This window comes from Tenebrio molitor, chromosome 1 (assembly GCF_963966145.1).
Source record: "Tenebrio molitor chromosome 1, icTenMoli1.1, whole genome shotgun sequence".
Taxonomy (NCBI): domain Eukaryota; kingdom Metazoa; phylum Arthropoda; class Insecta; order Coleoptera; family Tenebrionidae; genus Tenebrio; species Tenebrio molitor.
Window position 1 is genome coordinate 1,905,227 of NC_091046.1, and position 106,469 is coordinate 2,011,695.

The 106,469-nt window shown below is 38.7% G+C and overlaps 1 protein-coding gene across 2 annotated transcripts; it reads left to right on the top strand.

Annotated features, from left to right (window-relative positions):
- The first annotated feature begins 453 nt into the window (after positions 1-453).
- LOC138130346 (LIM/homeobox protein Lhx2-like) lies at positions 454-75,883 on the top strand. Of its 2 annotated transcripts, none has more exons than XM_069046796.1 (5): positions 454-814; positions 18,460-18,953; positions 61,866-62,278; positions 66,649-66,863; positions 74,805-75,883. In XM_069046796.1, exons 1-5 carry the CDS (start codon positions 767-769, stop codon positions 75,018-75,020), a joined length of 1,386 nt encoding a protein of 461 aa, XP_068902897.1. In that variant the 5' UTR covers positions 454-766; the 3' UTR covers positions 75,021-75,883. The 2 variants fall into 2 exon arrangements, with proteins under 2 accessions (XP_068902897.1, XP_068902905.1); XM_069046804.1 differs by having other exon boundaries at positions 18,463-18,953.
- The last annotated feature ends 30,586 nt before the right edge of the window (positions 75,884-106,469 follow it).

A 106,469-nucleotide genomic window follows, 5' to 3' on the forward strand; every position in this document is an offset into this window, starting at 1 on the left:
GCTATTGAAGTTGTTGTTTTTTTTCTTTTTCGTATAGTATTGTTGTTTTTCAATTGTCTCGTGTAAAGGTCGCACTTTTGTTTAGTGTGTAGTTTTTTGTTGAGTGTGAAGGTCACTTAATCTCGAGTTGGTGCCAAAATAAAATGCGCGTCCGCGACCCACGTTCCCCTACAACTCCATTCATGAAACCTCTCCGCACTGTAAATAACGAAACCGTCATGTGTCCCGTTGGCGGCGGTTCACACGCGCTAATTACCGTTTAAATATTTTGACAGCGGACCGTCGGCGCACCTCGCCCCGCCGTCCCCTAGATCGCGCCCCATCCACCCTCGCGCCCGTCTCCCGCACATAAACAAATACGATCTAGATCGGGATAGGATAGCTGGTCCCCTCCACTCCCCTCCGAGGCGTCCCCTCCGCGGTGGGCGTGGCTTGCGCCCGTAGCCCTCTCACATGCGCGTCGGCCCAGCCGCCTGCGATCCGTCCGAGTGCGCGGACGCTGCACGAAACAAGCGCGCAACGCTCCATACACACGCACACTTTTCGCAAGAGAGCGGTGCAAATCGAGTGACATGCGCAGCGATTTTTTTCGCCGTCGCGGTGTTTGTTTACGGGACTGAATCGAGTGTGTGCCGGGGGACAATTGACGATCGGTGACGTAATCAGTGATGTGAGAATTCCGGTGGTTTGTGCGATACGAGGGTTGTGCTTGTGGGACGAAGTGTCGGAGAAGTACGAAACGTCACCGGGTCTGCCGTCACTGCAGATGGGAGTGTTTGAAGAGAGACCTTCTCACACGCCCGGGATGCATTGGGTAAGGCGATTTTCCCGGGCGAGCTTTTCCGCCGGCCGCGGAACGCCCGAAAGCTCCGTCGCTTTACACCGACGAGCGCGCCGCGGACGCACAAATTGCGCAAAATGGGGCCCGTCTCAGGTTTACCTCGTAAAATCAAGTAGCAAATCGACGAGTCTATTATTATTAAACGTAGAAGGTCGCGATTAATTACCAAAAGTTTATGGGTTTTGTGTGGCCCATGATGGGTACGGCTGAAAAACAGAAAACAGCTGAAGGTCGAGGTGTGCGAAGGCGCGTTCCAAAAAGACAAAATTTTGACTGTCTAATAATGTCAAATCTTTGATGTCAACGGGACGTCAAGTATTCTGACAACTACCTAAGCTAAATCAAGTCTAAAGTGCAAAATCCGAAAATCTACTTATTTGATTTGTTTATGGTCATATTTTTAAAAACAAAATAGACAGAAATTAACAAGTTTATTCGTGACAATTACAGAACTTTGTCAAAGATCTTTGACTAAGTAAAGCTAATTTAGTAAATTTTTTAACTGTCCGACTAAGTTCCCAAATTCAAGTAAAAAGCTTGGGACACATTTTTTTTGGAATTTAACGCCACTCAACTTGGTCTAAAATTAGACTTGTCTTGATATAATTTTAAGTTATTGTTGTAAAAATTCTTGATTGTTATAAATAACTATTAAGACGGAAACCGAATTTAATTTAGTACCAGTCTGGTCCTTTTTTTGTGCACCTACCATAAAAGCTAATTTATACATTTTAAATTTGTAAGCGTACCTAATTTACAAAAGAAGGAACATCAAACTAGTCGTATTTTAATGTTGATCCTTTTAAAATAATTAAATGTTACGAGTTACGACTAATTCGTGGTCGTTTTTGCGTCAACGACTAGAAAACTAGAATAGATACTAAAATTAACTTACGACTAAGTTATTACTTTTTTAACTTCAACACTGAGATAAGCTGCGGTTAGTTAAGTTGAGATTTTTTGACAAAACAACAGCGTTGACAGTACAAGAGAATCAACATTGACATAATGTACCTAATTAAAATTTTGATAAGCTAGTCGCTTAATTTATTTTTTTCGTTCAAGACTGGATCAAGTTTAATTTTTAATTTTGTTCCAAAAATTAAGATGAGGTTTCAAATTTCGAAAGTAATAAGCTAAGACCACAAGTAGCTTATCATTGCTGTCTAGGCTGCGGTTATTTAAAATGCAATAAGTTCCAAAGGTCAAATCGTAGCGAGAGAAATCTTAGTAGACAAAAAACACAAGATTCTATAATACTTAATAATTTATTATGGAATATTTACAATATATTTTTTTAATTACATATAACTAAATGTAGGTACCGCTATAATTACAATAAAGCAGGATTTATAAGTTAAATTTATGTTTTTGTTAAAAAGCTGTACTTACAGTAAATCTTTTAATCTAAATGTCAGTTAAAATGTTGTCCAAACTTCAATGACGTAAAGTTTAACTACTAAAAAAATTAAGTTCTGTATAAAAAAACTGAAACTGACATTTGAAAAAAGCTTTCGAACAAAGTGAACACGATAATGAATCAATCATTTGATTGGAAAATGTAAATTGAATGCAATTAGGTTTCACTGTAGCTTATTCCACAAGTTTTTCATTTTATTAAGGTACCAAGTGTAAACACGAGCTTCAAACATCCAAACAAATGCAATGATTTCCAAATCGTATAATTATTCTAATTGTGTTTAATATTTATAAGGTTAATTTAAAGAGTTTTTGATAAAAACAAACTATTTGTAGTTACAAATTTAAATATTTAATGGCTTCATCCATTTTTAAGTATTTCGAGCTGATCTGGGAGTGATAAGCTAAACGCTACTAAAAATTATTGCACTGAATCGCTTACGTAAGAATAAGCAATAGCTTAATCCAAATTGGACAAAGACAAGTGTGACTAGATTGTCACTCGTGTCAAAGAGTGAGTGTCCTAAGCTAACTCGGGGGTCTATTGCGGCCAAGATACTTCTTTCTTTCGATTGATTATTTGTGTTTGGTTTGACATAATAGCCGTCCGTGTTTGTTTTGTGGTTGACAAGGAAGTGAAAGGCTTTGTTGACAGTGGCCTAGAGGGCGCTGTTTAGGTAAAGCATCAGCGCTTAAGCCGTGCGTCACCCATTGTCCATAATTTATCGCGCGCCGACCCATCACACTCCATAACGATCTGAATTCCCAGAGCAGATTCGTCCGGTGGCAATTAAGCCGGACCACAAACGTCCCGAAAAGGCAAGAATCCATAATAACGGTGCTATTAGTAGAAAAAAAATGCAAATCGCTCATGACAGATGGCGTTGAAACGTGAAATTTGACAGTTACGTCACTCCGCATCCGATGATGGACGTCGGAGAGCTGATTCGAGTCGAAGACTGTGAAAAAACTCTTCGCCGCGGACGACAGCTACTGAATTTTAATTTTCGCCGATAATCGCTAATTGTCGCCGTCTCCGGCGTGGGAACGGCCGCCAAATCGGAAAACATCTGCCACACACGTCGCACCGGAACGCGCGTCCGCCGCGTTGCGCGACCGCGCGGCGGCCGCAGCGTGCGCCGGACGAAAATAAACAAACGACGAGGGTGTTACGAAAGAGCGCCGGCCTTGGTGCGATTTCCGCAAGCGACGGCGGCGGCGGGGGCGAGGAGCGGTCGAAAATCGATTTTTTTCCAGGAGATGTCGAAATGCATTGTGAGATCGAGGCGGCCGTGCCCGCTATCGTTGTTTGTTTTACTCGTCTGGGGTCACTGCGATCTGTCTGTTCGAGATACTCTCATTCGGGGTCAAGTTTTTCAACTCTTATGGACACCCTGTCTCTGCGATTAACATATTAGTCAAGAGATAAAGGCCGATTTGTTACTATGCAAGTGGCCGGGGACGGGCTCAAGGTCGCGCCGGGATCTGACGGATTAGGCACAATGCCTGTCAGGATTTGGGATGTTGACAGTTGGAGAGGCGCACTTCCAGGAACTGACGGGCTCGGGTTTGGGGCCCGGGGGCACCCAACGTTCAGTTGCAAGACCGATTCTGTTGTTACAGAAAACTAGTATTTACTTGGGACTCTCTAATTACGTTTATGCCCACCTAATTTTGCTAATTAATTTCAAAATTAAAATGACTGTAAAAGGAACAAAACAAAAGTGAAGCACAGCGGCTGATTTTAAGGCTGATTCTGTTTTGGAAGCAAATTGGCACTAATTACCGTCATGCATGGCATAATTTACCTAATTAACTTCAAAATCGAAATTACTTTGAAAGGAACAAAACAAAAGTGAAAAAAATTCTTAACACCAGAAGGTGGTGAAGCTAATAACACATCAAATTATTCTTTCAAGAATGGAGCCAACAGTAAACGTTGAAAATATTTTTCAAATTTTTTGTGTCATCCCACAAAATATTTTTTGAAAATAGTTGCCAAAATGTTTAAATTACATTTGTTAACCGTGGGAATTTCAGCCACTCCACTAGATATCTATGTGGCAACAATGTTAGGTAATGTAAGCCAAGAAGTATCAACTTTTATATTTTTTTGAATGAGTTGCAAAATTTTAGAATAAAAATTATATGATTTTTTTTTGATTTGTTTAAAAAATGAAAGCGATTGTAAATCCGCAGGACCACATAGACAAAAAATCCAGTTAACACTAGAAGAAACATACAAAACAATTTTTTTTTTAAATCTTCTTTTATTTTTCTCTTTGTATGAAAGCGTCACAACTAATTAGTAATTTTAGTTAGTTTAGTCATTAGTAATGAACAAAAATTATCTATATTAATAACATAATTACATAAACATTTTTGTTTTATAATACAAAAATTTCCGATAATATTGCGGAATCTGGAAAAGTGCCCCGAATGCTTGCAGCGTTTCCACGTTGAATGGCAAGGAAAAGGAATTTCTTTGATTTTGAATCGCCTGATTCCGCGATAAGTCGGTTTCCGATGACATTAATGAAATCGAAGGCTTCTTTGTAATTAGTATTTTCTCTTTCACTCTCTTTCCAATTAGTCACTTAGCAGGTCTAGCTATAACAAGATTTAAACATGTAATTTAATTTTGTAATTTTTCTGATTAATAAATAAATTATTAATTACACCAAATTTTACTAATTCTACTATTTTCTATCTTGCTTCAGATATTATCTTAATTTTTTCGCATTGTAAAAAATAATCTGACCAAATGATGTTCAAACTAAATTTTTCCAATTACCCCGAAGCTAATTAATTTTTTCATCTTCTATAATTACACGCTAATTTTTCTAATTTGACATATACATATCATTTATTTTAACGCCATTTAATGTATGTGATTTTCAACATAATTAAACATTTTTTTCCAATTTAATTTTATAGTATAATTACACCACATTATTTTTACACAAATGAACTTAATTACACTTTTTTACATAATTAAGCAAATTTTTATTGGAGTGTGTGTCTATTTACAACTTCAATTAACTGAAAATGGTCTCCCTCATTACCTTTCCAAGCTATTCGAAGATCGGCAAATCAATTCAATTAATTAATTTAATCAATCACCTCTACTCAGTAAATTTCAAGTCCAAAAAATCCAAATTAATTTCGTTTTGCATCTTTGCTTAGTCTTAATTACAAATTAAACGAGAAACTTCCGAGAAGTGTTAAATTAAACAACCATGACGACGAAACGTCGTAAAGAAACCAAAATCTTGTATTTTTTTGTTATTCCGGTGCGATTTTCTCTGGGCCCACCAGACAAAGCGAACGGGTCCCAAATCCGGCCGACCCGGCGGACACCTCCCGTCTAGCGCCTCTAATAGGCCGGCTGTAGCTCGCCCAGCGATGTGAAATAATTTTTAATTACAATATAGGTCCGGCACCCCATTATCTGTCATTTGATTCAGTTAATCCGCCAATTTACAATTTAAGACCGGCGCCGTTGTTTCTTTTGTGTAACTCGCCTAATCTGCCCCAACATCAATCATTCACAGAGGCAAAATTACATAGGATCTGGCCAGATCGCTTCCCAGATAATCTTCATAAAATTCATGAGCTTTTGTATTGTTATTAAAATATTACCTGTTGCGTTTCTAATAACAGTTAATTGCACGCCAGGGGAAAAAACGGAGGCGGCGCAACAAGTGCCCCACGAAGTTGCCGTTTTTTTCCCCAGAACTGTCATTCGGGCACGACACTTTTCAGGCCGTTCCGGTCGACGTGCGCGACGAGAGTCGCTGCCAACTTAGCCAAAGAATGCGAAGTGCTGCCAACTGTCAGCGCACACCTGTTTTCCCCGAAACGCATTTCTGGACGGTCCTCCTGGTCGGCCGGATTTGACCCCTCGCGCGCTGGACCGGTGGGCGTGGAAAAACAAAAATACTCCGACTTTTACAGCTCGGATGTCTCTGTAGACGGAGAGTTACGAGCCGGGAGCAAAAACCGCTCTCTCGGGAGGCATTTTAATCAAAAAACCGATGTAAATCGAGAAAAATAGATGTATAACTCCATTTGCGTCGCGCCGGTAAGTTAGTGCGTTGTATAATAAGTTTTTGAAATGTTGGCGAGCCAGCGGAATAATTTACCTCTAATAAGGCGAAGCTGCCTCTTCGGTATTCCTCTCCGGTCGACTCTACATCTGTCCAATCGGAAAAGTACACCGCGATGGACAATTAATGTCCGGCTAGCCCTGCCCAATTATGGACGGCGCAGTTGGCACCACTGCCTCTGACACTTCTCTCATTTCGATAATTGCGAAAATCGAAACGTGTTTATTATGTGGCTCGGGTCCACTAGGCCTTGTCAGCGCCGATCCTCCATTGTCGACGAACAAAAGACACACGCTACTTGACACATCCAGGTAGCCAGGATTAGACCGCACGCTACGTCAATTGTCACGGCACTCTATATTTCTCCTAAATATTTCTTATCGAGCACCGCATCTGCTGGCGGCTCTTGGTGGTCCCCAGGGGCGGCTCAGGACATGCAACACTTCTTCAACTAAGTCAATCTCTTCCTCCCCTTCTTCATCACGCAATGACAATCGAGGTACAGAACATGACGCGCTCTCAGCGGTCACCCGTCCAAGTAGTGATTGCACCGAGCGCGGCTGAACTTCTCTGATCAAATGATAATCAGCGCTTCAATGTCGTGGGGATCACCGTACTATTATTGTCATTATGTATGATTATTATGTTCCCTTAAAAAATTCTATATCAATTTTGTCTTATTGTTGTTGTGGTGTTTCAAAATCCGTTTGTGGGGTTGACTTCCAGGGCCGCACCGGCGGACGCACCGAGAGGAAAAAAGATGTAATCAGTTCAGAAACAGTTTCCTGTTTGTGTCGTTCGAGGCGAGCGTGTGTGTGTGTGGGTATATTCTCTCATGTGAAATGCCGACATGCTTTCAGGGAGACCAGTGCTCGACTTTAATCGGTTTACCTGTTAATCTCAGCCAATATGAAGAGGTCAATAGCACTCGACTGCAATATACAATTTTCTCGTATCTCGACTTGTCGTGACTTTTCGTTTATCGAGTGTTATGACCAAAAAGGAGGCGTTCTGTAACGGGAACGTCGCTGCGAGACGCCAAAAACAATGGAGATGGCCGAGAGATGTCCAGGAGGAATGACCCAATTGGAGGGAGCTGGAAGCGCGAAAAAAAACACTGGAAGTGGTACAGTTGGGTTCACGATCAGGCGGACGTGGTGATGTGAGCATTTGCATAAGCTGTCACATGCGATGTAGATCGTGTGATCAAGCACAATGGCTAGATGGGATCGGTTCGTGTTAATTGTCTGAGATTATCTCCGAGTGACTTAATCGAGAGGAAATGCTATCAAAAATTTTGGAATTTATTAGTTTTTTAGACAAAGTGGCCCAACAAACATCCTTGGCATTGTTTTGGATAGATTTGTCTATCTTTATCTTGAGTAATGGTTCAAAATGCGTCTTTTTGGAACGGTACTCTTTTGTAGTACCACAAGCGGTACCACTCTACAGTAGCTACAACAGGCGGTACGAACAGATTTGAAACGAAACGTCACTCAATGATTTATGCATTAAACTAACGTAATAATTTCCGAATGACACTATTTAACTGATTCTTTTTAAACAGTACCATTTAAAAAAAACTCTCTTGAACTATTTTATGTGAGACACGATAGTTTCATCAATCTCTACGACATAATGGTCGAGGTTTTATATCGTTTTTTCAAAGTTGAACATAATACAATTTAGGTGGTACTTGGCTGGTTTCAAGCTGTTATGTTTGTATTCATTTTTACACAAACCGCTTTCACCATTGACAGTTTTAGATAAAAACACTTAAAACTTGAACAATATTGAAGTGGTACCGAATTATGGATTCCAGTAGTTTCTTTCTGACCGCATGTTTCCCAACTGCGGTACTTACAAGATAATATAAAGTAGCTATAAATAAAAATTTCAGTTTGAAATGTGATTTGGAAGGTGTGTTGCAGCCGGGTACCTTCTAGTTTTGTAGGACTACTAACAAGTAACAATTTGAGAAAAAATGTAGAGTAGTACCTTTTCAATAATTTTAAATATAGGTATATTTTTTCAAATGGTGCCATTAGTTTATCACTGGGATTAATATCTGGCTCACATCTGGACGCTTTTGAAATGGTGACACTATCTTGGTGGTACTTGCTTATCGTGTGTCATGCTCTAATATTCAGTTTTTAAACAGAATCGTTTTTTAAAATATGTATGTAAATTGTCACCACATATCACTAATGTACATTATTTTAACTGAAATGGTTATTTTCTGACTGACATTATTGTGTACGTAGATTTAGGTACTAATTTCTTACATTTTAATGTACTAGGTACTTCGATCATCTTGCTATGATAATTTCACTCTAATATTTTAGAAAATAAAACGGTAAGAGCATACGCTGTTGGTGATTGTCATAATCTTTTCAATTTTTTTGCACTAGTACCGCAACCCAGCAAGTACCTCAATTTAAGAATGTATTATTTTTCAATTGAAACATTTGTTACTGCAAAATTGGTACTATGAAGTTTTTTATTTTATGACGTAAGTACAGTTTCACACCTGCTATACATTTTTAAAATTTGAAAATCAAATTAAAGCAGTACTTTTCGGTACAATATTTAAACTGGAAAGTACTGGTTTACTATTTTAAATGTTTGTTTAAATTGACTGTTTGCATAACACTCTTTTTATACCTATTATTTTCTAATCACATTTTAAAACATAAAAATTGTAAAATATGTTTTGAAAAAAAGTTATAATGTTTTATGTCCATTTTATAGTTGTTTATAAATTTTTTTAGGTAACGGTTTTTTGTATGATTACCAAAAATTTAAACAATCATTGACATTATTTAAACATTATCGGTGTTTACATCCATTAAAAATTAGATTCACTTATTTTTTAAAGTGGTACTGTAACGAGACTATTTGTCAAAGTCGTACCGTGACTTATTGATGATTACATTTTAAACGCCACAAAATAGTTCTCTCTTGGAACAGTGGATTAAAAGCTCTATTATAACAATTTTTCAAAATCATCACTCTTTAGCTACAGCAGTACCAGCAGCAGTACTGTTTGAAAATTGTGGTACCGCGAGTTGAACAACCTTGAAAACTGATTTTGACGACCCCATCCGCCTCTGTCTCATTTTCCGTACCCATTTTTTCCACCTGGCTTGCACCTACTCTCCTGGCACCGTCCTCGTCGAGTCTCGCGTGCTCGCGCAAAACCCTAATAATGAATTTAGAGCAGAGCAGAGCGCGATTTCCCCCGATACCATCTACAACTGTACACCGCAGTACTTCCACGGAGTGAATTAACGCGAATTCTCTCGCATATAATGCTTTGGCTGTTGCTTCCTTTCCGTCGAGTCGGTGCACTTGATGCAATTTGTACACAAAACAGTTGAAATCTACATTAAATTTAACGCAACGGCATTTAGATAAGATTTATACGAGGCGCGCTTATCGCTCCGAATCCATTATTATTATTATTTCATTATTTATCGTCCATTGTTCGACGGTTTTGGAGGTTTTGGCGAAATTTCGCCGGAGCTGTGTGTGTTTTTATTTGTTTATCGGTCGCCGATAAGGCCGGGTTATTATTTATAAATTATTGTTTATGAGTTGGCGATAAGTGGTACCGAAGGAGATCCTGGAGCGAGTGAATGCGAGCTCGTGCATTATGGGAGCCATATTTTTATTATCCAACGTGTTTTAATACGGATGCTTGGGTTTATCAATTTGACCGAAGTTGTTTCCTGAACGTAAAGATATGAAGCCACTGGTGGGTGTCGAACTAAAACTCTTTCAACGGTTTCGTTTCGTTCCTTTACGTACTTCTTTTCCTCTGATAAGGAAACGCGGAAAAATTCGACCAAACATTTTGGGTTTCTGCATGACGGTACCAGTGTTTGAACAGGTACCACTCTCGAAAAACTACTTTTTAAGTAGGAACTCGAGTTCACTTGTTTCAAGAATTGTACCTATTTGCACTGGTGGTACTGCTTCGGCATTTCGGGTTTTAAAAGCTCTACTCTTTTTCAATTGTTTTCATAATAAAGTACTACTTTAAAAAACGCGTGCGCCGTAAGTGGACAAATATTGATAGTGTTGCTCATGGAAGTGATCGTCTAACACTGCTTTACTTGATTTAATATTTTTGTTTGCTCTTGAATGATGTAATGATACTTGAGAATATGTTTCTGTTGTAAAATTTCTCTTTAAACATGATTCAAAAAGTACCTCTAAATATATTCATCTAGAAGTGACACTGTTGTCTTGTTTTTGTGCGATATAAATGAGATAGTTTTATTTGAAACATGTTCTCTTTAAAAGACTTATGTTTGACAATCAGAATCTCTTGCTATACAGAAGAGTACTTTTTCGTACTAAAAGTTAACACGTACCAAATTTATCCCTTACATATTTTTTAACTCTGCAATTGAAATTATTGCAGTACCAGACTTAAAATCACCCAACGTTACATTGGTACTACCTATCAAGAAATCCAAAAATTTTATTTGCAAAATAAACAGTGTTGTGCTTTATTTTAATCGAACTAATAACATCTAAGTCGTACCTTATTTCTTTAGAACCAAAAAGTTTATTTATTTTCTAATAGTACCGTTCGTGCGGAGTTGAAAGATCACTTTACTATTGATAGCTTCTTATTGTGTCATTGCATGACAAACCTTTCTTAAAAACTAGGTGGTTAATATTTGTTTAAATGGTACTGCTGCATCAGATTTTGAATAGTACCGTTTCAGTTACTGATCCCAAAATCTGTAGTATCGATTGTATTTAAAAATCTATTAATTTGAAGCTTCAATGCTTTAGTACAAATTATTTTAAGGTAGTACCCGCACTGTCACAAAATGCATTAACTCATTGAGGAACTGATATTTTCGTCAGCCAGATTTTATCATTATTAATTATGTATTAAAAACTGTTTGCTGTGGTACTATCTCAATACCAAGAGTACTTCATTATTGAAGATGACATATTTTGTATTTGTTACTTTTCGCAATCAAGTACCGACATCTTCTCTTGGAATTTTTCTTATTTCTGATTATTATAAGGTCTTGATCAAACTTTGAAGCGGTACCCATTAAAACATGTTTTTCAAACAAATTGTTGACGTTGAAAAACAACGGGAATTTGTACATTCTCCTCCTCATCAGACCGTCACTCCACATGATTTGTGAAGACTTGGTGTCAGCTTCGTCTGCAGTAGTTTCTTCATTTCGATTGACATTTTTTTGGCTTATCCGATGGTTTGACTTAGTACCTTTTGAAAGCCTACAGTCAACTTTTAAAGAGTACCACCGCTGTATAATTTTTTAATTCTCAAAACTTCCAATGAAAATTATAATTCGACGCGCCACTCGAAATAATTTCAATGGTACCATCTGGAAATCATGATTCTTCTATCGCGGTACTGCTTTAAAAATAAACGGAGCTGGACTTCGACCTTGACGAAGCGAAACAACTTCTCAAGTGCACTAATCGGACTGACTTAACTAATTTTTTCAACCATTCCTTACAGTACCTCTTTATTCAGGCTTGGTACTTTCCACTGTAGCCGTCTTCAACTTTGTAAATTCTGAGTTCGCCACCACTGCAAGACCATTTAGGGTAGTACCACTTCTCTTTTGGCGCATTTGCAATTTTCCCTCGAAGACGTCGTCACCTCCGGAAGACAAAGACCGGCCCCTCCGTGTGAATCCTTCATTATTCGTGTTGTATGCACCGCGGCAAATTACGCAATTACTCGACGCAGGTGTAGTTATATTAATTATTTCCCAATTTCCAATCCACCTGCTCGATATCTCGGAAGAAATATGGCCGATACACATACAACGGTCGGGGTGACGTCCCGCTGGTTTACACATGTTCCAATTCGGAACAAGAGCGATTCGTTATTTTGACACTGGGGGACGCCGCGCCGAAAAAATCCGTGATTTATGCCCCCTCGGACATTATGCATACTCCAGAGTGACATTCCCGACCGTAAATCACGCTTTTACCACACGCGATCCTGGCAGTACCGCCGGTACTGAATCGGCCAGACCGATAACTGTAATAAACGGGAGAGGTTGTTGTCCTTGTTCGGGGATCAAATATTTGACCCAAAAAAACTGACATAATTTCAATCTTTAATGTTCGATGCGTGACCCTCTTATTGGAGTACTGGTTTCGCGGAAAAGTACTCCAACAAGTGCGAAAATGTGTTGCGAAGGCACCAAAATGAATTGTGATCAAAGTAAGAACATGTTTTTATGGGCGCTCGGTGATAACAGTTTGATAAGACGTCCGACTGAACCGGGCGTTTGTTCGGTACGATTTGAAATAGTACCAAAGAAAACACTGGACTAATTCCAATTACAGATTCGATTAATTACATCTAATTTGTGACCAGAATTGATTACGAGAAATTAATTCTAATTGTCCCCACTTTGGATTTTACCAATTCGACGACAATTTTTAATTAGGTAGTACCTATTTGATTGTTTTCGGTGGCGCTTTATCTAAGAAATTAAAATTTTAATTTTTTTGTTAATTGAAAAATTTTAATGGCAGTAATAATAAGCTCGCCGAGAATTTATTGATGATAATTTAAATGTTTTTACGGTATTTCCGCTAATTGAATGAATATTTCTGCTAATTAAAATTTTATAAGTTGAATTTATCTGCCTATAATTCTAGCATGTTCTATAAATGTCAGCGAGCTTCTTTATTACATCAAAAATTAGACGAATTAATTAAATAATTACGAAGCAGATTAATTCGTTAATTCTAGAAAGAATCTTTGAATTTTAGATCATCTTAATTGATCAAAAAGTAAAGATATGTTGGAGCTTGAAATTTAATTAATCAGATCAAATCAAATCAAATTAAATCAACTTAAATTAATTGGAACAAGAATGTCTAAGTAGGTAAATATTTTGCCAATTTCAAACCAACTTTTGTAAGGATATTCATTAGCAATTATTAATTTACTAATTGATTTACTAATTTTTTACTAATGTAGAAATCAATTAATTACTTATAATTAAATAGGTAAATACAGCTTATTTAAGTCAAAAGGTAAATTTTGAAACCTTTATCGAAGTAAGTACATAATTATTACTAATTTATGGATAACATTTTTAGACATATAGGTGCCCTCATAATTTTTATAATTTCTCTGTGCATTATCATAATTCATGAAAAATTTCAGATTTTATTTTTTTTAGACTATCAACTGAATACAATTAGCCCAATTAATTATCTAATTAAATACAATTTGTAATTTAATTAAAATTGAAAAAATTCATAGGTATTAGTGTCAGTTACTTGATGTACATAATATGTTGTTTATTTTCTCGGCTCGTGTCGAAGCCCTGGTCTAGCCACCAGGTCCGCCCGATCTGAGCGCTCTAGTTTTCGCGGAGGCCGCAGACCGCTAAGAATTTTCCGTGGTGCGAGAAATGGCGCAGGAAGCCATGATGTCTCTTTCAGGACAATTAAGCGTAATTGCCCACGGTAGAAAAACGGCGGTCGTAATGATAATAGTAATGTCAAATGGAGTTTTATGGGCGCGTTAACAAATTGAATCATTAAATCGCTTGTAATACAAGTCGACGAAGCAATTACCACATCACGAATTAATCATCGCCGCGTCCATCACCAACTAATAAAGACTGCAACAGTTCCACATTTCTATGATATTCTAATCGGGCCGATCCGAAGGCTCACGGCTCGTAAATGTTTAATTAGCAATTAGAATTTGAAAAATCCCGATATCCGGCATAAAAATCTCGTGTTCAACGACTAAGAATTTATCTTTATTCGCGATCTTGCGATAATCGCTCTAGAGGATTTCTTCGACCGTTTCAATTACAACAGTTAAGCTGCACTCGCACGGAGAAAAGTGTGCTGCTGTGGACACGTGCACCAAAAACGCGACGCACCACATTTTCAAACAGATTTATTCCACGCTTTTCGAAAAACAACCATTTCCAAGACCAATCCAGATGCAGGAATTTTATCCTGATTAGGAATGCGCTGGTAATTAAACAATCATTTCCTTGATTTATTGCGATGAATGATTTATCAGTAGACCTGTTTCGAGCGACTCCGTAATCGATACAGGGTGGTCGTCGAAAAATTTTTACACAGTCGTAAAGCAACCCAAACATGTCAACGTGCGAACAACACACCCAGTCTCCGGAGGTATTTCGTTTTTCTTGCACACGTGACACCACAACACAATTAATTTTGCTAATTTTTCTCACTAATTATTTCTCAATTTAGTCGCACAAGTGATATTTCAATTTTCTACACAAATTCTCTGAATAATTTATTTTTTAACATTGACTGGGACACCTGCAACGATAAGACATTAATATTTTTTATTATAATAATTAGCTCCAATTAATCAGAAATATTTTTTCCAATTATTGGTGCAATTTGAACTAACAATCAATTATCTGTGTGTTTATTTTTTTATTAACGACGTTAACATTAATGTCAATTGTTATGACCTACAGCAACTAGCATCAGTAAATTAATTTTACTAGTTCAGAAACTCTTGAAATTTTTTAAATATTATTGGTAACGAGATTCTCATCGAGAGAGTTTCAACATTAATTGGTACTAATTATTAATTCAAATTAATTTTACTAGAAAATTAATAATTAGTAAAATAAAATCACAGTTACCTGTTTAATCTACTTAAAAAATTTCAACAGGTTTTTGTTATGCAAAATACTGATTTTTTAGATTAATGTTAATTACTCTACTAATTCGATTTACATAAATTTGAAATAATTTTGTCAGTTCACGACCTCTCTAAATTTCATCGAGATAAGTTCAACTGTCGCTTATAAATTGCTACTAATTAGTAAATTAATTTAAATTGATTTTGTTGGTAAATAAAGGATTTCACCTAGACCCAACAGATAGGTACAGAGTGTTCTAAGGAAACTGTGGTGTCCCACATGATTTTTCTTTTCCGGCTGTCCCCCCCCCCCCTAATCGATTGTATAATCAACCACATACAAATTAAATGTGGTAGACGGAAAATTATTTGTGTGTACGCTTCTTAGATAAATTATCTGTTAATTTGCATAATTTTGCCTAATTAGAGATAATTTATTCCACCGTTTTTCGTAATTATATATTCTTATTTGGGCAACAGATGGGACATCGTCGTCCCCCTTTTCTATTTTGATTGCTGATTAGGATCTGTAATGTAATACAATTAGGAGTTACACGTTTTTTTGGCGGTTCGCTCAAAAAAGTGTTGGGAACGGGGTTTTCAGACTGGAACGGCTGAAATTTGACACTACTTTTAAACTTGCCACAGAAAAATATTTTCAAAATTATGACATAATATCATCTCGAATTTTGTACTGCTATTATCCCACAAAAAAATTGAGATAAATGTTAGCACTTTTTGGATGATTTAGCACCGCTACACTTTTTTTCAAAATAGAGCATTTTTGTTTTTGGTTATTCTTAAAAACCGATTTAAAAATCATTAACTGAAACGATGTCAGATTCATTGGAAGGAAACAATTTTTCAATGTTTTAGCCCCATTACACTGTTTTTACAAATTTTAGCCCTTTTGTTTTTTGGTAAATCTTCAAATCTTATTTTATTTTTTAAAACAATGTAAAACTTGACCGGAAGGCAATTGAAGACAACTGTTCTGCACAAATCTGTCAATTTGAATTAATTTGAACATTTTTCAAAACATTTGGCACCGATGCATCTAGTCAAAAATTTTAACCCCTTATCGTTTTACTATTTTTTGTTGTTTTGATTTAGTTCTAGGCCACATTAAGTTATCTTAAGAATTTTTTAGATGTATTTTGCTTTTTTGAAAATGGTTTCAAAAATAGTGGTGCTATGGGCAAGAATTTTTTACATCCTTTTTGATTATTTTTTCAAAAATGTTGCCGCCATGGGTCTAGTACTGATGTATGCAGGCATAAATATTTTTTGATCTCTCGATTGTCCCTTTTTGAAAAATGTGTCACCTTTTGGCACCCCTAGCCCTTTCGATTTGATTACTTTTTTGTCAATTTTTCCGCCGCGCTCCTGGCAATCTGTCAAGCGAGAAACCGTCGAAATTCCAGTGACGTGTCTTTCTGGCACTGCCTCCGATCCGTTAAAAATAGCTTTGACACTCCCCAAATTTATTGTGTGAAATATTACGTGGAGCGCTCTTGAAAAATGCCACTTTAAGATCGTTAATTACGGAGTACCGCCGTAAGTGTCTCGGTGTCGCTGTAGTCGCGCCACTCGCAGACAAATGAGCGCACAAATAATTTATGAATTCGCTCCACCAGAAATAACCCGAAATGGGGACCGTTTTTGTCGAGGCTCTGCCGATCAGAACCGGTAGACTGCGCCATTTTATGAATTATGAAACAGGAAGAGGAATGCAGAAGGAAGGAATTTTTAAAGAGGGACGTATAAGGCCATGTTGACAAGTGGCGTATCGAATGGTGCGTTTTTGCGAGAAGATGGCCACGATTGATACGTGGGAAAGACGGCGCAACGGGACCGTCGCTGTTTTCTCATGGTGGTGCCAAATCCGGCCACCAAGAGGGATGCTTCGCCCAAATTTGCATCGCTATCAGCTGTTGAAGTACTTTTTTTTGTTCTTCCTCCAACCGTTCGCTGCCGGTTTTTTCGTTTTCGTGTGTCATCACTTTATTTAGTCTATCTGGTCCTCTTCAGGAAACGCTCGAGCCCAGCCGAAAGATCAAGGCCACGCCACTCACTGATAACGCTGTATTCTCGGACCCATCACGCGTCAACATCTCTCACTATCCCTTATCAGCTCGATTCTGGTGTGTTTTCAGCCCCCGCGCCCCCCCGTCCGGAAAGCGCGTACAGCATAGGCCCTGGAGTTGGCACCTGCGTCCCTCGCCTGGTCCAGTTTCGGGCGTGGAGATTCACGGTCGCCGTGTCGTCGTCGTTTTTGTCGATCGTCGTTTGTTTACGAGAGTTATAAAGTGGCCGACAATCATGACACCGATGCATATATTTATGGTGTCAGCGAGATCGCAGTCGAAAGTTATGGGGGCACCTGTTGATACATTTTTTAAAAGCCGGACAAACCTGTGGAGCCCGTCCGCTGTCAAAGCTGTTATGGAATGGTTCATTCACTTTCTTCGGTGAAGGTGCGAGGGCATGGCGCAATCGGAGTTCGCCGCCAAAGTGGGTTAGTACCCGATTTTGGTTGTCGTAAGTGTTGTTGGTGCGAGATTTTGGGGTGGTACCGGTGCGCGAAGGAAGTCGGTTCGCGTCTCCCCTTGAGTTATTCCTTCCTGCGGCAACGCTGAAACCTGCTCGTCGCCGTTGGTGCCTCGCATGCAGGAATCCTGACGGTTGTGCAAAGGCTACCGGATGGGCATCGCATGAGTTATGCGGCCGCGAGTCGCTTTCCTGCGATTAGAAAATGTAAATCATGGACGAACCCCTTTCGCGCCGGGACACCTCGGTCGGAGTCATGTTGCAAGCGGAATTCCTGCGCGCGGTACTACCTCCGCAGAAATATTATCCTGCCACTATCTCGGATCTTAATGATATCCTCGACATACGTTCGCGTCGTTAGAGTAATAGCTCAATAATCGGAACTGGGAACTCCTAAACGGCGAGTGGTACCGTCGGTACTGCCTTGGTGGTTGTTGGTTTAGCACGCGTGCCTCTTGCCACACAGGTCGGCGCGACGGTCCGGGTCACGACCCTCTTGCGGAGGGCCGGCGAGGTCCCTCACCTCCCTTCGGTGGAGCGCCGGAGGCTCGCCTAAGAACATACTCTTCTGACAGCTATCACTCTCACGACCCGGCCGAGCGCACGACTTGGCCCGATAGGGACCCATCACACTCATTATGTTATGAAACCGGCGTGTTACCTCCGTTCGTGTTTGTTTTAACCAAAAGCAATAATTACCGAGCGTGCGCTCAAATCTACCATCAGCATTGAGCGATTGTTTTTTAATTGCAACGGGACCAGACGGGAAATTGAATGGCGATGCGACGATAGCGACGACAGTTGTTGGTCCCATGCGCTCTCAACGGGGTCCAGATCCGGCCGACTAACCGCCCCTTCTGTTGCAGCAGCAGCACGAGCAGTACATTGGCCCGGCGTACGATCCATCCCGCGATTTATCGCCGAACTTGCCATCGTGCGACTCGTCAATGGGGGACGCCGATCCTTCGGTATCCAGCGGCAGTTCTTGCAGCACCCCGTCCAACAACAACCACCAGTCCTGCGGATCGGACACATGCCGCCCGCCGCCCCTCAACCAGCCCCAGCCGCAGGGCGAGCTCTGCCGACCGCACTCCTCCTTCGAACACCACATACCCAAGCTGGAGCCGCTCAACACGCCCGGAACGCCGCCGACGCCGCCGCCGAGCTGCGCCGAAGACGGCAGCGGCGCCGTCTGCGCCGGCTGCGGCCTCAGGATCACCGACAGGTTCTATCTCCAGGCGGTGGACAGGAGGTGGCACGCCTCCTGCCTCCAGTGCTGTCAGTGCAGGAACACCCTCGACGGGGAGATCACGTGCTTCTCCAGGGACGGCAACATCTACTGCAAAAAGGACTACTACAGGTAAACCCAATCACATACATTCGGACTCGATTGGACTGAAATCGGGCGAACCAGGCGCTTGTGTGAATTTTTCGCTCTCATAAATCACTCAAATAAGTAGTTAACTGGAACAAGAGGAAATTGAATGGAGTCGGTCCATCCGAACTCGATTAGTCCCGGATCGGGCCGGCTAGCGGGCGACTCTCGCTATGCAAATGACCGTGGGAAGGCTGCGTACTGTTAGTGTTGATCTTCTGGTCCGAGTGTCAAATCTTGACTCTGTTGGACCGGATTTGGCTCCGGGCTCGGTTTTTTCAGCGATCCGGCGGCCTTGCCCCGATGGGTCAGTTTGTGGGTTTTCTGGTTCACCCAGTCGCCCGACACCGATTCACGTTAATAGAGTAAACACGGTGGTGGTGCCTTAAGGTCTCAATAAATCCAGACGGGATCGGCGTTACGCATGCTGAGGAATCCGCAGAAATGCCGACAAAACAAAAAGCCGTTTTCGCATCATCGAGATGTTTAAACAATCTCAGTACATACCGGCTGTTGCCGGTTGAATAACACTCAGTCTGGGCATCCGAAGAATACGCGTCGCTACTGTTTAATATGACTCCCTGATTAATTGCATAACGAGGCATATTAATGCCCGTGCGCCAGCCTCTTTCACTACCGTTCACTGCCGCGCTCTTCGGTATGCTAAACATCTGACGGAATGATTTACGTCGCAGGAGGCTGAGAAGAGGTTTCGCAACGACGCAGGACCGAAACTAAAACACGACCAGGACGAAATTTCAAAAAATCAGAGCTGTTAGAAAGCTCTTCAAGATTTCTCTTCAGATATCGCGCCACCTTGGAGTACTTGTCCAAACGTGGTCCATGCATATTCGATTGGATTCAAATCGGGTGACTGACGGTCAAAAGCATATTTGTTTTTGGTTTTTGGACGGTTTGCAGTTTTATCAGGTCGGGACGCAAACAATTGAGTCACAATTTCGTTCTATCGGGCGTTCACTTAAATTTTCGGTCAAAGCTGCCACCGAAGAGTCGATTGTGAACGCATCACGGATTGCGGATCACGAATCAGCTGTTTAAACCTTATGTTTTTACACGACTGGTGCGTTCACAATCGACTCTTCAACGCCAACTTTGACCGGATATTTGAAATGAACACCCGATACTTTTTAGAACGAATTGTGTTGTTCTGTTTGGTAACAGAATAGATGGCAACGGAAAATTTTGGTATTTTCATAATTATCAAAATTACTACAACGGGAAAGCAGCATTTTGCTGGAGTTTCGTAATTGTATGACACATATCCAGATTTGAAGAAAGCGGAACGAATACAATTTTTGTGCTAAGATGCTACAACGCAACGAAAATTAATATTTGAAGGTTGAGATATGAATTCCTAATTTCCAAATGGCGGTTTCTTTGGTTATATCTTTCCAAAAACACAAATTATCTTCTCGTAGTTTCTTCTTTTTTTTTTGTTAATTCTTTCATAATTTTTTTGGGCCACTCTTTTACATTTCTAGATTTATTGTCGTAACACAACAATTACAGTGACAAGGGCGGAAAGTGTATCATTTCCTCCTCTTGTTACAAATTACTGTGAATATTATTTTTCTTTTTTCTTTCTTTCTAACCTCCATCGGAAGAAGTCACGTATCTGAAAGTGTGTTTTTCGTTTTTGAGCGTGGCTCTGTTCCTGCAGTCGACTAGTTTTTTGTTCCTGTACGTAGGTTGCCCGCGGCGCACAGCGCGAGCCTCACGCCGCCACCCTGCGGCAGCCCGTCCGCCGTGTGCGGTTGCGCTCGCCTCCGTCTTATTACAATGGCCACGCAATTAAAGTGATACACGTATACGAAATCATTCATCATCAATTCGACGGTACAACCTGTGGTTAGCCGGCATATCCACCTAAAAAATAACTTGTGTGTAACCATTTATTATTGTAATTTCCTAGATCCCATGTCAATTAATTGTCCTTCCATACGCACGAAACTGTTTGTTATGCGGGGACATCTTCCGTTCGTCCGGCCGTTAATTGGGGCCCCCCGATGCAGGTCCGGCCCGAAAATCGTCGCTGGCGCGCCAGTCGCGGATTTGCGTAATCGGTGGCGTTTTTTGGCAAATCGGCGCAATTAGCGCAGCGCGCTCCGACGGCGGGAATATGAAAGTTCTATCATAAATTAGTTGGAATATGAATGCGTGCAACAAGTTTTTGTTATTGCTTTTATCCGCTGTTGACTGTTGGAAATGTTGCACCTGCGTATAAGGATATTAACATGATCTATATAACCACTCTGTATTTCGCTTTTTATTTGTGTTTCGCATACTTTGTGTTTCATTCCTCCACTTTTAATAATTACGTTTCACCGCGCGCTCGTAATGGCAGACCTATTGAAATTCCATCTCGGAAGCCAAATCCACAGATTAAGTTATTATTTACGGTGGTCGATGCCTCCGAGGCTTAATTGGACAAAACCTACGGGAAATGCGCACCGTGTGAAACCTCAGCTATGCAACATTTCAGCGGATAACTGGCCAGGAAAAAATAATGCGACGCGTATCTGGCGAAAAAAGTTGAACTGAACTAGTCGCCAGGTGAAAGCGCAGGACGAAAATGCAACAGAGACGACCAGGGTGAAATCGTGAAAGCTGAAACGATTTTTCCCCGACTCGACGTCTTTTTGCACAACTGCACTAATTGCCAGGACAAAAAATACATCACGTGAAAACTATGATGGATAGAGGAAAATTGTAAAGAACATTAAAATTTCATACAATAGTGTCGTGACAGCAGTGTTGGTTAGCCGTGAGAAACGTTCAAAAGCGCGTCGCGAAATGTTTCAGTTTCGCGTGACTTACAGATCTGTCTATTCTCAATTAAAAAAAATGTCTGAAAATTCTGAAAAAAATCATGTAGTGTCCAGATGTCTTAAGAAATGTGTGACGGCAATTAGAAGTAATTTCCATTTCTTCATAAATTTTGAAATGCTCTCGGACTTGTACCGAGTGAGTCAAGTTTTACCGCGCGAGCGAAATCACCCACTTCTAATCAATTTAAAATTCTGAAAAAATTCAGGAATGATTGTGTATCACTGCAGAATAATCTGTAAAAATTTCAAAATTTTTAATGAAACAGGTAAAGTTTTAGGAAAAATTTGGTATCATTAAAATCATGAAAACATCACAGGTTTTTGAAATAAAAGGAATTTGATATTAAAGTGCAAAATTTAGCTATCATTTATTATTAAATTGGACGGTCAGTTCCACAAAAGAAGTTGACGTAGGTTGTTTATGGTACCCTTTGGGGGCTTAAGAATTACTAGAAAAGTTGTCAACAGATGTTTCCCAACAATGAGATATTTATTTATGACACTGTAGCTGTAAATCTTGGTCATTTTTCGCTCTTACTGTTAAAATTGGAATAATTCAAAAACGAATAATTTTCTTTTGATGCGAATTTCATAAATGTGTTCTTTGAATTAATTGTGAATTATGAGCGTGTCCGAAAAAAAATGTTTTTTTGCTCAAAATCGATTTTTTAAATTTAATGGCTCCGAATGAAGTGATAACGGAAAATTGATTGCACACATGTGAAGTCTTATATCAAGGGAATGTAACCCTAAAGTTTCGTAATTTTTATTAATGTTTTAATAGGGTTAATCGTGCGGGCGGTAAAACTTGACTCACCCGGTAGGTACTGTTTACCGCAGTTTTATTTTGTTCTTTAAGGTATGTATTGTACATTGAGATTTATTATAACTCTTGATCCAATCTAGAAGGCACAGCATTAAAAAGGTTTAAAAGAGGACAATAAGAAAAAGTGATAGGTCACAGGCTACGGAGCATTACGAGGTTTAGCAAGAAATTAAATAAAACAAGTACTTAATTAAAAATTACATTAAAATTTTCTTTATAGTCTCTAGGTATAGGTCTTGGATTTTCTCATGGGCTATGAGTCATGTCTGTGCAAATGACGAATATCGCTCTCAAGTAGGCGCTACAAACCGACCGGAAAACAGCGTAGTTAGTGTCGTCTCTCTCTCTACAGATTTTTCACTCGTTTATCGCCTTCACACAGATATTTCCAAGGTCACAGCCCACGAGAGAATCCAACACCTCTAGTATGTGATGGTTTTAGATTTTTTACGCAACATTTGCTTAGATTTTTTTTGGATCAATTGTCACAGCCGGCGCAAATCGCCGAATTTACAAATCACGCAAAATAGGACATTTCGGGGCGCACTTTTACCGTCACTCACATCGAAACTACAAAAGATAAAATCCAGTGATAATGACTTATCAGTAGTAAATTTTGTGCTCTACAAAATATGTTTTGCTCTATCTGTCTTAGTTTATGAATTAAATTCTAAAAATGTAATTTTCAAGTCTTTAACAATTTTTTTTACAATTTAATGTCCAGAGTATTCATCCGGTGCAAACGTATAACAGGTTTTGATGAACCGATTTGTGCAAATCATATATTTTCTTTACTCTTGGAGTTAATGCAAATGGTTAGACGGGCGCCAACTCAGATTGCTTAGACTACAATTTTTTAAAAATTTTGAAAAATACAAAACTAGCACCATTTACAACTGATTCACAACCCGATTGGCCGGACATGATTTAATTGCGACAACAGGACAAGAATTTTCTTGCTCAAAAAGGAAATGATCGTCGATCAGAAAAATGTGAAAAATGTCCCGGTCCTTATCCTCATTTCCTTTTTCTGACCTCAACACGCTTTTCTCGTCTTGATAATTTTTCTTCCACCTCGTCGAGTAATTAGCAATTCGTAGATTAGCGCACGTACACCGAATTCCGCACGAAACACGAAGTTTGAGTCACTTCCTGTGAATCTATCGGTCCGATCTCGCGCACCATTTTCGAAAGTGTAATTTTTTGTGAGGAAACAGGGACGTACTTATCGCGGTGTCATGTTTCCATTTAAAACGGCCCATAAAATACGGCCGCTATCTGTCCGATAGCAGCACAGGGCGAACTCGCAGGCCCTGGATAATTATTGCGACACCATTACTCCACATGGCGATTATAATTTTTTCCGCAACATCGATAGATATCGTTGAAAAGTGTCCTTGCCCATAATTTATGACGGTTCTTGTTACACCAGGCGGACCCAATATGCCCGCACGGCCGCTAATTATACGCGTGTGTAGCTCAAAATTAATTTAAATATCAAATGAAGTCGTTCTCGTCCCGACCTAACCTAATCGATTTCGAATTGGCGCGATTGGACTCAGCCCCGGGTGGCGCGCCGGCACCGAAAACTCCTCCGCGCCTCCAGCGCTTTTCCGTGGGTGTCAGCACCGGGGCGCCCGCTGCTCGCATCCAGCTGTCAACATACCTCACACAGCCTTGTATCTGGGATCTATTGTGTGCTGACATGAAAATTCGAACGGCGGCAATTTATCCGACGATAAGTCTCTCTGCCGGAGGTAAATGGCCAAGTCGTGACCATTAGTCCCCATCGGTCCAAGTCCGAAGTTGGGTAATGCCGTCGTCGAGTCGGCGGATAACCGCCGCCATCACCACCGCCTCCGCGCCGCTAATTGATATACTTACGTAATTTAAGAGCCGTAATCTCCATTCATTGAGCGTGACCGGCGTGAGTTGCGACAAGCGATTTTCGAAACCTGGGCAAATCGCACGCCGGGATGACCCCGCGAGAAATTTGACCAGCACCAAAGCACCCAAAAAACTGGGTGATTTTGGCACCGAAAAATCCTCCAAATCATCCAAAACTAGCGCGCGGACCCCACAGTCCTCCCCCTCACTCGTGCGAGCTACACATTTTTTGAGCGCGCAGTGTTTACGTCTTCTTTACGACCATATTAAAAGTTAATGTTTTAATTGCACCTGTGGCTCTTGACAATCTGATGCCCATTAAAATTATAAAGCAGTAAAGTCGATTAGCAGGACGTCAGCCGCCCCTGTCCCGCAGGAATTCGCCAAAATATCTCTCGTCCTGTTATCGTCTCGGCAATTATCTCGGGTTCAAGTCTCGTGACCCGCCCGTTTCAAAGTTGATCCAGTTATTATTTGTTTACAATTTCTTTGGAAATTACGCAAAAACAACATCGACAAAAAATTGGGAAAAATGTAGAGACGCGCGGCTATAAATAGAAGGAATAGCGAAGATGACTCAGCTCGATAATTTATTTATAAATTTCTCGTCTATTGTGCGGTGGCCGTTGTCCGGAGAGTTTTTCTGGGCGGTGTTAATGGAAGAGGATGAATTGAAATACAGTAGCGACATCTGGCACTCGCGTTGTCCGTAATTGCCATTAAGGTTGTTTAGGATTTCAATTAACATTGTACGATTTTGAGAAAAATCCGGAGAAGAGATGCGTTGTGATGGGATTTCACGGCTGACACACAAACGCGTTTTTCAGGGGAAGAGCGGCTGACCCCGGGCGAACCCTGCGGCATTCCGCGTATTGTCAAGACGAAACCGCGATACGCGAAATACCAAGCACTGGGTGGGAAAAGGTGAAACGGGGAAAGATGCAGTGTAAAACGAAAATTTTCAAAAAAATTAGAATCTATATTTGTTTGTATATTTTGTATGCAAATCTACAGTTTTACTCCGATCTTGATGAAATTTTGTACACTTGATCTTCAAAACAAGAAGAAAATCACTGTCTACTTTAATTTTACAAAAACCAACCCCTACTACCATTTTCAACCCTGTTAAGAAAAAAAGACAGTTTTTTCACGCGAAATTGGAGTATTTCGCGGTGCGCTTTTGAGCCTCTCTCAAGCCTAGCCTCCCCCAGGTTTTGTTCTAGGTGTTGCACCCCCACTCCTAGCTGTTCTGCGCCATCGCCTCCAAAATCGCGATCTGTAAAGTCGTGTCCTTCGCCGGTGGCCCGTTCGCGGAACCTCCGCAAGGGCGTCTCCTCGTCCCCTGGCAATTTCTTAATAGCGAGGTCATCGATTACTTAGCATTGCAAGTCCGGATGGGAGTCCGGTCGGCTCTCGGACGTAAGCTCATTACAGCGAGAAGGCACCGGAGCACCGGTAATGCATATTACATGTACGATTAAAACATTAAAGATCGAATTTAATGGTCGCCAGATTAAGATTTCCCATGGCAGTTGCGTTGCGTGCTCGCCTCTTTCTGTCCCACCAACTTGGCAATTAGAGTGGAGGTCCATTGTCTTGGCGCACATGTGGCCGAAGAAGAATCGGACCGGTGGACAGTTACTTTTTGATCGTATGAAAGAGTGACCAGCGCGTACCGTTACGCCGAAGAACCTCTTGCCCCTCACAATGAGAACCACGGGAGTACGGTGAAGGTTATTTTGATCGATTCATAACATTTCACTTAGATGGCTTAATGCGATTTGACGGCACATCAAGCCGGAGGAATTTTGTCTTGTGTTGCGACACGGAGACGATGATGGTAGATGGCCGGGAAAAAAACTATTTGCATATGTGTGAGCTGTCAAGAGACGAGAACGCTTTTAGAACGGCTTATCTTGCTTAAGAGACACTTAAACCGGAAGCGCCTACATGGAGTTTGATGGAGAGGCTCTCAACGGCGAAGGAATGCTGAATCAGAACCCAGGTTGGCGGCGAAATTTTCACGTTTTCACATTTTTTTGCCAACGTTGACGGTTCGAAAGGTGGAAATTTGGCAACGACATCACAAACGAACAAACAAGAGGATAATGAGGATGGTCAATGAACAACGAACAAACATACTCCGCCGGCGTGGATGGCGTGCATTAAGTGGGCGTATAGCAAAAATAAATTATACACTTAATGGAAAATGGTGCTTTCAAAGGAATTATCATTGCTTGATAAAAATATGCGCAATGACGAATAAAACCGACCTCGATGCCGCGTTCCCGTTTTTTTTTTGTCCTGCTAGATTGTTTAGAAATAAATAAAAATGAAGAAGTGAAGAATAGTTGTCCTTTTCAAAAAATAATTTTGCAACATTTAATTTCAGTTCATTTATCACAAGGCCAAAAACTCTGAGCACAATTTGTGGTCCGAGGCGTTAGCCGAGGCTCCAAATTTTTGTTACAATATTACCATACAGGGAATTTATTTTTCTTCCATAAACAAGTTTCATACAAAGCAGAATTGACACACAGCAATCTTGGTTTTTAATATTTAAAAATATGTACATATCAACTTTTGGAATAACATTTGACTATTTCACACCTAGACATTGTCAATTATATTTTTTTTTATTGTGTATGGAAAATGGTGCTTTCAAAGGAATTATCAGTGCTTGAGAAAAATACGCGCAATGACGAATAAAACCGGCCTCGATGCCGCGTCCCCGTTTTTTTTTTTCTTTGTAATAATAATAATAATTGTCTTGCTAGATTGTTTAGAAATAAATAAAAATGAAGAAGTGAAGAATAGTTGTCCCTTCGAAATACTAATTTTGCAAGATTTAATTTCATTTCATTTAAAAATCGTTATCTTACCTTTTTTATTATTTTTTAAATTTACTCATGTGTTGTTTTTTCGTTCTTCATTTTCGCGCCCAGTCGTCCCGCAACTCTTCAAGCAGACTCAAATCCGCCACTTTGCTGGCCAGTTCTCCGGTTTGTCTACTATTTCTTCAATTGTTGCCAGATAGCCGTTTACAAAGACATTGTCGACCATAATGGGACAACAATATAGAAATGTGGCACACATCTAATTTAGATCCTTTCCAGTAAACTTATAAAACAGACCTTCACCTTTCCATATCTTACATCTCTTGATTTCTTTGCTTGAACAGAAATCAAACTCCAAACAAGTACTGCGCGTATTGATTTGAACATTACAACGTGTCCCACAAAGTTTCAATTGGGTTCAGGTCCGGCAACCGTGCTGGCGGGGTTATTACAAATTTGCAAGATAACACGACAAAAACTGGGTGTTAACGATTTGTACCCATATTCTCTCACGGACTAATAAATTCAAAGAAGATTCAGTCGTTTCTCCATACATAAGATCCCTTGATTTCTCTTGGTGAATAAAAATTTGAGTGATAAATCGCGTTTCACACAGTGTTGAATAGTGTCAACAGGATGGTGTAACAATTGTAGTATTAATAATAGTTTGACAGTTTTAGATTTTGAACATCACGTGACAAATTATTATCGATTTTTTTTATTTCTTACATTTTCATTGACATTTTTTTTGACTAACGCTGTGAAAATCTCTCACTTATTGTTTTCTTTTTACCGAAATTAAACTACATATTGTAGATATCGTTTCAACAAGATGGTGCACTCTCACATTGCACAATTGCAACAAATTTACATTACACATCAATCGTTGTGTCTCATTTGGAAATGTTTCTTTCTGAACCAAGTTTGAAGGAAGAGAAATACCATATTGCATCCTTTCAACAGGATGGAGCAATCTCACATAATGTCGACGCGAAGTCAAATCCAAGTTAGGTATTTTCTAGCGGATGAATGCGTACATAATGAAGATTATCATAATCATAATAGGGAAAATACAACCTATCGGGTTGGCAGCTCTGTATGTCAAAAAGTTTGACAGTTGTTATTTCATAAAAACCTGCAAATATTTCCTCAGCCGAAAAGTCTAATACAAATGTCGTACGGTAGGTATTTTATAGCGCTTCAATTAATTAGGCACTCGCTTTCGCCTCGTGACTGAAACCTAGTTTTGACACTTTTGACACAGTAGGGATACTGAGTATTTCTATTTCTATTTTATATTTAGACTGCGAAGGTGGTGTAATTAATTTTAACTTTTTTCAAATTGGATTAATTACAACGTAATTGTGCAGCAGTGATAGAGTCAGTTGGAGTTATAATCGAGTAAAAACTCGTTTTTACACTAGAAATAAATGACAAAATGATGGTAATAAAAATTGTAAAGTGTGTAATTATCACCTAAATTACAATGTTTACGATTCAATCCGAGTTGGATTTTTTTTTGGTACCACAACGAAGATATTTTTTCCTTGTTCTTTTTCTGCATTCTTCTTCATTTCTCTGCGCATCGCGATTTCGCCAACACCGCCGACTTTCATCTACCGTGTGCGAATTTTCTGCCCTTCACCGGCGAAACCGCCGCCGATTTTTTGCCAGTGCCGGCGAAACCGCCGCGTCCTCTCCCGCCCCAATTAGCTTGCACGCCTTGCAGCCGTCCACCGAGTCGGTCATGCGAGTGTATTACGAAAAAAACGCTGAAAAAAGCGAACATGGCGTGTATTTTTACATCGTCGTTATGAATATGAATAACACCATCATGGACGAGAAATGAAGAACCGTTGGCGCGATCACGTAGCGTGCCCGGAGCTGGCGACCTGAAACTCGCGTGTTGTTGTCCGTCAGTCTGAGGCTCACCTGCTTTGCTGAACACACAAGACACTCTTCGCCGAGGCAAATTACGGCTGCCAATTAACAGCGCTGATTTGACGCACACACGACACACCAAGGACGCGCCGCTTTTGCGGGACGCAGGGCGACGTTTCGGGGCCCATTCTGTCCTCGAAAGCGACCTTGGAGGGTTTCGAGGGGGGACTGGACGTCTGAGATGCATCGAGTGCAGGGACCGGCCGTGTTGGTGCGGAAAAGTACCCGCGGTACTGACCACCAAAAGCGACAGAGCGATTGGTACGCTTTTGTCTGCACCAGATCATTCTGGCTTTAGTGGTACGGGACGTTTTGGAGCCCATTCTCTCTTAGATAGCTACCTTGGAAGGTTCTCCAGGGGAACTGGAACCCCCAGTACCCACGGTACTGACCACCAAAAGCAAGAGGCGAATCGCAGACCGATCGGTACGCTTGTGGCGTCAAAGCAAGTCTGTACCAGGAATGATATCATGTCGCGGTGGTTTTAGTGGTACGGGTGGTACCTGTTGTGGTCACGTGCCAGATTTTTGCCAAGTCGATCCCTCGCATCACCGAGCCCGGCCAACTTGACACCGCCAATCCGGGGTTAAATAACCGTAACAAATGAAGCAACAGTATCAGTGGCGGCGCGAACGGCACCAACCGGAACTAACTGTGTGATGTGTGAGCGACACCGCATTATTTCCGCCGGCTTTATTTCTCCCACATCACACTTATTATTAACCTGATTTATTTGACGTATCACCGTGTACACACACACATACGCACAAACAACCATCCATCATCTTTTTCCCGTTGTTTTTTTATTCATGCGTCCAGACACACCCGGCAACCCGGACGACCCCACCAATAATAATGATAATAACACGAAGAAGTTTCGGAGCTATTGGGGTTTTGGCAGACCGAATGTTTACGTGTTTTGACACGTTTTTGCATCTAGACAGCAAGTGACATCGTATAAATCGCGCTTGTTTATCGAGATTTCATGTCACTCCACAAGTTTTCAATTGGATTAGATCTGGCAACTCGGCTGGCCAGTGGAGCAATTTATCAACTGTTCCTCAAGGTTTTGCAAAACAACCACCTTAAGTGCAAGAACAATAATTTCCGATGGAATTAAATCTATTTGTCACTTATTAAAGAGACTATTTTTCCCAAAACTTTCTTACTCGTGGTAATTCATCATCACATTTTGAAATATCGCTTTCACCGCGACCCAACAATAGTTATTTGTATCACAAGGCCAAAAACTGCGATTTTATAAGTGTGTGCACGATTTGTGGTCCGAGGCGTTAGCCGAGGTTCCAAATTTTTGTTAAAATATTACATATAGGGAATTTATTTTCCTTCCATAAACAAGTTTCATGCAAAGCAGAATTGACACACAATCTTGGTTTTTTTATATTAAAAATGTCAACTTTTGGAATAACATTTGACTATTTCACACGTAGACATTGACAATTATTATTTTTTTAATTGTGACTTGAAAATTCTTTGGAGAACATTTTGTTTTTTCACTTTACATCAGTGCGTCGAAAATGTTCAATAGGTGTTAGGTCTGGCCACATCGCCTACCTGTACATGAGTGTGTCAACTATTCATCAAGTTTTTACAAAGCCAAAAGACAATTTCCAAGGATTTCCAACGAAACCAATCTCAAAACATGTTAAAAGTCCTGCTCGCTGCGCCGTGCGCGTAAACTTCCCACTTGCAAAAAATGCAGTAGCATTCGCGTGTTGCATAAATAACTTGTGTCTGGATCGGTTTGACGTAGTGGAAGCCGTTGGATGTTAGACTTGACGCAACACTTTGACGTCTTGTGAGACGTGCCCCCGTCTTGCCGTTACATCAGCAGCGGTATCTATCCCCGTCGGTCGCGTAGTGGTAATAATAATAATAATTGGTGATTATGAGAAATGTGTAGATTCGTGTTAAGTTTCGTCATAAATAATTCAAGATTCTGAACAAGATTGTAAGATGAAACCGAGTGGAAACAACTCGGGAGTCGGCAGGGGGCCCGGCAAATACGAAACTTTTATTGCGGCCAAGCAACATGTCCAGAATGCGTGTAATATTCGTTTATTAGCAAGTGTATTTTTAAATATGGCAACTTTACGAAAGCCGTAAATTATTCAACAAAGTAAATGGGCTGACAGCACCGCCCGGCCGCTGCCCCCTTTACCTTGCTCATTGAAAAGCGAAAGCTGCATTTCTATAGCCGACGAAAGCTGAGACACTTTAAACCGAGTTTAACGCGATACACTCTTTAAACCGAGTTTAACTGAATTCACACTTTAAACCGAGTTTAACTTTAATCGACGGATTAAGGGTTTAATCCTTCCTTTTGCATTATGGGCTACTAGCCAATCCGGATGAGTTCTGTCGACATTGTTGCGTAAATGAGATGAGTCGAGTTAAGTAATCTTATCTCCGAATCGCCTTTCCAGATCCGGATTACCACTAATCCAAGCACATTAGTGTAAACTAATATTTCTGTTTGTGTTTTATTTAATTTTTAATGTAATATATGCGAGATCAGTGGACTCATTTGCGTGCTTGCGTTAAACTACTGTTAACTAAAAATAGAACAGAGCAAATCGCGAGACCGCTAAAAAAATTATTACTATAATAAGTGAGTCGTATCTGGATTCGCATCTAGTTAATTCGAGTTTATCATTCATCTTAAATTAGAATTGCAGCGGAATTTGTCTTTGGTTAAACCAGTTTAGTTTAACTTGATAGGTAAGTGATAATGTATTGGCGTTCGGCTGGATTAAAACCAAACAAAAAAAAAGGAAAATAATGCAGCAAAAAGCAATGAAATCAATTTTGAAACTTAATTGTAGTTCAGTTAAACTAGATTAAATGTTGAAGTTAATGATGATTGCAGTGTGTGTTTTTAAATTATTTTAAACAAGAAATGTGTGTTTTGTCTCTCTTAATTATCATTTTACAACAGAAAGTATTATTAAATTTTAATTATATAAACTTGGCTTAACGTAACGTGTGTGAAAGAACTATACATATGCATGTTTAAACAGGTTTTAAATGTATATTTATAAAATTCATCACTTTATGACCCTCGGGTTAATTGAATTGTAAAGCTAATCTTACAATTAAATTTTAATTGGTAATTGACAATCAATAAAAGATGCAAAATATGAGTATTTAAAACAGAGTTAGACTTAATTCTCGTTTAACAAACTGTAATAATGTTGTTTTCCATTCCTAGTTGTTATTTTTTAAATGAAATGGGAAAAGAAACAAGACGGTGTTGTTGTTTTTTGGACTAGGCACTTAAATTTTGACATGTTGCGATCATAATAGTAGATTATATTATAAAGAGTAGAAGAGAGTCTTTTTGTGACCGAGACGCAGTCGAGGCCGCAACTGGGCGAAGCACAAAAAGACTCAGATACAAAACTTTCCGCTCAAAATTGGTGGACATTAGTGCAGAGCTCGGCGGATTAAGTGATATAAATCACACCCAACAACAAATTCCCGTTTTATTAGCAATAAATGACAAATCATTTATAAATCATAAATTTGAACGTCGAAATTAATCGTAAAACGTGTCGATTGACTCAATTACGCCACCAACAAACATGTCACTCGTCTAAATGATGTTGAATGGAGTAATTGTCAACGAGACCTAGAAAGCCGCCGCGGCCATTTTTCAATTTTACTCTCTCTCTGGACGAGATAATCCGAAAAAAACATGTTATTCTAATTTTAATTCGCTTAATAATTCAAAACGACCCATTCAAACATTCTAACCTCATTAATTACAAGAAACAGGAAATGGTGTTTGTTGGTTGTACTTTCATCGCGTCGACCGCGCATTGTCAAGACAAAACCCAAATCCCAAATGTATTTTTTAACGCGACAAATCGCCCCATTAATCCTGTCACACTGTCCTGCCGCCCAATTAAATCTAAACCAACAAAGTACTAATTGAGCGATCACAACTAACTGGTGACCACTTCCTCGCTCCCACCGAAAAAAAAAAAAACAAACAAACAATCCGTCATTAATTTCATTACATTTTTCCACAAAAACGCCACAATTTGTCATGATAGCCGCAAAAAACCGGACGTAATGCCAACTTAACAACGATCTAGTTAACACCGTCGAACAAATGCGATGTCTTAATTAAGTGCACCGCAATGGCCAAATTGTGAACATTAAAAATGGATTAGGGCGTCATGTGACTAGCGTGTGAACGGTGACAAAAAACGTGTAGGGGGCGGGGACGGGTGATTGCTTTTTAAAATGACGCCGGGGGAGATTAATTAGGCGTCATTAGCTGTGTCGATGTGTGTACATTGCGAGAGTCGGAAGTTAAGAATAAGTATGAATAAGTACGGTGGTGAGCGGAGGTTATGACGGAGGTGGAGATTCGAGGGAGGCTACAATATTTATTTAAACAAGTGGAATTAAGAAATGCAATTGTGAGGGAGACAGACAAAAGGACATTTTTGGAAATTGTTGTAGCTTTGTAAATTATTATTTTTCAAGATTTTTTGCTTCGGTTGAATCTAAACACCGTTCACGTTGTTTTGGCATAATGGGAGGCCACGATTAATTTTTTTAACGTTGGACACACTGCTTGATTTCCGTCACTAAAGTCCTGACATGCGAACGTATCAAAAGGAACATAATATGTTGATGAATTTCCCGTGATGTCTGAGTATTCTTCCATTGCAAACTAGTAAAACTGACAACAATGCACTAGACATTGACGCTATTTATAACCTCAAACTTAGAAAAACATAACCCAATTCAACAGACAGTTTTACTACCAAATTAAATGCAAAATTTCCATGGCCTCGCATTATGCATTTTAAGAGTAAAAAATATGTGACGCGCCACGAAATACCCCACTTACACGTGATTTGCAGTTTCGACAAATTTAATGTTTTCAGTGTCTAGATACTCTACAGAAATGTTTAGTGCCGATTAGATGTAATTTCTATTTAATTTTGATTTTTAATATTAAAATACAAAACAAATCTATTTCCGTTTTTAACGAAATTATGATATTTATTCTATTTACTGTCAAATTATATTTCTTTTAAATTGTACTGCTAGATTATTTTGCCCTGTGTTCGATGGTACACTGTTTTATTTGTTAATTGTTTTTGTTTGTAAACAATATACCGAGTGGAACAAAAGTATCAAATAATCGCTGTAACTTTTTAATTTGAAAAATTATGAAAAAATGTTTAATATAAAAATTGTTTGGTTTATTATCATGCATGACGTTCAACAAAAATTGTCAACATTCTTGATATTGCATTTTATTACTTAGTAAGTTAATTTTAACACCTTTGTTTTTTTTTTTAAATTTTATTCTTTTTCCCCATAATGGCAAAACTATATTTATGAATACAGAAAGATACGCTTGTTTGAAAATTACACAAAAATGTATGGGTGCTATTTAAAAAACCAAAGTTGGTTGCCATAGCAGCGAAACAAAAGAAGATAGGAACAAATTAGAAAGACCAGATGATGCAACTTTTATATTAATCATTTTTTCATAAATTATCAAATTAAAAAGTTACAGCCAATATTTGATACTTTTGTTCCACCCTGTATAATGCAAAATCATGAAATTGTATCCACATATTTATTGAGTTTTAGAGGTGCAAAAATAAAAAATTATAAATTTTATTATTGAATAATTAACAAACAAGAAACAAAATTGTTGTTTCATTATTAAAGATTTTTATTAACAATTTGTTGCAAACAATACTTAATTAAATATTTATAACATAATATTCTTTAGATTTTTCAGATTGCAAAAAATGCATTTATTATCGAAATTTAAATAATTCATTTAAATTTATAAAATTTATAACAGGATGAAAAACAAAGATTTGGTTTTAGATAATTTTTTTGTGTTCTTTCTTTTCTTGGATAAAAAAAAGTCAAACTAACTTAACTAAACTAAACTGAAAAAAACATGTAAATAATTTCTGTCTTTTTACTGATGTCGAAATGCTAAATGAATACATATTCCTAGAAAAGTTATTTTCTTTATTTGTTATTTACTTCTTTGTAAGTTTGTAACAGTTTAAAATACGAAAACATGTATGAAACTAAAAATGATCATCTGCTTTTTTCTAAAATAATTTGGATTAAAATTAATTTTAAATTGTATTGCTTCTGAAAAAATATATGAATTGTATTTTTTATTAATTATTTCTACGTAATGCATCCAATTAAGAAATATGTATTTCTACTTTATATTAGATATATACAGAGTGATCAACAAAGAAAAAAAAACAAAATTGCTACCTCATCATTTATTTCAACTAAACGTCTGTCTTAGCTTGATCGAACACATATGGATACTTATTATACACAGTCGTTTTATTGGTTGCCTACCTCTCGAAAAATCTACTATTAATTAATTAATTAATTAATTAATTATTCATAATTATTAATCAAGGTTAAGATCAACAGTGTTGCTTTAAAATTGACGTTTCTTTGACATTTCATCGAAAAATTTGTATTCCAACATCCAAAATTCATGAGGTATGATTTTTTATAAAGTAGCCATCACAAATTGTCTACGCCCATGAATTGAAGGCTTATTTCCATAGGATTCCGCTACGACATGACCGATAATTTGCAACGCCTGCTCTGATTTGCTTTCTTTTTGATTACTTTGTGATTATGACATTTGTTAGTAGATTATTTTGTCCTGTGTCCGGTGTTACACTGTTTTATTTCTAAAATGTTTTTGTTTGTAAACAATAAATGCAAAATGATGAAATTGTATGCACCTATTTATTGAGTTTTGGAGCTGCAAGAATAACAAATTATAAATTTTATTACTGAATAATTAACAAAGAAGAAAAAAATGTAGTTTCACTGTTAAAGATTTTTATAAACAATGTCTTACAAACAATACTTAATTAAATTTTATAGCATATAATATTCTTTAGATAAAAAATGCATTTGTTGTCGAAATTTAAATAATTCATTTAAATTTATAAAATTTATAACAGGATGAAAAACAAAGATTTGGTTTTAGATCATTTTTCTTATTCCATTCAACAGATTTGTCATTCTTTCTTTTCTTAGATACAAAAAAATCAAACTAACTTAACTAAACTAAAAAAATATGTAGGTAAAATAATTTCCCTCTTTTTCCTAATGTCTGGAAAAATCGAAATGCTAAATGAATATTCTTAAAAAATTATTTTTTAAATTTGTTATTTACTTGTTTGTAAGAATTTGACTGCCAAGCGGTTTAGAATACGAAAAAATATATCAAACCAAATATGCTCATCTGCTTTTTTTTCTAAAATAATACGGATTACTTTTTTTTTAATTGTATTGCTTCTGAAAAAAATATAAATTGTATCTTTTTATTAATTACTATGTAATGTATCCAATTGAGAAATATTTCTATTTTTTATTACATACAGGGTGTAACAGAAAAAGTGCACTTATTTTAACTGGTAATAGGACTCATCTACTACAACCACTTTTCTAAATACTTTTTTTCGAAAATTCTGAAGGGTTTTAAAATTAATCTAAGTTTACTAAGATTAGCTTACCCGCCTATGGAACGATTTTAATCTAATTACATTTAATAAAGAAACAAAACGAGGAGGTAACAAAAAACAAACGAAAGTGAAAGTGCAAATTCCAAGAAACTTTATTTAGAAACATTGTTGTAATTGATGAGTACTATTACCAGTTAAAATAAATGCACTTTTTTCTGTTACACCCTGTATATGTATGTATAGCTGTCCTCAAAAAAACACGAGTCCAACTGATTTTCATTAGCTATACACCAAATTAAATGGTTGTGAATAGGCTACAAAATGGCCTAATAAAATGACGTATAGCCCCAAGGGCTTCGAAGCTAAACTGTCAAAAAAATTTTTTTTCAAATTCGAATGCAGGTATAATTTTTTTATATACCTATATTTCCCAAATAGAAGACACCGATGGAAAAAACAAAAGCATTTTCAGTATTTTTTTTTGCATTTTTTACTAGCGTAGGTACCTTAAAACATAATCTTTCTTGTTTTTGAAAACAAGCCTTTGACGAAAATCCGCTAGCTCTGACAGTTTGAAAAGAATCGAACAAAGCACAGGTCCCAAAGCGGTTCCTCGAGGAAGTCGCCTTGTCCACAAACACCTCGTTTCTGGTATTGCGAAAGCACTGTTGCAGATCTTCGCGCCAGATACGTCTGGTGTAAGTGTTTGGGTCCATTCTGGGCGTTTTCGCTGACCATTAAACGAAAACCGCGTCCCGGTCGTAAATGGCACTTTAATAGGCCTGTAATTTCCCCCTTATAAATTTTTAATGTCATCATCACAGCATTATATTTACAAAGGCCCTGGAATGTTGAATATACGTTTTCGAGCAGCTCGTCAAGCCGCGATATTACGGACGTGTGTCATTATCAGCAAGTTGATGACGGCCTTCGCGGGTTAATTTAATTAAGAAGACAATCCGCAATAGCGTACGAGCCTGATGATCTCTTTTTCATGGCAACCTTTGATTGCTATCTGGACGGATGATTACGCGGGAGTGCGCGTAATTCCCCGCTTCTTCGGCCGTCACCTCTTCTTTCCGTCATCTCCAGCCGATGGTGATGGTCGTGAGAACCCACGGCTGATACCATCGCCCATAAAAATAATAACCGAACGCGCACCGAGACGGACACTATAAAAATTCCTTTTGTGTGGATTTCACCAGACGCGATGCCCACAGTCGCACCACTCACCAGATACACGCAGGGACGCTGCACAGTAGTAATTAGAAAAGCACATTAGGATTGTTTATGGGACAGGGAGGAATTTGTATGCCGAGGCGAGCGCCACCGGGCCCCGGGGGGTCCACGGAGGCCTGGACGTGACGACATGTCACTGAAATGACAGACAAGAGAGATCTCCATCGCGATAACAAAAAAGAACGCCACCAAGAAGATTCTTGCAATCGAGTTGGTTCTCGCGCCCAGAGGGTTTTGGGGTGGTGTGCCGCAGGGCGCCGCTCGCGCCCCTCGACTTTTCCCGGGAAAAGCGCGCCACCCATCTCGCCTGTTTATAAAACGCTGGAAATTACGTCCTTTGCGCGCCGTAAACATGTCAGTGGTTTCAACATGAAAACCCCATGAAACTTGATACGTACAGATAAAAAAAGAAGGAAAACGGGCAGTAAAAATTAAAATTCCCATATATAAAAGGTGAAGTTTACATTTTTAAGTATTTATTGAGTCATAATAAGTTGTCAAGATCATAAACTATATTGAATAATCTGGGAGCTATTCTCGGTGACGGGTCAAGCAACCTTGTCTCGGCAGTATCCCGCGGTCATCCGCGGACTACACATCGTAAAAAATATTTTATCTACACGACAGATCTTATCAGACATATTTCGGAGGATTTGCGAGCGTATACAGAGTGTTCGAAGAAAACGGTGTCAACTGCAGACACAACGTCGTCTTGTTGGGCTTCGACTGTCGGTGCAGAAGAGGCGGCCCACTAGATTTTTTTCAAGCTGCAACCTTTGACCCCGCGATAATTATTTTTACAGTTTAGTCGAGTCACAGTTACGTGGAGAAAGAGCGTTTTCGGTGAGTCACATGATTTACTAGCTCAGGAGAGTCTAACATGTGACACGAGTCGACGATGACATTTCGAAATTGTTCCACGTGTATTCAATGCAACGTAAATCTGGTCGTCCGTGTGGCCATGTACGTGCAACGTGGACGTCATCACGGTTGTCTGGAACTAATTTCAGATCAAATTTTTTGGCGAGATTGTAGAATCGGGGACTTAGATTTTGTTAATGGTAGTACTCGGTACCACCACGAGAACTTGTGGATCCAAATTTGGTAAAAGACAGGTCGTACTTGATTCCAAAATAATAAGAATCGAATTTTATTTTCGCTTTTGACAGATTTATTTAATATAAAATAAAGGAGAAGTAGTACCGAATTGAATAAACAATACATTTTATCTTTTCTCTTGTTGCAAATCTTCGAGAAAGTTGCTTAACTAATGTATTTTTTCGAACGCTACACATCAGAACTTTCAAGTTCTTTCTTGCAAGTAGTACTTTGACTCCAAAGTACCCAAATAATAAAAATGATGTAAATAATAAAACAAAATTTTTGTCAATTGCTATAAAAGTAAAATATAAAGTAATTTGCTTGTCATGTCAAAAAAACTTCTTCATTCCTCTTGAAGAAGTACTTACTAACTTCTTTTTTCAAGAATCTATTATGTTTTCAAAAAAGAAGAAACTTATCTCTAAAGCACTTTGACTAGTTTTATTCATTTGTAAGAATATGCTTAAATCATTTTTTATTTAGTTACCAAACAAGGTTTTCAAGCAGTAGGTACCTACTTTCTTTCTTCCATAAGTAGACTGATTTCATTTGTTTCTAAATGTTTGTCTACTCCTGCTAACACACTTCCAAAAACACATCTATTAGGTACCACCGCAAAATTTTTGGCGAGATTGTACAAGCGGGGATAATGGTCGTACTCGGTACCACTACGAGAATTTGTGGATCCAAATTTGGTAAAAGACAGGTCTTACTTGGTTCCAAAATAATAAGAATCGAATTTTATTTTCGCTTTTGACAGATTTATTTAACATAAAATGAAGGAGAAGTACCGAATTGAATAAACAATACATTTTATCTTTTCTCTTGTTGCAAATCTTCGAGAACGTTGCTTAAATAATGTATTTTTTCCAATGCTACACATCAGAACTTTCAAGTTTTTTACTTGAAAGTAGTACTTTGACTCCAAAGTACCCAAAATTGATGCAAATAATAAAACAAAATCTTTAGTCAATTGCTATAAAAGTAGAATATAAAGTAATTTGCTTGTCATGTCAAAGAAGCTTCTTCATTCCTCTTGAAGAAGTACTAACTTTTTTTTTCAAGAATCTATGGTTTCAAAAAAGAAGAAACATATCTCTAAAGCACTTTGACTAGTTTTATTCGTTTGTAAGAATATACTTAAATCTTTTTTTTTTTTTAGTTACCAAACAAGCTTTTCAAAGAGTACTCTCTCTCTCTTCCTTAAATACTCGTAGATTGATTTCGTTTGTTTCCAAATGCTTGTTTACTCCTGCTGACACACTTCTAAAAACACATTTACTGGGTACCACTGCTTCTTACTCAGTACTTACACAAAAACGTCTTCTGATATTACTGAAGTACCTTGAACAGATAGTCTTGAATATTCACAATGCGAAGCCAACATTAGGTACTCATGTCCTTGTATCCTCTGGTACCACCTCACCTCTCTTAACGCGTGACCGCTTACATTTCCCTGTTAATCCAAAAACGTCCAGTACTACCTCAGCCGCGTCCATTCTTCTGAAGCTTTCACATTTTTGCGGCGACCTCCACCTGTGCGACTGTACCTCCACGGCCATCTTGCCTCTCGGACAAATAAAAGAATCAATCGGCATCTCCGTACATTCAGCTGTCCCATGTCCAGTCTCCTCCCGGTCCCGGTGCGGCCCCCTGAGACAATGCCCCATTGTATGCGCTATGAGCCCAATCTGCATAATCAGGCGGCGAGCCAACTCTCCATGTACCGTTGCCGTTCTGCGATATTTATTGCCGCGCTACCGCCAGCGGCAGCCACCCCTGCGTAATGGCGCCCGTACAATACCACTTCCGAGGCACGTTCGGCGGGGAAACAAAAAGACGTCGACTGCGTGGGCGGTGTTTTCGCACATATCCGTGATATTAACGAGAGGAATTGTGGCGGCGCACCGGGAACATTATTTTCTGGGATTTTTCTGAGCCGAACCGGTTCCATTGTGCCAAGTTTTGCGGCGCGAAAACGGGAGTTGGGCAAAAGTACTGCTCTGGTACTCCATCTGTCAACAACAACTGAACTATTTTGATTATTCATTTGTTTGTTTCAGGTATGCAGCCTCCCGCTTTGCAAAACGGTACCGGAGATAATGTAAGAATTTCCATTTAGTCCTCTTTTTTGAATGGACCATCTGTTCCCAAATATTTTAATCAACTATTCGGATTCGAGCCTATCTATCTAATCTGGCGGCCGGAAAAAATTTTAAGAGTGGTACCAAAAAAGCGAACAAAATATTTTGAATTAACCAGATCACATAAAGCAGCACTGTGTTCCACGAAGATTTTAAAGAATCTTCCAGTTTCCATCGTTAAACCGGAACGAAGGAATTTATTTTATGGCCTTAATTATCTAACTCTTGTAACGACGTTCCGCTCGGAGATGTTGCAGCACCCAAAAATCCATATACTGGGTGTCCTGGTCCTAAACTCGGACTTCTCTGGTGGATCAGGTCTGGCCCACGCGGTGGCCAAGCGCGCTATTTGTCCTCGCAGAGAGTTGGGAACGCGCGTCGTTGGTGCAAATGCGTCGGGATATCAGTCCACGACTTTTCTAGTGGGCCAGGTCTGCCGACGCGGTGGCCAAATGCCCTAATTGCCTTCCAGGATGAGTTTCTAGAGCGAATTTTTGCTACCAATGCAAAATGCGTCTAGAGGACCAGATCAGGCCGTCGCGTGCTCATTTTTGCAATTTCGATGTGTTTTGTGTTTTTGAGTGGGTAGGATCGGGGCGTCGCGGTGGCCACCCGGTGTACGGTCGTCGCTCGGTTTCTCAGCGAGGCACGCATCACCTCGTGGGCTGAACTGTCCTAACCTCTAACATTTTGACGTGCGACGTGATGAATGGAGTCATTCGTCGCACCCAGAAATAAAGTACCACGCTACTTTACAACCGGCCTAATTTACGTGGGTTTCTCGATGATATTCTCGAGAGCAGATAGACCAGCTTCTGGCAAACGCTTATCGTAAATCAGCGAGACGGACAAATGTTGTGCGTTTGTTTTTGAGCCGTTTCGATCGAAATCACCGAATAAATTACCGACCGTTCCACGTGGATTTCGTCACCGCTCGCTACCGACACCGCCTCCTAATTACCCGAAACGCCAAAACGGGCGGTCGTTAGACCCGACTCTGAATTTTGATACAGTTTTTACGAAATCGACCAGCGATACGGCCGAGCTCGTAAATCCCAATCGTTTTTTCCCAATCGGGACTTTGATTTATTGCCGAACGCTCGTTCCGAACACCTTGTCGACGACATTTTTCCAGAATATAACCGAGACCGGACTCTCGACACCGGCCTCTATAAATAGACTAAACAACTCGCGCGAATCGATCTCGACTTGGCAGCGGGACGCCGTGGGCGGCGGCTTTTTCCGAAAATTTTCACCAATTCGACACCGCTAGATGGCGCCAGCGTTCGCCGGTCGCTCGCGCGGCTCGCCCCGCGTTCTAATTGGAGCGGCCGTGTAATTATCGCAGTGACCGAGTACTGTGGCCAAGCGCCTAGCGCGCCACTTTACATTCGGGAGGTCCCGGGTTCTAACCCCGGTGCCGCCTGACCAGTTGTGGGTTTTTTTCAAAGGTTTCTCCACACCATCACATCGTGGTATGTCTCATATCACAGATAAGGCGAATGCTGGGTCAGTATCAACCTCCTTCCGCACCCATCCTCACCGTACCCATCCCGAATCTTCCCGTCAGTGTGGCTGGAAAGCCTCAGCAGCCCGCCCCCTTTCGGGGGGAATGAAAGATGTATCCTTTCCTATCGCAGTGGGCCCCATCTATCACCGAAACGGTGAGCGCGAAGTGACAGCCACCTGATAACTATATTTTTATGCGAAAGTGATGCAAATCAGAGGCGTCGCATTAATTGCCGGCAAAAAGTCGGTCCCTCCAGTCGGCAATTTGTTTTGTGGCCGTTTTTTGTCGTTAATTGGCCGTCGATCGCGGCCAATAAGGAAATCGACGGTCGACATTCCGGGGCCCCTTTCGTCCATTGGTTCGATTGTGCATCGGCGACTAGTTTTTGCGTGGTGTCTTTGTTCTCGGCGTTATTTAGTGGCCGGACGACAATGGTCGGCGGCGGATTTTTTTCCGTCTTGTTGGTTTCGGGTGTACACGGTGTGCGTGGAAAATATGTTAATCTCGAAAATCCGAGTGACACACGAGACAACAATGCCAGAGGAGTAGCGTATAAAAATTCCGGCGGTGTCGTTAGTCAAGTGGCGGATTCAGAGCGTCCCGTTTCACCCACGTGATGCCATGTAGGGTGTCCGGTGAGGCAGTAAAGATATGGAGATAGCGTGTAAGCTGATATGGAACAAATTGTAGGTGCAGTGCTCGCTGCTGCCAACGTATAACTTCTCTATCTTGATGAGGACGCAGTCCCATCACTCTATCACCATCCGAAAACTCGAACAAAATCTAAAACAGATTCTTCACCTGATAGTCACGTCATATACAGACTCGGTACCGTTTTATCACCACAAAAACCTTCATTTTCACACTCGTTCGTTGCTCGAGTCCCAGAGATGGCGCCAGCGTCCGTCGCTCGCACCTCCGCTCGGCCGCCCGTTCCTCATATTGAGGGGCGCTCGACCTTGACTGAATCGCTTTTCGCCACTCGTTTGATTAATCGATCGCTCCATTATTCTTTCACCTGGATTTGATCTGTTAAGTCTTATTTACGAGGTGTCATCGTTTGCCCCACCCAATTTTCTTGTGGTCGCATCAGTCATCAGCGCGGAGTGAATGTATCTGAGCCTCTCCTTGAGAGAATGAAGAAAAAATCGAGCAAAAACCGAAACTAGATCAATAACGATTAGACGGATTCCGAACGGCAGGTTAGTAGTCGGTGAGTTTGTATGAATATTCATGGTTTTCACAGAGTGTAAACACGGCAAGGTTCTCATAACAGGCTCGCCACGGAAAATGGGAAACAAACCCGGGGTTACATAACACGAACAATTTTAATGGCCAATTAGCATAATCCTCATTTTTCACAACATATTCCTAATAAAAGTATAGTAAAGTGCAGCGTGCGCGTCCACATTCCCTCCTGATCCAAATGCAAATTCGCTGATAAATCCGAATATTTGTTTATAAACATAAAACTCTTTAATTTATGTTTGTTATAAAAAGAGCCGAAGAGGAACCGCACCGGTCGCGGCGCTCTTGCTCTTCTTTCTACAGGAAATTGAGCTGTTACACTCGACCAGAAAGTCTTCATCTTCATCGTTCAACACCAAAACGCGCACTTTCTGCCAACAGAGAACTGTCCGAGGGGAGATCGAAAATTTTTCTCGTCAATCCTGTGTTCAGTAACGTTTCGTATTGTTGGATCAATGAGTCGGATCACTTTGAGTGGTGTTAAAGTTGTAATGGTGTCGTGAGAGCACCGGAATTGCGTACCTACTCGTTGGGAAATGATTGCCAGCCCGCTTATGGGATATTGTGGCAAGAAGTGTATCTCTGAAAGATAAAGTGTCAGTTGGGCAATGTGCACCAACCAGGTGGGAGAGTATTTTAGAAAAAGAAGAAACTTGTTTCAATAAAAAAAAAGTGGCTGTTTAATAATTAGGTATACAGGGTGTATCTGAAATACGTGAGTTAATTATAACCGGAGAAAGAACTCGCCAATTCATGAAACTTTTCTCTATAACATTTTTACGAAAAAGCATTACGAATTGATTTAAAATTTTGAATAAATTAATCATCAAAGTGTATATCCGTCTATGGGTAAGGACGAAAATTTTCTGTTATAGAAACGGCGCCTTGTCAAAAAGTTAATTGTTATTATAGAAAAAAATAAATAATAAAATTAAAATTCTCAGGGTTACAAAAAATAGAAACAAGTTAATCACACAAAACGACTCGTTTGGTAAAAATTGGGGGGCAAAAAATTTTGGAATACTTTTGTGAATTTTGCAAAATGTTATAGAGAAAAGTTTCATAAATTGGCGAGTCCTTTCACTGGTTAAAATTAACACACGTATTTCAGATACACCCTGTATATTAAAGAAAAAATAAGTAACAAATTCATGTCTTGGAGTTCTCTTTTGGTATAAATATTTATGTCTTATCACGTAGTGATCTAGGGCACTCTTTTATTTTGAATTATCTCGCTTTGGTATCTCTTTGATATTTTTCAGCGTTTGTTGTTTGTTTTCATATGTGGTCTTGTATGTTGGAGGTTTTTTGTTTTTTAACTTTTTTTATTTCTTCTAGGACGTTCGATTCTATGAATTCTATGATTTTTCTTAAATACGTCCTTGAAAACATAAACAAAATATGTAAATACATATTGTCAAAAATGTCGAACAGTCTGATTTTTGAGCCTCTTTACATTTTGTTCAGATTGGTCTTTTTTTTTTGTTCCACACTTTCAGAATTTGAGAATTTTCTCCTGTGTAAACGGATTTTGATAAATGTCACAACTTGTCAAAACGACACGTCTAATTTTAAAGATTTTAAGCGAACAAAAAAAACGTTGTATTCGTGTGTAAATTGGGCTCTTTATGGCACTCGTGGGCCTTTAAAACGCTCGTTTCACCCGCGTGAAGCCCAATTTACATACGAACTCGTTCCATAAACTACAATTTACATTTCAATCTTTGTTTCTATAAAGTAGGTATCTCTATCTTTCGTAGTAGTTCTTTTCTGATCCTTCTTCTTTATTTATTTCTTTGTTATTTTTATTTTTCATTATATGTAGCAGTTTATTTATTGCTATAATTTACAATATTATAAGTTTCCCGATGTATTTTAATAGTTTTTAACAACTTTGTCTTGGTTTTTCTTTTTCTAATATGCCTAAAATTGAAAACTATACTTGAGAAATATGTTAACAAAAGATACATATTTTCAAAAAAAATATTTCTATTTTGTGACCTCATATCTTGCTATACTTTTAGTATTTTTTATTTAACTTTACCTTCTCATTTGTAACTTGTTCTCCAATTTAAAAAAAATGTTAGTAGATACACATTGATTATTATGTATGGTGAGGTCGTGCATCGTTCTGTTAAAATTATAGTGTCTCCTCTTATCATATTCTCTCCCTTTAGTGTTTCTTTGATAGTTTTTTGGCGTAGGTTGTTTGTTTTTATCTCTAGCCCTATCGTTTTTTTTACATATTTTTTTTATCTATAAATTTATAAATTTATAAAAAAAAAAAAAAAAAAAAAAAAAAAAAAAAAAAAAAAAAGGCTATATTCTGTCTCGTGATTCGGAAGTCACGTTAAGCCATTGGTCCCGGTCTATAGAGTTGGTCACCATGCCCCTCATAGATTTGTAAAACCAGTCGTAGACTGTGTAACAAATTTTAATTTGTAATGACATCTGATGACATTTGAATTAAATTTTTACGTGTTGCCAACTGAAGAGTGTTTCTTTGATAGTTTTTTGGCGTAGGTTGTTTGTTTTTATCTCTAGCCCTATCGTTTTTTTTACATATTTTTTTTTATCTATAAATTTATTATAATTGTTCAATTTTTAAAATGGTTTCATTATTATTAGTGATTTTTATTTTTTGGTCTATCTGAAATAGTTAAAAACATAAACAAAGTTCAAATTTAAAAAAAAATCAGACTTTGGCCTTCGAATGTTTGTATTTTCTTTACGTTGGTTCTTTTTTCCAAGTATTATTTCTGTCATTCATTCTCGCAATTTATAATTCTTACTAGATATCATTTTATTAATTATTATTTGATAATTAATTATTTTGTAAACTTTCTTCAGAGATAACATTAGTAGCGTGGAATCGAAAATAAAAAAAATCGACAGGGCCGTGATTAATACTCTTCAGTTGGCAACACGTAAAAATTTAATTCAAATGTCATCAGATGTCATTACAATAATAACTGTCATTATTAATTATTGACTATTAAAATTTACTATTACAATACCTATTATGTTCACTTTAGAGCAAAAAATTTTTATTGTGCAGTGTTACTTCACAAATGGAAAAAGACTTGAGAACGGCGAATGGTCTTATTTGACACCTCGAGTTTTTGAGGAATTTCAACAAAAGTTTCCGGACTTACCAACAACTTGCCTTGATTATTTCGTTTTCCCATACTTGAAAAATAACATGTTCAAAAACAAGCCTGGCACAGTTCCCGAATTAATGCAAGTAATTACTGAAACCTGCAATTTTTCCCGACTTTTGAAAACATGAAGCGAAGAGTAACATTATGTTTTAAATCTCATTGTTTCATTGAACTAGGTGAGGAAATTCTTTTACAACCGACAGGTCACACATAATTCACACCTTTATGAAAATCAAGATTTCAACGTTCTCAAAATCACTAACCTAACTTTTAAGACTGACATCTGATAATTGAAATCTTAACGAATTGCCAACTGAAATTTTTAGTCACAGCCAACTCTAATTTTTTTTTCAATCTCACGTTATATTATTTTGTTATTGTTGGTATTTGAATAATTTATATTTCCTTTTCTTTTAATTCTTCATTATTTTTTTAGTGGTACTTATTTTACTTTACATATGAATTTGTAAGTTGCCATCGAATTTTCTTTAATCTTCTTTCTTGTTCTTTCTTCTTCTTTCCTATTACATAGTTTGTTAGTTTTACCTGCAATGTATTTTCTTTTCTTGTAATGTCTATCCATTTTTTTTCAACGTTTTGATATTTTTTCTTTATTGTCCGTGCTGTTTATCTAGTTTTTCGATATCTAAATTGTAATGATTTAATTAGTTATACATACAGCGTGTTTCTGAAATAGGTGCATTAATTTTAACTGGTAATAGAACTCGTCAAAAGGAACAACTTTTCTATCTACCATTTTGCCGAAAAACGATGTTTAATTCCAAAAAAAAATTGGAGAGATTTTTCACTAAAATAGCCCTACGCCACTAAATACTGCAATGGCTAATTGAGATCAGCGCTAATATAAAAAAAACATCCATTTTCATCCAGAAAACGTGTTTTAACGCAGAAATCGAAATTCAAATAAATCTACCCGTATAGCAAAAAATCCACTTCCTAAGAATCTGGTTGTTTCACGTTTTTAAGTAGCTTAGTTTTGGAGATATGAACGGTTTTAGGAAAATCTTTCCTATTTTTTTAAGCCATTACGCAACGTTTTTCGCCAAAATGGCAGAGAGAAAAGTTGTTTCTTTTGATGAGTTCTATTACCAGTTAAAATTAATGCACCTATTTCAGAAACACCCTGTATGTAAGCATTATTTATTTATTTATTTATTTATTTTATATTTTTATTAGGTAGATACTTGATTTCATACTCTTTGTTTTTATTTTTCTCGTCCCTCAAATAAGCACTTTTTTCTGTCTTTTGTTTCTTTCTGCTTTTTCTGAGGTATAAACATTATTTTCAAAATGTTTCTTTCTTTCTTGTATTCATCGTGCTGTTATTCCTTTTAATTTTTTTTAGACGTTGTATTCTCTATCTCATAATTTTTCAATATCAAAAACAGAAAAATGCTTTGAAACTGATTATTCTCAAACAAATATTTAACAAAAATAAAAATATATGTTTTGCACTTCTTTGTATTTTATTGATTTTTTTTTTTCCACCTAAAACATTTCGTAATTTTTTCATCACTCCTTTAATAATGGCCCTTTTTTATGTCATAGTCTGGCATCGATTATCAATTTCTGCAGCAATTTCTTAATTACATTTTCATTCTTTTTTTTCTACTTTATTAAGTCCAATTTATTTCTTTCAAAACATTTTCTTCTTCTTTTCTCATTTCTTTTTCAACGAGATAAGACTAAGAGAAGATGAATAGAAGAACCAGGACGAGATGAAAACGTGAAAAAGGTTGATAAAAAGAAATGTCTGGGAAATGAAAGAAGACGAAGTGAAAAAAGAAATAATGAACGTTTGTCCAATTACTGGAGCTCGTTCTTGACCGGAAACCGTCAGACCATAACGTCCGCATCTGACATTCGCAAATCCATCGCATCCAACACGAAAATCACTCCTTTTTCCTCGAAACCCGATCGGTTCCGTTCTAATCCCATTAAAAACCGCAGATGGAGTCCGCCACCGCCGACCTCCTAATAACTTTAATAACACCATCACGGCTAGTCCATTGTTAACGTTTTAAACTAGGTGCGAATTAATAATTGTTCTTAGTTATTAAGGTGTTACGGTACTGTGGAGACGTCCAGCTCGGATGCAAACTGACGTTATCTCCTCAATCTAATCCATATTAAGCAGGACACACTATCTAAATCATCTGTTAAGCTCATCGTCTGCGTTATAATTGCCTCAATCCGGTAGCAACGGCGAGAAAAAACCTGTATTGTACTCGCGTATCGGTTACCGAAGGACGTTCCAATTAGATCGCTACCGAAAAGACTGGGTCCCAAAACAGCGCCTTGCGTTACACCGAGGAAATTTACGTGCGAGAATCCGGAGTGCCGTGGGCGGGTAATTAGCGGCGTTAACAGATGGAGCCGCATCCAGTGCAGTTAAAAATTCCCCACAGGTGCGCAGATGTGTTTTCGGACGTGGCCCACTTTTCCGCGCCGTGATTTCGGACAAAAGGGGCGGCGAGATTCGATGTGACGCGGTAATGAGGGTGTCGATGCGAGCACGTCAAAAGGTGTATCGATTTCGGAGAAGTGGACAGGCGCCCGTTAGAAACGCACGGGCGCCGGTCCACTTCTCGCCGAGGCGAGTCTCTGGCGGAAGATTGAGCGGTCAGGAGTCGCGCAGCGGTCGATGATGTACCAGGGGCCGTTATAAAAACACCCGGAACATTTACATGTGTCGGGGATTATTTACAGGTCCGGACCGTTACGGTGCGAGCGCTCTCTAGCGTCGTTTATCCTCCACCACCGACAGGAAATCTAATTTCGATTGACACCAACCTACAGATACGCAGTTAACTGTTAAACTTATGCGTGTTATGTAAATTTGCTGCAAGCTCGCCTTCGAGTACGTCAATGGGAATTCGCACTAAATTACCGACAAAATTACACCAACCGGAGGAATGTCATTATACATTTATAAAACGAACCGGGTTTACCTCTAGCGCATGTAAATTACAAGTACACGTACGCGCCGACACAAAAAATTATTGATTTAATATAGAAATATTGTTTATGACGTCAGGTTCGGACTTGAACGGCTATTAATACGCAAATCGCTCTTTTAACGTCGCAAGGACGACATTTTTCGCGACAGCCGGGTATAAAGGGGACAGTCGGACGAGGCAGGTTTTGAAAATGTGGGCACATCTTTCCAATAAATAAAATTAAATCGGTGCAGGTGTCAGCGCGCTAGTGATCAAAACGCAGTTCGAAACAAATTTTTGTAAGCTAGTCAATGCTGTATACAGGGTGTTTTTGAAATGCGTGCACAAATTTTAATTCGTGTAGAACTCGGAAAAAATATTTAAAAAATTCTATGTCAAAAAATAAAATGACATTTATTTTTTGAGCTACAATTTTTTTAAATTGCTTTTAGTTTTCTACGTTGTCCTACAACCTCGTAGGTAAAATTTCGGCACATTTTAAAAATACACCCTGTATATCTTGTTTTATAAAATGTACGCCAATGCGATGTAACCTATAGGAAATATGCTTTAAAACAAGGAAACCGCATTGGTGTACGTTTTATAAAATATGATATACAAATTTATGCAACAAAAAATAAGTAACACATTAATATTTTGAAAAATAACAATTTGTATTAAAACAAACAAGATACATACATTGGTATTTTTAATTTTCTACTTACACACTTTTCCTTCTAGAGAAGATTCCCATTGGAATTTTTTCACTAGCTCTTTTCGAGATATTATCGAAAACGAAAACCCCCGTGTGGTATAAATGTGCATCTAAGCATGTAATTTATGTAAAGGTTTATACTCTGAACTGAACTACAAAATATAAAGGACTCCAGGAGTGCAGTATAAGTTCTTAGGTGAAGGGATCTTCACAGGTAATGAAACCAAACACATTAAACCCTTCACAAACCATTTTATTGTTGCTCATAATGGGCACATCATCAGTTCACCACTCATAAAAATTTACGAGGTACAAATTTATGTACAAAATAAACGAAGAACAGCTCAAAATTGCTATTTTGTGCTGTGAAAACTAAATTTGACCAAAAGAAGTAGCCAAAAAATAATTGCACCATTTTTGACAAGTACCTATGTACTTATTTGCGTGACAAGAGAGGAAAGTATCGAGGCAAATAATTATCCAAAGAAAGAAACGACACGTTTATTCCGGAGCAATTGCTACTTTTATAAACAACCAAATGTAACTATGACACCTGAACATATCATGCAAACGCGATTTCCAACTGGAAAAAACTGTTTTTGTGCTTAACAGGCTTAAAAATGATAATAGGGGTTGCTTTTTGTGGGTGTCAAGCGGCGAAGGTGACGATATACTCAGAGGATGAAATAGGGTTGAAGCGGCAAAGGTGAGGGTATTTCCAACTCGAAAAAACTGTCTTTTTTTCTTAACAGGGTTGAAAATGGTAGTAGGGGTTGGTTTTTGTAAAATTAAAGTAGACAGTAATTTTCTTCTTGTTTTGAAGATCAAGTGTACAAAATTTCATCAAGATCTGAGTAAAACTGTAGATTTGCATACAATATATACAAACAAAGAGACATTCAGTTTTATATACAGGGTGTTTCTGAAATAGGTGCATTAATTTTAACTGGTAATAGAACTCATCAAAAGGAACAACTTTTCTCTCTGCCATTTTGGCGAAAAACGTTGCGTAGTGGCTTAAAAAAATTGGAAAGATTTTCCTAAAACCGTTCATATCTCCAAAACTAAGCTACCTAAAAACGTGAAACAACCAGATTCTTACGAAGTGGATTTTTTGCTATACGGGTAGATTTATTTGAATTTCAATTTCGGCGTTAAAACACGTTTTCTGGATGAAAATGGATGTTTTTTTTCATATTAGCGCTGATCTCAATTAGCCATTGCAATATTTAGTGGCGTAGAGTTATTTTAATGAAAAATCTCTCCAATTTTTTTTTTGGAATTAAACATCGTTTTTCAGCAAAATGGTAGATAGAAAAGTTGTTCCTTTTGACGAGTTCTATTACTAGTTAAAATTAATGTACTTATTTCTGTTACACGTTGTATATATAGATTATCTTACTCTCACCAGTTGTGTTTCGTTTTGACAAATTTTTCAAGAATGAGTGTTTCTCAAGATATCGTCGAAGTTACTTAATTGGATTTATAGTTACAAAAATCTAGAGAGAATATGACTTATCAACAAAATCAAAAATGGAAAGAAATGTCAAAAAAATTACAGAAGATGTCATTCTGGTTTGGACTAAAGACCAAGGCTTTTCATCCCTCGTGTACTTATTACCCTCACTGCGCGTGCAGTAAACTTTTACTCCCTTGTCGTACAATATAAAGGGTGTTTTTTTTTTATTTGGCGTCGAAGTTGGCGTTGAAGAGTCGATTGTGAATGAACCACTCGTCTTAAAAACACTGATTTTTCAAACTGCATATTAAAAACACGCAAAAAGTGAGGTTAGATTTAAACAGCTGATCCGGTGGTGCGTTCACAATCGACTCTTAAAAAACACCCGTTACTGTTAGATGTTTTGACGTAAATATTGTTTACACGATTTTAGTCATTTTACATTAACTGTGCGCTTTGATTTTCCAAGGTATCCCGATTTTTAAAAACAGAACCAATTATCTTTTTCCTACGCTTCTAAATTACATAACCTTGACTAGATTATAGTCTGTGGGAAACACCCATCTTGTCATTCGCCTTTGATCTCATAGGCGACTTAATACCCAACTTCTTCGTATTTTTTGGAGCTTCTTTGCACCATTGGACGCGTTATTATTTTTTTAAACATCTGTGAAATCAGGGGGCACCCAGCAACAATAAATTGTCCCGACTGCCAAATGATCTTGCAAGATGTTGTTAATAGTAGTGATTCCAGCGTTCTAATAATTCAATAGACAACCCTGTCATCAACTCATAACATTCTTCGCGGAGCGGCTGTTTTCTGCGGTAACAGCGCAAATTGCTCTTCCTCCACCTAAACCCCTCGATTTTACGATTAGGTTTACGATTTTTCCCCGACCACGCACTTTCATCACCGCCACCGACAGCCGCCAGCTGTTCTGGAAGAAACCCGGCAAAAAAAAATCGTGACAAGTGTCCCGGGCCCCCATTAGCCCGGACGAAAGACGCATCGTAGATGATTAGCGCCGCGCTGACAGAATTGTGGGCGCGAGCAAACAAACCCCCGGGGTCGTAACACGAGGAAGTTAATCATTAAAGGTAAGAAAGAACAGATCGTCGACGTCGCCGTCGCGGCGCTATTTTCGGCCGCCTTTTGACAACGTCCAAGCCGCATAGGTGCGGTGCGACCGTTTTATTTTCGTACGGCGCACGGTCGGGCTTCCTGTACGCTAATTACACGCTCGCCGCCAATGTAAACAAAAAACCGATCAAGTGTTGCCAACCGTGAGAACGCGCGACGGGGGCCAAAGGCACACACAAAAATTACCAAAAAGGAGGAAAATTAGCAAACAGTGGGAAGATTACGTGCACGGGCGCAGCAGATAAACTGACCGAGTTCTGTTGGGAACCTCCCAGAGCTCGTGGGTAAAAGAGCAAAAAGCTCCAGGTCTAGTTACCAGTTCTATAGCAATGGTATATAGTTTCCGTTGGTCGTTATTCATTTTTTTGCGATGATTTAATGCAAGCCTACTACGGCAAATAATTATTCCAGTTAATGAAAAAGCTCGAACCAGTCAAGTTGGCGGCGCCTGTGCGTACCAACCGAGCGGCACTAAACCGTCGCGTCCCATCACGCGATACCAGAGAGAGTGATGATTTCGCAAGCACCCTGTACAATAATTCTTGTTGTTATTGGTATCGAATTCGGGAGCAATCGGGCGTGAAGTCATCGATGGTCATGGTAATGTTCCGGTGGTGTTCACACGAAAGGGGAAACAAACGCGGAAACGCAACGAAGAGGGAAAAAACATTCGTACAAACAGTCGCACAATGGGGCATAAAAAAGGGTATTGTTGTGTGTGCGTAGGCCGCGGGGGGCCCGGACCCCCTGCGGCCGCTCACGCACGCACAATGCTCGCAGTGAAAGCCGCCTCTGTGCAGATTTGCGGCCCTAAGCAGATTCGGATACAGATGTAGCGGAATGGCTTTTGTGGCCGATGGGCGTTCAAAGCTCCGGTTTCGGCAACGAGACATTTTTATGAATGCCACAGGATTTCTCAAAGAGGTGTCGGGATGGCCAAGGAAATACCTGTCCAAGCATTTTCCGGTGGTTGTGTCGCTTCAAAGCAAAATGTCAACTGGTCACTAGAAAGGTCAAGGTTTGCACAAACTTCGTCAAACAATTCTCACGTTGAGAGATTTATTGATTTCGCGGAGTCGATAGAAATTGGACAATGTTAAAAAATTCTTTATAATTATAAATCTTTTTGGAATCCGGGAAGTGCAATATTTGGGAAAATTTTATTACAATGATTAAATTAGGTAAATCGTTCTTATATTGCATTGACATTTATATTTATGTGATGGTTTTTAGAAGAACCAAGACGACCTTTATTTAATTGTTTTTTAATTGACAAAAAATTCCTAAAAATTTATGCACGTCAACAGTTAAAATCAAAACGATCAAATTTGAATTATGAGAAAAATCTAATAACATAGATATTCTATTTTTCTTCAAACGTTCATAACAAATTATCTAAGATTTTGTTAAAATTTGATTTAGAAATTTCAAATGATTTAGCTAGTTTACTTTATCTGCCGCTCGTCATCTGAGATAATAACTTTATTAGCCGCTCGTGAGATGCCATGGCAATAAAGTGACACTTTAGACACTTTTATAATGTCATATTTTACTGACGTTAAGACTTGAGATGCTTCCAAAAATATCCTGGTAATTTTTTTCAAAAATAATTCGAATAATTGTAAATTTTGGTACTTCATTTTTTGGTTTTCGAAATCGAAACTGTCAATTTCGGGCCCAAAAAAAAAATGCAAATCAAACTGGTTAGAAAATCTTGACTAAATTTCCAATCGACAGGTGCCGTCCATAAATCGTGTAAAAGCCTCGAAACGTCGATTGTAGATTTACCGCCGCCTCTTCGTCTTGCGTCTTGCGTTGCTCCTCATTTCCCTTCCGTAGCGTAAATTTCGTAATTTTTCTTGTACTTTCTAGTCGTCCCTGCGTGCACGCTATCTCGTCCCATCACGTCGTCGCAATTAAAAATTTGAATAAGTCCGCTGTGGGTGACATAAATTACCGATAAATTCCAGTCGTGATTGCCTAATTAAAGTCTCTCTGTTTTTATTACCTCGGAACGTAAAAATAGTTCCATTTAAAATTAGGAGAACAAATTGTGAAATCCCGCGTCCGACATATCGTGCGTGATTTTTATTTATTTTTTATTCCCCCTTGTTTGTGTTTTTCTCCTCCGACAGCCTCCCCGCCTCGCCGCCGCCGCGCATAAAGGAACGGTTTGATTTGTAAGGGGAATAATAGCCGGCCCCCTGTTGACTCAAACACGAGTATAATATGTAACATATGCCCGAGTGGGCCCATTCAACTGATCGGCTCACAGTTTATACGGTTATAACGTTAAAGAGGCCGCAAATAGCCGCATCCATCAACCACTTTGGCCGGAACCCAATAATCCGCATCGGCGGTGGACACGATGGACCGTGAAAAGCGAAAACACCGCAAAAATTCGTTTCATTTGCGCACGGGAAACTCACATCAATTGCCAATAAATCTACAAGCGAGAATCCACTGAATTTGAAACGAAGACAGGATTGAAGCAAGGATGAGTGTCAAGTCCACTAGTATTCTCCATAGTCACTGTAAAAGAATACAAAGACAAATGTAAAAGCTTGACCAGCTGAAACAGAAGAAAAATTACAACAAAACCTAGAAGGCAACATGGAAAAGCAAAAATATGATAATGTACACAAAAGAAAAGAAACATACAAGAACAACTACTTAGGCACAAACATGGAAGAGTCTGGGAAAATAGATAAGGAAATAAACCAAAAAAAAATTGGAATAGCTGATAGGCTATGCAACTCCCTAAGAACTACCAACCACAGAAGGCGGTAGTGAATCCTGGAGAAGAAATAATAAAATTAAAATCGTAGCTATCAAAATGAGATTTCTAAGAAGAATAAAAGAGATGAGAAGAAGAGATAGGATAAAGAACCAGACAGGAATATCAGAATTAAATATAGAAGCGATAGAATTGGTATTCGGTGAAGCCAATTGAGTTGAGTCATACGTAGGATGAAGGAAAAAAGACCTACAAGAGAAATGTACGAAACCAGAGCGCAAGGAAGAATAAAATAGGACGCCCAGGACTGAGATGGGTGGACCAAATGCGGCAAAAAGCAGAAAAAGGAAGAATCCAGTGGAACGAGGCAAGACGATTGGCACAGAATAGAAATTCTTGGAAAAGGAAGATACGGGAAATGTAGAGCAATAGATTATGTTGTGTTCTATTGTATTACATCGCGTATGCGTTTAGGAAAAGTGTTAAGATTTATCAGGATCTACGAAAGCAAAAGATATGATAAAAAAAGCAATGTGTTCGTTCACGGTGGATTTGCTCCTCCAAGTTTACATTATTTTCATTTTTGACCCAGCGATTTGAATTTTTACAATAAAGAGCAATAAGTAACTTTCTTCTGGTCTTAATCAAACCTAAAATCTAAGAGTCACCCTTTGATGCTTTCTTAGTTATTTCTAATCACTACGGCACTTTTTTTTGCATACCTACTGCAATTCTGCTTGGTCACTTTTACACCCATTACACTAACTCTTCAGTCTTCATCTTGTGAACTTTTGTATTTCTTCGTCGACGTAGTCCATTCCAAGGTCCCTGTGGAGGTCAGATTTCTTTGTCCAATTTTGACATTTTTGACAATAGGATGGCAGTGTCATCGGGAAAAGTGGCTTAGAGTATAATTATCTGGGAGATCGCTTGTGTAGAGGAGGTAGAGGCGTCTTTCTGTTTGACCCTAAGTACCGTGAGATCAAAAGAAAACAAAATTAGAGTTGGTTGTGACCAAAAATTTCAGCTGGCAATTCGTTAAAATTACAATTGTCAGATGTCAGTCTTAAAAATTTTAGTGATTTTGAGAACGTTGAAATTTGATTTTCATAAAGGCGTGAATAATGTGTAACCTGTCGGGTGTAAAAGAATTTCCTCACCTACTCGTAGTACAACGAAACAATGAGATTTAAAACTCCCGGGCCTTTATTCAACAGTGAGCGAATAAATCTAAACTAGCGAATTACCGATCCAACGATCAATTTTCAAATGACCTTCGCAAAGTTGGAACTTCAATTAAATTGCAGTTATCACTAATTACTTGCATTAATTCGGGAATTGTGCCAGGCCTGTTTTTGAACACGTTGTTTTTCAGGTATGGAAAAACTAAATAATTAAGGCAAGTTGTTGGTAAGTGCCTTGAAAGTCCGGAAACTTTTGTTGAAATGTCGAATAGGACTATTCGTCGTTCTCAAGTCTGCTCTGTACAATGAAAAATTTTTACTTCAAAATGAACATATTGTTGCTGCCAACTGAAAAGTATTAATCACGGCCATCTCATTTTTTTTTTATTTTCGATCGCACGGTATTATCTATTCATTTGGATTGTGATCGCAACGAAAATAATAGTAGGCGCTGTTTGGCTGTGTGCTGCATACGTTTTCCACTAAATTTGTGTGTGGTGTGAACGTGATGTGAAAATGTCAAAATTGTCAAAACTTGACAATGGTGGTAAAGCAATGAGCTCAATGTATTTATCAATATTAATAACGGAAATTAAATATTTATAGTGGGAGAAACTAAAAACGTCTGTCTGATTCTGTGATCACGTCTGTTTAAAAGTGGGGTTATGTCCAGGTACAGATCATTCAATGTCAAAACAAAACCTCAAAATCACCTCATGCAATTCTCGATAAAAATGAAGGAAATAGTCATTTGAGAAATGGGAAAAATACTTGGGGATTAGGTACTAAAGGTAATCAGACCTTTCAATGAATTGCATTGATTAATACAAATATTTTCAGATAAAAACTAATCGGACAGCAAGAAACATGAAGTTCAGAAAAATGTTTTATAGGGGTTGAAAAGGCAGAAGGCATGAAACTACAACACTAGCCAAAATGTACAACAAAATAACACAAATACAATTAACTTTTTTGGCGATGTTCGTCTTTGTGAGTTGTTTTTCGTTGGATTCAATAAAATGTCTGGCAACAGTCAATATTAACCGTTTGGTCTCAACTTTGAGAAGACGACGTGGCATTTTCTTTTTGAATTCTGAAATTTCGTACCAAAATTCAATTTTATAGATATGCGCAGACAGTGTACGTAAGCGTGACGTTTCTGCCAAAATGGCGTCTCCGAGAGTTGCCAACTGAGGCTGTATTTAGTGTTATCTAAAATTCCCTATCAATAACTTAGCAACTAAAAAGTTACTAGGGACTGGTCACAATAAAAATGAATAGAAAATAGGTTTTTATAATATCTGGGAAGAACAATATTTAATTTACCAACTAATTCCTCATGCCAGATCTTATCAAAAGCTACGCGCTACGTCCAATAATAAAGTTGAGCAAACTTTTCTTTCTTCTAAAGTATTTTCTATAGTGTTGGTGACTCTATGCAGTTTTTTCCCAACAGAAAAAAAATCCTTTGGTATCTACACAATCAAATAAGTAACACGAAAAAAATGTTGTCAATTGTATTTTTTATACTCTAAATAATGTAAGTGCTTATTCACAATGGACATAAGACATAAGAAATACATAAGAGATACCTAAGAATAATTTGTAAATTTGGGCAATTGGAAAATAATTTATGTGTCCATATAACTCGAATATGATTCTTCATGCCTTTTTGTACACAACAATAATGTTCACTGAGGTCACTTCTCAATAACTTATGTAAAAATTAATAGTATATCCACTGCATGTATCATGAATTTCTTATGCGTTATGTCAAGCTTATGTCCATTGTGAATAAGCACTAAGAAGTTCCATGTCAAACGTTTAAATTTTTTAAGTCGTTACCATAAATGTCCATTAGTTCATATCTTTGCCGTGGGACTTCTTACATTATTTTGAGTATAATTTCCTATTTACCTAGGCACACTTTCGTGCAGAATGTCAAAAAATTAAATGTTTTCCAATGCAATTTTTGCCATCTCTTTTAGTTTTCGAGATATACATAAATGAAAACGAAAAAACTCCGATTTTCAAGTGTTTATATTCTGGACTGAATTACAAAATATAAAACGGATTATTAACCAAAAATAGCCACCCCTTGTAGATTAATTTTAACAGAGATAAGTTGATTCTTGGTTGAAATAAGTGTATAATTTTTTATCATCCATACCTACCGGGTGTAAAAAAAGTGGACATCATCATAGTGTCGTAATTTTTAATGCAAATTAAAAAATTACTGATAAACAGATGTATGTAATTATTTACACATTGAGTACGGAGTCGTTAACAGACTAAAATGTTGTCGCGCGTTCAAATGAAATCCTGGGCTGGGAAGGCGTTGGAAACCGTCAATTGTTGTGCTTTTTTAAAGCGTAGATTGGAACAAATTGATTGCTAACCTAAAATTTAGAAGCAAGAAAATCTTTCTTTTTTTCTTTCTTTGCAATGTTTTACATTAAAAATAGAATAACTTAACGATTTCTATTCTCGAAGCAAATATTTAAGAGCACTTTTGCTGAAAACAAACATGTTAAATTATGATGTCCAGATTAAACATAAACAAATGCCATTCGTGTCAAACGGCGGGAAATTCAAAGTTTACACTGTTCTAAACTCAGCCCAAGATTTCATTTGAACGCGCGATATTTAAATAAGACTATCGATATTTTTAAATTATTAAGTTACACGGTGTGTCTTTTAACCACTGGAAAGTGCGATTTAATTTTGTCTTTTTTAAAACGGTATATTATCGCGTTGGCAACATATTATTCTTAAATTTTTACTAGGTATGTATTTCGATTTGAAATGATTCGGCAATACAAAAACTAGCGTATGTGTCACAGGATCAAAGTATCTTTTCATCCCTCGGGGGATTATTGCCCTCGACTCCGCCTCGGACAATAAACTCTACCCTCGGGACTAAAAGACATACTTGAGCCTCTGAATCCCTATTTTGTAAATTGTTGGCAAATAAGTAATTGGTCTATATTTGGACAGATTTCTTGAATCCATTTTTTTTCGTTCTTAATCTGTCTTTAATTTCAACTGTTGCATTCATCACATCATTTACATTATTTATCATCCTCAATATCACTCCCAAGTCGATCAGGTGTTGCAAGCAAGAGTGTTGTTTCGAGCCCACTCTGTATCTTCGCTTTGACGCAACCAGCTCATAAATCAGCGTAAACCGTGCAACAATGAGCTCACAGCCCCGCGACGAGGCTAGACAGAAGTGCGTGCGTCAAAATTATGACGTAATAAAACCAATGAAGCGCCGCCGCGCGGCCGCTCCGCGCACCGTCCACCCATAAATTCCGCCTTAATTAGATATTCCGGAGTGGAACAATAGTACATTCATTCATGCCGGTGTGCTCGCTCTTGCAATTTTATGTTTCCTAAATTAGGTGCTAGATATGATCGGAAGTGGGCAAAACCATGACAAACGTCGGACATTTTCATGATGTAGAAGCCCAAATTATACGTTTACGACAAGACGGCCGGCTTAATTTCTTTTCGCTCATTCTCGCCGCACCGATTCTTTTTTCTTGTGGCTTTTTTTTAAGTTTGTTTTATTTTTTTTATCGCTCTTATCGGATATCTTGACGAATTTGAATTGTTAAAATTACCGCTGGCCTTATCTGCTTCACATACGCATCCATCTTGTCGTAAATCTTGCGCGGTGGCGTCCCGTAACTCTTCTATGTCCGAAAGAACTGCTTTCGGTGTGCGTGAGATCGACCAACAACTAATTTAAATACAAACAAGCAACACGACACACAAAAATAATGTCGGCCTGATTTGTCCTTCATCGTCCTTCGGGTCCTGCAAAAAATGCAAAAATTGCAACATTTTGTCCAGATGTCTTTGCTTTCTTCTTTTACAAAATAAAATTATATTTTAAAGAAGTACTATAACTACAGTTTATAATATGTACTATACTATACAGGGTGTTACTGAAAGTTGTACAGATATTTTAACCACGAGCTACTGGCTTTATGTAGAACTAGGAAAAAATATCTAAAAAATTCTATGTCAAAAAATAAAATGACATTTACTTTTTGGAGCTACAATTTTTTTTAATTGCTTTTAGTCTTCTACGTTGTCAAACAACCTCGTAGGTAAAATTTCGGCACATTTTAAAAATACACCCTGTATATCATATTTTATAAAAAGTACATCAATGCGGTTTCCTTGTTTTAAAGCATATTTCCTATAGGTTACTTCGCATTGGCGTACATTTTATGAAACATGATATACAGGGTGTATTTTTAAAATGTGCCGAAATTTTACCCACGAGGTTGTAGGACAACGTAGAAAACTAAAAGCAATTTTAAAAAATTGTAGCTCAAAAAATAAATGTCATTTTATTTATACACTACACTACACTGTACTACTGTACTCGGTCTCTATTTGTTTGTTTATTTTTGTTGTTTTTCAGGCTGTTTGGGATGAAGAGGTGTGCGCGTTGCCAGGCGACAATCATCTCTTCGGAGCTGGTGATGAGGGCCCGCGACCTCGTCTTCCACGTGCACTGCTTTTCTTGCGCCGTGTGCAACTCACCCTTGACCAAAGGCGACCATTTCGGCATGAGGGACGGAGCGGTTCTGTGCAGGTTACATTTCGAAATGCCCATGACGGAACCGATGCCGCCAGGGATGTTTCCACCCGGGATGCACCACTATCCGCCGCCGTTCCCCAGTCCAGAGTTCCACCACCAGATACCTCCAGCCACCCCCGTCGAGTCTGTCGGTAAAGTTCCTTTCTTCAATGGGGCGCCCACGACGCCCAGGCAGAAGGGCAGACCCAGGAAACGGAAACCCAAAGATCTGGAAGGGATGACGGCGAGTCTAGGTGAGGAAAAGGTTTCACTGGAGTCAGATCTGTAAATAGGGGTGACGTTTTGTTAGGAATGCAAATGGTGCGGTCGAGCTCCGTCCTGTTGGGACTTTTTGGATAATTGTTTATTCGTATTGATTAAGTAACAAATGTTGGACCGCGCAACAATTCGGAGAATCTGTTGGAACTGCAAATGCAATCTGCAGCACCGTTAATCTTGGGATCAGAAAAAAAAATATTGGGGGGGGTTCGAACCCGCTACCTCCGAAATTCCATGGGACTGTTTAATTGGGTCAGATACCATAACGAGGGACCGATCGCATTCTTTCCGTCGAGAACGTCGTTGCCGAACGAAATATATGGAACGAGGCCATATCGGCTACCCGAATCGATGACAGCGCCACCAACCATAACCATAAACAACCCACCTGGACCCCATCTTTTCCGCGCAAATATTTGCCTTTCGCGAAATCGCCACCTAATTTGTCCACCGGAGCGCAAATCCGGAAGAATTTTCCGATAAAGCAAACAGAACAGATTTGTCGCTGCTCACTCGACAAGAGTTCTTCAGCCCCGGACTTTTACTGTTTTATTTATGGACGAGAGGGCACAACAATTCTTTATACGATTTCGTACCTCGTAAAAATCCGAGGCGGTTCCGAGAACAGCCAAAGAAGATGGACAATAATAATGTCCACACGTTTACGATTATGGACCAATCAAAGGTGGCGGCTCAATCAAACGGGGTGGCTTTTTACGGGGAGAGAACGGCAAAAAGTCGCACTTAAATAAACTTTACGGCGTCAATAACGCCAGATGATGCTTTAAACAAATAATAAAGTCGAGGGCCGGGATGCTCGCTAACGATGTGCGAAGGGATGCGGTTCCCACGTGGGGCTCCGGAGAAGGGGGTGGATCGGGGGGGTTGCGCGCTTGTGGATGTTGCGGAAATGTAAAGGCGAGGTAATAAAAGATAACAAAGCTCTATTGGGGCGGCTTTTTATTACCATTCTTTGATTTTTTTTCTACTATTGTGGCCACTCATTTGAAAAAAACTTGACAGTGATCCACTACCTACGTCATAAAAAGAATAAAACCATTGTACTGATGGCGTAACTTGACGGACAAAACGTTTGAAAATTGTATCAAATTTTATTTAGTTTCTTATTGGGATTAATTCTGAAAAACAAAACATCTGTAAAACATGAAATCCTTCCTGTACAGTAGATTTAATTTTTGATAGTTTTTCCGAAAACTTAATCGACATTTTGTTTTTATTTAAATAACATTTTTGAGAAAACAATCAATTCGAAAAAAAATAGTATTAAAAGTTCAATATATTAAAAAAAATTCAGCTTTTACCTTTTTTTTATTTTGTATGTACACAGGAAAAGGAATTTTCAAAATTTGGTAATTGTTCACTTTAACTACTTCTGGAATTTTCGCGTTTTTTCTGGCTAGACAGCCTCAGGACGTCCTCATAGATCGTTTCCCACCATTCAAACCTTGTGCAAATGCCTTTTTTTCTCTCCTGTTGTGTTTCAAGGTCGCGTCAAGGTCGCGCCAATGTCTTAGCATAACTAAAGGGTAAGGAAAATTCATTTGCATAAGGTTTGAGTGGTGGAAAACGATGTAGGAGGACGCCCTGAGGCTGTCTAGCCAGAAAAAAACGCGAAAATTCCAGAAGTAGTTAAAGTGAACAATGACCCAAAATTTTTGTAGAATTTTGGAATTTCACAAAATTCTTATCGAAATGAAACACCGAAGCCATCGACTTCGTCTTTTTTGAGTTTCTTCTTGCGATCCATACATTGAAAGATGTTTTGGAAAATGTTTTGAAAATTTTGACTTTTTGCTTATGTTTACGTAAAAATATATCAAAATCCCATCCCGTTATAAATTGTAGTCAAAATTTTGAAGGCTCTAGATTTCTCAGAACCATATTCTTCATAGAAAAACAGAACTTTTGGCGTGGTGATTGTAAATAAAAAAAATATAAGCCAAACTTTTTGAGTGTTTTGTTGCAATTTTTGATTTTTGAGTTCTTCAAGCTGACGTCTTTAAAACAAGATTTGTTCTCTTAACTGCACATTGCATCTTATAAAAATGGTTTTTCGGAGTGTTTTGTAATTTTTTCAAAATTTCGCAAAATTTTGACTGTCCAATTTCTGCCTAAAAATATTCAAATAATGTGTTTCTTCCAGGAATGAAACCGAACTTTGATTTTTTTTCTCGTGGCAACGTTAGTTTACAAAAAAATACGTATTTCGTTTATCCCCCTTCTAGATTTTTGTATTTCGAGCCACCCCCACCCCGTAATCCGTCACTGCTCCCTTGCCCGTCCGTAAATCCCCCAATAACAACGTAAAAAAACATGAACCCCGCTTCGGTTTGCGGGGGCGGTTCGGGGGCTGTAATCCCATTCGGCGGGTCGAAGCGCCAGTCGGCTTAAAGCAACGAAAGAGGATTTGCAGTGGGTTTGAGGAGCAAGCCACTCGACTGTCATGTGGCACAATTAATTTGCCGTCAATCCGATCAGAGCTGTTCAAACGGCTGATCCGCGTTTATGTCGCTGGCGCCCCTCGGTCCTGCCCTGCGCGGCCCGGCCCTGGACGCTCGTTTTACTGCGGGATTTAATGGCGGCTGTGGGAAGACCACTAAAACTGTTCCTTTTTATGTGCGCGCGTTTTTATTGGAACGATAAAGCCGTGCAAGAAACGTTAGGAATTGAAATGTTTCAAATTTTTATGCGTTTCGCTTTTTTCGGTCCGGATTAATTTACAAGTTTATTTACCGAAAGCGACGATCTTATCGGATTTATTCACGGTGGAGATAAACACTTTTACTACCACAGGACGAAATCGTCGATATCGCTCCACATCCATTGTCGTAAAGACGACGGAGCGGAGGTCGGACCGCTACCGAGTGAGTCTTGCCTTATTTGGGACACTCTATAGACGGGGCCTGATAGGCTTGACACAGAGGAGACAGCCCACGCGGGTGCCGGACATCAATTTATTCGATCTTTTTCCAAAAATAAAAATACCAAAACTGTTATTTTGTCGACAGAAAATGACCCAACACATTTCAATTCCAGTCTCTTGAATCTCATCAACGCTACATTTTATTTAAATATGGTCCACTTCAACGATACGTTTTTTAAATATGATATACAGGGTGTATTTTTAAAATGTGCCGAAATTTTACCTACGAGGTTGTTTGACAACGTAGAAGACTAAAAGCAATTAAAAAAAATTGTAGTTCAAAAAATAAATGTCATTTTATTTTTTGACATAGAATTTTTTAGATATTTTTTCCGAGTTCTACATGAAGTCAGTAGCTCATGGTTAAAATATCTGTACAACTTTCAATAACACCCTGTATACAAAACCCAAACAGCAGTGGTCCCAGTGCCGAACTCTGTGGCACACCAGATGTAGCGCATACGTCACTGGAGTGTGATTCATCGCGTGAAATAAATCGCTTTCCCCTAAATAAATCAAAAAATGTAAAACATTATTAACAGACATCTTTTTTTGGTACACATAAATCAGTGAAAGCTCATCGTGCTTTTTCGTTTTATTTTTTCCAGTTTTTCTACTCCCTTTATCTTCGCGTCATTTTGTTCTTCCCGTTTCTAATTTTGTGTTTTTTTTTTGTCACGTTTCCAGTGGCGTAGGTAAAAATCGGTACGCCACTGTAAATCACTTAACTCCATATTTAATTCGTGCGCAATTTTCCACTCGGCTTTTAATCCGTCTAATCTAATTAACTGAATAATTGTGAATGCACTTAAGCTGGCGGTAAAAAAAAAGAGCAATGCAAACGTTAATAACGGCCATATAAAATGTGCATTTGTCGTGCGTGGCCTTACAACGCCGCCATAAATAATTCATATTATCTATGTTTTATTAATATCATCAAATTGTATCCTTCGGTTAGACTTTCATGTCTATCTGGGATCGGATGCATTCATTGCCCATGCTGATTGGCCCCGGGAGTGATAAGAGCCGCATAAAAAGGGCGGTGCAATAAAACAATGGCAGTGTCGTGGGGGCGGGGAGGTCGGCGGGCGCAATACACCACATAAAACCTGGCCAGGAAGCTCGTCTTTATCGCACGGAATCCCATCTCAGGGCGCGTTCTCACGTGTCGCCAGGTGGCGCCCTCGTGGTCGCGCGCCCAGCAAATCATAATTCGAGAACGGCGTCGTAAAAGACGTTAATTGTGTCGGTGTAGCGCCGTTAATTGGCGTGATTGTTTATTGGGCGGCCGGATCTGCGTCCAATTGAGGCGGTGTGGGAAGCGCGGTTTATTGCGAGCAAGTGTGAAATAGCTGGGACGGTGGGAAAATAGTACTGGTGTGATGGTACCGCTTGTTTCAGACTTAAATTCGGACTACTTGGACATGTCGTTCGGACGATCGCCCGGTACTCCCGGGATGCACGGCTCCAACCAGAGGACGAAGAGGATGAGGACGTCCTTCAAACACCACCAGCTCCGCACCATGAAGTCCTACTTCGCGATCAACCACAATCCCGACGCCAAGGATCTGAAGCAGCTCTCGCAGAAGACCGGACTGCCCAAGAGGGTACTCCAGGTGAGTCGGTACCGCTAGACTCGAGACGTGTATTGTTGGTTGCATACCTGTAGCGGAACGAGTCGCGAATTAATTCAGGTAGTACTGTTTGGTGCTGCTCCGAGAGATTGTGTCAGTTTTTTGTTTTTTTTTTATGGATCCGCAGGGGACCGCTCGGGGCCCAATGTTGTGCTTTTGAAATTTTTTCCGTCGGTGCCCCCAACAAATCATTTGGTCGTCGTCCGTCTCGTTGAAATATCGAAAGGCCTCGGGCCTAACGAGAACTCTCAAGACAAACAACCTCAGCGGACTGAAAGATTTTAATAGGCCCAGTTTTTACGGCTGGCGGCCGTTGGCGCGCGCCCCACCGCACCGATCCTTTATCAATGAACGCCGCCGCCGGAAAATCGCGCGCCGCCGCCATCTTGTCCTTAGCGGCGATCGATACGCGGCCAAGATCAAGTGAGCGGCGGCGGCGGCGGTTGCCATGGCGATCGCTCAGCCGACAGTCATTTCTCATCGCGAGCATTCCGACACGGCCGCCTTCGGCAATTAGCAGAAATAGAAGCGGCCGGAGCGTCGGTCGGATTCGGCGTCCCGCAAGGGTCCGCTCCGGGCCCTGTGCTGTTGTGGGGAAAATCGCGCGGATAAAAATATGCGGCGCGGAGCGGCCCCGGTGCAAATAAGGAGTCGTCAAAGGAATCCGAAATCGATTCGCGTCGAGCTGACATCAAAGTGGCGCTGTTAGAACAAGTGTACCAACTGCGAAGGTATTGCGTATAAAACGTCCAGAACGGCGCCCATAAAACAGAATTGTTAAATTTTATTATTCAGGCGAACGGTTGAAGTGGTGGTTAATGAAAGTTGCATGAAGCCGGTCGGTGGTTCTGCGGCCGTGTACTAATCAGGTGACTGAAACGTCTATGAAAGCGGCTGTTTTGCTCCCAATAAGGACACCACTATTAATAACAATAAACTGAATGTGGCGATAATAGTGTTACAAGAACCGGATGGGCGAAGATCGCGTCCTCCGGAGTCGTGGAGGAATTCCAAACTGCCCATTATCATTTGTTACGGCCGGAGCTTTCAGCATGGCCGACGAGCAAAAACTGGGGAGCGGAGATGACGAGGAGAAATGTCAAATCGAATGACATCGGCAGCTTTCTTTTCCGACCCGTTCCGCTCTTCTCTTTTCACTTTGCTCGTTTTGCTCTCGACGTTCGATCCATTCCTGACTCGCCAAGAAAAACCAACGGCGAAATCTGCACACCGGTACTACCACATCGGACACACCCTTGCCTCACTCCATTCAAAAATTCTCGACGCGTTCACCTTACTTGCATTTTCTTGGAAACATTAAATCTTGTTATTTACACACAGTTACTACTTATCAAGTAAAATCACACACCTTTTACCAAGCTCCATTGAAAATTATTTGATGGATCCACCTCGTTTGTATTTTCTTGGAAAACTTAACGCAACACTATGTACACACCGCCACTACAGGCGAATAAAATCCGACGCACCTTCACTGAAAAATTATTGGATGCATCTACCTTGTTTGTATTTTCTTGGAAAACGTAACGTAACGTAATGTACACACCGCTACTACGTGACAATAAAATCCGAGGCATCCTTGTCTCACTTCATTGAAAAATTATTTGATGCGTCTACCTTATCTGTGTTCACTTGGAAAACGTAACGCAACGCAATCTGCAAACCTCTACTGCATGCGAATACAATCCATTTTGTTTAAATTTTCTTGAAGAACGTAACGCAAAGCAATGTACAAACCGCTATTACATAAAAAACAAAATCAAAGGCAGACTTGCTTGACTTCATTGAAAAGTAGTCTAATGCATCCACCTCGTTTGTGATTTCTTGTAAAGCGTAACGCAACGCAATCCGCACACCTTTACAACATGCAAATAAGATCGGACGCCCCTTGATTGAAATTACATATTTGACGCCATCCACCTCGGTTGTATTTTCTTGGAAACATAGCGCAACGTAATCGCAACGTGTGCACAGTTCATTCATCGCGTTACTTCGTTTGACTCGATATGAATGGAATTCTGGAATGCCAGACTTAATTCATGTGAAAACGGCAGACGCAATCACTGATCACTGAAATTATTCAAAAATTGTAAATGCACAACGTAGTAACACAAGAACATACACAGATCTGGCCGCAATTATAATCACAAATTTAATTGTTAAGCGTTTTAATAAACAGTTTTACAAGCACAATCGTAATTAAGAATCTCACAGTTTTATTCATTTTCTTATAATCAAGTTTGCATGATTAATATTAATACGTGAATACCGCAACCGTAACGATAACGCACTGATTAGTTGGATTTTATAGTCGCGTTACGGTAAAAACGAAATCGTAAAATTGGAGAAGAGCACGTGTTGGAGGGTCGCGTAACGTAATTGTCGGTAACGTAATTGTAAACATAGCGAAACGCAAGGCAACAAATTAATATCGTCAAAAAAAAATCTGAAAATTCTTAGCAGTCAAGGTCGTAATAATTACTGTGAGTGAGTAAGAAATTAAGATTATTAAAACAAAAAACAAGGAAAAATAATTTGAAGGGTAATAATAAATTTGAAATCGGTGAAGTTCGTTGCAGATAAAAAATATTTGGAAAATAAAGAATAAAAATATGTATCAAGTAAACAAAAAAATAATAACATGAAGATTGTAAATATGCAATTAATTATGACTTATTTTACTCAGTTTAATGAAAGAGACTAAGCAAAAATAAACAACAGGAAAATTTCTTCCTTGAGCTTTTTCTTTCCAAAAAACTTTTGAAAAGTTTTGTTTTTTTTCTTTTATTTTGTGTAATTTCATCCTGCTTGGAGATGATAGTAGTTTAGTAAATTATCTTATTCCCGTTGTTACATATTCTTTGTTCTTGTTTATCTTTATTGATTTTAATGTTTTGACGTAATTCATTCATCTCAAAAAAGAAAGCAAACGTGTGAGAAGAAATTAAGAAATTAAAGATAATGAAAGAATATTTACCAGGAATTTGTGAGGAAAGAAAAAATATAACGTACTTTCTTTATCTCAAGGTGCGAAAAGATTTTAAAAATAATCAAAACCAGATAAAAACAATCCTAAAACTACATAAAGAGAGAGAAATAAAAAAATATAGAAAAAGAGAAGAAAAAAGTAAAAACACGAGAATGAAATTTGTTTAGTTTGTTTTGTAGTTCACATTTTATTTTCTAAAATAATTTTCAATTTTATCTTAACGACAATTTTTCAAAATGATTTTTGTAAACAGTGAACCGCAAGGCATCAACATCAAACATCGTACATTAAAGAGCTTAAGTAACAATTACTCAGTCGTAACGCAGGAAAATATTCTCAAAAAATAAACTAAAAACCCAGAATGTTATACGATTTGGCAGTCAAGATCGTAATCATTACTGTGAGTAAAAAATGAAGATTAATAAGGCAAAAAACAAGAAAAAATAATTTGAAGAATACATATTAATAAATTTAAAATCGGTGAAGTTTGTTAAGGATAAAAAAATATTTGGAAAATAAAGAATAAGAAAAAATCAAGGATTGTAAAGATACAATTAATTATTATCCTTGACAGCATTAATTATTTTATCCAGTTTAATGAAAAAGCAATGACTAAGCAAAAATAAACAACAGGGACATTTTTTCCAAAAAAACTTTTGAAAATTTTGTTGTTTTCTTTCATTTTGTGTATTTTCATCCTGCTTGGAGATGTTTAGTTTAGTTTAGTAAATGATCTTATTCTCGTTGTTACATATTCTTTGTTCTTGTTTTGGGGATAATTCGTTCATATCAAAAAAGAAAGTAAGCATGTGAGAAGAAATTAAGAAATTGAAGAGAACGAAAGAATACTTAGTAGGAATGAAAAATAGTTGACGATTAGAGATGTTTGTTAGGAAAGAAAGAATAGAACATACATACATATGTACTTTAATTCATTTCAAGGTGAGAAAATGAGAAACTAAAAATAATAATCAAAACAAGATAGAAACAATCCTAAAGCTACATTAATAAAAAGAAAGAAATATAAAAAATCTAGAAAAAGAAAAGAAAAATGTAAAAAGCACAAGAACGAAATTTGTTTAGTTTGTTTTTTTACACTTCTTTTGTTGTTCACATGTTCTGAAAGAATTTTCAATTTTATCTTAACCACAATTTCTCAAAATGATTTTTCAATTGAATTCTTTTTCGCTTAATTGTTATTAGATTTTTTTTGTGATTTACCATTGTCTGCTATAATTTCTTAGTAACTGTCCAGACAAAATCGTAATACATTGTGATGTAAAGGGAATAAAAAAAAATTAATTAAAAACTTACCAAGGAAAGAGTACAAAATGATCAAAAAGAAAACAAATCAGGCAGGCGCTGCAAATTATCGGTCATGTCGTAGCGGAATCCTATGCAAATAAGGGTTCAATGCATGGGCGTAAACAATCTGTGATATAAAACGCTTAGACGTTGGAATTAGAATTGTGCATTTTTTTTATTATTAGATATTATCTGATAATTGAGAAAGTTTATAAAAAAACAAGAGCAACATTTTACATTCGTAAGAATACCTAGGTAATTTACAATTTACAAGCGATGCCACTCGTAAAGAGATTTTTGAGTTTTCGGTAAATATCAAACAAACGTCAGTTTTAAAGCCACGGTATTGATTCCAACCATGAAAATATTTTTTGATATCGGCAAAGTTTACGGCTGTTTCCTGTAATTGTAGGCAACAATTATCCCAAAAAAAGTGGTAAAATGAGTTTTACCATTGAAGATAAAGCATTAATTATTAATAATTAATAATAATAATTAATTAATTAATAATAGATTTGTCGATAGGTAGGCAACCAATAAAACGACTGTGTGTAGCAAGTATAGATGCACATGTACGATTAAGCTAAGAGAGACGCTTCGATAAAACAAAAGATGAGATAGCACTCTTGATTTGTTTTCTTGTTGATCACTCTGTATATCTTCGACTAGGAAAAATAAAAAAATACAATAGCCTGAAATTATGAGGATGTAATAAATTGTTTTAAATCGTAAAGGGTATTTTTCCATCCCAGCAGGGCAACAAATGAACGTTACAACATCATTAGAATGTGAGCCGCGACCATCAACTATACGACCTGTCATCTGTGTCATGTCTAAATCATCTGTTAAGCTTAAATCATTTTTATTTTTTAATTTATTACCAACATTTTGTTGTTCAACGAATCCGTCAAGAAATTTGCGTTCGCCATAAAATTCCCAGAAAACCTCCACCAGAGTCCAGCGTTCGCGCCGCCTCCAGCCGCCCCTTCGCATCACCCGAACTCGCACACCTGAAATTGATTAGTTTCGGTCGCTTTGGCGGCCACGTGTTTGTATTAAATGTACGTTTATTACTAAAACATGCTGTTAAGATTGATCGACATAAAAAACAACCCTCTCGGAAATAATATATCAAGCGAGATGTGGCCGAACGGTACATTTATTTAGACAAACGGAGCATTTATCAAGCCGGGTTTATTTCGAGAACGCTAATCTCTGTTCTTTGCCTCGCGCACACACACGGTTTGATTAATTTGCAGCGGCGACGCGATTTTATGGCAGCTGGGACCTGCGCCGCCGCCGCTCCACCGCCTGAATTTCTCCCGAATTAATTGATGGGGCGTCCGCGGACCCCTTTGATCTGAAGGCGTTGCGCCGAGTTGCGTTACGGACGCTACGCCACCTTACGGAACTAATTGCGGTCGCGACGCCTAAACTACGCTTAGACTTGTGTGCCGTCTTGCGTTACGGACAACGTTACGCAGACTTATCGATTACCTTTGATCTACAATGTTTCGAATCTCAGACTTTTTCACATCGCTACTTCAAACACTCTTACGCCACGTTGCGCTTAACGTAAAATTATTTCTAATTACTCGCTACAGTAGCTTCTCCTCGCAATATTTGAAAGCGTTACCATTTCGCCATTTTTCTACGTTACGCTACCGCATCTATTCATTTTCTTTACGTTGCGTTACGTATATTTTGTTCAAATTTGTTGCAATTAATGCTGCGTTTTGGTGGCTTTTAAATAAATAAATGATATTTTTCGGTGTAGCGAAAGAAGAGGGTGGTAATCCTCCACGTCCGTGTAAGATGGCGTCTCGACGCGCGTCGCCCTCCCGAGGGAGCTTCGGAGGGTTCGCAATCCGAAAGCAGGGAGACGCGGTAATTGGAGCCGTCGCATCCCGGAGGGGAAACACCGCTGATTTATTTCGTTTCGAGTCGTGGGTGGTTGAAATTTAAAAAGGCGTGTGCCGGCGGCGTATTGATTCGAAACGGCCCAAGGAGGTCGAGGGGCGGTCGGGGGCGACAGCGGAAAAATTCGTGGCGGCCATTATTTGGGGAGAAGGACGAGATGCGTGTTAATTCGACGAGAGACTAAAAAAACCCGAGGAAATTTCGGTTTTAAACACTTCCAAAAATTCTTCTCGTCAAGATTTTTTGGGAATAATTTTTGACTGACCAGAAGCAAGAAAAAATCAAACAAGAGCTTTTGAGATTTCATTTTCTGGATAAAATTTAAAGCGTTCATTTTTCTTCTTCCAGAATTCTTCTCGTGAAGATTTTGTGGAAAGAATTTTTGGTAGGGAACAAAAATCAAAGTTTTTTTTTAGTTACAAAGCCGTTCAACAATTCTTGTCGCTAAGATTTTTTCGAACGAATTTCTGTGTATTAATTCGACGAGCGACTAAAAAACCCTGAAGAAATTTCGGTTTTAAACACTTCCAAAGATTCTTCTCGTCAAGATTTTTTGGGAATAATTTTTGACTGACCAGAAGCAAGAAAAAATCAAAGAGGAGCTTTTGAGGTTTCATTTTTTGGGCAAAATTTAAAGCGTTCATTTTTCTTCTTCCAGAATTCTTCTCGTGAAGATTTTGTGGAAATAATTTTTGGTAGGGAAGAAAAATCAAAGATTTTTTTTAGTTACAGAGCCGTTCAACAATTCTTGTCGCTAAGAGCGACTAAAAAACCCCGAAGAAATTTCGGTTTTCAACACTTCCAAAGATTCTTCTCGTCAAGATTTTTTGGGAATAATTTTTGACTGACCAGAAGCAAGAAAAAATCAAACAAGAGCTTTTGACATTTCATTTTCTGGGAAAAATTTAAAGCGTTCATTTTTCTTCTTCCAGAATACTTCTCGTGAAGATTTTGTGGAAATAATTTTTGGTAGGGAAGAAAAATCAAAGATTTTTTTAAATTACAGAGCCGTTCAACAATTCTTATCGCTAAGATTTTTTCGAACGAATTTCTGTGTTAATTCGACGAGCGACTAAAAAACCCCGAAGAAATTTCGGTTTTAAATATGTACTTTCAAAAATTCTTCTCGTCAAGATTTTTTGGGAATAATTTTTGACTGACCAGAAGCAAAAAAAAATCAAACAAGAGCTTTTGACATTTCATTTTCTGGGCAAAATTTAAAGCATTCATTTTTCTTCTTCCAGAATTCTTCTCGTGAAGATTTTGTGGAAATAATTTTTGGTAGGGAAGAAAAATCAAAAATTTTTTTTAGTTACAGAGCCGTTCAACAATTCTTGTCGCTAAGATTTTTTCGAACGAATTTTTGTGTTAATTCGACGAGCGACTAAAAAACCCCGAAGAAATTTCGGTTTTAAACACTTCCAAAGATTCTTCTCGTCAAGATTTTTTGGGAATAATTTTTGACTGACCAGAAGCAAGAAAAAATCAAACAAGGGCTTTTGAGATTCCATTTTCTGGCCAAAATTTAAAGCGTTAATTTTTCTTCTTCCAGAATTCTTCTCGTGAAGATTTTGTGGAAATAATTTTTGGTAGGAAAGAAAAATCAAAGAATTCTTGTCGCTTCTTGTTCTGCCACAAGTTTATTTACTTTCTTTCTTTTGACCAATTTTTGACCTCCGGTTTTGTTCCAGGTGTGGTTCCAGAACGCGCGGGCCAAGTGGCGGCGGATGATGCTAAAGCAGGAGGGCAAATCGGGGGACAAGTGCTCCGGGTCGGAGAGCATGAGCGACCTAGACCTGTACCCCCACGGCCCCGGCTCCATGGCGTCGAGCATCCAGTCGATGGCCCCTCACAGCCCCCCCTTCATCCTGCCGCCCGGCAGCCCCTCGTCGCTGGACTGCTCGTGAGGGCGCCGCCGAAAATAGGAAAAGTATTTATTTTGGTGACTACGATTGTGATTGCTTCAGAGAAAATCCGGCGGAAAATCGTGGACAGTTGTCTCGTCTTAGTTCTGTTGTTATAGGAGTGGTTTGTACTTATCAAGTAGGAATTAATTGGCGGGGGGCACGTTCCTATCTTCCAGTGCAAAAATAGTCGAGCTTAATTACCGAGTGTCCCATCATTAATTATGTCGAAGACAGCAACGCACCAACTCACACGGAATCCATCAGTGTCGAGATGCTGAGGCGGTTTTTCTATTTTTGAACCGGCGAAATTGTCAAGGAAATCTCGAGGTTGTTTTTCTTTTACTTGTTCATTCGGAAAACGGCGACAATAATTTTCCCTTACTTTTTATTTTTAAGACACACGTTACATTGTTCCTAAAAATAATGAAAAAAATTTAATTTTATTTTACGATAAGAGGCACCTGTATATAACACGCAACTGGTACTGTTTAACAGTCTTGCTCCAAAAAAAATCTTTTGCGTTTTCCTAAATTATTGTCTTCCTCTCTCACGGCCAAAACGACTTTCTACATCATCATTATTATTATTATTTAAAAAAATATTTTAATATAACTCATTGACGATAATTCCTTCTCTATTTTTTGTTTTGTAAATTTGCAAAGAATTCTTTCGTTATTGCTGATTATTATTATTTTTTTAATTTATTCGTTCGGATGGTCAATTCTTTGCAAATCAGTGCAAATGTGGTTGTGTAAACGGTTTCGTGTGGATGCAAATTGTTGAATGTTGGCGCTACCTCGAAATTTATTGTATATAAAGGTGGTAGCATATTCCTATTAATAATAAATAATTTGATCATTTTACCCAAGACTTTTATTTCTACTCAAACAAACAAAAATCAAACAACAAAATAACCCTCACAAGATGTTCACGCTTAGATGCGACAAAATCTACATTTTGGTTCGTTCTCTCCGCTTGCGCTTGGATTTTTTACTTATCTCTGATAAGATAACGTGACGTTATGTATCTTACGTCATTCTTGGATAAGTGAGGTATCTGGTGGTGAAAGTCCCGTCGAAATCGGTTGAGTATTTAGGGCTGCAAAGGTGCGCAAACAAACAAACAAACATGGATGATTATTTTTCTTGTGAAATATCCTTGTCGCAACCCTTCTGTAGGGGTAGAGAATCGGTATTAATTTACGCCATCTGCTTATCATTACTGGTTAATACCCCACAACCGAAAACAACCCCTTGAGTGAAATTTATTGGCACTTAGTCCCGAAAAAACACCATCAATTGCGTTAATCAAGCCGTTCAGTGAATCAATTTCGTCGTTATAGAGATGTTATCTGGTTCCACCCCTCGGATAACCTAACGATGTACCAACCGGTCATTGATTCGGGAACAATGCGAGTTAATACGACCGTGTCACACTCCATCATCAAGACAAGCGTGAACACGAAGCTAGGGGTAAGTCGAGCCGGGGCGCGTTGCCATAGATCTCTAGGGATTTGAGGGCTTGTGCCTCGGTAAGCCAGATTAGGCCAACTGGGACCCGGACATATGCTCGAGGGCTAAGACGTCTATCAGAGAGGGACATCAACAAATTTGTTGTTGTGTTGTTTTTTTTTCCGTTGGGAGACCAATCAGAGGCGATTGTTTCGGTCGTGATTTCGGAGCCGCATTATCTATAAATATGAGTCGTGAGCGGGATAAATCTCAATCAGACGTAATTAATTTCTCACGGGTGCTATGAAAGCGGACACGAACAAGAGACCGTCTGATTGAGACGTCAGACTTGCCATAAAAACGCTCATAATAAATTACCGGTGTTACCCCTCTCGGCCGACACAGAACGGGTATGAGTCGGCGGTATTGCCATTATAAGAGAGGAATCGACTCACGATTGACATATTTTCAGAGTGCCGTTTCCGAGGACGAGATTTGTATACGGCACTTGAAAAGAATCTTAATCCGAGGATGACGCAGGATGAAATGTGGCAAAACAAAGACTCGACGTGCACGGAAGATCAGAAGAGCGATCCGCTGGTGACTTCTGAGGGAGATTTGGTCGTCACTGATGAGGAGCCAGACGGATTTCTTAGAAGATTCTTCTCTAGTCAGCAGATTTTGGAAATTATTTCTGCTTGACCAGAAGCGTACTCGCCAAGCAACAAGACGAAATCATAAACGAGTTTTTTCTTAGTTTTCGATATTCATCCGTTTTAATCGACCAAGTAATAAGAAAACATCAAAGATGATCTTTTTAGTTTTCAACGCTTCTTAAAATTCATCTCATTAAAATTTTTGGAAATAGGAAGAAAAACCATCAACTTTTTATTTTCAACACTTCAAAAAATATTCTCGTCAAGGTTTTTCGGAAATACTTGCTGAATAACAAGATGCGTGTTAATTCGCCAAGCAATAAGAAGAAATAACGAAAGCTTCTTTTTTAGTCTTCCATATTACAAAAAATTTTCTTGTCAATATTTTTTTGAAAATTGTTCATAAATGACAACATGCCTGTTAATCAGTTAAGAAATAAGAAACATGGAAGATCTTTTTGGTTTACGATGCTTCCAAAAATTCTTCTCGGCAAGTTTTTTGGAAATAAGAAAAAATGAAAATTTTCATTTTCGGCACTTTTTAGAAAATATTTTCGACAAGATTCTTCTTTCGTCAGGAGATTTTGGAATAGCTATTTGTGCAATAAGTTAGGAAAAGTGATTTTTTTCCATACGAGATGCGGGATTTTTAATCGAGACGAAGTCGAGATTAAAAACGCGTCGAGTACGGAAAAAACACTTTTCCTACGAATTGCACACATGATTTTTTCTACTGGAGTTTGGAAAATACATAAAATTTGGATATTTTTAATATACTATTAATTATTTCTAAATTAAAAAGCGAAATCAAAATTGTTCTGCTTTCGTTACCATAGAGAAACAATTTATTAATGAAAAATTGTGAAGGCGTTTAAGCTTTTGTCTCAATTAAATACCAGTTTTTACGTTACGTATCCCAGGAAACGACCAAAATTGAACTTTTAGTGTTGAAATATTATTTCCGCCCTTAGTAGGAAATTTTTCACTTTTCTTAACTCAAATTAGTATTACAATGTTGAAGTTTTCCAAACTCTAGTAGAAAAATGATTTTTGACTGACCAGAAGTGTACTGATTCTACAAATGATGAGAAAAGTCGAAGAAGATTTTTTGGAACGACTGGCAGATAAGTGTTAACTCGTCAAGAGGAAATCAAAAACGCGTTTTTTCTTAGTTTTCCATACTTTCAAATTCTTTTTGGAAATTATTTATAACTGACAACATGCGTGTTAATTGACCAAGTAATAAGAAAACATCAAAGGAGAGCTTTTGATTCTAAAAATTCTTCTCATTAAGAATTTTGGAAATAAGGAGAAAAACCAGCAAACCTTCATTTTCGGCGCTTCAAAAGATATTTTTGTCAAGATTTTTTGGAAATACTTGCTGAATAACAAGATGCGTGTTAACTCGCCAAGCAATAAGAACAAATAACGGAAGCTTCTTTTTTAGTTTTCGATATTTCAAAAAAAAATCTAGTCAAGATTTTTTTGAAAATTGTTCATAAATGACAACATGCGTGTTGATTGGCCAAGAAATATGAAAAATCGAAGAACTTTTCGGTTTACGACGCTTCCAAAACCAAAACTTCTCTACAAGATTTTTGGAAATAAGAAAAAACCAAAATTTTATTTTCGGCACAAGTAACAAGAAATCTTCAAAGGGGATCTTTTTGGTTTTCGACGCTTCTAAAAATTCTTTTCGTTAATATTTTTGGAAATAAGAAAAAATCTCAAATTTTTATTTCAGCACTTCAAAAAATATTCTCGTCAAGATTTTTCGGAAATATTTGCTGCATAACAAGATGCGTTTTAACTCACCAAGCAACAAGAAGAAGTCACAGAAGCTTACTTTTTTAGTTTTCGTTGGGTATTTCAAAAAATTCTCTGAGCAAGATTTTTTTTGAAAAAACTAAACTTTCATTTTCGGCACTTTAAAAAAAAAAATTCAAGATTTTTTGGAAAAACTTGTTGACTGACAAGGTGCATGTTAAATCACAAGAAAAAAAAACACACAGATAAGATGTAGTAAAAAAGACGAGTATTTTTAGCTAGTTAGCACTTTTAAAATTTATTTGAAAAAATTTCCGAGAAGCCATCAGTTGGCAGGTAGTACATTAAAAAAAGTATACAATAATAAATTTAAGCGGTTATGAGATTTAGTCAAGCAGAATGTATTGCATCACCTTTTATATTATAATGAAAGAACTTGTCGTTGCGAATAAAATAATATTCTTGTTTGTAGACTCAAGACATTTGAAAATAAATATACATAATTAATTTACAATGTTTTATTTGACAACGTTTCCCCTACAATTATTACAAGAACCAATGCTTGCAACAATTCCTACTTTTCTCTTTTGCAATTTAAAGTCATTGTGATGCAGACGAGTGATCCCATAGGATAATAGGTACGTTACTCAAATTGTGAATGAGTAAGAGCAAAATAAATTGTTCTTACTGCATTTTTTGGTTGGCAATTTTTAAGATTTCGTAGCAGAAATATACAGGGTGTCCCAGCTAAGAGTTTCGAGCCAAATAACTCAGTTATTTTCCAGCGGATTTTTGTGAAATTTAAAATGCAGATATTTTAGACGGTGAAGAATAAAATCCTATGAATGCAATCACCCAAGTCTTAAAAACGTAATTTTTACATGCCTTTTAAAATGTTGAATCAATTAAGATTTACATAAAAAATTGATCGTGAATAAAAAATGCTGTAGGGAAAAACTCGTCCTTGAAAGACGTCTGGTTTGCAAGAAAAAAGCAAAAAACTGTGTTAAACGTGGCTGCAAATGCAAAAACGTAGGCGCGTATGAAACAAACGCGCAATTTTGCAGAATTTTGGTCATCCCTTTTCGCAGAAGCGCAGGTGACATATTTGACGTTTATCTTGCTAACCTTACAAACACTTACAAAGTTAAAGACAACATTTGGACGTAATTTATTATACTGGATGCTTTAATTCTTCCATAAAGGACTAAAACACGATCGGGATATTTTAGCAAGGTAATTTAGTTCACGTACGCTTTTTGTATCTTCAAATAAATTGACGACTCTCTTAACCCTACATTTTGAAAGCCTACATTTGGATAATGTTCCAAGAGAAAACTGTGTCATTGAAGTTCTTACGACACTTTCCATAGGCAAAATGTTTTCTTTTTTCAACAATATTGAAATTTCTGCCGCTGTAGTCTATATTTAGAGTATTTTCAATAAATTTTCACAATTTGACGTTTCTAATAAAGCGCGCCCAATTTTGACAGACTTTATAGGGTGTACAAAATGTTGCTTGGCAATTAATCATCAATTGTTTCAAAAGGTATCTGCTCAAATACCTTCAAATTTTACATTAAATTTTTAACGACAAAATCTAAGCTTTTCGTTGAATCAGACAAATGATTTACTTAATTGTTTGTGTAGACCCCTATTTTTTAATGTTTAACAATCTAATAATAATCGCGCGTAATTTTCGATAAAGGAAACATGTGTTAAAATTAAATTTTTTAACTTGAGGTAATTTTATTATTACTAATTGAACCTTCACGGTGTAAAATATCTGCATTTTAAATTTCATAAAAATCCGTTGGCAAATAACCAAGATATTAGGCTCGAAAATCTTAGCTGAGACATCCTGTATAAAAAATATGTAGGAGTAGCATTTAGAGCTAATCTGAAGATCCAGCTGGACACAATAAGGTAATCTACAACTAAGACAGCGCTCTGAGCAGGATAACCAAATATTTCAGCAAATTTCTTTCTTGCACCTAACAATAAGAATGAAAACTTTTTTACCCGCACATCCCTTAGCACAGGGCTCCCAGCGCAATCCCAATTTTTTCGCTTTCTTGCAACTTCTCCTTCACCTCTTTTTGCCTCCTTTTGTACCCGACAAATTCGTGGAACCGCCGCGAGAGCGCGCGTCCAATTCCCGGCACCGACCATGGGAAATGCGTTTCGGATTTTTTCTCCGGTGGGTCACATGTCCTCCACATGTTCAACACACATGTTTCGGTGTTCTGATTGATGACGTCACTGACCGTGCACTAATTGATCGTCGGACTGTCAATCCGAAGGTGACTATCGGAACATGTGACTCGCATTTGAAAAAATCCCGACCGGGTTTTAATTAGAGGGGGTGTAAAAAATTTGTGCGCCTTAATGTCTTCCACTCGGCATCGTCTAAAAAAAGACGCCACCGACGGCAAAAAAACGAAGCTTTATGGCCGCTTACGCGGTTTATTTGACGCGGTTTTGACAGATCGTGGCCGTAACTCCGTCTAATTGGGAGACGAAAAATTTCATTAAATATAAAGAAAGTGCAATAAATTAAGAATGATGGGGTAGGAGGAACAAAGTAAAAAACAATTAAAGCAAGAACGATGGGAGGGAAAATGGAACAAAAGTGGTTGGCTGATGTCCAGAGAGTACAAACAAAATATAAAATCAAGTAAAAAAATTATTTAGAGTAATGATACGGCCGTACCAGTACTGTGAAAGTACCATCGTTATTAGATCAATGAAGTTAAGAACGCCGCCAGCAATCAATGCTTGGAGGGGTGACCGCCTAACTGGAGCACGCACCGTTGTAAAGTAGTACTTCAACTCTTCAACAAAACTTCCTCAGTTTACAAATCAGTACCTTTCAGTACTGTCCGTGATTCTCAATATAAAGCAAACTTAAACTGATAAAGAGGAGTTCTCGAGTACTTAAAGATTTTTCCCCTTCTGAATTAATAAGATACCATTTTATTTTTTTCTTTGCTACTCGACTAAGGTACTAGTTGTACCACTTGTTCCATTACTTCGTATTTCATTCCGTGGGACTTCTCACGATTTATAATGAGACGAAATATTTTCAGCGCTAATATAATACCACAAGTCAGCGCGCAATTTTATAAATCATTTTAGATTAAATCGCGACCAGTTTCCAACTTTGCTTTAATTGATTTGATATGCGATTTATTATCCGTCAGAAGACGTGTTTTTCTGGATGAATCTTATAAATGTTACGAGATAATGGTAATGAGTTCGGCGCGCCGTGTAAATTTCAGCACCACTGAAAAAAAGTGTCTCTTCTGCGATCGGTCCGGTTCTAATCCTTCAATTCTGTTAATTATCGTCGAAAGTGGAAGATTACGCGAAACGCTGCTCAACAAATTGCCAACTCGGGTACGACCGCAATAACTATAATTTCAGGCCGTGGAGGATCTCCGACGCGAGTCTCATTGGTATTCTGGTCGGGATCGATGAATAAACCATTCCTTCGATCCGCTTACATTCGCTATTGATAAATTCTTATTTCTTCTGTAAACGAACCAATAAATAAGGTGAAGCTCGAACCGGATACGCCGGCATTGTCGACCGTACGACCATTGTTCATTTCATATTAACACAACGATGTCGTCGTCAGCTTTTATGGAAAGTCGTCCATAATGGCCTCTGCAGGGGCAAAAAGCGGAAAAATTTGCCACCTCGGCGCAGGACGCGACGAATAACGGGTCGCTTTAATTCGCGATTTTAATTGGGGGCGGCGCGGAACCCAAAGGTCAAACTGCCGCGAACCCGCTCTCCGATCTCGAACGCCGAAAAATCGGGGGTGCCCGCGTGGCGTGGCGTCGACTGACGACTCGCTTTCGGGAGCCCCGGGACAAAAACCCCGTATGTGACCGGCATGATGTCCACCTCATCGAGCCAAGAGATAATGGCGTTGATCGGCAGGTGGTCCGTCCCGTCGCACGCCGCGATGCCGCGTCCATCCGAACAAGCCGATACCATATCTGATCAGTATTTATAAAGCCGGTCTACTGCATCCTAAACGATATTATGCAAGCGATGCGCAATCACAACCTCTCTTATCAAATTTCAATTTTTAATTTGGACATGGCGGAGTTGCGTCGCACCGAACATGCATTTATGTACGCCGGATCGTCGTTTTTTATGCTTTTCGAGACGTTGATGTTAATCAAGATTCGTTAACGCACAACGGTAACCGTGCGTGAGATCGACTTCTTTAATGGGAAATAAAACGAACAGGCCGGACGGAGTGTCGGACGTTCGGTAAAAAGTGACGGGAATTTTTTGAATAAACACCAGAGATGGAGCTTTCGGAGTTAAGTCGAAAGCAAACAGGGGCTTCGACACGGGGAGACGTGTTTGCGCAGGAATTAACTGCAAAGCTGCGAAAAAGCAACGCTGATGAGGCGAAAATCAGACTTCGTCGACATTATCCCGAAGCTTTGGGCAATCGGTTTAATAATGACGCGCACACGGCACATGGCCAGGCCTGATATGGTCATTGTCACGCAATGATGAGACAAGACAGGGTGGGTGCCTGCGGCGGTCACCCGTCCAAGGCCTGATTGCAACGAGCGTGGCTGGACTTCTCTGATCGAATGATAATCAGCGCTTCCAGGGCCTTAGACCACCGCATTTTTATTACTGTTCTATAGATTAGTACTTTTTACCTTCGCCATTCTCAACCAGCACCAGCTCGGCCACGCCACCGCCAGCGCCTCTTCTCATTTTTCCATCTCTGGAATCAATTAAAAAACCGATTTGGTCTAGCGACTGCTCCTCCGTCCCGATGACACGGTCCACGCAGATAATTCCCATCGCCGCTTTTCTGCACGTTCCGCCGAAGAGATTAATTATTTCGCAAAGACCACATAAACAAGCGACTCATTATATTCGCCGAAATTAAACCGGGAGAGAGAAATACGAGCATGCGTGTCTGCAAGCCATACATCATAGACGATGGGGAAAAAATTAGAACGACGGTGCATCTAATTCGGCGTGCAGCCGGAGTGGCGCCACCGCAGCGACCTTCTCCGGCCTGGAGATCCGTCTCGGGAGTTGCACTTGGAAGTTTCTGGACTAAATGGCCCGTGAGGACCGCCCTCGTAGTCGAGCTCCGATTACCAGACAGGGAAGGACGAGGAAGTGTCACGTGTTTCTGGTTACGTTGCGGTTAGGAAATAGGAAACGGGATTTATGACCTAGACACTTGTCAATCGGGGGCGACCGCAAAAACTTCAACTCTCAAGAAGATTCGGTCCCTGCGGCTACTTTTGTAAATTGTACATTAGTTAAGCAAGCTTCATGGGAAAATCAAGTTCGAATCTAACTAATGTAAAGATGTAACTAATGTCAGGCTAACTAATGTAAGCGCACGTTCCACTAGTTATAAATTTTTGCACTAGTTATAAACTTTTGCACTAGTTAAGTGTGAAATTTGAGTGTTCGGATCCGACTTCAGAACGCAACTTGCGATGCGGTTGGCGCAGTTACACTAGTTAATGGAGTAATTGACGGTGGGTCGGCATTAGCGCGTCTCGCCTTGCTCGCTTTACCATTATTGTCGTCATTACCATCAGATCTGCCCATGGTTGTCGGGATCCGTTCCACCATAATCCCGGCACAAATCCACGGCCGACGCGATAATAATCGTTGAAGAACACGCCATTAGCGTCAGCAGTCGGTGCTTCCTTTAAACAGTGTCAATTTATGAAACACCTGTTCAAATCGGCGTTTCGCGGGAGCGCTTTAAACGGCGCAACTAATCTGATGTGTGTTTTAATCGGCGATTGAGTACACCGAATCACGTGGAAATAACGACAGGAAGTCCATCGGTGGTGGCGAGAATGAAATGCTCGTTTAAAATTCATTAGGAGCAGACCAGATGATAATTTAATGTAAAGTGCGTCGAAAAAATTCACATCAATTAGCCGAATGGACGGAGCTGAATGGGCCGGATTAAGGGCCATGATATACGCATTAGGCGGTTGGCAACACTGGAGAGTTCACAGCCGACTTGGCACGCTCTCTGCTTCCTGCTGAACGACGACAACACCGTCAAAGTACATAACAGCGACAGTTTTAGGAATTTTGACGATTTTTGAGAAAGTTTTGGATATTTTCGGGTTTACCGAGAGAGTGAAAATGAGTGTCGGTGAGTTGTCCCAAGATCTCTTGACGTTTTTCGATAAAAAAATTAAGTTGTCAAGTGAAAAATCCAAATTTTTGAGAACGAAAGTCAAAATTTGTAACACTTGTCTTGGGTTGATTCTTTCTTTTGGGGTTTGATTATTTTTTGTTCTGTGAGGGTGTCCGAGACATCCGCCGCCTCCCTCGCTGCAACGCGCCGCCCCCGCAAACGAACCTGAAACAGTTTTGGAATTTTGACGATTTTTGAGAAAGTTTTTGATATTTTCGAGGTTACCGAGAGAGTAGAAATGAGTCTCGGTGAGTTGTTCTAAGATACCTTGACGTTTTTCAGAGAAAAAATTAAGTCGTCAAGTGAAAAATCCAAATTTTTGAGAGTGAAAGTCAAAATTTCTAAAACTCGTCTTGGGTTGATTCTTTCTTTTGGGATTTGATTATTTTTTGTTCTGCGAGGGCGTCCGAGCCATCCCGCCGCCGCCTCCCTCGCAGCAACGTGCCGCCCCCGCACGCGAACCCGAAACATCTCCCTCCGAATCCACCCTCTTGAGCGGATTTAATGCACCACCCGTCCGTTTCGAGTTGCCGTAACCGTGTATGACTTATTACCATATGCTTTCTGATTCCCAATAATGATATCCCGAGGGATCGTTTTCACGTCTAAACGGGAAGCGCGGTGGGCGAGAGGGCACATCACCCCTCGCCAATTAGTGCAGTGCATTATCCGACTGAATAATGACGGCATGTGTCACATTGCACTTGCACGCTTGTTGATCTAAAGGGGGGTCCACGAACACGTGATCAAACTTTGACGGAGCGCGGATAATGGCCGCCGATTAATTCGAAAATGCGCTTTCACAAACGACAGAAACGCCGCCCGGACTAATCCGGAAACCGGAGCCGGGACAAGTGCCCCGTCCACTTCGAGACAATAATACCAACATTAATAACAAATAGAAGTGATGATCAAATAAAGAAATGTGGTGGTTCCAACACCGTGAAAGCACTATCATTATTTGATAAGTGGAGTTAAGCGCTGTCACGCGCAATCGGTGCTTGGATGGGTGACACCGGATGATTTATTAAATTTGTTGTGTCAAAAAGCCCTCTTAGTGTCCAGATCTGGTGACCCTAGAATACTTGTGGGAATCATCTGCATCTCTCTGGGGCAGTGTTGTTGCCGAGAAATCTCTCTTCTGGTAAAAACTAAGAGTTTCTGTCGCGCTTTTCCAGTTTCCCCGCTTTCCCGTGTCGCCTCCGCCGTCGCCTCGTCGGCGTTTTTTCCCGTCTCCGGGGCGACACGTCCGGCAGTAATTGCCGGAGAGAAGTTTGAAAAAATCCGAAACGTCGTGCATCTATCTTGTCAATTACGTGCAATTAGTTGTTGTGCGTGTCCTCGGAGGCCGGCTGCGACACCGACCCGGCAGCCTTCTGCTGGATGACGTTCACTCGGAAATTGCCTCCCAGAAATCACCGCACGACATCTCTTCACGTGATCGCCGCCAATTTCACCACACGGAAAAATTCCGTCTGAAACAATCGCACCATTAGTCCTCCGGATATCGACCAATTAGATCTGGAGCGCACCGGTGGGGAGCGTCTGGCTCTTTGATCGCATTACGGTATTCAGTTATGCCTTCATTGTAGATATCATCTCCGGCGATCCGTTTGATAGACAACCGTTTAGCGTGTCAAATGAATTGATGTTTAATGCACACGTGACTCGTCGGGATGGTGATAACACAATAAGAACAAGCACGGGAGATGCGTGTCACGGGAGTCTTATCACAAAACGACACGAAAAACGATACTGAGTTAGTTGCGGCTACGCCACGCGGGCCCCGCGTACAGATGTGATTGCGAATTCTTCCGTTCTGACGGCGCTCTCGTGCTTCTTCGTTAATTCCCCATAAATTACCAGCCTACTTTGTGGCAAACCGATGCATCTCCGTCTCGCGTAAATATTTTCCAATTTATGCAGCCAAGCCCCCAATTAGACGATTACTACACTGTTTTTCGCCCTTGCGCGCAATTAACATCGTAATTAGTTCCTGCATCTCCTCCACGTTTAATTAGAAAAATAATCGAAGGCATTAATGCGTAATTAGGGACCGAGAGGCGGCGGTATGCCGGCGCACCAACATTTAAATAATAATTCAATATATAATAAAAAAGCAATGCTCACTCGCACATAAATAACATCCCCGTGGACACGTGAAGCGTGTGTTTGTTTTAAATGTAAATTATGAAAATAATTTAGGCGGCTGTGATGGGTGGTGTCACGTGATGCGATTTATGGGGGCCGATCCTCCCACTTCCACTATTAATATATTATCGAAAACATCGCATTTGGCGCCTAGGAATTTTAATGGGCGATGTAACACCAGCGGAGATGGATGGGGCGAAGCTCACCCCATTGATGGGTCGCAAGATGCCCCAAAATAGAGGTCAGCAAGATGTGCCGCAGCTCCATCCTGTCGCACCAACCCACAAACCTTGAAACGTGTTTTTTCTTGGTACACGGTGGCCCAAGCAAACCCAATTAGGCCGGATTTTTCGTGAGCTCGAACAAACAGATTCGAGTTAATTAAAGGGTGGAGGGTCCGACCCGCCCCCGGCTTCCGATCGTCGGTGCAGATTTAATGACAGGGCCGTAACAAGGAGGCACGGCCGAAAAAATCACTCATTATCGGACGCCACTGCGTGTGGGAGTGTTGCCGGATTGACGTCCGTGAGAAAGAGGGCCTACCTGAGGAATCGCGGCTCTTGATAAATTACAGCGTTACCGCCTGTCATAAGATCAAATACCGACTTGTCAACTGTTAAACCGCAACCCCCCGAATTAACTGTCGTCACGGATTCGGCACCGTCATCGTGGGGCTCAGTGCATGTTTTTTGACTGATGGAATCCGAAGCTACCGAAGATAAGGGCGAGTCATCAATAATGAGGCCGCAGCGATCTTGGGATGACCCCAGAGACCTTGACCCATCACACGGCATTCAGGCCGTAGCACTTCAGATACCAAGTAATGATAATTCTTTTAAAAAAACACAATTTTTTAAATTTCCTCGGTGGTCACCCATCCAAACACTGACTGCACCCGACGTGGCTTAACTCCACTGATCGAACGATGGGGAATGTTGGGATTTCTGTGGGGCCTCCGTAATATTATAAAAACAAATCATTATTATAATGCTAGATTTTTTTTTCTTTTATTTGTCCATTAGCGCGTGAACATTTCATTTTTATTCGGAGGAAACGTGTCCTGGCACATTAAATTCCCCAAATCGCCTTTTTAGTCCTGGCCCATAAAAGCCTGGGAATCGCGGTAGCTGCAGCTTTCAAGCTGCAGGAAATTAAGAGTCCGATGACGTATCCGTAATGTGACGTGCCGCATTGAAGAGCACTTGTGAACCGTATTATTTCTGATTCTGCATGTTTTATGTTCGGTCCGGTGGGTGCTCGCACGTGTCAGCCACGCGTAATACGTAAACCCATTCATTAGTGCAACCGCACTGAAAATCTGCACGTAACAATGACGTACAAGCCGCCCTCGACGGATCAAGCGGGGCGAGTTTCGCTTTTTTGTTTGCCAACGTTTATTAGATTCATTAGGGGACGGAGCGCCGCAAGGGTCGCGTCCGGGACCGCGTCCATTCCGCCGGTGGATTCCTCGATGTTGGGAAAAAGCGCCGATCATGATTAGGTGATGATGATTAATGGGTGGCGGTTAATTCTGTGTAAACATCGCGGAATGCGCGAGTGTGAGCGGGCATGGAAATCGTGTGGATAATGAGGAGTGCACAGTCATGGAGGCTGTATCAATCAGGCGCCAGCAAGGTAGCCGATGACATTTAGTGAATAGGACCCTTGGGTAACACCTTCCAACACTTGCACAATGCCACATGACGAGTCAATCGCTTGGATTCCGAATTATTTCGGGTGGATAAAAGGCCAGGGAGGCGGGACGGGGACGGGGGGGACACATCTACAAGAAACTGAGATACAGAGTGTACAAGAAATCACTTTCTTGCATATTTTTAAAATATCACATTTATTTCTGATCTCTTTCTTTGTTATTACTTAGCCCCCCCGCAAGATGGCGCAACGACTTGCATGTCCAAACCCGAGCTAAAGCAACACTCTAACTACCAACGGAGACCCCATCCAAATCCGTTTTGTAGTTCTTGAGTTATAAGCGCACAAGTGATGAACACAAATATAAAAATGTACTTTTTCGAATATCTGAAGAAGTGATAACTTTTTAGAAATGTTTTGTAACTATTTGCAGAAGCGCAAAGTAGCAAACGATGAAATCCAACAGAAGAATTGTAGTTTTGTTAGTTTGGTATAGCTAGAGGAGAGAGCGTCTTCGGGTGGCCCCTGGGGGACAACAAACCTGAGTAAACTTGGACCTCCATCTGGTCGCTGGAGCATCGTGCGGCCCCGGGGGGCGGCTAGGCCCCGCTTTCGAAGTGTGGGGCCGTTCCCCGATCGAAATGTCATCGTCGGCGCGATTGTCGGCGGAATCGGCCAGCAGGTGGCGCAGATCGCGAACCGCGGGAGTCCCATCGTGGCCGGACCGGACGACCGGAAACCTCGCGATCGGCGACGTAACTCGAGCCGGCGCCGCCCCCGGCGCCCGTTTCGAAACTAATTGAAATTTTTCGATGGAGATTTATGCGGAGGCGTGCCCCGTCCCCATAAAAGCGCGTTCGGAGCGCCCCCGAGAGGGCCGCTCGTAAAACTGAACCAAGACTAATTTATATCACCGAGGTGCTCCGAGGAGATTGCTTTTTAAATAGTAATCTGTGCTATTAATAAATAACAAACTAAACAAATATTATGAACGAATTATAATTTTAATGCATACATAATCGTTTTCACCGTACCATAAATTTTGTTTATTTGTTCAGGGAAATTGGACTCGAACATGAATTATGTTTTATGTGTTTGGGCGCCTTGTTCGTCGGCTTTATGAATATTGAATCGGATTTCGCACCCGCGAGGCGGCTTGGGGGCTAAATATAGGCGGCGGGGCGACGGCGGAGGCTCCCGACCATTCATCCCATGCTTTAAAAAAAATCCCGCTCCAAAACGAAACGTCACAAACCGATACAAACATATATACATAAAAAAAAAGGAATAAGATTGGTCCCGAAGCGGCAACTTGGGGTGCTCCTCAAATCAAGCCGAAGTCGTTACAAGAAGGAAAAAAGAAATGCGTGACGCTTGTTTAAGTGATTATATTTTCAATCACTCTGTATATTGGGTTCATGTCGGTTCAAGGTACCATTTCGAGAGAGTTAAATCGGTGTGATTTAATGTTATCACCAGATCTGGTTGAATTTTGGCGTGATGGGTTACAATGTGGCAATTTCTGGGCCCATCTCGCCGCCTCCCACGGCTCGCATCCAGGCCCATAAATCGAGAAAATCCCATAAGCGTCGGCCGCAAAGAGATGGTCTCGATTCGATTGTTTTTTTGGGTCTCTCCTCCCGGTCATGCGAGCGAATAAACAAGGCGAACGGATGAACGGCTCTGGAAAAAAATTAAACAGATAAATAACAATCAGGGCGAAGGAGGCGCGGACGTGTAGCCTCCCAGACGGGCCTGGCGGGGGCCCGTGTTTCGGGGCACCCGGCACCCGGGCCACAAAGGCACCCTCCGACTGTTTTATCGACTCCGAATGATAATTACATGACAACACGTGGTTTATAGGTCGGCTTGCCGCTGACCCACGCTCGATTTATTATGGGAATCGAACGTTTCGATGGGCCGTGAAATTAATCGCGCCGGGCCTGGGAACGGGGGCGGCGGCGGTTGGGGTTCCGTCGCGATAAGTGTCGACGAAAATGATGCTGCCGCGGGTGGGTTTCCAAAACTAAGAAGTAGAAAAGTCTAAATCTGATTTCTTATGTGTCTACAAGGTTGGTATTTGTGATAAATTTGTGAAAAAATTGATAATGTGATGATTTTGGACTAAGAATTCATCAAAACTGTAGTTTTGTTCCTTTTAGTACATTTTAACACTTAGATTTTTTAATTTTACTATTCCAAATGTACGATAAATTTGTGACAAGATCGATAATGTGATGAGATAGTGTTAGAAATCCTAGATAATACATCTAAATTTACGTTTTACTTTCCACAAAACATACCTAGTTAAAATCAATACATACAGGGAGTCCCAGAGTTACGAAGAATCTCCATAACTTGTCTGCACATTCGGAAGACATTGCGGTATATATACAGTGTGTCTCAATATTATAAAAATACTAAAGTTATGTTTTTTTAAACGGAACCTACCCAGTTTGATTTTATTTTTGAATTCTATGCTAAATTATGAATCAAATTTATACAGGTCGTTTTTACTTATCTGCCACAATTTTTGATCAGTGGCGCTTTTTTTACCAGAATTTCGAATTGCAGGGGTCCCTTCGAAAATTCGTACCTTCCAAATCGTTGCACATAAATTAAAATGATTAGCGCTGTTTGATTTCTGAATGTTTGCCGCATCTGCTGAGTGTTTACTCAACAACATGCTCAGTCGCATATGCCTACTACGATTTTTTAAACATAACGAAATAAAAATGTCAAAAACTAATTTTTTTCAAATTGCACCCCGTATTTATTATTGCACTGGTCGAAAGCTTTTTTGACAAGCTTTTGAACAATATAAGGTTTGTATAGTCGAATCTGAAAATCTAGGGTGCTATCCTAAAATCGCTAAATTTGGTGCAATTTTTCCGTTAAAAAGACAATACAAAAATCTAGTAGGACTAACAAAAGATAATCAAATATGGTCACTCCATAAAGATGAATCAACCAACAAAACAGTGTTGAACAATTAAACATTTAATTATTTTAGTGATTTTTAGTGATTTTAAGATAGCACCCTAGATTTTCACATTTAACTGTACAAACCCTATACCTACCGTTGGAAAGCTTGTCAAAAAAGATTTCGACCAGTGCAATAATAAATGCAGAGTGCCATTTGTAAAAATTGAGTTTTTGACATTTTTAGTTTGTTATATTAAAAAAAATCGCAGTAGGCATATGCGACGAAGCACGTTATTGAGTAAACACTTAACAGATGCGGCAAACATTCAGGAATCAAACAACGTCAATTATTTTAATTTATGTGCAACGATTTGGAAGGTACGAATTGTCGAAGGGACCCCTGCAATTCGGAATTCTTGTAAAAAAAAGCGCCACTGATCAAAAACGATGGCAGATGAGTAAAAACGACTGTGTAGATTTGATTCACAATTTAGTATAGAATCCAAAAATGAAATCAAACTGGGTAGGTTCCATTTAAAAAAACATAACTTTAGTGTTTTTATAATATTGGGACACCCTGTATATATACCGCAATATTTTCCGAATATGCAGTAGAAGCGTAGCTATGATCTAGAAAAAAGAAAAAGTTGATATCTTTAATAACAAACAAGTTATGGAGATTTTTCGCAACTCTAGTACACCCTGTATATTCTCGAAAAAACATTACACTCAAAAAAATGATAATATGATGATGTGCTAAGAATTAATTTAAGCTTTAATTTTGTTTTTTAATACATTTTAATATTGAAATTTTAGGCAATGTGTGAAATTGTTAAAAATTGAAATTTTAAATTTCACAATTATGAGTTTGTGATAAATTTGTGAGAAAACTTGGTACGAATTATATTTGAAATATTGATAATGTAGTGAGATAGCGTTCATGCTTTCTGCATAATGTAAGATCTGCGTACATTCGAACAAACTGATAATGTGATGATGTGGTGGATTCATTACAGCTTCAGTATCATTTTTTTAATTTAAAATTTGAATGTCGAAATTGCTAAAAATTGAAGATTATCAAATTTTATATCTCAAATTTCATAGATCTAAATTCGCAACAAAATTGATAATGTGATGAGATAACATTGAACATCAACTTTCTGCAAGATGTAAGTTTTTATGAAACCATTAGAAAAGATTGATAATGTGATGGTGTGCTCCCAAGAATTCATTAAAGCTCCTGTTTAATAAATTTTTACATTAAATTTTAGACAACGTTTGAAATAGTTAAAAATTTGAAGAATTTTAAAAATCACAATTCTATACCTATAAATTGGTGCCAAAAAATGATAATGTGGTGAGATAGAGTACAGCATCCTATACAGGGTGTCTCAGCTAAGACTTTCGAGCCTAATATCTCGGTTATTTGCCAACGGATTTTTATGAAATTTAAAATGCAGATATTTTAGACCGTGAAGGTTCAATTAGTAATAATAAAATTACCTCAAGTTAAAAAATGTAATTTTAACGCATGTTTGCTTTATCGAAAATTATGCACGATTATTATTCGATTGTTAAACATTAAAAAATAGGGGTCTACACAAACAATTAAGTAAATCACTTGTCTGATTCAACGAAAACATTAGATTTTCTCGTTAAAAATTTAATGTAAAGTTTGAAGGTATTTGAGCAGTTACCTTTTGAAACAATTGATGATTAATTGCCAAGCAACATTTTGTACACCCTTTAAAGTCTTTCAAAATTGGGCGCGATTTATTAGAAACGTCAAATTGTGAAAATTTATTGAAAATACTCTAAAAATAGACTACAGCGACAGAAATTTCAATATTGTTGAAAAGGGAAAAAAAAATTGCCTATGGAGAGTGTCGTAAGAACTTCAATGACACAGTTCGTTTTCTCGTGGAACACTATCCAAATGTAGGCTTTACCAAATGTAAGGTTAAGAGAGTCTTCAATTTATTTGAAGACACAGGAAGCGTACGTGAACTAAATTACCTTGATAAAATATTCCGATCGTGTTTTATCCTTTATGGAAGAATTAAAGCATCCAGTATAATAAATTACGTCCAAATGTTGCCTTTAACTTTGTAAGTGTTTGTAAGGTTAGCAAGATAAACGTCAAATATGTCACCTGCGCTTCTGCGAAAAGGGATGACCAAAATTCTGCAAAATTGGGCGTTTGTTTCATACGCGTCTACGTTTTTCCATTTGCAGCCACGTTTAACACAGTTTTTTGCTTTTTTCTTGCAAACCAGACGTCTTTCAAGGACGAGTTTTTCCCTACAGCATTTTTTATTGACGATCAATTTTTAATGTAAATCTTAATTGAATCAACATTTCAAAAAGGCATGTAAAAATTACCTTTTTGAGACTTGGGTGATTGCATTAATGGGATTTTATTCTTCATCGTCTAAAATATCTGCATTTTAAATTTCACAAAAATCCGATGGAAAATCACTGAGTTATTAGGCTCGAAAGTCTTAGCTGAGACATCCTGTATAACAAATCTAAATTTACATTTGCTTTCTGGAAGATATAATTGAAAATGTGATGATACATATAGTACTAACAATTGATTAAACCTTCAATTGTGTTTTTCTTTTCAAATGCAACTTGATTGCAATATGTACATTTTAAGCCATGTTTGAAATTGTTAAATATTGAAATTTTAAATTTCATAATTATAAGTTTGTGATAAATTTGTGAGAAAATTTTGCAAGCATTATACTTGAAAAATTGATAATGTGATGAGACAGCGTTAAACATCCCAGGCAACAAATCTGAATTTACATTTGTTTTCTGCATTATGTAAGATCTTAATCTTTAAAAACCAATTTGAAATTGAAAATATTTACTTCCAACAAAACAGTACATTCGAAAAAACTGATAATGTGATGTTGTACTGATTTATTAGAGCTTCAGTTTCATTTTTTTAATGTAAAATTTGAAACATGTTGAAATTGCTAGAAATTGAAGGTTATCAAATTTCATAATTCTAAATTCGCGGCAAAATTGATAATGTGATGCTGATGAGACAGCATTGAATTCCTAGAAAACAAATTAGAATTTACATTTATTTTCTGCAAGAAACCATTAGAAAATGAAAATCTGCACATTCCGGGGAAGCATTTCATCCGAAAAAGATTGATAATGTGATTGATATAGTGCCAAGAATTCATTAAAGCTTCTGTTTAAAAATTGGAGAATTTTAAATATCACAATTATACACTTATAAATTGGTGCCAAAAATGATAATGTGGTGAGATAGAGTTAAGCATCCTAGATAACAAATCTTCAATTGTGTTTTTCTTCTCAAGTGCAACATTTACATTTCAAGCAATGTTTGCAGTTGCTTAAAATTGCCAATTTTTAATTATTTCTAAATTCATGACAAAATTGATAATGTGATGAGACAGCGATAGACATCGTAGACAACAAATCTGAATTGACCTCTCCCTCGTGCAACACCCAACCACTCGCACCTTGTAAATCTCAACCTTCTCAGAAAACATTACACTCGAACAAATTGATAATGCGACGCTACATCGAAAAATCCATCGATAGCAATTCCAGATTCCCACTGGTTTTTCTACCGGCGACCTCACGCACGCAAATTCCTCGAAACCGATTTCCCTCCTTCCTCCACCCATCACCCCATCATCCACGTACGTCACCCATTTAATTGCTCCCCCTGCATTATTCTAATAACATCAAAGTGGCGTGCTGTTTCCCCGTTAATTGCCGTTTTCGACATTAGCGGATAATTATGCGGTCGGCGTGTTTTTGCGCAATCGGCGGTGTCGCCGCCGACAAAAAAGCGGTCGTCAGGACCTGATCCTTTGCATCCGACCAGTCGACAGAATTAGCGAGCAATTAGTCACCGGTGTGCGTCGGGCCTAACGACTCGACACAGATTGAGTATTCCTTGTTGATCCTTGATCGGCAGGAATGCGGTCCCGCGGACAAAGGACCCCGCCGACAGGACTCGCTCATTCCCCAACTAAATTTTATTCGACAGCGCTCCTGACCGTCCCCTAAATTAATTAACTCCAAGCGTTTTCTCTTATCTGGTTTGGGGATCGCCTCGACGTATTTAGCGCCGTCGACAATTTGTCATAAAGCATAATTCAGAATTGTTAAAAGCTCGAGATTAGAGATAGAGACCCACGGTAGAAACTCCACAAAAAACCTTTATGGCCCAACTGTCAGTCACAGTCAGTGTTGCCAACACCCCGCTGCGATCTAACCTCAAGTGTAAATTATACACGCGTTTCGGGAAAGTTTATGTTTTAATTCCTCGTTTGTGATGTCCACAGACTTCTGTCTTCGACGGTTGCCGTCGCGTTAAATTAATCCGACGTAAACGTCCCTTTTTATTGTGATTTGTGACGGGGAAGCTCGCCGAGCTTTCCGAGCGGACTTTTAATTGATCGCACCCTCACGCTGCGAGCTTTTATTTGATCGTTTTTCACTCATTAAGTGCGAGGCAATCCTCCTGACAGCCTCACACACACCCATTTCGTTTACTCTCCGATTTGCATATATTTTAATATTTCACCTGTTCCACCTGTTTTCAATCAGCCCGAATGGGACGCACGATTATTAAAAATCCCATTTTATTTATTTCCCTTTTTAATTGCTTTCCACGTTCCTCGACCCTCGTAATTCCTGCCGCACAGGTGTCCCAGCGAGACCCGCGTTTCACCGGGACCCTCTCTCGCGTGCAACGAACTGTACCACTGCATTTTTACATGTTTCGTAACCCTCTTCGTGGCATATTTATTTCTTCATGCGTCGAGACGAGCTGGAAGAAAGACGAGCCTCGATGATGCCTCTGACAGAGGGAATGCCATTACGTGTGTCCCCTCGATCTGATAAGACCCCTAGGGGTCGGAGGTCGTGCTCGCGCTGTCGACCCAGCCACTCAGACATCGTGGCTGAATCTCAGAGTTTCGTGGATGGCAGCAGGAAGCGGATTTATGTAAATGGCCGACGAGATGGATAAAACGAAAGTTATTTATTATCCGGTGGCGCAGTATCGATAAGGCCACTTCAGTGGGTTCCTTGAATGGGCGAAATGGGAGATGGGATGGGAACGGTGGTCGGCTTGGGTTTCGCCGATTTTATCGTGGCGTGTTACACAATTTCAAACAAATTGGGAAAATGGAGATGGAGATGGTGGCTAAGGTTACAGGTGGGCTGGGTCGTTATGTCATTATCGTAAGGAAAAGAGTGCGAAATCGTTCGAGAGAAAAATCTGCGCCGAGGCGCGCGGCCGAGGCGAACAATCTCAAGGATGTTCGCGGCCAAGGTGTACCGAAAAACAAACAATCTGTCATGTGGTGTGAAGAAGTGTACAGTCGTTTTGCAGCAATGTTCGCCGTTTCCGGAGCACTAAATCATTGTAGATATTCGTGGAGAGCACTTTTCGTTAATTGCACTTATTTAATAATAAAACGGGCTGTTTACGAGGCGCGCAATAAAATAAACAAACAGCGGATGGACCAGTAAAAAGGTGCAGACTCGAGTTTGTGCAAGATAATACGTTTTAAGCTCGGCAAGCTTTTTATAGCAGCGCCAACAAATGAGTTCACAAATTGAATCTACGTTAGTTAAATAACAATTTATGAGTTTGTTCGGGCCTCGGAGCGATCCTGTTCGCGAGATGTATGATCCTGAAAGAGCAGATTTTAATCTTCGTTTTCTTCTTCGACAATTTTTTTTCTCCTCTCTCTGGCCGTCTTCTTTATGGGACGGTAGTGGGGTTTTTATTGGCCGGGCGGCCATATCGAATAAACCTAATGAATTATTAACCAATTAATGGAAAACGCACGCGGGCCTGGAAAGTTCAAAAGAGCTTTAAACTCGAATAAATATCATTTTGAGGTTTTTTTTTTCGGGCGGGATGGACACCTGACTCCGATATCGATCGCTGAAGAAGCTCAAAACATTTAAATAAACGGTCAACCGGTCCGATCTTTTCGACACAATAATTGGCAGAAACGCGAACAAACAACAAACACGAAAAATGCAAAAGAAAGAGTCAAATCAATAGCAGCAAACATTTTTCCCCCAGTTTTTTTTTTGTTGGGATCAGGCGCAGTGGCACTTTTCCCAGAATAAATCTCCAAGCTCTCAACACCGTCGCCTTTTTAATTTGGGATCGGGATTCACGACAGGCCAGAAAGGTGTAATCGCCAGGAACAAATTTAATAAGCGTTGTCGGATTTTTGGAAGCCGCGGAAAATCGAAATGCGCTTTACAAATCGTCGAAGATTATTTATAATTTGTGAAAAGGCGAATCCTGAAAGTGTGCCATCGGCTTGGCAGCAATTAAGCCCCGGGTTCGAGCCGCAACAATTACGGACAGGAAAAGGAGGTGTCAAAACGTCGGGATGATTAACGACTCGAGCGCCCAAAATCTGTTCCAAAATTCGATATTAACAGATACTCTGTATCAATTAATGCAGATGCGACAACATAATCGGCTGGTGTGGCGTACGAAAAATGAGACAATTTGTTTTGATGTGGAACAAGTGGGGTTAGGGGATGAAAGTGGAGTAAAACGTGGGGTAGTAAAAATAAAAGAAGGATAATAATTATCAAAGGAAAAATATGTAAACGTGTAAAGTACTATTTGGAACGCTACGCTACGCTCGTGTGTGTAAACGTCCCTCTTATGGAAAAAAGTTGTGCTTTTTACAAGTGTCGTATAAGGTATAAATAACTCTTATTGTGTTTTAATTTCTCTGGAACTGAAATCAAACGATTATTTAACTCATCTGTGTTGTTTTTCGTTGTCTCAGATGTTGTTTGTCTTACTTAGATATGTTTTATATTTTTTAAATATTTTTTTAAATGGATTTATTATCATTTATAATCCCGAATGTGTTTAAGAATTAAAAATAAACTGAACAAAACTAAAAGAAAATAACTGGCTGCGCTCGCGAGTGTCAACTTCCCACTGATAAATGAAAGTAGTACTCTGTAGTATACATGTTTCACAAATAAGTATAGATATTATTTATCTTTTAATTCGTCCATCTATCTTCTTTCTTAATTCCTTGAAATGCTTTGTCTTGGATACTTTGTTACTTTGGTAATGTTTTAAAGAAACTGAAATTTGTTAGTTGTCACCCTAAAATTTATTTAAGAATTTAAGAAAAGATGAACAAAATCGAAACAAAATCAAAATAGAATTAAAAATGTATAAGTACAAAAGAAGCAATATACGAGGGTTGAAACAAAATTAAAAGCAACATAGAAAAAAAATGTTTTTCTTCTACAGCATCAAGACACCAAATAGACTTTGGCGACTACGTTGAAAAATAAAATTATTTGAACAACAAAATTCAAAAAAAATAAGCAAATCAATCAATCAACAAAAAAATATTTTAATGCAAAGCTTAATGTGTGGCACCATTTTCAACAATGTTAGTTTTAGTACTCTTTGGAAAAAATGTTGTTGTTATCTCCTATTTATTGCAATGCATTTTTTGAATAAAAAATCAAATACATAAAACAATCGCTTAAAAAAGAATATTTTATTCAAGAAAGAGAAATGACGCCAAAACGGCTGAAGATAGGCATACACAATGTTAATAAAAGTCGCCTTAAAATTTTATTTCTAGTGCCAGAAATGGTAGTTGCTATTTAAAAAAATGAAATTTTCGACATTTTTAGTTGCCATTTAAAAAAATGAAATTTTAGACATTTTTTTTATTATCAATTTTGAAAAATTGCAATAGGCGTACGAAACATAAAAAATATGTCGCTGATGGTGCAAAAGATCGGCCGAATTTTTGGGAATTCTATAAAAAAAAATCAATTATTTATTTCGATTGATTCAGTTGTTATACATTTTTTAATAAAGCCCTGTAACCCCACTTTTTTGCGAAAAAAATGACAGGTCAAAAGCGATGACAGATAGGTGTTCACAAAAGGACGCTCTAAACTCAAAATTTAACCTAGAATCCAAATTTGAAAACAAAATGGAGCCGTTCCATTTAAAAAATAAAGATGGTGTCGATTTCCGGTATTTCTGGAAGTGTCGCCATTTTGAAAATATTTTATTTGAACTTGGACCAGTCGATTATAGTCGGTTGTCAATTTTCATATTATGTAATACGATTTTGGGAAATCTAGTGAACGGGCTACGTGAATCAACCTGTATACCTACTACAGAGTGTCCCAAAGAAATGTAGCTCTTTTTCTTTGGGAGACCTGTATACTATCTTCTGTACGATTTTTATTTTCAAACACACACTTAATCCTTCATTCAGCTAACGATCTGGCATATTTTGTAAATAACTGTACTGTGTAAATCTCTGGCATTTTAAACCATTTCAGAATGTTTTTTGGGAGCAGATTTCAGTAGGGAAGACCTCGTTAATTGCACTAATTTAATAATAAAAATCGCCTCTTCTAATTAACAAACTTAATAAAATTTGGTACAATTAAGTACAATCTATAAATATCTATGAAAATCTGACATTTTAGTTGGCAGTATTGTGATTTGTTTTAATAAATCTATTTTAGGTTATAATTCAACCGAACACTGCTTCCAAGTTGTTACATTTTTTAAATAATTGAACGCATTAGGAACAATAATCGTAAAATTGTAATTGAAATGAAACATACATATTTGTAGGGCAGTTCTGGGTAAATTCTTATTAACTAAATTAATGACGGAATTGACAAAAATGCGAATATTTAAAAACGAAACGTCATATGACAGGACCTGACGCCAATCTAACAAAAAAATATCGCGGCCTCCTGCGTGTTTAAAATAATCGTGAACGGCATATAGTTATATATTTTTTTTTAGTTTTACCTTATTAAATAATGATATGGATTGAAAAAACTAATTTTAGAAACAATTTTCATTTTCTGATTTTTATACTGTTGGATTTACCTACTCTAAACATTTATTTACGAAATTAGAAAAATATATGCATTATGGTTTGAATGAAACAGACTTTTGCTTTATCAAATCAAAAATTCAATAGATGAACATTTACCCTGATTAATTCTCATATACATGTGCAGCCAATTAGAGCGCTTGCTCTCATCCAATCAAAAATTTTTATCGCGGTTAAAACGTTCTGCTACTCTGTCATCTGTCAAAAGTGATTAAAATTGCATGCTACTCCTGTCAGACTTTCAAACTGTTTTTGATAATTGTGTTTTCAATAACTGTAAGTATTAATATAAATAATAATTATAAATAATATTAAAATAATTAACGTTAAAGTTTGTTTTCTGGAATTAATCTTGCCAAAAATAACTAACTAATCAATCGAAGTTATGAATTCGGGAGTTAATCACGCATTAAAATTTAATTCTCTTATATCTGATAAATTTCCCAATTTTCACTTAAACATTTATGCTTTAAACAATTTTACTCATTGAATTTGGATTTGGACATTTTTATTCAAAGATCAAACCCTCGAGCTAAAGCTCTCCGGCCTAACCAGAATAAAAACGTCCAAATTCAACTCGTAAAATTGTAAAAACAAAAAGTTTTCGTAAAATTGAAAAATAAAAAAATTAGGTCTTGTTATTTTACCTTCGATTATTTCCTTCATATAAAAAGCCGTAGTTGCTATGGTTTTTCTGGCTTTTATATCGGTTAAATTTGAAACGTCAAAATTTAATCGTGTAAATATCTGTGTCAAAATTGAATCGATTCTTTATAAAATCTGTTTGTTCATAATAATTCAGGAAATAATTGTTCCGAATACCCCGCGTGCATGAAAATAACCTCATTAAATTTTGAGGTTTGGCACTTGGGATATTACTGTTAATTAATTTAATAGACAAAAAAATTAACAGATTCTTCTAAAAAAATCCGAAAAACTATTCCCGCTATTTCTCTTCCGGCAATTTTATTCAATTTTTGAGTCTTGATTTTGGGGGTGGCGGTGAATCCTGCCGCACCCGCTCTAAAAACCCATCGCCCATTTATCTTCATTTCCATTTCGCTTCAAAGCCAAATTCCGATTGTGCGGAATATTTGCTGATCTTTTTTGCCGTTCTCCATTTACGGTTATAAATGACATTATTATTTCCTTTGCGAAAACCCATTTCGTCCCCCTGTCCCCGTCCCCCTCCCATTCCGGGCACATGTTGCATGCCGCGGTCCCATGGTGGGTGGGTGTATTTCGACGAGCAATATCTCAAAAGGAAATTGAAATATGACAGGTTTAATGTTGCGCCATTATTTACGAGCCAGCAAAGTTGTCACTTAAATAACGATTCCGATCGAGGGGATTTATCCGGAATGCCGCCCCCGCTCCGCTCGCCGCCCCCGGAGGCGGATGACTAACGGCGCTCCGCGTCTCCGGAGCCGTCCCACTTGTTTCCGTTTGTGACAACGCAAATGCGTCTTCGGTCTTTTTGTGTAATCGATCTCTTTGCTCGTCTGCAACAACACCGCAAAAAATACCAGTTCCGCATGTCTTGGCCAACACGAAACTTTTGGGTGTCGGATGACGAGGATGCCGGGGTGGCGTTGTGAAATGTTACACCACCGCCCAAAAAAAAAAAAAATCACACTGATTTGGTCGATTCGGGGTGCGAACGCGCGTTTCTTCTTCCACAACTCTCGCGTCTCGCCTTTACAATACTCGTAGTCGCGCTGCGCTCGCGCGCGTAAGCTTCCCACGTGTGCCCCAGCGCAAATAACATTTTTTTTGCATTTTCACGATCATAAATATTAATATTGGTGCGTCGGGGGTACATAAATCTAATTAATTAAGACGAAACGGCGATGAATATGCATGCGGCAACACTTCCTCGACCGGACGATATCTGCAGCGGTACCACCGGCGAGTCGCGGTGGTGCAGAAGATAAGAGCGGAAAGAGCAGATTTCAAATTACGATAGCATTGTTGTCGGTTTTGGTCCGATTGTGCGATCGGTTTAGAGGCGTAAATCACCGTTTTGAGACGGGGTCCCTTTCGGTACGCCTCTGGGATGCGAGTCAAAGAGATTTATGAATGGAAACTGGTGCACGGTCGGTAAGAAACGCGGAATTTTATTCACGACAACTGAGCCGGATTAATTAATAATAATGCGGACGAGTCTAGACGAAAATCAGCGGAGAGGTTTGCACATTTGAAATTGTAATTTTGTTTGGCCGGACGGAAGTTGAGACACAGATTTTATGCCAGAACAATTCATACAGCAAAATTTCAGATTACAAATATAAAATCAAGCAGCGAACGCAAAATGGAAGAAATTGTGACAATTATTTATGTAGCATGTGTGAAAGTACTGCTTTTTTCACAAGCGGGAAGGTGACACGCACGAGCGCAGCGAGTGGTCCAGCCACACAATTTATCCACAACTCATTATGTACTGCTTTTACATTTTTGATACCTTCAAATATTTGAAGAATTAGCAACACTTAGATATGTTAGTAGTGTCTAGACTGAGCCTCCAGGAAATGAAGAAACAAGCGAGGGTGACCTCGGAGTCATTTAGTATGTCCAAAGTTTCTGCTGGTTATTACAATTTGTACAAAGCATTTCTCATTGGAAATATTACAAATTCATTTTGCATCTATTTTTTTTCAAATATGTAAATAGATTTATTAATACATTTTGACAATTTTTTATGAGCTTACCAACGAAACGAGAAATTTACTATTTGCAATACAATTTTTACTTATTTACATAATTTACGGTGAGAGGACAATTATTGAAATTATTATCATCTGCGATGTCCGGCGGCGTATTAGACATTAGACATCACTTTGGCTGTTGTATTAGATATTTCTTGATCACGCTGTTGCTATCGATTATATGAACGTTCATTTTCTTATTATGCACAAAATAAGCATCAGAAATAAACGACACTGGTTAAATTTAACTGTCAAATATTCACTTGTCGATTTACTCGGTTTTGTCGGTTTCGTTGTTAACTTACTAAACAGACCAACAGATGGCGCCACGGTCCATGCCCTGAAAAGTGCGTTCGAAAAAGTGCATACGAAAAAGTGCGTCCGAAAAAGACTTACTTCTTGTCCGCATGGGAGTACGTAAAATTACCTTTTTCGTTAAGGGTGCCTAAAAAGAATGTTTGTGGACGGGAATGGTAAATTTTTTTGTTGTGGCATCAATATAAAAGTAGGAAACTCCAAAGGACATAAAAAATAATAAATGAAAATTGTGTTTGGGGTTCGTTAGCATGTTCCAGTATTTTTTGTTTGTTTGAATGAAGTTTTGTGTGAATGAAATTAATTATAAAAAATGTGTTTACAGTTTTGTGTTGTGTTTTAGATTAACGTTAATAAGCTGTAGATTGTTTTAAATTGCTTAACGTAAGTAGATAATGACGTAATTATTAGGTACAGACTTGACCTGAAATAAGTCGTTACAGGTGTAAACAATCACACAAGTGTTTTAAATGTGTCGAAAGGAAATTTTAGCAATTAACAAATATTAAGTCGGTGTTTGAAAAGAGAGAGTTGTTCAGTGGGATAATGCAAAAAATGTGAACGTGCAAAAATATAATTTTTTAATGTTACCATCAATGGTACAAGTATAGGGCAATGTAATACGTAATTATGTGTTGACTTAACGCAATTATGAGGCGCTAGAGCAAGAAAATAACATGGAAAAAACATTATTATTTCAATTGATAAATAACTCATTAAATCTATTAAAATCATTATTATTATGTAATTAAAATATTTTTTTCAATTGTTTAATAGGTCAAATGGTTAATGTCTTAATCACCACTCGATTCTCTGAACACGATTCTGGCAAAAGATTTTTATTTTGTCAGTGTCGTTACTAAGAAGAATCATCACAAAAAAGCAATTTTTTCGGTTTTATTGAAGTGTTAATTCATTGAAAATGTGGAAATATAAAACATGACAAGAATAAGAGAAAGAAAAAAAAATGTCTTCTTATTTGTTAATGGTGAACAGACATTTTAAGCAGGATGGTGCAACAACCAACACTTCCATTCGGGTGTTCATTTAAGCAGTCGATTGTGAACGCACCACGTGTTACAGATCACCTGTCTAAATCTAACCTCACTTTTTGCTTTGTTTGTGTTTTTCCTCTCCAGACTGATGAGTGGTGCGTTCACAATCAAGAAATTAAAAAAAAAAAAACACCCTTATTCTCCTTATAAGGAAGTTTTCACATGTCTGTCTTTCATATCATCATTGTGCAGCATTTACTTAAGTATAAATTCTGATTTTTGTTATTAAATATTTTGATTGGATTGATTTTTAAAGCCACTTTGTAGGTAAATGAATCCCCAACTGCAACCCCGATCACCTGTCTAAATCTAACCTCACTTTTTGCTTTGTTTGTGTTTTTCCTCTCCAGACTGATGAGTGGTGCGTTCACAATCAAGAAATTTAAAAAAAAAACACCCTTATTCTCCTTATAAGGAAGTTTTCACATGTCTGTCTTTCATATCATCATTGTGCAGCATTTACTTAAGTATAAATTCTGATTTTTGTTATTAAATATTTTGATTGGATTGATTTTTTAAGCCACTTTATAGGTAAATGAATCCCTAACTGCAACCCCCCAGAGATTCTAAGCGTAGCCGAGGGCAGTCACCATCCAAGGGAGTAAATGATACTTTACTCGAGAGCTATACAATTCTTTCTACTACTACCTCAACAAAAACCTTCAGAGTGAGCACACTTGCCGTTACCATGCGCTTTACAAACATTTGATTTGATCTTCGACAGTTGTTACGAATTTTATAAGAATGGAAGTACGAAATGGGACATGATTCATTCAATGAACGGAAAAAATGTAAAAATGACGGAAGATGTCAAAATGTCAATGTCAAAAGTCATATTACACATATTACTGTGGCCATCAAAGAAAATATCTATCTGCATCAGTTAAAAAAAAATATCAATCTACTACATATTATTTTTTGACAAATTTCCAAAAAGTCAATTTTATGATTTTAAATTTTCTGTTGAGAAAGTGGAAAATTATTTATGCTGGAAGGTAGCAATGTCCTTGATTTATCATTAACCTTATAGATATGTTTTACTTCAATTTGTGCGTCAAAATTTTACATAAAATGTGACAAAAAAAAATCACTAAAGTAGACTGCGAACAAAAAAAAAACATAATTTCTTTCGCATTGTCTGTAGTATCTCTATATTTTTTTTCACCATTTCCACATTTCTTAAATAATTCAACACTGTTTTTTAAAACCTGGTGAACGTTGTCATACGAATGGTCGCCTGCCTCACCCCCAACGTGACACTTTTTGAAGTCACCTTGTAACTTCTCTCGGTTCTTTCACTTGTCACAACAATTTATGTCCTAGGTACTGGTCTGTTAATTTTCCCAACAACCAACAATTCTCTTATACCCATCGACATCCATTTAACTTTTTCCCGGGACATTTTTTCCGCAATAACATTCTTCACATCGATTCGTGTTTTATTTGTCCCAGCCAGAGCGACTGGTCATCACTCGAAAGAAAAACTAGCCCTCCGAGCCCCAGAGCCCCGTCCATCAAGCTCCCTCCTCGTCACCGGCGTCGTTAATTAACCCGACCGTAAAAATCACGTGGACAAGTTCCGCTCCTCGTGATAACGCCACCTGCG

What these genes read in the sequence shown, in the direction of transcription:
- LOC138130346 (XM_069046796.1), top strand. Translation starts at nt 767, where the DNA reads ATGGGAGTGTTTGAAGAGAGACCTTCTCACACGCCCGGGATGCATTGG. An exon ending in TGCAAAAAGGACTACTACAG is followed by an intron (nt 18,954 to 61,865) that starts GTAAACCCAATC and finishes GTTGTTTTTCAG; the next exon opens with GCTGTTTGGGATGAAGAGGT. An exon ending in AGGGATGACGGCGAGTCTAG is followed by an intron (nt 62,279 to 66,648) that starts GTGAGGAAAAGG and finishes CGCTTGTTTCAG; the next exon opens with ACTTAAATTCGGACTACTTG.